At 44.6% G+C, this 144179-nt stretch overlaps 4 protein-coding genes across 6 annotated transcripts in view; 2 read left to right on the top strand and 2 right to left on the bottom strand.

The window, feature by feature from the left end:
- Positions 1–6092: 6092 nt before the first annotated feature.
- Positions 6093–13813, bottom strand: LOC102452923 (TLR adapter interacting with SLC15A4 on the lysosome-like). Its single transcript, XM_075940772.2, has 2 exons — positions 13658–13813; positions 6093–11768 (listed from the first exon to the last, which is right to left on the bottom strand). Exon 2 carries the CDS (start codon positions 11720–11722, stop codon positions 10796–10798), a length of 927 nt encoding a protein of 308 aa, XP_075796887.1. The 5' UTR covers positions 11723–11768; positions 13658–13813; the 3' UTR covers positions 6093–10795.
- An 11045-nt stretch (positions 13814–24858) lies between these two features.
- LOC112546985 (SH3 domain-binding glutamic acid-rich-like protein 3) lies at positions 24859–27719 on the top strand. The gene is made up of 3 exons (XM_075940775.2): positions 24859–25013; positions 25974–26141; positions 27301–27719. Exons 1-3 carry the CDS (start codon positions 24966–24968, stop codon positions 27400–27402), a joined length of 318 nt encoding a protein of 105 aa, XP_075796890.1. The 5' UTR covers positions 24859–24965; the 3' UTR covers positions 27403–27719.
- A 6599-nt stretch (positions 27720–34318) lies between these two features.
- Positions 34319–100965, bottom strand: SH3BGRL (SH3 domain binding glutamate rich protein like). 3 transcript variants are annotated; one of them, XM_075940773.2, is made up of 4 exons: positions 100349–100965; positions 51731–51916; positions 45854–45934; positions 34319–39413 (listed from the first exon to the last, which is right to left on the bottom strand). In XM_075940773.2, exons 1-4 carry the CDS (start codon positions 100481–100483, stop codon positions 39381–39383), a joined length of 435 nt encoding a protein of 144 aa, XP_075796888.2. In that variant the 5' UTR covers positions 100484–100965; the 3' UTR covers positions 34319–39380. The 3 variants fall into 3 exon arrangements, with proteins under 3 accessions (XP_075796888.2, XP_006130515.1, XP_075796889.2); XM_006130453.5 differs by having other exon boundaries at positions 100439–100603; XM_075940774.2 differs by lacking the exon at positions 100349–100965 and adding an exon at positions 58696–58755.
- A 33294-nt stretch (positions 100966–134259) lies between these two features.
- HMGN5 (high mobility group nucleosome binding domain 5) overlaps positions 134260–144179 on the top strand; it is a 17824-nt gene continuing 7904 nt past the window's right edge. Inside the window, exons 1-4 of the mRNA XM_006130454.5 lie at positions 134260–134508; positions 136273–136302; positions 137003–137032; positions 138745–138795. Of these exons, the coding sequence (XP_006130516.1) occupies positions 134494–134508; positions 136273–136302; positions 137003–137032; positions 138745–138795 (126 nt within the window). The 5' untranslated portion in view covers positions 134260–134493. The remainder of the gene's footprint in view (positions 134509–136272; positions 136303–137002; positions 137033–138744; positions 138796–144179) is intronic.

Raw genomic sequence — 144179 nt, 5'->3', positions numbered from 1 at the left:
TCCAGCAAGCCGTGGGTACTCATCCAGGGAATTGTCAAAGCAGATTGTGCTGTGTTCTTTCAAAATATGCTCTCAGAACATAGTGCCCACGCTGTCTAGACACTCAGGCTATGTCTGCACAGCAGCATTATTCCAAAATAACTAACGTTATTCCGAAATAACATAGTATGTGTCTACACTAAAGCTTGTACTTCAAAATAATGGAGAGCTGGAGGACTTCTTACATTTTATGAAAAGTAAGGGAAGTCAAAGGAAGAGTGTTCTTCCTTTGACTTCTTACTGTGTAGACAGTGCCAAAAGCCAAATTAAGCTATTTTAACTTAAGCTACACAATTGACGTAGCTGAAGTTGCATAGCTTAATTTGAGTTTTACCCTGCTGTGTAGATATACCCTCAAATGCCACAGTTGGACACCTGATCACTTTCAAAACCTCACTGCTTATATGCTGGTACCCTCCAAGCACTGCTGTTTTCCTGGTTCCTAAAGTCCTTTCTATGCTAGAAAAGAATAAGCATTAAGTCTGAGAAGATTCCATGTGGAGAGTGGGTGAATATTTGGGTATCTTCATTTTTCTGAATGTATTTCTCTATGCAAGAGACTGGTTAACTTCCCTTTAGGGAAATAAATAAAACAGGACCCAGCAGCAATTCTGTCAAGATCAGATGATTTATTTCAGTTATTGATAAGAGATAGGTGGGATATTTGAAAAAAGCAGCACTGGTACACAAGGAATTATTTATTAGGGAAAGCAGCTCGGTTAATATTTTATAGTTTAATCATGTAGTAGCCCATGTTAGTCTGAATTTGCATAAACAATGAGAAATCCTGTGACACCTCATAGACTATGGGTGTGTCTACACTAGAGTGTTATTTCGAAATAGCTTATTTCAAAATAGTTATTTCGAAATAGCTTATTTTGAAATGACACGTCTACATACAAAATACATTTCGAAATAGCATTTTGCTATTTCGAAATAGCGTGTCCACACTGAGTGGACTGTGAATCGCATTTAAGGCTGACTGGAACCAGCTCCAGCAGGGCACCAGGTCAGGACTTACTGTGTGTGGCTGCTGCCTGAGGCTATCTGAGGTCTGTGCTTAAAGGGTGCTCCCCCTCTCTCCCCGGACAGCCGGTTCTCAGGTTTCCCTGCTTGCTTGTCTACCTCGATGAGAGACAGCAAAGAATTTTGTCTCTGCATGCTCTGGTTGCCCTCACTCGGGACAACACAGCACTCTGCAACATGGAGCCAGAGCTGCCCGTGGGTACTCTGGTGCTTCTCGTGGATGCGTTGCTGCAAGCCTGGCTGCACTTGCTGCAGGCTGCCATCCAGGAGGTCCATCGGGGAGGCTGTCAGTATCCAGGAGGCTCTGCAGGAGAGCTTCCACCCTGAGGAGCACTAAGAGCCTCCTTGGTCTGCCCCACTGGGGGCTTGTGCCTCATTCCTCCCTCACGTCCTTCCACTTACCCCTCCCTAGCCCCCCCTCCTGATGTCAAATAAAATACACATATTTTCAAAAATATAAACTCTGTTTATTTAACAAAAGTGGGGGGGAGGTATGAAACTCTGGAGAGACTGGGGAAAGGAGGCAGGAGAGGGGAAGATAGAGGGTGGGAGGGGAGGGAACCTGGGAGGAGGGAGCTGGAAGGGAGAAGCAAGGGAAAGAAAGGGGAGGGAAAGCTCAGAGTTCAGGGGTGGGGGTCTTGCCGGGCCAACTGTCTCACAGCATGGCGGGAGGTTGAGGAGGGAGAGGCGGGAGGAGGAGAAGGAGAGGGAGGAGGAGCGGAAGCTGGGGAGGCAGCAGGCACTGGAGCAGCACGAGGCAGCATGCTCTGCACCAGGGTCTGCAGATGGGCACAGATGGCATGACCCTGGGCAAGCAGTTCCCACCAGAACTCCTGTTTGTCCTGCACCCACTGCTCCATGGTGCGGTGCAGGGCTCGCAGGGCCCCCAGCTGCTGGTCTCAGAACCCCTGCAGTGTTGTGGTGAACCTGCTGAACGCTCAGGTGCGGGAGGATGTCTTGGACGGGGTGGTGCGCCCTGCACGCGCACCTGGTGTGGCTGTGGAGAAAGAAGAGAAGGGGCCAGTTCTCCCTGGGGACACAGTGGGTGAAGCCCAGCCCCCTTCTGCGAGGTGAGGATGACCATGCCTTGCACAGAGGCCATGGTCGGAGTGTCCAGCTATCCCCGGGAGTGGGAGCTGCCCGGAAACCACACCCATGCCCCAGTGCTGAATATCGTGCAGCCAAGATGGGGGGATATGTCCCCTGCCTCTGTGTATAGGAAGCTTGTGAAGGGAGGGTGTCCTGCTGTGTCCTGCCCTGGGGTCAGGAACATGTCAGGTCTCTTCACACATGCGTGTAGCTATCAGACCATGGCCCCTGTGTGGGCCCAGGGGTGGCACAGCATGTGCTCGCATGTGTACACGTTGCTGTGTGATCCGTGGTAAGCAAGGCCCACACACGTGTTCCCTAGTCTCCCTCCCTACACCCCTCCCCCGGGAAGGGGACAGTGATGGCACTTACATGGTGTGGCCTCCCCAGACGATGCTGGTGACTCCACTGCTGGGAAAGCTTGGGGGTCCGGCCGGTGTGGCACCCTCCGTGGCAGCTTCTCCTCTGCACCCTGGTCAGGGCCCTCCAGTCCCAGATCACTGCCCCCTGGGGTGGCACAGACCATCTCGCCCCCCATGATGCGGTCCAGGGCGTCAAAGTAGGGGCAGGTGTCTGCCCCTGCTGAGGAGCTGCCCTGAGTGGCCCTGGCGTATGCCTTCCACAGCTCCTTGATCTTCATGTGCACCTGTTCTTGTGTGTACATGTGGCCATGGTGCCAGCTATGCATCCGTAGACGGTGGCGTTCCTCCATCTAGTGCGGAGATCATGGACATTGGAGGCCTCTCCACAAACCTCAATGAGGTCCATGATCTCTGCACTAGTCCAGGAGGGCACCTGCCGTCTCCGGCCCCTGGCTGGCTCCTGGGAGCTGAGGGACTGGGTGGGGGACAGCTGGCTGGCACTGGCTGCCCAGATCATTCTCTGGCCACTGGGTGAGGGGCAGCGACTGCTGGCAGGCCTTGCTCTGGCATACAGTGTGGCCAAAGTCTACCCCTCTAAGGTCTCTGGGCCTGGGGGAGAGGAGAAGAGTTTTCCTGGTTTGGCCCAGAGTGGTCACAAGGGGAAACTGGGAAGGGCTGGAGGCCCCCATTTCAGAATAAGTGTCTACACAGCGCTTATTTCGAATTAGCTATTTCGAATTTAGCATTATTCCTTGTAGAATGAGGTTTACCAAATTCAAAATAAGTGCCCCGTTATTTCGATTTTATTTCAAAATAGCAGGTTGCCTGTGTAGACGCTAGGAAAATTAATTCAAAATAAGGGCTGTTATTTCAAATTAACTTTGATGTGTTAAACCCTATCAGATTTATTGGAGCATAAGGTTTAGTGGGCAAAGACCCACTTTGTCAGATGCCGAAGTCTATCAGGTGCCACAGGGCTTCTTGTTGTTTAGCTTAATTATGCAATTTTTACAGATAAGTTTTTCAACATCATATCAAATTTAACAAGATATTTCTTAAAAGAAGATAATGTCATATAATTTAGCAATAAGACCATTATTTAGTTTTGTAACAAGGCAACAAATTGATCACTATGATTAACTAAGGGTGCATCTACAAAGCACCCTAAATTTGAAATAAGATATGCAATTTGTGCTATGCAAATTGCATATCTTATTTTGACTCTATTTCAAAATAGCTTATTTTGAAATCTGGATCATCTAAATGGTGCCAAATTTCAAAATAACGTGCTATTTCGAGCCATTCCTTATCCCTCCTACAACGAGTTTTAAAAAGTAGCCTTTTTTCGAAAAAACCTCACCTGCGTCTAGACTGCAGCCGCGTTCTTTCGAAATTAAATCGAAAGAACGCGGCTTTTCTTTCGATGGCGGTAAACCTCAATTTACGAGGAAGAATGCCTTCTTTCAAAAGTTCCTCTTTCGAAAGAAGACGTTCTTGAATGTAAATAGGGCTTCTTTGAAAGAGAGCATCCAGACTCACTGGATGCTTTCTTTCGAAAAAGCAAGCCGCTTTTTCGAAAGTTCAATGTGCAGTCTAGATGCTCTCTTTCGAAAGAGGCTCTTTCGAAAGTATCTTTCGAAAGAGCCTCTTTCGAAAGAGGCTTGCAGTCTAGACATAGCCCTAGTGTAGACATGGCCCAAGTGAGTAGTTTAAATACATATATTTTCAACTGAATATGAGCATTAGATATCAAATACTTGCATTCAGCTGAATCATCTAGGCTAGTTTTGATGATTTGTAGAGACTCAATGAAATGAAATTTTTATAAATATCCTAGAAGGTACTGGAGGGGGAAGAGAAGTTCTTTAAGTTAAGGGCTGGTGCTAGCATATGAACAAATTGATATAAACTGGGCATCAATAAATGTAGGCTCAAAGTTAGATGAAGGTTTTAACCATTAGGGGAGTGATGTTCTAGAACAGTCTTCTAAGGAGATTAGTGAGGGCAAAAGACCTAACTTGTTTCAAGACTGAGCTTGATAAAATGTATGGAGTGAATAGCATGATGAGTTTCAGAAGGGTGGCCAGGTTAGTCTGTAACTGAAAAAAACTTAAAAAACAATGAATAGTCTTGTAGCACCTTAGGGGAGGGCTGGGGGGCATTGGGTGTGTGACTCGATCTGTGCCAGGTTCAGGGTCTGCTGGCTGGGTGCTGGCAGGCTTGCACCTGGCACGGGCACCGTAGCCAGCCCGTGCCCCTTTAAGGTGTCCGGGGCCGGGAGGGGGGCATAGAGTTTCCCTGGTGTTGGCCAGAGTGGCCACCAGGGAAACCTGGGGAGGGCTAGCCTCCCACTAGTTCGAACTAAAGGGCTACACAGTCCTTAGTTCGAACTAGCTAGTTCGAACTAGGCGTTAGTCCTCGTAAAATGAGGTTTACCTAGTTCGAACTAAGCGCTCCGCTAGTTCGATTCAAATTCGAACTAGCGGAACGCTAGTGTAGCACCTAGGAAAGTTAGTTCGAACTAACGTCCGTTAGTTCGAACTAACTTTGTAGTGTAGACATACCCTTAGAGACTAACAAAAAATGTAAATGGTATCATGAGCTTTCGTGGGCACAACCCGCTTCTTCAGATGATGATGATGATAAGATTGCCTATAATGGCATATGGTCTATCCATGACAATTATCAAATATGTCTGACAGCCAAAGATGGGACAATAAAAAGTCCTAAGATACTACTGGGTTCTTCAGTGCCCTGAGATACCTCTGGCAAGATCCATCAGTCAGACACTTAGGAAAAAAGTGCTCACATACTCATAGTCTAACTTATCACCATATTTGGGGTCAGGAAGGAATTTCCTCATTGGTCAGTCTGGCAGAGACCTTCAGGGGATTTTCATCTCTCTCTATAGCATGGGCCACAGGGTTTGAACTAGGGTAAATGGTGGAGTTTTTGGAACTTGAAGTCTTTAAATCAAGGTTTGATTATTTCAGTAACTCAGCCAAAAGTTTTGGGCTTCCTATAGTTTGCAGATTATTTGAAACCATGTCCTATAAAAGAAATTGTGTATCCTCCTAATTACACCATCTAGAACTGGGCAAATATTAGCTGAACCAAATTTTTTTTTTTAATAAAATTGTTTTGGATTGATTCAAAATGGATTTTTGAACAGGTTTCTCATAAAAAAAAGTTTTATTTTGGAATTTTAGCCCCTTTTAAAAGCATAAGAACATAAGAAAAGCCATATTAGGCCAGACCAAAGGTCCATCTAGCCCAGTATCCTGTATTCTAACAGTGTCCAATGCCAGGTGCACTAGAAGGAATAAATAGAACAGGTGATCTGTCCCCCATCACCCATTCCCAGCTTCTGGCTCACAAACACTAGGGATGCCATTCCTGTCCATCCTGGCTAATAGCTGCTGATGGACCTATCCTCCATGAATTTAGCTAATTCTTTTTTGAATCCTGTTAAAGTCTTGGCCTTCACGCGATTTTAAAAACAAGCTAATTTGAAATGAAAAGTCAAAATGCTTCATCCTAGAAATGGCAAAATGAAATGGCAAACAATCATTTTTCCAGCCAAATTTATTTGCTAATACAGTTTGCAAATACAATCATACAATTATTTGCAAATAATGTTGTGCTCTGATAACTGTACATTTAAGCCAGTTAATACCATCTCTATTACTATCATGCCATGCTATGCCATAAACTAGTTATGAAAAGAGATACTAAAGAAAATATGGCTCTCATTTTTCTCAACCAAAACTTAAATACACTATTTCTGCAAGTTACTTGATTCCTACAGGCCAAGGGACTGACAATCTTAAATTATAGGCCTGAACCCTTAACTAGTGATGGGAATAGTACCAATGACAATTTGCCTGAGTAAGAGTCTCATCTGATATTGTTCTTGAAAACTTACTGAAATTTTTACTTGTGACTTGCAACAAAATCACTTTTTTAAAAAAATAGAGAATGATGCTAGGTAACAAAGACTTTGGTCTTTGTAAAGTACAGGCAGTCCCCGGGTTACATGGATCCGACCATCGGATCCCTACTTACAAACGGGGTGAGGCAACCCCACACTAGCTGCTTCCCCCCAGCAGACCAGGGAGACGCGAAGCTAGCGCCCCCCCCCCCCCCCAGCAGACCAGGGAGACGCGGAGCGGCTTTTCTCAGCAGACACCTCAGCTTGAGAATAAAGGACTGAGGGAAGTGAGGTGTGGGAGAATAAAACTGAGCTCTGGAGAAATGTTTAGCTAGAGTTTCCCCTACAATATGTACCAGTTCCGACTTACATACAAATTCAACTTAAGAACAAACCTACAGTCCCTATCTTGTACGTAACCCGGGGACTGCCTGTACCAATTAAATAGAGAAGATCTTGATTCACAAACACTAAGGATTTGATAGCTCATTACTTAACATCACATGACCCTTTCCATTCCCTTTGAGGGTTGACATAAATTTAGAATTTCTGTGTTACACAGTTTAGCAGATGTTTCAGAAGCAAAATATTCTTTGATTTACATCAGCTACTACACATTAAATCTCACTGAGAAGTACTAATTTATAAAACAGTGTTCGTGCTTGGCATCTGTAACTCTGGATAAAATGTTTCAGAGGGGTAGCCATGTTAGTCTGTAACTTTAAAAATGAGTAGACCTGTGGCATGGGCAAAACCAACTTCTTCAGATGAAATTATCTTGAGTGGAGAAAGAAGGGGAACTTTCAGAATAAGAAGGGAGAGGGAGAAAAATAATTACTTGTTAATTGTAATTCCAGTGCTAATAAGGCTAATTGAGTGAGTTGGAAGTGTCCCATACTTAGCTTTTGATGTCAATAAGGTGTTGAATGTAAGGAAAGCTGGTGTTATAATATGTTAAACAGTTCAAGTCTTTGTTCAGGCCAAAGGAGATGATGTCACATTTGCAAATGGAGGTCAGTTCTCCACTCTCTCTGTGTAATCATGAAATTCCCTTGTAGGAGAATGGCTACTTTCAATTCTATTAATGAGTGCCCAGTGCAGATTAAAATGTTCCCCTACAGGTTGCAAAATGTCAAATGAAATGTAATGTGGATAAGTGTAAAGTAATGCACATTGGGAAAAATAACCCCAACTATACGTATAGTATGATAGGGGCTAATTTGGCAATGACAAATCAGGAAAGAGATCTTGGCGTTGAGGTTAGATCCATAAAAGGCTATTAGCCAGGGGATAGAAATGGTGTCCCAGGCCTCTGTTTGTCAGAGGCTGGAGAAGGATGGCAGGAGACAAATCGCTTGACCATTGTCTTCGGCCCACCCTCTCTGGGGCACCTGGTGCTAACCACTGTCGGCAGACAGGCTACTGGGTTAGATGGACCTTTGATCTGACCCAGTACGGCCGTTCTTATGTTCTTATGTTTCTGTGTGTTACCATTTTGAATATCTGTTTTGTGCAGTAGCTTTTTGTTTAAAAAAAAAAAGTGCCAGTACTCATTGCTTGAGGAAAGTAAATTTGGAAAATGCCTCTCCCACCTTTCTTCCTGTGTCATGCGCATAAGCAAAAAGCACATTTTTCATCTTGTTGATCCTGAAGGAGTCAGTCAGGCTGGGGGCTGTGCAGGGGTAAAGCGGTGGGTGCGAGTGCTCCCAAGGCCAGCAGGGGGCTGTGCTGGGGGAAAGCGGCGCGGTGAGAGTGCTCAGGCCCAGCAGGGGGCTGTACCGAGGGGGGGGGGAAGCGGTGTGGTGCGAGTGCTCCCAAAAAAAGGTGCCAGTGTGCCATACTGGTGCGTACTGTCACAAAAAAGCACTGTTTTTGTGTCCTATCCATTAATCCTTTGTCATAGAGATTGTCCAGTTTGACCACTATACATGGCAGAGGGGCACTGCTAGAACTCGATGGTATATATCACGAGCATGTGCAATTTTATGAGCCTCTGATGTGGTGGCTTATGATTTCTGGATAACAAGATGTAACTATCAGTACAGCATGCCTTCAGAATGTTTACCATTGGCAGGAAGGTTTTAAAAGGGCCACATTCTGCTAGCATTTACACTGGTAAATCCACTGAGTTCATGATTGGAGGCACAGAACTGCAGGTGCCTCAAATCACGTCATTGATTTTGGTGTGTTGAGGCAGTAAGCTTGCCCATGACAGAAAACCTGCATGTTCAATTGAGATATCAAACTTCGGATAATTTATCACATTATAATATCAACATAGTGATAATTTACAACAAAAGACATTTCCTGAGGATAAATTACCAGCCGGGAGGAAATGATGGCTGCAGGCCAGGTGAATGAATTTTCCTAATAAAATCTGCATGTAACTTTTAGGGTAACAAGAACAAAACTTGCAGTATCTTTGCCTTTCAGTAACATTGCAACACACTCTTAACTTCCTGGGGTCATAAGGATGTATTTTGAAGAAAAACACAAAAAGGGGTTCTGTTTTGAAAATGCAAATGGTACACAGAAGTAATCATTTTATATACCCTGGGAATCTGAATGGACTTTGTTGTATAATATACTACCATATTTAACCAGCATTGCTCAGATCCATACCTTAATTCAGGGGTCTTTTTAAATAAAAGGAAAATGTACATGCTTTATTTAAATGATTGTACTTTTAAAAATACAGTGTTATTTTTATGAAGTTAATTTTTATTTTGGATTTCTTAAAAAAAAGCAGTTAAAACTTTCCATTTAATTTTTTTAGTAAATGTTTTAAAAAGGGAATTCCATCAAGCATATTTTTTCTTATCTTTTGCTATGTTTTAACAAAGAAGGACTATAGTCATTTTGGTTTCAAATAACGTTTTTCTAGTTTTCAAAACTTAAGCATCAATTTAGCTGTGCCAAAACAGTGCTTTATTCCAAATGTTTCCATTTTCTCTCTTTTCTGTAAGATTTATTTAGAAGTAATCTGATATCAGGTTCATCCTATTTTTCCAGCTTAACTTGACTCCGACCAGGGGTGAAAGTAATTTAAATTTCTTACATGGCTAGGGCAAGGTGTGAGAGGGATTCAGGGCACGGAATTAGGATATATATGGATGGGAGCAGGAGTCAAGGCAGGAGGTTGAGGGTGTGGGAACTGTAGAAGTCAGGGTTGGGGGGTGAGAAGAAGCTCAGCATAGGGGGTGGGGGGTGGTGCAGAAATTAGGCCAGGGGGCTGGAGTGTGGGGGGCTCAGGGCAGGGAGTTGGTTCTGCGGGGAGGGAAGGGGTCAAAAGCTGCTTGCTCTTCCCTTCCTGTCCCTGTCAGGAAGCAAGAGCAAAGTGCACAGCTCATCTGCCCCCTGCCCTCCCCAGCCAGAATGAAAGGAATGCAGCAAACTGCGCACTTTTCCTTTGCTCTGTGACAGTGATGAAGGTGAACAGCCAGCAACATCCCCGTACGAATCTGACGTCCCCATATGTTCTCCCTAAATTATACCTATGCTGGGCAGCTCAGAGCTGGGGCAGTCCTGGACGGGGGCAGGAGGGCCCCCACCCAGCCCCTTTAACTTTCTCCTTAGTGTGGCAGCTTGTACCGGAGCCCTAAGAGCGAGGTTGGGAGTTTGCACCACCTTCTCCTGCAGCCGACCACCCCAGTCAGCTGGCTCCTTACTGGAGCAGTGCACCCTGGTGCACGCTGGCTTACTTTTACCTCTCATTCAGTCTCCTTCAATATTGGCTGAATTATGTCAATTGTGAGGACTGTACTTGATTTGATTATTCTTTTTTCTGTTTGGTTTTATGAGAAGCAATCCTATTCCAGGCACATCCCATTTTCCTGGCACAACCAACTCCTTATGTTGCAATAACTCTAAATCTGAATGTACACAGGTATGGGTTCAAATTTATGGACTGATACAAAGGCCACTGAAATTAATATGAGTCTAAGCATCAACTTCATTGGGCTCTGGATTAATTTTTTAGGCACAGCCTTACCAACATTAATACATGTGACTTACTTTGGCTACATAATTACTAGTCCTATGGTATAATTATTCACATACTAGATGTTGGCAGGGCTGGGCTCTTAGAAGCTGTGCTTAGGCCCCTTTGAAAATGTGATTCAATATGATTTTGTAAGAAAAAAATCATTTGGATTACATTCAACAACACAAAGTCACATGGTCTTTACCTCAGTTCAGGAACAAGCAAGGAATGGCACCACAACGTGTGGCTTAAATGTCAACATTTATTTTGAAAAGTAAGTAGTGTCTAATTCCGATACATTTCACAAACTAGTCCTGAAAAAGAAGAGATGGAAGCTAAAGATTAGGCTGTAGCTAAACAGTTCAGTTATGATTTAAAATGTGGCCGGAAGCTCCTTCTCTTGTTTAATGAGTTTGAGAACTGTAAATTTGGAGTGCTAAATTCAGAACTGTTTCCACTGGCAGCATTGCGGAAACTAAACAAAGCTAGAGAATGTAAGAGTAATTCTCTAGCTTTAGATGTTTCTATAATCTGTTCTTGGGAGATCTGAAGGCTTATCTGATTTATGTTATTCATGATCAAACTGGATGTCAAGAGGTTTGTTACAGAACCACATCTGGTCAGGTTTTCTTCAAAAAACTGTTTATAGAGCTCTTCCACTTTTGTATCCATGTAGTTGTTCAGCACAGAATTTGAAAGAGGCTGCTTGTGGAGCGTCATACTCCTTTCTCCACCGTCATCACCATTCAAGGACTTTGTAGCTGATTTTTCAAAATGCTCATTTAGAGAGGAATGGCCTAATGGAATATCTCCTGACAGTAAAATAGGGCCCTCAACAAGTTCATCACTTATATGGTCCATAACGCAACCTGAGTCGCTCATATAGTCTCCTACATGATCTCCTCCAATATGTAAGTCAGGATAGTTTTGATAAATACTGTGGCATGACCAGGATCTATACAAATCTGGCTGGTTTTCATAATTTTGTTCTCTTCCTGGTATATGTAAAGCTGTAGATATGGTTCCTTTAACATATACTTCATGTTCTTTTGCAGGTAGCTCTTTAGATTTCCATTGAAGCTGTTTATTATGTTCAGTTTTGCTACCTTTTGCAATGGTCTCATTCTGCTTCTCAGATTTTGAAGCAAAATCTTTAATTGCTGGTGTACCTATAAGGTGATCTTTCCAGGTTTTCCTTTCATCTTTTCTGTTCATGTGACATTTGTGGGGTTTATCTGTGTTCTGTTTTCTTTCTTTGTATATGATTCCAGTTAGGATGCCTTCTGCCAACATGTTGATCAGTGCTAGAGACTCAGTAACACAGAGAGTTCATTAATTCCTGCAATCACAAAGAAGCCATGTAAGGTAATGCAAAGTAAGTGTAAGGGTTGTTTTATCCTTAATTGGATTAAAAAGTTTTTTAAAAAGTATGTTTCATGCAGACTGTAATGTGTGAAAGGTTATTTTAACAAACAGTAATTAAATTGCTTTTTCACCAATTTCACTTTTATAACCAAAATAAAGCCATCATTTCAACAAAAATAAAATTTGATCCTTAATGTTCTGTAGCATCTAAGTCGTGGACTCCTCTTTTGAATTGAGATAATTGTGCTACCTACACATGACTTGTTTTCAGTAAGACTTAATCAATGAAGTCTTTTCATCAGGTGACTCTCAACAGGTATAAAATCAGCATAGTTCTACAGAAAGCAACAGCGCAACACCTGATTTCACCATCTGAAGTTCTGTCTGATTATGTTAATCAATCCTCTACAGACTTTTTTAAAGCAAACTAAGGGATTTCGTGCAAAGTGTTGAACTCTCCTGTGAGATACTGAGTGGTGTCAACTTTTACTGCCTTCACTGTGAGCGGAGGATGGTCATTGCCTCCCAAGAGTGCTCAGCATCTTGCAATACCACATATTACATAACAATGTTGTTATGGGTGTGTCTCTGAACTATTAGCCAAAACGTAAGCAGATACTATAACGAGCTCTTGTATTACTAAGATTCCATAATTTTACTAAATTTACAGCATTCATCCACTAGTACAGTATGAAACATTATCATGAATAATTAAAAAACAACATATCACAAATGAGTTAGTTACTACATTCTGTAATGCCTTCATCTGTAACACCGTAATTGTATTTGCTCTCACAGAGCTCAATCCTGCACTCTTTGGAGTCAATGGCAAAATTTCAGTTTATGGAGCAGGATCAAGCCTTTAGGGCTTGGTCAAGCCTCCCACTGAAATGAAGGAGTCTTTTCATTGACTTCAGTCGGAGGTGGCTCTGAACCACATTGGCTAAGGACCACATTGTAGCTGTTCCTTACGTGGGAGAATAAAGCGGGAGAACACCAAAAGTCTCTTCTTCACTCTAAATACTTTGCAATGTTAGCGCTGCACAGCAGGGGGATTGCTTCTTTTGTGCATCTCTAGAGCACTCAGGATTTGTCTACATCACCTCAGCTCAGAGTTGATAGACTAGGCTAGCAGGGCTCACACCAGCACTTTAAAAATCCATTTAAATCAGAGAGTAGCTGTTTTATATAAAGAGACACTTCTGTAGAGCAGGTGTGATGCCAAAACCAAGCCTTAAAATAAAATCAATTCTGTATTGGAAAAGGTTAAGTACTCCACATATTAATATACACACTCTAATTCAGATGTCATAAGACTGGCACCAGGACTCAAAACCAGCACAATACACTGATCCTACAGACCTTAAAATCATTTAATCATTTACTTTATCTTCAATACCTTTCACACATGCAAAGATACAGCATAAAATTTTTTAAAAAAATTTTAATTTTAAAATTGCCTCCTCCTAAGTGCCACTTTCAAAAGAGGCACAGGCACTTATGAGCCTAAATCTCATTAAAAGTCAATGGAACTCAGGTAACTATATGACTAACTCACTTTTGAAAATGGGAGGTAAGCCCAGATGTGTGAAGATATTTAGGCACCTAACTTCTGTTGAAATCAATTGGAGTTAGGTGCCTAATAATTTTGAGGATCTGGGCCTAAGTTATTTATGAAAATTGTGCCTCTAATGTTTGGTAACTGTTCAAAGTGTTAAATCAAGATGTCAAAAATATGCAAACCTTAGAAAGTATTCTTTAAAAATCAATACATATATTTTAAGTTATTTAAGCAAAATAAGAGTGACTCTAAATTCTGGAACAAAAGATAAGCTGAGACAAACTAAAGAAAACCAGACTTACCCTTTCAGAATCAGTATAAGATGTGGATAGTCATACAGTCTAACATTTCACTACTACAACTGCAGCAAACTTAGGATAAATTCCTTCTCTCTTTATTTACTGTAGACAGTCTGAGCATTTACTGGAGAACAAACAATTTTATTCCTCTTTTTGTACTTTTAAAACAGAAGTACCGTCACCAATGGAAAACCATGTGGTCCGTCAACAAGCAGTGACAGCAAATCCAAAAGAGGATGTAAAAATGGGTATGGCTAGGATGAATTCTGATGTAATGTTTGCAACTACCATGACAGTTATTTAATTTTGCAATAAGTTAACTTAAAATTAACTAAGATTACAAAAGGCTTAGTGTGTCTAATGTATTTCTGTTGGATAACTCTAGCCATGCTCGTAATACATTTCAAAATGCAAGGATGCAATCAAGCATTCTATTGCTCATTTCCATCTACAAATAACTGAATTTAGTTATTAAATTAGATACGTCTCTGATTTTTACAGGCAAATGTTGTCTATATGTGCAAGTTTCTTGATTTGCAGATGTAGGACATGCATAAGTGAGAGGAAGAATATAATGATTGTTTTTTAAAATGTAATGCTCAGAACAAGGTCAGTAGATCACGCTGCTCTGTCCCTCCTTGTAGACAGAGTGCACACAGCCAACCAGCTGCTGGCAATTTGCAGTGTCCTAATGTTATCAACTGTAACTTGGGCACTGACAAACTTGGGCTGGGACATAATCTGGGATTTTCACAATAATCAAACAGCCCATGGTTCTGGCACTATTGCTGATGTTTCTCTGAAGTGGATCTTTCCCTTCTTTCTCATTTTTTGTAACCTTTGGTAGAAGCTTTTTATCACAAGATGTGTCCCTTTAAGAGGAAACAGGACCAGTCCCCTGGAAATAGGTAGCTGCTTCTGAGTGTGGATGATCTCTCCCATTTGAGTAAACCTGGACTAATTCAACTGGGCTATTGTCTCAGCTGAGAAAGGAAAGAGTTCTTCTAAGGACCTAAGGGCTTAAACAGAGTTCATGCTTTTGAAAATCCCACTAAGTACTTATCTAGAGAGCCCTGCACAGATACAAAACGAGTAGTCCTGTAGCACCTGCATCTGCAAAAATGGTATTAGGATATCTGCATTGACAAACACGGATACAGATACCCACAGATATAAAAAGGATATCTGCAAATTTGCATGATTCTAAATCCAAAATTTGTGTCTACAAAAGTAAACCATGGATAACTGCACCCACATCTGCAGATCCACAGATATAAAGCAGATAACTGCAGATTTACAGATTTGCAGGGCTCTGCTTATTTGCATCTTCAGCTGCTTAAATACCTTTGACAATTTTTTCCCAAGTTCTCACAATCTATTCAGAATACAAATTCCTTAGGGAAGAAAGTTTCTTTTTGCTTTGCATTTGCACAAGGCCTAGGAAAATGCTTCATGAATGGGGCTCTAATGTGCTGCCATAATACAACTAACATATTCTAATAGTAAGAATACCAGTTTCTCACATGGTTTCTGAAACTCTTACCCAATGAGAAATGAGTGCCATTGGAGCTATCTGTTTAGTACTTTACTAAAATTGAATGCAAGCAAGTTATCTAAATAAACTTGCTCCCTTCCCATGGTCCTCCAAGTAAATAAAATACAAATATAAAACCAAGGGTTAATATACAATTCTCCATTAGGTTTGATTCAGTAGGAACAGATTGCAATTTGTTGTATGAAACTGAATAGCACTGGCGTGCGTACGGGGTGTGCCGGGTGTGCCGCCCCCCCACCCCGATCTCCCCCGGCCAGCCCCCGACCCCCCCCCCACCAGCTCTGCTTCCCGGCCCCGCCTCTTCCTCCCAGCCAGCCCCGCTCCCCTCCCGGCTGGTCTTTCCTCCTGCCTCATGAAGCGTGTCCGGTATTTTTTTTTAAGACTACCTGGTAACCCTATAGGCTGTGTCTACACTGGCGCGATCTTGTGCCTAAGTGGCTGCTTTTGCACGAAAACTTGCTGCCTGTCTACACTGGCCGTGTGTTCTTGTGCAAGTAAACTGACGTTCTACCGTATAAAATCAGGGCTTCTTGCAGAAGAACTATGATGCTCCCGCTCAGGAATGAGCCCTCTTGCACAACTGTTCTTGCCCAAGAGGCCAGTGTAGACAAGCAACATGAATTTTTTGTGCAAGAAAGCCCTATGGTTAAAATAGCCATCAGCGCTTTCTTGCGCATGAGAGCGTCTACACTGGCATGGATGCTCTTGCGCAAAAGCACATCTCTTGCGCAAAAGCACATGCCAGTATAGACGCTCTCTTCTGGAAGAGTTTTTGCACAAGAACTCTTCCACAAAAGAGTTCTTGCGCAAGAAGCTGCCAGTGTAGACGTAGCCATAATGTCTAAAAAAAGTGGCTTTGCATTTTAATTTAATCGCATGGTATGCTCTTTTAGTTTTAAAGTATGGATTGCTGTATTATGCAATAAGCGCCGAATTGCACATGTAAAAAACAAACTAAGAAGTACAATGTCCCATACCTAAGTTTGTATTTTTTAAGTAAAGGTTAACTGTTAATTTAAAAAAATTAAGTTGAGTTAAGTTTTAGTTTCTTTAGTTTGATGAATAAAAATAATGTCCTTTATGATTGAGTATTCAATAAATATTTGCCTTAAAAAAAAAATTCCCTTGGTGCACACCCAATGAAATGTGCTGCACACGCCTATGCTGAATATCCAAGTGTTAAACTTCAAATTTTCTTGGAAATGAGGTTCCTATTGTGGAAAATAGAGGGTCCTTCCTACAGCATTTCCATTTATAACTGGATTATTGTACAGATGACGCTAGCCCTATCATTTAATGGACTGTGTAGTATGTCGTGTATCTTAAAGTACACAATAAATTCATTTGGCATAACCACGATAGACTCTCCAAAACTAAAATTTAATAAACTCATTGGTGGATCAGCTCCTCACATTTTGTTCCATTTACCTACATTACAATGAGTCTCAGAACCATATGCAAGAATTCCTGTGGGAAGAGGGGTGCATTTTTTGTAAATGTGGACCACAAGGGTGTGAATGCACCCCTCCCCATGGTCCTCCAAGTAAGCAGGAATATCAGCCTCAGCCTTCCCCCAACTGGTCAGAGCATGAGTCCAGCAGAGGGTCCAGCGGCAACCAAAATGATTAGGGGGCTATAGCATATGACTTATGAGGAGAGGCTGAGGGAGTTGGGTCTGTTTAGTCTGCAGAAGTGAAGAGTGAGGGGGGATTTGATAGCAGCCTTCAACTTCCTGAAGGGAGGTTCCAAAGAGGCTGGAGAGAGGCTGTTCTCAGTAGTGACAGATGGCAGAACAAGGAGCAATGGTCTCAAGTTGTGGTGGGAGAGGTCCCGGTTGGATATTAGGAAAAACTATTTCACTAGGAGGGTGGTGAAGCACTAGAATGGGTTACCTAGGGAGGTAGTGGAGTCTCTATCCCTAGAGGTGTTTAAGTCTCATCTTGACAAAGCCCTGGCCCGGTTGATTTAGTTGGGATTGGTCCTCCCTGGAGCAGGGGGCTGGACTTGATGACCTTCTGAGGTCTCTTCCAGCTCTATGGTTCTATGATTCTATGATCCTGCCTTCTTCTCGCCGGCCAGAGCTTGCTTACTTTTAGCAACCATGCGGGGGGCATCTCCACTCCCACATATGGGCCTAGTCTCCAGATATAGAAAAATGAGACAGGAAATTGGGAAATGTCTGTGCTTCACTATCTTAGTTACTTCCCTTTTCTTTAAATTAAAAAGTGCTGTTTTACAAGAGTTCAGTGCTACTTTATTTGCAGACCTAAGATTATAGTGCTAGATTTGTTAAATGAGGAAAGTGCAAAAAAACTAACAAAAGATAATTCTTCCCATGAAATAGTACAGAACAATACATAAAGTGCCATTAGTCCCAAGTCACAGAACAAACAAGAGTTCATGAACTGCAGAAGACTAATGTAGTTTTGGTTTTCAAATCTGTCAGTGACCAGCTGATATGACTGGTAAATCATGTGCATTTCCAAATAGGAAAGCTTTCTTTTTTAAATATAGGTACTTCAAATAAGTACAATGCTTTCAAGTACTAGTTAATAAATACACAGGCATTGAAAGAGTTTTTGGTTGGTTTGCTTAAGTTTCCTTCCCTTTGGCAGAAAATAAGAATTTAATGGTCTTGCAAGTACAGGCAGTCCCCGACTTACACGGATCTGACTTATGTCGGATCCGCAGTTACAAACGGGGCTTTTCTCGCCCCGGAGGATGCGGGCGGCGGGACCGCCCAGACGCGCCGCGGTCCTGCCGCCCGCGTTCTCCGGGGCGAGAAAAGCTGCTCCGCGTCTCCCTGGTCTGCTGGGGTGGCCCCCCGCAGCAGACCAGGGAGACGCAGAGCAAAGCCACGGAGGATGCGGGTGGGACCATGGCGCGTCTCGGCGGTCTGCCGCCCGCGTCTACCTGGTCTGCTGGGGGGGGGGCATAGCTAGTGCACCCCCCCCCCCAGCAGACCAGGCTTTTCTCACCGACGCCTGGGGTAGAGCAGCTGGGGTGCTGCTGGGTTGGTCCAGTAGCGCCAAGGAGCGGCGCTACTGGACCAACATGGCAGCACCCCAGCTGCTCTGCACCAGGCGTCCCCAAGTCAGCCGCTGCTGAAACTTACCAGCGGCTGACTAAAGGAAGCCTGAGGCAGAGTTGCTCTGCTCCAGGCTTCCTGGAATCAGCCGCTGATCAGTTTCAGCAGCGGCTGACTTGGGGACACCTGGGGTAGAGCTGCTGGGGTGCTGCCGGGTTGGTCCCCGCAGCGCTGAGGTGCGGCGCTGTGGTGACCTACCCGGCAGCGCCCCAGCTGCTCTGTCTCAGGCGTCCAGATTCAGCCTCTGTTGAAACTGATCAGCGGCTGATTCCAGGAAGCCCAGGGCAGAGCAACTCTGCCTTGGGCTTCCTGTAGTCAGCCGCTGGTCAGTTTCAGCAGTGGCTGAATCTGGATGCCAGTTCCGACTTACATACAAATTCAACTTAAGAACAAACCTACAGTCCCTATCTTGTACGTAACTCGGGGACTGCCTGTACTAGAAAAAAGTTCCTAACAGTATGCTGATGGAGGTAAAATGTCTAAGTGAAACACACAAATGCTATGTAATACATTGGACATTGTGAAAGCTCTCCTCTTGTGCAAAGTTAGTCTGATTATGTGTTATGCATTACAAATATTCAAATCCAAGTCAATCCAAACTCCAAAAATCGTATCATGTAATAAATACATGACAACTACAACATTTCATAAGTCCCTATCCTGAAAAAGTGTGGGTATGTCTACACTACAGCACTAATTGGAACTAACTTAATTAGAATTAGTTAATTCGAAATAAGCTAATTCGAATTAGTGCATCTAGACCTAAAAACTAATTTGAATTAGCGTTTTGCTAATTCGAAATAGCATGTCCACATTGATTGGACCCTGAACCGAAATTAAGGCTGGCAGGGCATCAGGTTAGGACTTAAGAGTGTGGAGCTGCTGCCTCAGGCTAGCCGAGGGCTGTGCTTAAAAGGACCCAACCCCCACCCCGTACAGACAGTTCTCAGGGTTCCCCGCTTCCTTGTCTAACTCGATGAGGAACAGCAAAGCAGTCCTGTCTTGGAGTGCCCTGAGTGCCCACACTCGGCACATCACAGCACTCGTCCATCAGCCCGGCTGCACTTGCCACAGGCTGCCATCTGGGGGGATCAATTAGGGGACTGTCGGAATCCAGGAGGCCCTAAAGGAGAGCTTCCACCCCGAGGAGCCTGCAGAGGCACCCCAGTCCTCCCAATCAGGGGCTCGTACCCCATTCCTCCCTCTCTTCCTTCCACTTATCCCTCCCTAGCCCCCCTTCCTGATGTAAAAAATAAAGGACACGTGTGTTCAAAAATAAAAAAAACTCTTTATTTAACAAAACTGGGGGGGGGATTAACCTCTGGGGAGACTGGGAAAAGGAGGTGAGAGAGGGGAAAAGAGAGGAGGGAGAGGGGAGGGGAAAACCTGGGAGGATGGAGCTGGAAGGGGGAAGCAAGGGGAAGAAGGAGGAGGGGAAGTATAAAACTATGGTATGCCATATCTTCAGTGCTGTGTACAGATGTGGTCTCCTCACCTCAAAAAAGATATTATGGCCTTGGAAAGGGTTCAGAAAAGGGCAACTAAAATGATTAGGGGTTTGGAACAGGTCCCGTATGAAGAGAGGCTAAAGAGACTGGCACTTTTCAGCTTAGAAAAGAGGAGACTGAGGGGGTATATAAAATCATGAGTGGTGTGAAGAGGGTGAATAAAGAAAAGTTCTTCATTAGTTCCCATAATATAAGGACTAGAGGACACCAAAAGAAATTAATGGGCAGCAGGTTTAAAACTAATACGCAAAAGTTCTTCTTCACACAGCACATAGTCAACCTGTGGAACTCCTTGCCACATGAGGAGGCTAGAACTATAACGGAGTTTAAAGAGAAGTGAGATAAATTCATGGAGGTTGGGTCCATGGAGTGCTATTAGCCAGGGGGTAGGAATGGTGTCCCTGGCCTCTGTTTGTGGAAGGCTGGAGATGGATGGCACGAGACAAATGGCTTGGTCATTGTCTTCGGTCCATCCCCTTTGGGGTATCTGGTGCTGGCTGCTATCAGCAGACAGGCTACTAGGCTAGATGGACATTTGGTCTGACCCAGTAAGGCCATTCTTATGTTCTAAGCTTAGGGTCGGGGGTCTCACTGGACCAACTTGATTTTCATGCAAACCTGGGAAGGGCTAGCCTCCGACTAGTTCAAATTAAGTGGCTACACAGCCCTTAATTCGAACTACTTAATTCGAACTAGGCATTACTCCTCATAGAATGAGGTTTACCTAGTTCGAATTAAGCGCTCCGCTAGTTCGATTTAAATTCGAACTAGCCGTTTGCATGGGTAGCCCCTATTAAAGTTAACTTGAACTAACGACTGTTAGTTCGAATTAACTTTGTAGTGTAGACATACCCAGTTTTAGGAAGAAATGATATTCATAACAGAACAGCTATGGAAAAGAATTCTCAACTCCAACATAAGGAGAATTCTGGCCTCCTTGTATTTGCCCACTATCAGCTACTGCTAGATGTAGGGGGAGAAACAAACGTGATCCACTTTTGACTATGTGAATCTGCATTTGCAGACCCCAAGAATCAGCTATGTTCCTTTGTCAGTGACTTGTCCATTTCCTCTTTCTAAATTCCTTTGAAGAGTTTCACTACCTATGTCATGTGCACTGCTTTCATGAGGATTTGAAGATACTTCTGTATAGCTCCTTCATTGCTTTGCCCCCCAATTAGCAGAAATGAGTACTTCTGCTGTACCATTTATTAGGGATGTTAGATATTATTTCTTTTAGTAATCGTGTAGCTGCAATAAGTTTTAGCAGTTACACGATTACTAAAATGTTCCCCTCCAAGGGTGGGGCTGGGAGTCAGTGCACTCCCGGCTCCATTCCCAGGGAGCCCCCTACCATCCCATGCCGCTGCCTCTGAATCAGAGGCAGCAGCGTAGGGTGGCAGGCGGGGTCAGTCCGCGAGGGGAGCTGGCTTAAAAAGCTGATACAGACAGTGCAGGGCAGGAGTAGCCCCCTGAGCTCTCCATGGACAAAGGCTGTTTCGACATCCTGCAGAGCAATGTATCAGAGGCAACAGGGCAGGGCAGCAGGCAGACTCTCCACATGGACCAGCTCTCACCTGCCACCCCGTGCTGCTGCCTCTGTGTCAGAGGCAACAGTGCAGAGTGGCAAGCGGCTCCCCTGCGTGCTCTTCATTTAAAACGCAGATCAGCGGGTTGGGACTGAGCCAGTTTGCCAGTCCAAGTTTAAACTGAAGATTGGGGTGGTTTGCAGTTAACCAGGACTGTTAACAATAAGCAGAGTTTCACTACCTATGTCATGTGCACTGCTTTCATGAGGATTTGAAGACACTTCTGTATAGCTCCTTCATTGCTTTGCCCCCCAATTAGCAGAAATGAGTACTTCTGCTGTACCATTTATTAGGGATGTTAGAATTGCTTATTGGTTAAATGGTTAGCTGGCTAGCCGCTAACACCCCTACTATTTATTCCCTTATCCACCCTTACTGTATTCTAAGTGAATATAAGAAACACACTTAATAGAGAGCTGAGTGCAACTAACTCCATAAAAATCTAATATTTAAAAGTTATTTTAGATAATTATTTCCGCAACATCATTATGAATGAAATTATCTTTCTAAGCAACTGAGTCAGTGCTAATAACAATTAAACATTTTTCCATTTTCATCAACCTTGACTTGGAAGAATCAACTTTGAGAGCAGATAGTTCAAATTCTATACAACTTACTCCCTGGCTCCTCTACCAAAACTACTAAATTAATGTCAATTGCAGTAATGTTGTTTGTAAATCAGAGCCACGCAATACAGGAATAACACACAGACAACCAGATTAAGGATGTTAAGGAATAGTTGACTAGTTGATTATCTGATAAGCAAATGCTTATTGGATAGTCAAGTCGACTAGTCAATATCTCCCCTCCCCCTTGCTGTCTCTATCAGATAGAAGCAGCAAAGGAGGGGGAATAGGATACTTCAAAGCGGTAGCGCCGCACAGAGTCCGTACTCAGGCTCCATGCGGCGCTGCGACTTTGAAACACCATGGCGGTGTTTCAAAGCCGTGCAGCACAGAGCTGACCCTGGGCTTCATGAGGCGCTGCCCTTTGAAACACAGCAATGGCATTTCAAAGGGACAGCACCGCACAGCTGAGCCCAGGCTCTGTGTGGCGCTGCCCCTTTAAAAAGCCACTCGGCATGGAGCCCAGGGTGGAGCTCCATGTCTCCCGCTGACCCAGGGCTCCAAGAGGATGTTTCTGCTTTGAAATGCACAAGAGCCCCCGCGGGGGACTTTTGGACATTCCAAAGCTGGCACACCATGTGCAGCCCGGAGTCAGCGGGACTCCCCGCTGGCCCCAGGCTGCACGTGGAGTTCTGGGGCTCTTGTACATTTCAAAGGAGGAATGCAGAAGTGCCTATTGACTAGTCGATAGAAATTCCATCGACTACTCGATTAGTAAATTTCTCGATATTTAACATCCTTAAACCAGATTAGGTAAAATAATAATATGGGAGATAATAATAATTACATTGTCTATTAAAGTGTGCCAAGAAGCCAGTAGCACAAAGAGGAGGGAAGAAAGTCTTGAATGTTGCAGCCTCGACAAAGGCCCAATATTTAAACTAAAAAAATGTAGTAAGGGAAACAACAATGGTAGCTGAAAAGGTGAATGCAGATTACAAGTGGAAGTGTAAACAGAGAAAGTCACAAATGAGTTGGGTAGGGTAGTTAAGTGTAGATCTCTGAATTACATGTCTAAATCTTTAAATAAAATGTACAAGATAGAGCTATTTTATAAAGTATGACTACATAACTCACCTAAGAAAAATTCAATACAAAATGAAGCCTTCCTCCTGGTCCCATACCAAGACAATGAGCAGGTAAGCAGGCCTATCTTATGACCTTCCTCTGTTGAGACTCATTCTCCCATATCTCTGACTTCACCCACTATTTATTGTGATCTTCTTCAGTATTATGACTTTTTTTGATTATAAGCTACTTGAAGCAGAGACCTCTCATTATTACTTATTTGTAAAGTGCCATGCACACCAATTGTGCTGCATTAAAAACAAGTTAGAATGAGTAGCAGCTAAGGGTAAGATTTAACCTAGTATTTTCCAAACAAGTCAAAATATATCCCATATTTCAACTCAGACTATATCTTGTATACACATACCAATATGAAATAGAAATTGATTAGCTGATTGATTTTTCAAACTTAACTGGTGTAATTCTGTCTCTTTTAACCCACTTCAGCAACATAGGTTTTTTGCAATACTAACTTCTTTCAGCTCCTCAAATACATCTCAGATCCTTGCAGCAACTGTTATCTCATCTGATACTGTGCCACCCTGGTGCCGCTCTTGCCTGTGACTTCAGTTTCCTTGGCCCATGTGCTGGTTCCTAATTGGAATTTCTTTCCTTCTCAAGCCTCTCCACTATGAAAGGAGGCTACAATAAGGTCAACCACGTAGTGATCTGTCAAGATCGCAGCTCTCTCCACACAAGCCAGCTGAGCTAGTTACATGCAGAACATGAGCTTCTCTTACAGCCTGATGAAGGGCTGTGGTTTGGTGAAACTTCTGCACTCCTGGAGCCAGCATCACTAGCTGGGGCACAACTGCTCCAGGAGTTCCAGTGGAAGCTATTCGCTTTGGCTACCCACAATATGGAGCAGTGTTTTAAAAGAACATCTGAGTCCATTACTTCCACAAGGATAGTAATAATATGAAAACTACAGTGATCACTTTTATAAAATAAACCTATGCAGATGGCCTCCCCTGCTCAGGTCAGCATAAATATAACTATTTGCTCATGGAATATTTAGTTGTGCTACAGTATCATGTCTCCCTTGCACCATCTACTGACTGTACTGCTTCAACTCCTGCAATTGGTCATTAACTTTGGGGCCTACTTGCATTTTTCACAGATAAAATGACATTTCTTTCATGCTGTTACACTTCTTCAAATCCAACGTGTCTCTTCCGCTTGTATTAATCACAGCAAATCCGACAGGCACAGCAAGCACAAGGTAATCTGGGTGTATACAGGAGCAACGGAGCGCTGTGTTTGCGCGGTGTCGGCTCCCGGCTCAGTGGTGCATCACATGGCCCAGGCAGCCGTGTCAGGGCTCCCGTGGGGCTACCCTCGGGAATGTGAGCGCTATGGGGCCGGGTTCTTTCCCGGCCCGGCCCGCGTGGCTGGCTGGGGGCCGGGATAGGGGTCCTACAACGGCAGGGCGGGGAATGGGGGCAGCCCTTGCCCGCCGAGGAGCTCCCAGGGAAGCGAGGCTGGGTCGGCTGGAGCCTCCCTGTAGGGCGCCCCCAAGACACGAGCTTCTGCGTAGTCTCGGTAGGTGCGGGCGGGCGGGCGGTAGCTGCTGCCGCGTTCACCCCAACGAGGCCTGGCAAAGCAGAACCCTCCCCTCCCCTCCCCTCCCCATTCTGACCCGCCGTCTCTCCGTAGCGCGCCCGGCCGCATGAAAATCCGCAGAGGTCGAGGGGGCGGGGCTAACTCTCATTGACAGCCCGGATCGGCCAATCCGAAGCAAGGAACGAGCGAGCCGGTAGCGGTTCGTTACTGTAGCAACCGCATTGAGCGGGCAGGCTGAGCTGTGGGGCTGGGCGCGGCGGCCTGTGAGTGAGGAGGGGCCGGGCGAGCAGGGAGCGGCCTGGCCCCCGCTCACCATGGGCCCCATTAGGGTCTATTACACCAGCGTCAGCGGATCCAGGGAGGTGAGCGGGGCAAGGCCCTTGTAGCGCCGCGGGGCAGCTGGTGCCCCTGCCCCCACCCGCCCCGTGTTCTCCGGCAGCACCCAGGGGCCCGGCGCTGCCGCCACGGGGTGGCCCAATCCCCGCTCCCCACACGCACCCCCGCTCCCTACAACCCCGCACCAGAGGCGCCCCCACAGGGCTGTGCACGCAGTCCCTGCAGACCCCCCCCCAGTGCCCAGGAGCGCACCCCCCACCAGCACTCAGCGACCCAGCAATGCCCCCATGGGGCTGGATCCCCTCCATCAGCATCTCGGGGGCCCAGCGCCCCCCCCCCCATCTTGCCCCCGAGCATCACGTGGGACACCAGCGCCCAGAAGGACTCAAGTTCTACCCACGTGGGGCTACAGCTCCACCAGCAAGAAACGCTCCAGTTCCATAAGTGGGAGGCTGCACCCTCACCCACCAGTAGCAAGAGACCTTCTGCTGTCTACCCACCCTGGAGAGCCCCCCTCCAAACCTCATAGTGTCTGCCAGCATCAGGCATGGCTTTAGCACCTGCAGGGGGCAGCACCACCTTTACCTCCCAACCCCACTTAAACATGTTGAGCAATGAAATAAGTTCCTGCCACCTACTTAGGCTGCATCCCCACCCACCAACTGCAAATAATGTGTCTGTGTGAAGGGGGGGGGGAGAGCAACTCTCAACCTTCTCACAACTATGTAGAGATGGGATCTCAGACCCTCATAAGTTTTTTTAAATGATTCTTGAAACAGATAAATAGTCAATTAAAAATAAAATACTTGTAAACCTCTCTCAGGCTGAGAGCATGCATGCCATGTTCCAGTCTGAACAAAAGGTGAAAAGAGGAAAATCTGAGTGATATAGACTGTGCATGAGCTTTCCTAACTTGTTTGTGATTGGCAATTTAGGTGGAATATTTCAGTGAGAGGGAGTTTAAAAAAATGTGTCTTTTTATCTAGGTGAAGCAGAGACAAGCAGAAGTTACTCGAATTTTAGACATTAACAAAATGAAGTATGAGTTAATAGATGTATCCATCAGTGAACATCTGCTTCATGAAATGAGGGTGAAGGCTGGTAATCCTAATGCAGTACCTCCTCAGATATTCAATGGGGATGACTACTGTGGAGTAAGAAAAAAAATCTAGATTTTGCTTTTAAATAATAAGTATACAGACAATAAGTAATAGCATGTTTGCAGAGAATTCTGGATGCCTTAAATGAATTTTGGATGCTAAGCCCTGTCAGCTATCAGACAAGTAAAATAGCAGGTGTTTTTTTTTAAGACAGACTTTTATGCCAAGGCATTTTAGTGACTGAACACTACAGCCACCAGTCTGCACAGTGAAGGGCAGCACAGATTATTTACTCAGAGCTCCCTGTTCACAATTGAGTTATGCAGAAGCTACTAGCCATGCCATTTTTCAGCAAAGCAAGTTTGTTAAGGCATATTACATCCCTCCAAATGTTAATTGGGCTTCATCCTGGCCAGGTATATCACATAATGAAATTGCTTGTGCTTGCTTTGGATCTGGTTTACAATGGAATTAAGCACCAGTGTTTAAGCTGCCCTCACCCTAACCACTAGTGTAGATGATTTCTGCACATACATCTTAACCTAGTTTCAAACCAGAGTAAATTTTCCCCAATGCAAATCTCACTACACATTTGTACCAGTGAATCTGTATCAGTGACTAAATTCTAGACTAGGCAAGGCCTTAGTAGCTGTCTACATGCTTTTTCCTCTTTGTGAAATCATAGACAAGCGTTAACCATAGAACCTACACAGCTGTAACAGGACAAACATGGCCTGAACTATTTTGTGATACTACTGTATGAAAGATTCTATATACTTTTAACATGGACATGGCAATTCAATTTCTTTCAAGTTATCTTGTAATTTGTTGGGAATATGGAGAGAACTAGAATTTCTTAACCATGAATTTGTCATTTGCAAGTTGTGCATGCAATAAATATGGATTGTTGTTTTTTTGAACTTTTCATATAATCAGTTATGAATTGGAATGTGTTAAAATGTTTGTGCAAGACAAAAAAGTCTTTCCAGAGGGTAGTTGGTGATAGGAATGTTAAATTTCAAGTAATTCACTAATTAAATAGCGATGCAACTTGCACTGACTATTTGATTAGTCAATAGGGTGTCTCCGCCTTCTAAGTGTAGCAACAGCCCTCAGGCATCACTAGTTGGTATTGAGACAACGTACATATAAGGTTTTACAAAAAAGAACTGTACTATAACGCTATTAACACAAGCATTTACATTTCTTTGAGGACTTTAATATGTTATATGAAGCAACTGAAAATGAAGAAGTTTGGAAGTTTCTGAAGATGGCATCAATAGACAAGCCTGCAAGAGAGGAAATTACTGTCTAATGGATGGATTCTGATCTTAAGTTCAAAACTAGTTCAGGAAGCAAATATACTAAATATATTTTCCCTAGTTGTTCTGTTAATTATTTATGTACTTTTGTATTTTAGTATTACAATATAGCAGATGCAGGTCTTCTATAGTAGACTTCCATGTTTCTCCGAGATCTTTTATTAAACAAAGTAATTCATATACATCTTCTTTTGACCTTTGGCATGAGGAGATCTTTTTATAGTTATCGAGAAAGATTATATTGTTATATTCATTGAAAAGATTTATTTTTGTGGGACTTTTAATAAAAGGCAAGTTGTATAGTAATTAATTGTTTTTGGTTTAACTGATTCTTTTCCATGGGTGGTACTACCTTGTATCTTTCTTCCACCAAGGGACAACAGTGCATCCTACTGCTATAACCCATAGAATTACTTTAATTCATAAATATTTTAGAGTGCATCTATATAAAAATCTGAGGATGACACCATGCTGGGAGAGATAGTAAGCATTTAGGACAAGAGAGAGAACTAATTCAAAATATTTAGTAACAATTGATTAAGTAAGCAATTGATACTGCTGAAATGGATCTGGGGGTTACAGGTGGCCCCCGACTTGTGACGCGATTGGTTCCTGGGGAAACGTTGCAAGTCAGGGGCATTGTAACTCGAACCCTCATAGACGCCATGTGCCATTGTAAATGTGGGCTGAGGACTTAAGTTGGGAGTTTTCGGCCCCTTCTGCACTTAAAAATTATTATAAGTGCAGGGGGTCGGAACTCAGGCACCTCCTGTACAGTGAATCACAAATTGAGCCAATGTAATGGGGTTTCAAAAAAGGCTAATAGGAATATTAACAAAAGTGTTGCATGTCACAGAGGACATAATTTTATTGTATAATTAGCATGGGTCAGGCCACAGAAGGGGTACTATGTCCACCTCTGGGCACCATACTTTAGGAAAGATGTGAACAAAGAGCAATTAAAATAATAAAAGGTTTAGAAATCCTGTCCTATAAGGAAAGTTTGAAAACTGGACATGTTAAGTCTTGAGAAAAGAAGAGTGTGTGTGTTGGGGGGAGGAGGGGGGAGGATCTGATGTGTTATAAAGAGGATAGTGATCAGTTCTCCATGTTCCCTTAAGATAAGACAAATACTGGGCTTCATCTGCAGCCAGGAAGACTTAGGTGAGATATTGGGCAAAACATTTTTTTAAATGTAAGAGTAGCTAAAGCTCTGGAATAGCCTCACTGCCATTGAAGTTATTAAAAACAGATTGGAGAAACACCTGTCAGGGATGAGCTAGGCTTACTTGGTCCTCAGAGGCAAGGCCTGGTCTTAACCTCTGAAAGTTCCTTCCAGCCTATTTCTAGGATAATCTTGTTCCCAGGCTGATATTCTGGCGGTTTCATTAATTGACCTGTGACCCTAAATTGAGATAATAAATGAGATAAAATAAGCTCGAATTGATGATCTGCAAGCTTGTGATAAAAAGATAAACTTTGTAAAATGTTACTTTTATTGTCCAGGATATATAATATTGCTCTTTTTCATTTATCAGTTTCCTCACACTGTTCATAGTTCAAGCAACTTTAATGGTTAGACTAGCTACTCTACAGGTCTTGTCTTCACTAAAAAACCTAAGTTACCTTTTGTAACTGATCTTCAAGATGCATTGTTCATGCTCATTCCAACATGGATACACGCATGCCACATGCACTGTCACTGAAAGATTTTCTTTAGAGGTACCTGCAGTGTTGGCTGTGGAGCCTCAATGGTACAGTCTATAATCCCCTACTGACCCAGCTCCTACTCAGTCCCTTCTTGCTGGAACATTCTGACAGGAAAGGAAGGAGGGTTTGGAACGGACACAAGAAACACAGCTTGAAGAACAACAGTTATGCAAGGTGACTGTTTTTTCTTTGAGTGATTGCACATAAGGAACTCATAGAATCAATCAGAACATTAGAACTGGAAGGGATCACGAGAAGTCATTGAGTCCAGTCCCCTACCCTCATGGCAGGACCCAGCATCATCTAAACCATCCCTGATAGATGTCTATCTAATCTGCTCTTAAATATCTCCAGAGATGGAGATTCCACAACCTCCCTAGGCAACTTATTCCAGTGTTTAACCACCCTGACACTTGGGAAGTTTTTCCTAATGTCCAACCTAAACCTACCTTGCTGCAGTTTAAGCGCATTGCTTCTTGTCTTATCCTCAGAGGCTAAGGAGAACAATTTTTCTCCCTCTTCCTTGTGTCATCCTTTTAGATACCTGAAAACTGCTATCACTTCCCCTCTCAGTCTTCTCCTTTCCAAACTAAACAAGCCCAATTCTTTCAGTCCTCCCTCATAGGTCATGTTTTCTAGACCTTTAATCATTTTGGTTGCTCTTCTCTGGACCTTCTCCAATTTTTCCACATCTTCCTTGAAATGTGATGCCCAGAACTGGACACAATACTCCAACTGAGGCCTGCACAGTAGAGCGGAAGAATGACTTCTCGTTTCTTGCTCACAACACACCTGTTAAAGCATCCCAGAATTGTGTTTGCTTTTTTTTTGTTTGTTTGTTTTGCAATAGCATCACACTTGTTGACTTATATTTAGCTTGTGGCCCACTATGACCCTTAGATCCCTTTCTGCAGTACTCCTTCCTAGACAGTTGCTTCCCATTCTGTATGTGTGAGACTGATTATTCCTTCCTAAGTGGAGTAATTTGCATATGTCCTTATTAAACTTCATCCTATTTACCTCAGTCCATTTCTCCAGTTTCTCCAGATCATTTTGAATTATGACCCTATCCTCCAAAGCAGTTGCAACCCCTCCCAGCTTTGTGTCATCTGCAAACTTAATAAGCGTACTCTCTATGCCAACATCTAAATCGTTGATGAAGATATTGAACAGAACAGGTCCCAAAACAGACCCCTGCGGAACCCCACTTATTTTGCCTTTCCAGCAGGATTGTGAACTCTCTGACAACAGTTATCCAGCCAGTTATGCACCCAACTTATAGTATCCCCATCTAAGTTGTACTTGCCTAGTTATTGATAATAATAGCATACAAGACCATATCAAATGCCTTACTAAAGTCTAGATATACCATGTCCACTGCTTCTCCCTTATCCACAAGACTTGTTATCCTATCAAAGAAAGTTTTCAGATAGGTAACAGCCAGCATGGATTTGTAAAGAACAAATGCATGTCAAACCTATCACCTTATTGTCTTCCTGGTGTTTGCAGACGAATCCCTTAATTACTTGCTCCCTTATCTTTCCTGGCACAGAAGTTAAACGGACTGGTCTGTAGTTTCCTGGGTTGTTCTTATTTCCCTTTTTATAGATGGGCACAGTATTTGCCCTTTTCCAGTCTTCTGCAGTCTTTCCCGTTTTCCATGATATTTCAAAGATGATAGCTAAAGGCTCAGATAACTCCTCTATCAGTTCCTTGAGTATTCTAGGATGCATTTCATCAGGACTTGGTGACTTGCAGACATCTAACTTTTATAAGTGATGTTTAACTTGTTCTTTTTTGTTTTATCTGCTAAACCTACTACCTTCCCACTAGTATTCACTGTGTTAGGCATTCCTTCATCAGACTTCTTGGTGAAGACCAAAACAAAGAAGTCATTAAGCATCTCTGCCATTTCCAAGTTTTCTATTACTGTTTCTCCCTCCTCACTGAGCAGTGGGCCTACCCTGTCTTTCGTCTTCCTCTTGCTTCTCATATATTTATAGAATGTCTTCTTGTTTCCCTTTATGTCTGTAGCTAGTTTGAGCTCGTTTTGTGCCTTTGCCTTTCTAATCTTGCCCCTGCATACCTGTATTGTTTGCTTATATTTATCCTTTGTAATTTGTCCTAGTTTCCACTTTTTATGTTTAGATCATGCAAGACTTCCTGGTTAAGCCAAGGAGATCTTTTGCCATACTTTCTATGTTTCCTACGCAGTGGAATAGCTTGCTTTTGGCCCCTTAATAATGTCCCTTTGAAAAATGCCAACTCTCTTCAGTTGTTTTTCCCCTTAGTCTTGCTTTCCATGGAACCTTACCTACCAGCTCTCTGAGCTTACCAAAATCTGCCTTCCTGAAATCCGTTCTCTCGTTCTCCCTTCTACCATTCCTTAGAATCACGAACTCTCAGATAATTTCTGTGATCATGAAATCATAAAGTAAGCTCTTAGTGAAGACAAGGCAATCTGTAATGTTCACCCATTAGCAGGTTGACTTAACACCTACAGGAAAACTACTCTTTAACGTGATCAGTTAACTTGATTGGAAACTACAAACTATTTTCTCTTTACTAAGATTTTACACTGAGTTAGCTAACTAGATTTAGAACTCTCAGAATCATAGGGCTGGAAGAGAACTCAGGAGGTCATCAAGTCCAGTCCCCTGTCCAAAGCAGGACCAACCCTAACTAAATCATTCCAGCCAGGACTTTGTCAAGCCGGGACTTAAAAACCTCTAGGGATGGAGATTCTACCACCTCCCTAGATAACCCATTCCAGAGCTCTGCCACCCTCCTGAGGTATGTCTACACAAAAGCGTTATTTCAGAATAACATCAATTGTTCCAAAATAACTGTAAGCGTCTACACAGCTAGCCCGTTATTTCAAAATAATTTCAAAGTAACAGGCAGCTTATTTTGGCATTTGCACACCTCATTCCACGAGGAAGAATGCCTCTTCCAAAATAGCTATTTCGGAATAGCAGTAGTGTGGAAATTCCAATGCTGCTGTTTTCAAATAGCTTCTCCCACAGGTCATTCAGAGTAATTACTCCCCAGTACTTCCTGGACCTCAAAATCAAGGTATCACATCCACATTAGGGGAGCCTGCCTCAGACTAATTTCCAGGCTTCCCTATAGTGTGGACACACTATTTCAAAATAAGCTATTTCAGAGTATTTTTTCCGAAATAGCTTATTCCAAAATAATTGTACAGTGTAGCCGTAGCCCGAGTGAAATAGTTTTTCCTAATAGCCAAACTACATCTCTGCCACTGCAACTTGAGACTAATGTTCCTTGTTCTGCCTTCTGTCACTACTTAGAACAGCCTCCATCCTCTTTGGAGCCTCCCTTCAGGTAGTTAAAGACTACTATCAAATCCCCCTGCACTCTGTAGACTATATAAGCCCAAATCCCTCAGCCTTTCCTTGTAGAAAATGTGCTTCAACCCCTTAAATTATTTTGGTTGCTCGCCACTGGACTCTTTCCAATGTGTCCACATCCTTTCTGTAGTGGGGGGGGGGGAGAGGGGGCAGTGGATTCAACACTCTAGATGTGGCCTCACCAGTGCCAAATAAAGTGGAATAATCACTTCCCTAAATCTGCTGGCAATGCTCCTCCTAATGCAACCCAATATTCCATTCACCTTCAAGGGCACACTGTTGACTTATATCCAGCTTTTCATCCAATGTAATCCCCAGGTTCTTTTCTGCCCAATGGCTGCTTAGCCCTCCAGTTCCCAGCCTGTAACAGTGGTTGGGATTCTTCCATCCCAAGTGCAGTACTCTGCACTTGTCCTTGTTGAACCTCATCAGATTTATTTTGGCCCAGTTCTCTAATTTGTCTGCCCTCCAATGTATCTACCCCTCGCTTAGTGTCATCTGCAAACTTGCTGATGGTGCAATCCTTCCCATCATCCTGGTCATTAATAAAGATGTTGAACAAAACCGGCCCTAGAACCAATCCTTGGGGCATCCCTCTTGAAACCAACCGCCAACCAGACATCGGGCCATTGATTGTTACCCATTGAGCCGTACAATCTAGCCAGCTTTCTAGCCACATTATAGTGCATTTATCCAAGGCATACTTCCTTAACTTGCTAGCAAAAATTATGTGGGAGACTGTATCAAAAACTTTGCTAAAGTCAAGGTATATCACAACCACTGACTTCCTCATATCCACAGAGCCAGTTACCTCTTCATAGAAGGCAATCAGGTTGGTCAGGCATGACTTGTCCTTGGTGAATCCATGTTGACTGTTCCTGATCAGTTCCCTCTCTTCCAAGTGCTTCAAAATGGATTTCTTGAGGATTGCCTCCATGATTTTTCCAGGGATTGAGGTGAGGCTGACCAGTCTGTAGTTCCCTGGATTGTCCTCCTTCCCTTTTTTAAAGATGGGCACTACATTTGCCTTTTTCCAATCATCCAGGACCTCTAACAATCTCCACAAGTTTTCAAAGTAATGGCCAAAGGCTCTGCAATGACTCATCTCTTTGGGCTCTTCTTCGCTGCAAAGTTAACTAGAGTTGTAACTCCACTTTTGCCCCTAACATGAATCTTGTCCACATACAAAAAACCCTTAAGAACAGTGGTGCTTTGAACTCAGCTGGCTTGGCCTATTAAGAGGATTGTAGTCTAAAGGTTTATTATAGCTTAGCTACTAACAACCACTGTGTGGCATGGATGCAAACTGGCTGTAATTGAGTGCCTCTAGTCCTCCAATAAGTTCTCCCACATTTCACTGGGAATATATTTATAGAGCAGTTCTGTTTATGGCAGGGCAAAGAACCAAGATATTCCCCCAAAAGGCTTAGCACCACATCCAAGAGACTACAGTGCTAGTGTGGACACAGCAGCTGTACTGTTATTTTGCAGAATGACTGTTTTCACTCAATGTAGACTAACTTGTGAAGACATAGCCACAAAGTTTACTAACCTAATAAATTGCTAGCAAGGACTCCTCTACACCCAAATTAAACATGGATTGAATTAGCAAGACATTCCTCAGAGGCATTCCTGTTCACAGTATATTTCCATATAACTTTGAGTAATGAGTACAAGATTCAGAATTGCTTCAGCAACAGGCTGAGATTATAGAAAATATTTTAAAAGGAATGAAAAACTTTGTGTACATAAAAGTTTATTATAGTGTACCCCCCCAGTAACCTGAAATGGCAGGTAAAGTAAACATTAAATGCAGACATAACACTTTTATAGTTTTGTTGGAATTCATTTTTATTGAAGAGCTTTGCATTTTTGAGTAACAATATTCTGTGCATTTAAGACTAACCTTTTAAAACAGTAAACAAAACATGAAATGAATTTGTATTATACAAGTGAATCAATAAGAGAAAAGCAAGTAGGGTTCCTTGTGCCAAGAGACCACATCAAAAGACACTTTTCCTAAATGACATTATGGATCACTTATTAAAACACAAAATAATGGCAAGTGTGCATGGAAGATGCATTTAGGTCTAAACACAATATTCAAAGATATCAGTAACTGTGATAACTGCTCCCAATTCTGCTTTATTTAGTTTAGAAACAAGAAAAGTTCATCCTATAAATAGATATGTAAATATGCCTTTCTTCATTCAAAAACATTCTTTAAAAGCCCAAGCACACACAAATAAGAGTTTAACTGAAAACACACGAATATAGTTTGGAATTCTGGTGACTCCCTGTACAGTACAATTTATGGTTGGGAATTCAGTTTAGTGCTTCTATAGCATCCAGTAAGAAGATAACTAGCTGGTTTAATAACTGAACACATAAAGCACAGACTCTCTGAGGACTATCATTTGGTTACTGAGTCTACCAGCCAGCTCAAACATTACAACTATAGTGAATTAAGGCCCAATCCTGGAAATTCTCACTTCTATAAAGCAGTCTTCTATAAGTCAGAATTACTCACATAGGTAAGGATAGCAAGACCAGACCCTTAATATGTTGTTTCCTGATCTCCTGAAAAAGGATTATTTACCAAGGAACCTCATTATTGTCCTTGATTCAAACTCAAAACTGCCATTGAACAAGGACTTTCACATGCATACGGATAGCAGGATCAGGCCCTAAAGCGAATAATTTTGTAATTATCTCAAAGAGTAGATATAAATACAGAATCTCTAAATAAAGGTTAATATTAGATTTCTGTCCCAGCTACTTAGTATCACTGCAGTAATCCCCACATTACAAAAATGTTGTTTTAGTTCAATGTAATGTTGAACATGTGACTCTCTGTCTCTCCTGCAACCAGTATGAACATATTTGTCCCACCGTTATAGATATATTCAACCTCGATCAATATCCATAGTGGCAAAGCAGGCTAGGCTGTCTTAACAAAATTCACCACAAAAGGTACTGAAGCTCTTTCCATATACTATAAGATCAGTGGGTCTAAACCTTTCCATGCTATTTTATCCCTTTCAGAAGTCTGATTTATCTTGCATACCTCTGAGTTTCACCTCATTTAAAAACTACTTGCTTACAAAATCAGATCTAAAAAATACAAAAATGTCTACTATTGAAAAATGCTTACTTTCTTATTTTTACCATATAATTATAAATCAATTGGAATATAAATATTGTACTTTTCAATGTATAGTATATAGAGCAGTATAAACATGTCATTGAGTGAAATTTTAGTATGCCACTGACTTCACTAGTGCTTTTTATGTAGCCTGATATAAATCTAAGCAAATTTCTAGATGAATTGATGTAACCCCTGCAAAACAGCTGTGTAGTCCCAGGGATATGCCTACACCTGGTTGAGAACCACTGATCTAGATCAACTGGGTTCAATATCAGTTTGGAAGAGTGTCGATGTGGGGTAGGATTTGTATTTGACACCTATTTTCTAACACAGATAATTTGAATGTCTGGATATATCGAAGAGATTAATTATCTTAATTCCAGCAATGAGGCACAAAACTATTAACATAATATAATAACGCGGGGACAGGGAATGTATTAATTTTGGCTATTACAGATACTGAAATTTTAAAGCAGCTTTTTTGGTTGAAAACCCTCAGAGTTGCTTGGCAAGTTAAAAGGAGAGGACCCCTTCCATCACTGAAAATACCAAGCCTCTTGTCCCCCCACAAAAACCTCCCCACCCAATCCTTATATAATGAGAAAACATTGAACAATATTATTGGAATGATACATTAACAGTTGATAAGAATGAAATAATTTGGTGCCTTGTCCCTTTACCTTCTATACAGAAAAAAGACAGGGACAGAAAGAAATGATCAAGTTCTTCTTAAGCTGCAACATCCATAATTGACCTAAAAACATAGTAATGTGAACCACAGAACCAACATGTTTAGAACATCACAAAAGTATTTTCTCTCACTCCAAAAACTGCATACATGAAATCTATATTAGTATTTATGTGAGTTCTACATATAGGCCAAAACAAGAAGAGCCCTCTTAGATATTTTTCAGTTTGTGTTCATACTTTGTCCCCCAGACACCAGAAGAAATAAGCCAGTCCCTGTATTAACACTGCTTTCTGAGGAAAGCAGATGCAGTTGGAGTGTTATCATAAGGCAAAGAGGGGATAGAAGGGGAAACTGACATTGCTTTCTTATAATTTGGCAACTTTCTCAAAGATCAGAAACAGAAATGACCTTGTTTCAAAATGTTTTGTATCACTGAGCTAACAAAATTTGGCAATAATTTTCAAATATAAACTTCTTCAAGTAATGCACGCAATTCATAAAAAGGAATGCTATGTTTACATAGGAGAAACAGTGAATCAACAGGCGTATAGCAATCTGTGTGGCAAATTCCATTTTCTTCACAAAACTCTTTTCAATATTCTTATTCATTTCCTCAAACTTGTCTAGTAGTTCTAGGCATAAAAGAGATACTGCCAAATAATACCAGAGATCTTATATAGAAAGATTCAGTCATGCTGAATCATGAAAAGCAGAAACTTGATTTAAAATAAAAATAAAATCCACAATAATAGTCCCTTTGTCTCCCCCACCAGCAAATAATAGTAAGGCTGCTAGAGAGAAAACAAAATATGCTATAGGTTCATGCTGAAGATTAGGCAACATTTAATTGTCTTACTTTCATTTAGACAGGGACAAGAGTAAGAGATCTGTAAGCAGAAACTACAAAATGTCTATTCGCAGTCTTACAATTAGAGAAACATGGACTAAAAGCTAATGTAATAGCTAGTTTTCCAACACCATTACAGGTTGCATCCTGCTCATGCCGAAATCTACAGAAATTTTGCTGTTGACTTATGTGGGAGCCAGACTGCACTCACAAACAGTACAAGGGAAAACATTTCTCTGCTACTTAAGAAGTGTTGATGAAGACACTTGTAGCTGGGGAAATGTAGAGCCCAAAAGAAATACACTGGCAAGAGGAAAATATTTAAGTACTCTATTTTAGCATATAATTAAATCTTTACTTGTGTTAGGGTGCGTCTACACTGCACCCTTACCTTGAAATAAACTATGCAATTTGCGCTACACAAATTGCATAGGTTATTTTGAGTTATTTTTGAAATAGCTTATTTAGAAATTTGGTGCTTTTCAAAATAAAGCGCTATTCCAAAATGTCCCTTAACCCTCGTAGAACGAGGGTTACAGGGACACCGTAATAGTGTGCTCATTATTTCAAAATCTATTTTGAAATAATGGGTTGATTTAAAGATGCAGAATAGCTATTTAGAGATACTTATGGTATCCCGAAATAGCTACGCAGTGTAGACATAGCCTTATTAATTTTTGGTTCTTAGAATTATAAAAATGTTAGGAAGCATTTTAAAGCACCGCATAACTTCTATTACATCAATATACGTAACTGCGTGGCCATAATATGCTACAGTTTGAAAGTGGCATAAAACCTTTATAAGTCCTTTGCTGAGCTATACCACCAATTTCTATGTCGTTACAAAGCAGAAGAAAATAAAATGAGTGCTGTAGTTTTAGAATGCCTTTTCAACTACCGTAAAAGCTACCTAGGACGTTGATGATTGTTGGAAGTAAGAGTGATTTATAATGTGGAAGATATGTTTAAAAATCATACATGTAAATTTTAAAATTACTCCTTACCACTTCAGGTGCACATATAAATAGGCCTTCATGATTTTCCAATGGATGGCTATAATATGCAGGCTGCGTGAATGCCCCTTTGCCAAATATCTAATCTAAGGCATAGTATGGGTTAATATTGCCCTTGCTGAATTCACCGATGCTGTTTTTTAATAGGATTCATTAATTCCATGGTAATACAATTCTACTTTTAAAATGTGAAAAAATGCCCCCTCCCTTGATTACAATACTTCTTACAATTCAAATGTTTATTTTCCATTCCCCGCATGAAAAACTGCTCTTTGCAATTAATGATGATTAGAACATGCAACCAAATATCTAAAACTATAAACAGTGTCAACCTGTAGGATAAGAATATTATACTAAAAGCTTAAGCTCTTGCACATGTAATGAAATGCCATTTCTGGCCATTTTGGCTTATTTATGACAGTGCCTAGGAATTAGTGCATATTTCACTGAAGCGCACTAAATCTTGCACACAAACCTTTAATTAGGCAGCTATGTGGTGAATGTGCCAATGGAAATGTTATTCACTGTTCAAATTCTTTTTTGTGGAAAGGACCCACATTGGTCACTTAAATGAGAAATATATGGCAACATTTTTTTTTAGAACTGTACAATGTGTCACAATACAATTTCAAATCCTAATTTTACAAAAGAACAAGCATTATAATTTCCACAAGCAATTACCAGGGTCACTACACATCACAACACCTACAATTTCATTTTATATCACAATTTAAAAAGACATTGAGAAATTACTATATTTTTGTATTGTTCAATATCATTTGAGGCAATTCAGGCACTAGTTATCGGATAAGGTTTTATGTTGTTGCTTGTTTTCTCCTATGTTTATATAGCTTTATCTCCAGATGTAAGTTTATCTGCATAATTAGTACTAAAATATGTTTTAAGTTTACAAAAATGGATGCAATTGCCCAGACATAGTTTAAACCACTTTAAATCAATCATTCCAATTCAGTTTCCCATGCTTCCAACTTTGCAAAAGCATCTTCCATGCTACCCTAATGTTTTCATGTTCATTGTGTTCAAATTCATATTCATGTACCATGGATGCTGCAAGCACCAATCAAAATGTTAGGAATTAAATCTATTTTTCCTGAAGCAGAGACAATTTTACAATTTTATAAAAAGCTGTGAACGTTCCCTTTACAGAACATTTAAGGCAGTTGAAATTCATGCTTGCTGTTTTGCCAGTGCTTCAGCTTCCTGAAATAATAAAATAAGGATTAGTAAATACTTTATCAAAGATAGCAATCTGTATGCATTTTTGTTACAAGTGAACATCTGTGTTACATGCGAAAAAAATTCCAGTGAAACATGAGGCCAAAAGCAAGCAGTCCTGATCTTGTAAATCAAATACAAATCTCTCATTTCCTTGCTGGGCAGGGTCCTGCCATACATTGATTAGAGCCCACACTGGAGTGATGAGTATCCTCAATTTACACAGAATTCAAATGGAAACTACAGGTATATCGAAAAATTCACGTTTTCTCCTATTACATTTTCTAGACCATTATTAGGTTTTGTTTGCTACCCAAATAGTGTATTAAAAGTAAAAGATCAGCATTAACATATTTTCTTTTGATGTTCATGATAGGCTGCAAAAAAGATTAAAATATTGTTAAAAGTCTTAACAGACTTTTTGAAGCATGATAGGTACATAAGATGTTGAGAGAGAAATAATTTTGTATAAAAGGCATGAAAGCAATTTCATTATGGAATACAAAACAGGTTCTTGGAGAGATTTAATCTACCATCTAAATGAATACTATGGAGTGAGTAGTGGATAGTTAACTTTGTCATCACAGAAACAATGTAACAGAAGTCAGCTAAGCTCTAGAATTGCTTAGTAATGAGAAGTTTCCAAAGAAATGTTTAAAAATATACCCCACGTCATCTTGTCTTCAGTGTTCAGAAGGAATGGGAATAAAATGACAAAAACAGAGGGAACACAAAAGGAGACTGTTACTTTTCTCAACATCATTTTTGCCATTGTCATTCTTATTTCTTAATAAAAATGAAGATTAAATTAAATTAGATTTTAATGCCAACCAGAACCGCTATAAGTTTCTGAGGTTCAGACTTCCAAGAGCTTAGCACTCAGGACCATACACCATTGCACAATGTGCTAAACTTTTCTGAAAATGTGGACATTTATTTCAGTGCTTAAATGGGAGCAAAGATCTTTTGAAACTTCAGCACTACATCCTGAGCTTGAACAATTATGTCCATTTTACAAATACTGTACACAGTATAAGTAAATCAATACTCAGAAAGAGGAAATCTATGTACAATTTGTACAGTTTTCCTCATGATAAGGCGGGTCTGCCTATGGTGGAAGAGGCAGCAACTGCCTTGAGGCTTGGTGATTCAAAAGGGTGGAGGCTGCAGCTGGAGCCCTGGGCCCTTAAATCACTACCAGGGCATCACGTGGTGCACTCCAAGCAGCAATGAGGGCTGCAGCGCAACACCCCTTCTGTGTCCCTTCTGGGAGTGCAGAGCTAGACAACCTTCCTTACCCAGGAGCCCACAAGTCTGTTGGCCCCCTGTGTGAAGGAGAAGAGAAGAGATACAGTGACTGAGTTCAGCCTAAAGGGAGTATGTGCTCCGCATATCTCCATTATCTTAGAATCAGTAGATCGTTCTGGGTGTTTTGGAAATTTGCCTACATATCAAATCTTATTCCCTTTAAAATCAAAAGCATGGGAACAGTTCCCTCTGATAACTCTGATGGCCACATGTTACAGGCAGGAGGGAGACAGCATCAATCACGTAGTGGTATGGGAGGCATCCACACAAAGTTTATTCAGTGGGGAGGTGGCAGAGAAGGAGGATGAGAAAGGAGCAGAGAGGGAAAAGGGACAAGAGGACAAGGGAGAAAAAAGATGCTCCATGTTTTCCAGAGGGTAGTGGCATCTCACATGGCAGCATGAAACAGATGAAAGGTGTAGTGCTTCTTGTCAGTTTCTAACTGCTCTCTCTGGCCAGATGCAGGCTTCTGAGGAGTGCAATCCAACTCTCCAGGCATCACAGATCAGACTTTCAAGAGCAGGGAACTCAAAACATCCCTCCCATCAAATAATGCCTTTGATAGTAAATACATTGCCCTATTTCTTTCAAAGGTTGTCAACTTCCTGTCCCATCTCAGGCCCAATCCTGCAAGATATTTAGAAGGGACTCAGATCTTCAGAGAAGTGGGGTCCCCTGTTTGCCAGCTCTTCCCTTTCAAATTTTGCGGTAAAGTTAATTTCTCCCATAATTCTGTACATTGAGCACCCTTTCAGTCTGTCTCAAACACTGAGTCATAACTTTAATTTTCCACATCAGGCATGCATGGAAGAGACTGACACCCCTAGACATCTGGGCAATTAATGTACCAAGCTGTGCATATTGAATGTATTATCTGTAGGATCATGTATTTCCCTGAGTGTGCAGAGCACTAAACAAATCATTGACAGTTAATAAATAGCTATTTGTATTTCTAATAATGTTGCTTAGGCTTGGATCCTACTGCTATTCCCTTTACATAACATCCCTGTACTGCTGACAAACAAATTCTCTAAATCTCTTGTGGAACACAGCAGGCATGCTGTCAAAACTCATCTCACTCAGAAGGGTGGTAGGCCGCTGCTCTGCTACCTCTTTTCACTTATTACATAACACTGCACAAAAGAATTATGTAGATAACAATTATATAATTCCCTCCAGCCGTAAAGATGTTTTCGTTTTCTGGAATATGCTGAAATCCAAACATTTTAAGATAAATTTCTCATTTTGGCCAAAAGTCAGGCTGACAGCAAAAGGAAAACAGCAGGTCTATGTGTACTAAGTTACATAGCATAAGGGTTGTCTTCATTTACTAAATGGTCACCTGAAACTTAGGAGGCACTATAGAGATTAAATAAATAACGCAATTGCACCTGTTTCTCTTTTTTAAAATGATCTTTTCTTTCCAATCACCCTTATGACAGTATCAGGCTGACAAATGGCTGTGCCAACCAGGTTACATGTTCTCTTTCACAGCAGTTATTATTGGTGAAAGACTCAAGTGGGTGGGTAGCATCAGATATTACACTTCTACACTTCTATATAACACATCAGAGACAGAGGGATGGATCCTGTAAGGGGCTAAGTGCCCACCAGTCTCACGATTTCATGGGGAAAGGAGCAGGTTTAACACCTTCCAGGTTCAGGCTCAGATTGAGCAATCATCTACTGATTCACATTCAGTTCACTGGCTTCAATGGGGCTGCATGGCTAGAACAGAACAAAATTTGTCCCAGGCTTTTCTGTCAGTCTGACTGACCGCCTTTGGGGGGAACATGAAACGTGAGGCTGTGCACGGACAGAATTCAGAGCCCATGGTGTGTAAGTGAGTGCACAGGAATTCTCTGCTCCACTGCAGACATGACACACAGCAAGTCCTACAGTGGATGGATCTATCCAGTCTGGCTACACAGCAGCAATGCACTGGTTGCACTGCAAGCAGGGACCCCAAACCGTGCAAGACTGAGGGCCAGGATTTGCCATCAGAGGTTTTTTTTGCATAGACAATTGATGCAGATATGAGTGACTGGGGCTAGTTTTTATGTATTTGTCTAATTTGTACAGATTCTGCAGATGCTCCTAAAACCTGACATGGCTGCATTTAAAATATTCCTGAGAAATTTAAATCTCTGCAGAATGGAGCATTTCAAGTAATCTAATTCATAACTCAGGTGTACCCATGTAAACAAAAAGGCTGGTACCGAAAACCTTTGAGAGTGACTCTCAGATCCTAATGCCCTCCAGTAAAATATGTGAAGAATTCATATCCTATTGCATCAACGTTAAGGGAGGAATTCAGTTTGGTGGATCTGTATTACAGCAACCCACATTATAAATGGTAAAGAAAAGATGCAACTACAGGTAATGGAGGGTGTGGAAGAAAAGAATATTCTAACATTGATTTACCTATGGGCAAAACTGTTGAAAAAACAACTGAGCAACATATTCAAGATATGTTCCATTATAAATCTTAGCAGCTTATTTATACAAATTGCTTTTTGGCCATTGTTTCAATTTCTTTTCCCCAGAATTTCTAGTGAAATTTATGGGATGGAAATTCCTCTGAGCAGGGATTGTCTTCCTATGTGTGCATACAGACGACACTGTCCAAAGTCAAGAGGCATCATTATATAGTGACTGATCTAGCTCCTATTTCACTCAACAGGAGCTTTACCAATAACTTACATGGAATCAGGATTGGGACCATCATGAAGTTAACAAAACCAGTGTCAACTACAGATGTTAAAGACTAGTCGACTATCTGATAAGTATTTGCTTATCAGATAGTCTTTTGACTAGTCGATTCCCCCCCTCCCTTGCTGCCTCTATGAGGTAGCATTTCAAAGGGGCAGTGGAACCCAGGCTCAGCTGGGGACTCCCCAGATGATCCCAGGCTCCACACAGAATTTCCCCAGAATCCAGGGCGGGTTCCGGGGAAGTACTGGGCAGAGCCCAGGATCAGCTGGGGAATCATCCGCTGTCCCTGGGCTCTTAGCGGCATGCAGCATAGCACGGAGCCTGGGGTCAACGGGGGACTCTGGGTGACCCGCTGGGGACTCTTGTGCATTTCAAAGTAGGTATCCGCATGCAGCTCAGAGTCAGTGGGACTTCCCACTGGCCCCGGACTGTACACCGAGTTCTGCTTTTCTCCTTTGAAATGTACAAGAGCTCCAGCGGGGACTCTTGTACATTTCAAAGGAGGAATGCAGAAGTGCCCATCGATTAGTCGATGGAAATTCAATAGACTTGTCAATTAACCACACTTTAACATCCTTGGCATCAACTATTACAGTAACAAGTATGTGCACTGAATCATCCTAGGCTTGGGGGGAAGGAGCAAGTCAAGCCTCTTGGTGAATGCCACATCCTCCAAATAAATGGACACATAATACCCATGTATGTGAAGTAATGTCCATGTTCAAAGCAAAAGTCTTTGTAACGTGAATGTAAGATCCACTGGAATACACACACAGAGCAACCACAACACATTAAGAGACAAAACATGGTATTACTTTTTGTGAGTGAACAAAAACAAGAGAGCAATGAATAGGCTTCCTGCTTTCCCAATGGTCTGTCAGTTGCTATACAGGCAGCTTGCCTCAGTCTCCCTTCAGTAATTCACAAAAGGATTCTCTTACCTCTCCTTAGGATCTGGTTTTATAGTCCCAACATTCAAAATGAAATATGCACAAAAAGTCTACCCATAGCTTTAAACTGAATACAGCACCTCTTGGGGAATTTTGAGACAGTACAGGCAGTCCCCAGGTTACGTACAAGATAGGGACTGTAGGTTTGTTCTTAAGTTGAATCTGTATTTAAGTCGGAACTGGCGTCAGCCACTGCTGAAACTGATCAGTTTCAACAGCGGCTGAATCTGGACGCCAGTTCTGACTTACATATGGATTCAACTTAAGAAACCCAGGTGTCCCCAAGTCAGCTGCTGCTGAAACTGATCAGCGGCTGATTCCAGGAAGCCCGGGGCAGAGCAACTCTGCCTCGGGCTTCCTGTAGTCAGCCGCTGGTCAGTTTCAGCAGCAGCTGACTTGGGGACGCCTGGGGCAGAGCAGCTGGGGTGCTGCCGGGTTGGTACAGTAGCGCCAAGGAGCGGCGCTGCGGGACCAACCCAGCAGCGCCCCAGCTGCTCTAACCCAGGCGTAGGCAAGAAAAGCCTGGCCTGCAGGGGAAGGGGGGGGGGGGCACTAGCTGACCAGGGAGACGGGGAGCAAAGCCTTGGAGCACACCCGCAGCGGGACAGCCCAGGCGCGCCCGGGCTGTCCCGCTGCGGGCGTGCTCCAAGGCTTTGCTCCCGGTCTCCCTGCAGACCAGAGAGACGGGGAGCAGCTTTTCTCGCCCCGGAGGACGGGGGCGGCGGGACTGCAGCGCATCTGGGCATCCCGCCACTCCAGTCCTCCGGGGTGAGAAAAGCCCCGTTCGTAACTGCGGATCCGACATAAGTCGGATCCGCGTAACTCGGGGACTGCCTGTATCACCCCGTAGCTGTGTGAGGAACCTCCTTGTTCTCATAAGCCATTCTCAGCCTTTCACTGCTGAGGCAACTCCCCATAAGTTTCTAGAGTCTGTTCTTCCTAGCCCTTTGACATGCAGGCCCAAACCTTTTCTCCACTAGCAAAGGGTCTCTTGAGGTGTTTCCTGTAAACTAAATGTTTGGGAAACAACTCAGGAAAGATTCAAATGTCAACCAGCTGATTAGCAGAGTGCCAGAGTTGGCAGCTTTTGTTTCTAATGGTGGTGCATATCCTCACATGCCTCAGTATGTCTGAACAACAAAATTTATTCCACATATGGATGGAAAAAATGAGAGAGAACATTGGTTGGTCTTCTGCAAGAGCTTCGAGCTCATTGCAATTCCTCTGCCACAACCTGCTTTAATTTTGCCTCCTCGAACACTCCCTACAATTCTGCAACTTCCTGCTGCTCTTTACAGTGAAATCATCTCATGCCTTCTGAAGTATGCCTGCTGAGTAACCAGGGTTGGCTGGTCCTGTGGCCGTTAGTCTGTAAAGAGCTAACCACCCTGTGATAAGAGTGTAAATAAAAGATGTGTGCTTTAGTCTGAAACAATACAGAATAGTACCTACCTTTGAACCAGGAGGAGCAGTCAAGCCTAAAAAAGCATACACTGCATTATTCTCTCTAGCTTCGAAGAAAGCTTCATAATCCTTCATGGAAAAAGAAAGAGAGAGAGAGAAAGCTTATGAGCCATCCAAAATAATAATAGCAGTTTGATACAGCTTACCTAAGCCCACATTGAGCAAACTAAAACTTTTCAGGGTCTAAAGCACAATTCAGAGGGTCAATTCATATTTCTAGCATTAATTCTGGTATCTGACAGTAAATTTAAAATGTAATACTTGAGAAACATGCCAGGATGGCAACAGGTAACTACAGGCAGACATAGTGAAAGCTTCTCCAGATGCCTTGATTCTAACTGGGAAGCACCACATCCATGACAATTCTTCAATCCTGGGTGGGTCAGTTGTTAGTGTGGTAATTGTACCAGATGGAGGCAACAAATGCTATGGTACGGACATCTCTTCACAAAGACAAAGCTGAGCTCCTTCAGGGTGTTTCATCACGGAAGATGTTAAAATTGTGTAACTAATCTGAGACTGATTTCAAACCCATTATCTGAAAACGGAAAGCTACACTGCTTCACATTACTAATCCTCAACCCACAGCCTCGCCATTACATTGGCATTGTTTTTAATTATTTTGTGTATGCGAATACACAAAAACAAGTAGTCTTCCCCACTTGGAAGGGCAAGACATGCGTTTACACATTACACATGTATTGGTTAAGCTTGCTCTGAGGTAAGCTCAATTAATGCACTAGCCCAGTAAACACTAGATGTCTCTGCTGCAATGGTTGGTGCTCAATTAAAGTTACAGCACTGCAAACACTAACACATCACAGCCACGTCTAGGAAGGAAAGGGGAGGTAGAGAATGGGGAGTAAAACACCATGTTCTGCTTTCTGTATACTTTGTGTTTCTGACAGTCTGCCATGAGCACAGAGACTCTATGCAAGAGCTACACAATGAAACTGGTTTTGGCAAGCACAGTTGTTAAACGCTGGCTAATCAATGTTTAGGAGGTTTGCATAAGCTACCTGTCATTTTGATTACCACACACATGCCTAGCTCTGCTTTCCAAAGTCACATTACAGACCTAATGTAGGCTTTTTTCTCCCCTTTCTCTGCCTTTTCACTGAAGCTGTAATACCGGTTTCCTCTGCTTCTGATTCTTTTGATGCAAGAACTCCTGGCAAGCCATCTAGCTGTGGAATGCCAGTAATACAGAGAATGCTGAGTTGTGGGTTGAAGTTAGTGAGGGAGCGGCCATTGAGGGCAGGCTGCTTCACATGTCCCTCCATCTACAGGGAGAAACATGAGCTGAGCTGAATGAGAATGCTGGAGACTGCAGGTGAATGCCGTGGACAGGAACATCATATTCAAGAGGCTCTGTGGCAGTTGGGAAGAGAGGACAGAACAAGGAAATGCGAGTTTAAGTTAACTGGAGATTGGAAACTTTGATGGCTGTAACATTTGAACATTTAACTTTCAGGTTTTAGTTTGTTAAAGAAGCTGTCGAGATTTGTTAAATCTTCCCTCAAGCCCTTAGCCTGACATGCTGGAGTTGTTTGATAACAACAAGTGTTTTGTTTGTCCTGTTTGTGCATTGTCCAGTGATCTGACTTCTAGCACAACTACTAGGAAAGCAATCATTTCAGCTATAGAAGTGGCAAGTTACACAGAGTTTATAATCATACCTTTTCTGCTGTTCATGTTGTACATGTATGCAGAAGAATTTGCATCCCAGATAAAATAAGCAAGTAACAAATACCAATTCATGATTTACAGTGGAACTAACAAACAGAAAGGTAGGGGTGCACGTGTAGCTTAAGTTTCTACAAACTGAATTCCTGTGATTTGGATCAAGCTATCCAAGCTGATGGCATCTTTCCTAATAACTGCCAATAAAATGATCACTCATGAGAACGTTTGCAGCAAAAGAGTGCTGCTCTCTTGGCATTCCTCCTCCAGTTGATGATTCCTTACACATAAAAAGAAACAACATCCATCTTCTTTATCTCCCTTTAACTTCAGTGAAAGTTGGGCATCTCATCACCTGGTAGGATTAGGATCAGAAAGATACTTTAGACCAGTAGATTAGAGTACCAGAAATCTCCAGCATGATGGGTAGGAAAATCTGCCCTATACTAGGGATGTTAATGTGTACTCGTGCACGCAGTTAACTCATAAGCCTGGACTCATCAGTTAACCAGCATGGTTACACACACACACCCCCCACCCACCGACCTGCCGTCTCTGCATCAGAGGCAGTGGGGGGGGAGGAGGAGGGAGCTGTTAGGATAGGGATGTTAGTGAACAGTCAAGTGGAATACTCAACTACTCGCTCTCTTCCCCCGCCCGATGCCTCTAAATGAGAGGCAGCAAAGGGGGGGAGGGGGGACAGAAGCCAGTGCTGTGGGGAGCTGGCTTAAAAACGGGTTCCCCCCAGAACCGTCTCCATGGTACTGCCTGCCCCCTCCGCATGCTGCCTCTATTGGGGTGGGGGGTGTTAGGAGAGGCTGCTATGAAGTAGCCTCTGCCTGCGGTGGGCTGAGGCTCGCCATGGGCAGAGGATGGTCTGGCAGCAGCCCCTGTCTACAGGGGTCTCAACAGGGGGCCCGGCAGCTCTTACTACAATTAAACTGCAAAGCTGCAACATGAGTGGCACCCAGAGCCTGCACAAGCCAAGACTGCTCAGTCTCGGCTCCAGCCGGCCCCGGGAGCTACCCTCCCGCCCCACGCTGTGGCTCTGCAGAGTGGCCCCTTATCGACTAAGAGTGTAGTCAAATTTCAACTACACGATTAACCAGATAATTAAACATCCTTAGTGTGGGGAGCTGGCTTTTAATCCAGCCTGGCATGTGTGCAGGCTCCCATGGAGCTGCCTCCATCTGCCCCACTGGCTCCCAAAGAGGCAGCAGCATGGGGGGGGAGGGCAGACAGGAGCCCATGCTCCAGGGGAATCGGCTCCCTGCAAGTACCAGCTCCCTCCTGTCCCCCTGCATGTAAACATTTCACCACTAAACATTTCAACAGTTGCACATTTACACAAATACATATATTTTAAGATCCCTACCCTATGCCACTTGATGCATTACATCATTTAGATATGAGAAACATAGCAAATCTTCCTTATCTGGATTTCAGTAAAGCATTTAATATGGTATCACATTGGGAATCATTAAACTGGAGAAGCTGTTTAGTACAAGGATTGTAAATGAGTAAGTAATTGGGTAAATAGGAAACAAAAATGGATTGTGTTGAATGGAGAATTACTGGGCTGGAGAAAATACTACTAGAAATACTATTTCTAATAAGCACTGTGTTGGGTGCTCAGTTGGAAATGACAGAGAAGGATAAAGATCCGGGTACGTTAGTTGGCCACAGGATGATGAACAACCAATGTGATGCAGTCCTAAGACGTATCAAACAAGTTATTTTCAGTAATGAATGGGAAGTATTAATTCCATTGCACAGGTGAGCGGTAAGCCCTCATCTAAAAAAAACAATCTACAGTTCTGGTCATCCATGTTCAAGAAAGATGAATTCAAAGTAGAACAAGAGCTAAAAGAATTATAAGGGGAACAGAGAACCTATTTTATGAGAGGAGACCACAAGGAGCTTGGCTTGTTTGACTTAGCAAAATGAAAGCTGAGAGGAAATACAATGGCTCTCTATAATTACGTCAGAGGGGTAAACTCTATGGAAGAAGAGCTTATTTAAGCAAAAGGACAAAACTGGTATGAGTGCAAACGGGGGGGAGGGATAGCTCAGTGGTTTGAGCATTGGCCTGCTAAACCCAAGGTTGTGAGTTCAATCCTTGTGGAGGCCATTTAGGGATTTGGGGCAAAAGTTTGTCAGGGATGGTACTTGGTCCTGGTGGGAAGGCAGGGGACTGGACTAGATGACCTTTCAAGGTCCTTTCCAGTTCTAGGAGATGGGCAATCTCCATTATTTCTTATTTCTGAGTATAAAATGGCCATTAATACATTTACGCTGGAGATTAGAAAAAGATTTCTAACCATCAGAGGGGTGAGGTTCTGGAACAGCCTCCCAAAGGGAATAGCTAAGATAAAGAACCAGCCTAGTTTAAAGAGGATTCATTTATGAAGGTGTTGCCTGCAATAGGAGAGGAACTGGTTGTGATGACCCAAGTAGTCCCTGCCAATTTTAGTCTCTAAATAGAGGATTGATAAGGTCTGAGGAATGTAGCAACGCCTCTCTGGATAACATACCACCTTCTTCTTGATCTGCTACATTCACATACATTGAAAGCGACATCAGCAGGTGTCTCTAAAATCTAACCTAAGGACACTTACACAACTGCTTTGCACTTCTGTGCTACAAAGCTTTAAAAATTTCCTTGTAAGAGGATGACTTTGGGATCTTCAGCTTCCTCCTATACTAAACACTGGGATCCATACTGTAATGTGCAAGTGAACTTATCTCGCTCAGTGGGAGCAGAGGGTGCTCAACAGTTCCAGGAGAGCTCAGCACCTTGCAGGAACAGGCCCATCATTCCAAGACTTCACCACTGCATTATGAAACTTGAGTGCCTGAAGTGTCAGGGGGCCCTTCCACATATCAAACACTGTACAACTTCAGTGCAGCACACAGCCCTGCCAGTCTGGGTGCTCCTAGTGTAGTATTTTCATTGCCTGAACTAGAACATGATGAAAGAGAAAAAGTCATGTTGTGATATCCCTGAGATTTTAGGATCCAAGCACCAGTGATTTGGGAGGAGTCAGCAATTAAAGGTTAAGGAAAAGAGATGGCTAAGGGCTTTAATTTCATTTTAACCTGGAGGGAAATCTCCTATTCTCCTGGAGATGGGGACTGATTTTTACTTAATGTTTTTTTCTAGAGCAATCCATGTAGTTGCCAGTAAGGCCTTCTCTCTTGTTTCAAGCTCGCTCTTGCTCTCTTCTTGATATATACATCACACTTTCCTTCAGGCCTGCTCTCCCCGGCTCTGGCAGCTAAAGACCAAACTGGGCTCACCATAGCCTGTAGTAAATCCAAAGCCTAACTATGGGCAGCTTACCAGAGGAGAGAGAACTGAACACTCAGATTGTCTTTTGTAGAGGACACTGATAGATGTCCTGGAAAAACCTTTGATTAGTACACAACAAATTACAACAAAATACAATAAGCAAATGCCACCAAGCCAGGAAGAAGCAAAGAACGGTCTATTATCAATTACTCTGTAATTCTGTGCAACCCTCATTCTGTACATGGAACTCTGATACTATGCTGGGTGCCCTAGACACACATATGGTAGAGAGGCATCTGCCATCATTACAGCTGGGCACAATGTTCTTCATTTCCTGTGCTAAACCACTGTGTAATATTGCCATGCTTCATTTGACAGCTATAGCTCTTCAATGTAAAGGTGGCTACAGTACATTGGTGAGCTTGCAGGCATACACATGGGCTCTGCAGTGCTGTGGAAAAGGTGCTATTATGTTATATGAGAGCTCTAAAAAAGTATCCATATATATGTGAATAATTAGTTACTACATACATGCATCTCTTCATTATTAGTTCTTTCTTAGCCATCAGTCCCTCATTTATTAATCATTCCACGGGACAGTGCAAAAAGCTTTTCATGTTATATTTAAGGGCCATGGGATACAAAAGTTTAATGTGCAAGCTTAGTTAGTATACTTAAGATTTAGGTTCAAATTTTGACATAGTTACAAGCAAACTCCCTTTCTCTTTGCAGACAAAAGGGCACCTCTTGCCACACACTACACATAATTTATGACTTTTCTGCTGTTTCTGGCACATGCAACAATAAAAGCAGTATCGTGGTTAGCAGTGGGATTAAATCCAGGGAAATCAGAATAAGGAGGCTGAGGAGAAGCTTAAATGGTTTCTTACCCCAAGATATCGGCTATCATTGAAGATTCGAGGGGGCAATGGATTTCCACTGGCTGGTCGGCTCTCTTCAGGGACGTTCTCTCTCATCCATTTCCGGTTCTCTTCATTGGCTGCGATATCTTTTTCTTCAAATTCAATCTTGTTGGCTTCCAAGAAGCCTAGCACATCTTGCTGCTGTTTTTTGATCTACAATAAAAGGTGAGCAAGGGGAGAGAGGGAAATAAAACAGTCAGTGATCAAACAGAAGCTCAAAGGCAGAACCAACTATCTGTGCAACTCCAAGGGTCCGGGTCACTCAGCACTGTTACAAATTCTTTTTCTAGGTATGGTTACTGCCTTTAAAAGAAAAATTCCATTGTACAAGTCTCACTCCCCCTTAACATTTTTCTTAGTATAGATTAGTGCAAAGTGCCACAATGACAACCCAGGAGACAAAATGCCACAATGACAACCCAGATCCTGCACAGAAAAGATAAAATGGGGCAACGGCTACTCAAACATTCCTTTGTGTCCAGCAGAGTGCTGAAAGCCTCATATTAAAGGGACTTCTTCTTGTGGGGGCTGAGCAGTTTAGTCTCCATAGCCACTGAATCCACAATTCCTCCAATGAGGCTGCCTACAAGTGTACCACATGCAATGGTGTTCATACCTGTCCTTTGAAATAGGTTGTGACTTATCTCCACGCAAACCATCTTAGTGCAGCAGCTCACGGAGCAACCTCTGTCTGTGCAGAGCTTGGACCACCCACGGACAGGGGCTGTTGCCACCCTGCGCTGCTGCCTCCCACCACACGGAGCGGGAGGCAGCCAGTCTGCACAAGGAGCTGGATTTTCAGCTGGCTCCCCTGGTGTACTGACGCCAGGCTGCCACCCCACAGTGTTGCCTTTGATACAGAGGCAGCAGTGCAGGATGGCAGGGGGCTCCCCGGGAGCGAGGTCGGGAGTGCGCTGGCTGCTTGTCCCCCCCCACCGGTGACTATTGAATAGTCATGTAACCACTAAGATTTCACAAGGTTACACAACCATTCAATTACCCAATACTTAACTTCCCTAATTGAACCTTCACCTGTAGCCTTATTCCCCATACACACGGACCTTCCGATAAGCTCCCCACACCCAGGCCCACCCCACCAAGCCCCATCTCTCCACACCCAGATCTCCCTGCTGAGTGCACCAATCACCTTCACCTGGATTCCTTGCAAAGTCTTATTGTCCCTTGTGGCCAGAACTACACAATGAGCCCCTGTGCATCCAGATCTCCCATTGAGCCACCCCCATCCAGACTAGGGATGTGACAAGTAGTCGGCTATCCAATAAGCACATACTTATCGGAAGAAAAAGAGGGAGTGCTTCAAAGCAGTAATGCCACGTACAGCCCAAAGCCAGCTGGGGACTCCCGCACTGAACCCAGGCTCCGTATGGCGCTGCTGCTTTGAAATGCCACCTGGAGCCTGACTCAGAGACCCAAGGTGACCTCAGGCTCCATGCAGCGCTGCATTGTGAAACTCCACAGGGAGCACAGGACCAGCGGGGGACGACTTGAGTCCCCCGCTGGTTCCGTGCTCCCTGCAGCACTTTCGCCTTTGAAGTGTAGCAACAGCCCTGGGGCAAAGAAACCCTTATCGACTAATCAACTTTTTGATTAGCTGATTAATGTAAATTTAACATCCATAATCCAGACTTTTCCACAGAAAACCTCTCACCCGGATCCCCCCAACACGAAGCCCATCCACCTTTGGATTCCACTGGGCTGAGCCTGCCCATCTACACCTGGTGCACACGGCATAGCGAAGCAAGGTCCCAGGGTGTTTCATGGGCAGGCCCAGCCCTTGAACTATGTCAGGGTGGGCACAGTCTCATTTCCAAGTCCCATATTGGAGGCATAGGGGCTTCAGGGCAATCTTCCTCAATGCAGCCAGTGGCCTATGCATCCCACTGCCATGCTGGAGCCATATTTATTTAATGATAAATACAATTTGCAAAATTTTAAAATATCATGCGTATAATATTTAATTTTTTGGTGCAGAATATCCTCAAAAGTAAATGGCGCGTGTGTGCAGTTCATTACTTTATCTACAGGCACAGGTATGTCATAACCCAGGGTGAGCAATAATTTTCGCAGGAAGCCCACTTTACGAATTTTGGTACATGGCAGGCTCTGCGGCTCCAGGTAAGGGCAGGGCCACAGAGAGAGAGAGAGAGAGAGAGACGGGCGGATATAGGGCAGGTCAAGCAGGGTGGCCGCCCCGGGCCCCGCGCTTCAAAAAGCCCCGTGCATGCGCCGTGGCAAAGGGGGGCCCTGCGAAATTGTGCTGCCCTGGGCCCCGCAAAATGGTCATCTGCCCCTGGACAGAGAGATTCTACACACCTGAGTGTGTATGGCACAGAGATTGGAGAGTGTTTGTAACAGTGTATGTGTGTAGCACAGGGGCAGTGTGGCAGTGACACAGTGCATGTGCTGGCTGCTGCTGGGTAAGTTTCTGAGAGAAGCCACACATGTCTCTTTAAGACAGGGAAAGCTGTTCTGCTCTGTTGTCTCCCCCCTCCCCTTCTGTGCAGCAATGCTGTATGGGAGAGGGGGAGGGCTGTGTGCGCGCGCGCACACGCGTGAGACAGCACAAGAGCACTAACATCTTAGAAACAGTGCACTGCCTCTTAAGACAGGCACTTCTCTGAGTAAATTACCATCCATGCTTCAGATTGAAGCAGCTCCCCTGCATCTCCCTCTCCCTGACCCAGGGGCAGAGGGACACCCTGACTTCAGCACTCCCCTCCCCTTTCCACACTCCCCAAGTCCTCTCTGCAGAGCTAGCAGGAGAATCCTGGAAGCAGCTGGGCTGCAGGACAGAGCAAGGTGGAGGGCAGGACAGCTGAACATAGGCTGCAGGCTGTAAATATGTACTCTCAGCTAATCAGCAGGGTGGGCCAGAAAGAAATGCTTGGCGGGATGGATTCTGCCTGCGGCCCGGAGTCTGTCCACCCCTATCATAACCCATTCTTCTGAAGTAGGTATAATATCATTTGAATTTACCTCTAATTCCCTTAAAAATAAATGAAGCCCTATAAAATAGAGACAATGGGTTACCAATGGTTGAGGAATTACAGACAGGAATCAAAATAATCCCTCAGGCTATGTCTAGACTGCAAGCCTCTTTCGAAAGAGGCTTTTTCGAAAGCATCTTTCGAAAAAGCCTCTTTCGAAAAAGAGCGTCTAGACTGCAAGCGGAACTTTCGAAAAAGCAAGTCGCTTTTTCGAAAGAAAGCAGCGAGTGAGTCTGGATGCTCTCTTTCTAAAAAAGCCCTGTTGGCATTCAAGAACGCCTTTTTTCGAAAGAGCACTTTCGAAAAAAGGCATTCTTCCTCGTGAAATGAGGTTTACCGCCGTCGAAAGAAAAGCCGCGTTCTTTCGATTTAATTTTGAAAGAAAGCAGCTGTAGTCTAGGCGCAGGTGAAGTTTTTTTGAAAAAAGGCTACTTTTTTTAAAAAAAACCCTGAGTCTGGACACAGCCTCAGAGAAATCAAATATTTTCCAAAGAAGACCTGAATCCATATGTTGGATATTTGGATAGTATTCAACACACAATGTACATTTGAGTCGACATGGTGGATTCCTGGAATGTAAATCAACAAGAGTCTTAAAGGGCCACAAGCTCAGAAAATTCAAAACCCATTTTTCTACGATGCTGCAAAAGTTGGAGACTCAAAGTATAGACTACATCATCACATAATGCAGAGTGATTTAACAATCTTTGTCTGCAGTGAAGAGTTGCTTCCCAGCAAGTCTGACTAAGCCCCTTGCCTGTTACAAGAGTAGAGTCTCTTTTAAAGAAATCACTTGGCCTGACTCCTCATAAGATTTACAAGACCTACTTTGAAGAGCATTGTATACTACATATGGAAGTATTTTAAACCCAGACAACCAAAATATTCCCTCTGGCTCTTGAGGTAGAAGAGAGACTTACAGTAAAAGATGCATTCACCAATATACCCAGGCATATTTTTAAATTAGGAGGTTACACTAGAACAATGGTCTCCAACCTTTTTAACCACAAGATCACTTTTTCAATTTAAGTGCAATGTAAGATCTACCTCAAACCCAAATACTCCTGCCCCACTTCCTTCCTGCCCCATCTTTAAGGCCCCATCCCTTCTTTAAGGCCTCACGCTGCTCACTCCAACCTCCTTCCTCCCTGAACCTCATTCACTTTCATCAGGCTGGAGCAGAGGGTTGGGGAGCAGGCTCTGGTCTTAGGCCAAGGGGTTTGGAGTAAGGGAAGGGCTCCAGGCTTAGCGGGATTGGGGTCCAGGAAGTTTCTGGGGGCAAGCTCTGGGAAGGAGTTTGGATGCAAGGGGTCTCACATCTGGGGCAGGAGGTTGGGTGAAGGAAGGGATTTGGGACTGGGACAGGGGTTCAGGAAGCAGGCTGTGGCTGGGCATCATTTAACTGAGACAGCTTCCGGGTGGTGGAGCAGTGTGGTTAAGGCAGGCTTACTGCCCTGGCCCTGTGCCACTCCTGAAAGCAGCTGGCATGAACAGCAATGGCTCCATGGCACCATGTGCTGCCCCTCATCTACAGGCACTGAGCCCACAGCTTCTACTGGCTGATCAATGGGCCCTGCAGGGGTGGTGTCTGCAAGCAGCGACATGTGGAGACCTTCCTGCTGTGCCTCTCTCAGAGCTGCAGGGACATGTCAAGCACTGCCAGGAGCAGCAATGACCACAGGGATAATTACTCCAGCCATGATAAGTTAGGCATTTTAGAACTCACTACACAAAGAGCTACATTTAAATAGAAGATAGAAATGAAAATTATGAAATACACAGACCAGTCCAAAACCAAAAATAACCCACTTTGCAAGCAGTAAAAACCAATCCCTCCCCCCCCCCCCCCCACACACATGTGCTGGGTCAGGAGATGAGAGTGAAGGACAGTGTGTGTTTGACACACACACACACACACACACACACACACACACACACACACACACACACACACACACACACACACACACACACACACACACACACACACACACACACACACACACACACACACACACACACACACACAGAGATTTGCATTGCCAAGCTCCCTCCATCCCCTTCTTTCTGTGAGGAGTTAGGGTACAGGAGTGGGGGGACACTGACATCAGCGCCATCCATCTCCCTCCCACACTGCACAGCAAGCAAGAGCCTCCGGGGGGGGGGGGGGGGAGGGGGAGGGGCAGTCCAAAGCAGAGGGCAGGAGCAGCATGACAGTGGATGGAGGGCCAAATGAAGTGCCAACGCTTGATAGCTTCCCAGCCAAACCAGTCAGAGTCACCTGTCAGAGGCTCCAAGATCTACTGGATCCCAATCTACTGGTTGGTGATCACTGCACTAGAATGACATTTTGTATTTAATCTTTTAGTAAATTATATCTGTCTAAAGACAAAGGGAAGTCCGTAGTTTTGCAGAAGCTATACCAATACGTCTAACAATTATTCAGATTATTGTCGTTTATTAACATCCAATCTGGTGTATCCTCTATGCTCCTACATGACACCAAGCAGAAACCGGGATCTTTACTGCAAAAGTTTCATGACATTATATGAAGCTGGCTTTGACTCTTGTCATTTATGGAAATATCAATTTCCTGATCGAAAGATTTTTTTTGTTTGTGTTCTGGTTAGCTTCTTTATGACTATACCAGAGTGAAGGTGATTGCTTGCAACAATAGGTATGGTTATAATGAAAAAAAGATTTAACAGTGATTTTACCTTCTTCATATTGCCACCTTCTCAGCGAAACAGCTAAAGTCCTAGCTTTAGCCTAATTAATTCATCCCAACAAAAGCTGCACTTCATGCAGATGTTGAATTACTTCTAATTCAGGTCAGATATCAGACACCCTGAGCTGCCTTTCCATATATGGACAAGTAAAAACACACAAACCCTCAAACAAGAAGACGTGTCATCAGTGGACAGACATATAAGGTCCAAATATGGTAGCTGAGCTCTCCTGCTTGCAATAGGACGGTTAACATGAAAGCAGCCAGCCACAAACCCCAGCTGACTGTAAGATCTCAGATCAGACTATAATGCCTATTAGATCATTTAGTTTAGAGCACAGTTTGTATACTTTATAGTTTGCTTTGGGAAGTAAAAGTTGGACCGCTTAAGCACACGGGCTTGAGTTTGTGGTATTTAAAGATAAAGTAGCTACCACAGACATATACAGAAATCTAGACAACATAAAAGATGCCACTGGACTCAGTTGTGCAAATTCACAGCTACACAATTCTAAAACATCTATTTATTCAGGTTTTAATAGTTCCTTTGCAGCCATTAAAATTCACTGTATGCTAACCCAAAACGGGGTGCAGTTCCATGTTTACCACTTATAAATCCCCACAAGTTATTTATAAAGTCACTTCATCACTTTAAAATAAGAGGGCTTAGTGCTAGGGTTCCCAATGCCATAGTCTTAGCAGGGCTAAAGTCGAAATAAGCTAAGCAACTTGAGCTACGTCAAGTATAGCTAAAGTAAATTTAGTTTAACTTGGCTTTTGGCGCTGTCTACACAGCAGGAAGCCAAAGGAAGAACACTCTTCCTTCGACTTCCCTTGCTCCTTGTAAAATGAGGGTTATAGGAGTCGGAGTAAGAAATCCTCCAGCTCACCATTATTTAAAAAAAATGGCTTGCGGTGTAAACACACTCTTTATTATTTCGGAATAACGTCAGTTATTCTGAAACAGATGCTGTAAAGACAGACCCTTAAAGAATGCAACAATGTTTTACCCTGCTGCATGGAGACTGCAAGATCCAAAGCAATAATTATGGCTCAGAATACTGAGTCAGTGGAGTAGTTCATAGACAAGATTAAAATCCAGAAGCAAATGCTAAATATGAGAGTGTGGCTCTCCTGTGCATTAGCTGAAAAATTACTGCTAAAAATAAAATAAAGTAAAATGGACAAGTTAATACCACTGAGCAGAAGTAATTCACATTATAGGATAAACACAAAAGCATTTTTCAACAGGCTCTCCCATCTGCCTCTAGATTTTTAACCGATCCTAACATCAAGATTTGCAATAGAAGGGGGAAAAGGAGGCCAGAGTGAAGATTCTTCTCAGCCAAATTATAAAAGCATAACAGAATGTTTTGAGTGATGCATTGTCCCGCTCATTGTTCTGGAACCTCTGGCAATTCCAGCCTTGAACAGGAGAGCAGGCTTTATAACTATGTGCGGAGAAAAGTACCGACTGCACCATACTAGCCTGGGTGGATGATCAACGTATTTGCTTATTTTAACATAAACAAACCAACCCCCAAACCTGGATTTGCCACTGACTTAGCCATTAACAGTTTACAAAAACTCATCTAATAATTTTCCAATAGCCTCGGTTCTTTAACAGGCCTGCTGATTGGGGAGCGGAGAAGAAATGGGACAACTGCACCAGGGCTCAGTGATTCAAAGGGGCCCAGGGCTCTGGGCTGCTACTGTAGCATCTGGAGCTCCGAGGTCTTTAAATCACCACTGGAGCCCCGGGCAGCACGCTGCTGATGGCAAGGAGTGGGGAAAGTTTGGGCGATGCTGAGGGCTGGTTGCCCCAGCTCTGCCCCTTCTGAGTGCATGGAGACAGGCTCCCGCACCTTGCCCAGGGCTCAGCAATTTGCCTGTTTCTTAATCTGTTCCTGAACAAGAACAAATATAAACAGACCCTAATTGGAAAGAGAACTTTAAAATCTTTCAGTAAAAAGTCACATAACTATCACCTTACCACAGTGTTTCTCAAAGTGGTCTGCGGATCCACTCTGAGAAAGCTACTAACCGGCTGCTCCGGTTTGTTTACTTACCGGCTCTGCAGCCACGGAGCCTCCTGGCTCCCACTGGCTGCGATTTGCCGTTTGCAGCCAAGGAGAGGTGCAGAAAGCAGTGGCCCTGGTCACCCTGCTTCCCGCAGCTCCCTTTGGCTGCAAACGGCAAACCACAGCCAATGGGAGCCATGAGGCTCCATGGCTGCGGAACCAGTAAGTAAACAAACCAGAGCGGCTGGTTAGCAGCCTCAGAGCTCTTTGAGAAACACTGCCTTACCCTCTTACCAATCTCCTGATATAACCTACCTCTGCTAAAAATGACAACAAATCTCTACCATCTGGAGGCTTTTAGGGTTGTGATAAATTGGTACCACTAATATGTGCAATCATGCCCACCTTTATGGTTACCTCATTACCTCAACCTCCCCCCTGCTTTGCTTGTTCACTCCTCTAGTAGTATCTGTTCACAATCCTAAATTGCAAACTCCCTGGGGCAGGGACTGTCTTTAACTTCTTTGCACAGTGCCTAGTATAATGGGGTCTTGATCCCTGCCTGAGACCACCAAGGTACAACTGCAATATAAATCATAAAGGCTACGTCTACACTGTAGGCTTTTTGTGCAAGAATGGCCGTTCTTGCACAAAAACTTGAGAAGCGTCTACACTGCATGCGTGTTCTTGCACAAGTAAGTTTACAGTAAAGCATCAGAAGAGAGGGCTTCTTGCGCAAGAGTTATTCCTTTCCCCACGAGGAAGAAGCACTCCACTTGATACCAATGCCAACCAGACATTAACTTGGATATCACTATTCATTGAGCCCGACAATCTAGCCAGCTTTCTATCCACCTTACAGTCCATTTATCCAAGCCATACTACTTTAACTTGCTGGCCAGAATACTGTGGGAGACCATATTGTAAGCTTTACTAAAGGCACATCCACTGCCTTCCCTATATCCACAGAGCTAGTAATAGAAGGCAATCAGGTTAGGCAGGCATGACTTGCCCTTGGGGAATCCATGTTGAGTATGCCTGATTTCTTTATTCTGTGTTTGTACAACACCTACCACAAGATTGCTATGGGTGAGGCTCACAAATGTTATTGCAACACAAAACCACCACCAAACTCTGATTTCCTTTGCTGTTATCTATGAAGGTTAAAAATTGCTCTTGTTGGGGGAGGCATGTTCATGAGGCTAGGCCAGGTATCAATGGGTAGCAGGCTATGTCCCTCTTGAGATGAGAAGCAGCTCTATTTCTGGGGCAGCTGACCATAAGAGTTTACAGCAAAAACAAGTGACTGGTGCTGGATTGATAGGGTGGTTTGACAGTAGGGAGTATTACAATGTAATTTAAGCCTTCAGAACCTAGCTCATTTTACTGTCGGATCAGAACAGTCAACACCTTCTTTTCAGTTCTTAAAAGAAGCATTTCAGAGTGACAAGATGCTTGAATTACCGTATGAATGCCAGAATTACTCCTGATCAAGACCTTCTCAGTGGCTGGGTACATTTGTTACACTGCTGCCAACTTTTTCTTGATTTCAGGTGCTCAAATACTACAGAAATGTAAGCACCCAGAAAGACCAATATCTCATTAAGTTTTCACTTATTCTAAAGGGCTATAGTCTTTGAGTTCAGTAGGACAACAGTCAGGCTTCCTTCTAATCTATAAAGATGACATTACTAATGCCCATGTGTGGACCATACAGGAGACAACAGCCAGAGACACTTGGAAAATACACCGTTAGAAAAGTGATTATCAACTATCAGTCGCTTTTGAAATTGTTGGGCTTAGTCTAGTCAATGGCTGTCACATTTTAAATCATTATATAGACATTGTGGTTAAGCACAACCAACTCAAATGATTTTAATCACAACTGTCCTTGTCTGTTACAACTGCTAAGACATTTTTACACTCTCTCAGTCCAGAGGACACCTGGGAATGGGCATGAAAGGGTATAAAGCTACTCAAAATGTGGTCCGTGGGCCACATGCGGCCTGCGGCCCGTTTGTTTGCAGTCCACGGTGCAGTTTGGATTAACGTGGGGCTCAACTCACAGCCTGCAGATGGGAGCCAAAATTAAAAAAATAGTTAATATAATGGTCTTCTGTTGCTATGTATTTTACTAGTTAAATTCCTGGACTGTATTGCTCATTAAAAGTGCTGTCATATGGGTGGAAATTGAGTAACTATTGCATTTTATTAATAGCAGCAGAACTGACTTAAATGGAGCCTGTGTATTGTGTAGTCTTGTCTTAATCTTTGTATTCATGCCCATCAGTGTGAAAGAAGCTATTTGCCTATATTTGCATGTATATACAACCACACTTAAGTTGCAGCCCTTGGCATGTGCTGTATCATTGTGGCACTCAGGGCTTCTAAAGTTGAGTATCCCTGGTATAGAGATTGAAGAGAGATACTAAAGGAATAGGATGGTTGTAGAAACACTAAGGCTAGTCTAGACCACTGTTTCTTAAACTGTGTTCCGCGGCACATCAGTGTGCCATGAGGCAGTCGGATGTGTGCCGCAGAGAACAACAGAATTCAAAATGGCAGCCCTTAAAGGGGCAGGTGATCTTTAAAAAAAAATTTCTCAATAATTTTCCCCCAACCCTTCCCCCCTTCCCCGAGCTTTTATTTTATTTTATTTTTTTGTGCACAACAAAAAAAATCCCTGGTGTTCCTCTTTAAAAAAATTACTGTTTGGTGTTCCTCAGTCTTAAAAAGTTTAAGAAATACTGGTCTAAACTGCCCCCTCTTGTGCAAGAAAACATGCAAATGAGGCAAAGCGGTGAATATCGCCATGCCTCATTTGCATACTTAATGAGCCATGATTTTTGCACAACAGGCTTTTGCGCAAAAAGGAGCCATCTACCATGCTCCTTTTTGTGCAAAACCCCCTCTTGCACAAGAGCCGTTCTGCCGCTTTTTTCAGGAAGAACGGCTCTTGTGCAGAAGCCCCATGCACAAAATAGAGGCTCATTAAGTATGCAAATGAGGTGTGGTGATATTCACCGCTTTGCCTAATTTGCATATTTTCTTGCACAAGAGGGGGAAGTCTAGACAGGGCCTAAGTGGAGGAGGGAGGCTGAGGAGAGATAAATGTGAGATGGAGCACAGAGACTGAGGCATATCCAGGGATGTGAAGAAAGTGAAGGTAAAAGAAATACAAAGCAGGAGGGCACAGTAATGAGGGGAAGAAGAATGTGAAGTTGAAGGGTAGTAAAGAAAAATTGGGGGCTGAGTGAAAAATGACAGTAACTGAAGTTCCCATCTGAAGTAGCCATGAGGAAGGCCTGTATTTATGCATCCTTATTTAAGGACGAATAGTCAAATTTAAAATGATCACATACAAAAATTGGGGTAAAGGTCTTTACAATCAGTCACTAGGCAGAGACCAGAATGAAAAATAATTTATTATGCTTTTTTAATCTCCACTTTTAAGCCATTCACAATTTTTGATTGCTGATAATACTGCTCTCCCAAAAGCCAGGATTTTTTCATAATATTTTCTATCTAGGTGATTTTGCTTTTCTTCCTGATTAAAACATCTGAAAATCTCCACTGCTTCCACTTTTTAGTGTGCCACTCATCCTGCAAATATCTAGAATTACAGAGGATAGAAGAAATCCTACACTTGTTGCTCATGTTCCTAAGACAGTGCTGAAAGGAATAATTTAACAATTTCCCTGTTTGACTGCATCTTTCATTCTTCAGTCTAATGAAGGAAATACATTTTACATTAGGTCTTATTTTAAAATAGTTGAATGTTAAACAAACTACTGTTATTATGAAATTGGAACTTTTCTAAGTCAAAATCTGCCTTAAAAACATTACAAGCTAGAGTCCCTCAATTTTTCCATTATTATTCCATACACTCCATTAAGTCAATGGGAATTTTAGAGCGCAAGGACCCTTTATTACTGTGCCCAGGATGGTGTTTAAATAGTCTGTTCTCTAATTTAGTAAAAAAAGAAAAATTACTATAATCCCATTCCTGTAATGAATACCATACACACTCATGAAATTAAAATTATGTACATATTAAAAACTGATTAAGAAGAGATCTTAAACTCTGAACATAACATATACATGGACAAACATTACATTTTAGAACTATTCATTAAGAAAATAACAGTCCGTCATTTGATTACTAGCAAGATCCTAAATCATGATTCTGAGTTTTACTGTACTCGGCAACAGCTGAACATCTTGCTGAAGCAAGAGGACCTTAGATTTCATCAGGAAAAAGGTCTGACAAGACCAACTAGCAAATGGATTTATTTTACAATTTAAGTCTACACCGGTGGTTCTCTCACAAGCTGCAAAAATGGTTCACGAATAGACAGTGGATATTCAAGAATTCTAGAAGGGTTCTAAGAATCTGGCCTAAAGTGTCTCCATTTTCTTCTACACAATTCATTTGAGGACATCCTACCTGTTATTACTTTTCTGCCAGCATCATGAAACAGAGGATACAGAACTGGATATATTACTCTGAATTCACACAATTCCCCTGACTTCAGGACCACAGGGACTTGAATGAGCTTCTAAAATTGCAGATCTCTGTGCACTCCAAAACTTTAAAAGGCTCATCCATAACTACATACAAGACTCTCTAATGTAATCCATTTGATTTTAATTTCATCATCACTAATAACTTAGAACATGTCACTCAGTGTCATATTTTCAGTGCCATATTTTGAAGGAATAATGTCTCCTGTAGGATTTGAAATTTTAGAACATTCTTCTTGTTAAAGAAGTAATAAACAGTATTAGATCTGATTTATACAGGAAGGCCAAAAAACCTCCCAAATTCTCAAATCAAGTTAACATTTATACAAAGTTCAACAGATCTCTCAACAACTGCTGATCCTTCAAATTTTTTATATATATGAATCCTTTTATTTCAACATATAAGAATGGAAAAGTACAGCAAAAAAAATCTTTAAGTAAATTCTCAGTACTACAGTACTGCCTTTTCAATGACTGCAATTGAGGCTATAAGACTGAAAAATATTTTTCCTTTTCAAGGAACAGGGTGATACAAAAATACTGCACTAGTGCCAAGACAAATTAATCTGCCACATGGAATCCAGCCAGATTGAGGTCTTAACTGTGTTGTTCATTAGACTAACATTCCAAAGAATACTACAAATGTACTTACAGATCCAAGTCAATAATACAAACTGCAAACTCTCCAGCTGAGAACAAGTGTTGTGCTTCAGTCTTACTTCAGTGGTTAAACAAGGGCAAGAAGTTAACCCATACGGCAATAACCCAGCCAAATATTCTTATAAAAAAAGTTCATACTGATTTTCTAGTGGCACTGGTGACAATTTGTTAGATTTGGCTGCCTGTATTGCACAGTGAATGCTCCTCTAGTTAAAATTACTGTTTAAACCTATATTTTTATAGAGGAAAAAAATCTGCTTTTTACACTTTGCATCCTATTTTTGATGCTCACATTATGGTTGTTAAAGCAGAAGCTAATACTTGCAAGTCAGTTGCAGAAAAGGTTGATGGAAGTTATAATTTTGTCTCCAAGCACAGCATAAGTGGGGGAGTTAAGAAGCATGGCAGCAGAGTTAAACAAATTAATGTCATGAATTCCTAGAGGTCCCATCAAGTCTGTCCTCCACCACAACGTAACTCTGGGACTTCCTAATGGAAAGGAATATTTGTAAGCAGAGTCTATTCCTTGCCTGCGTTAGAATTTTCTCCACTTGATTGCTACAATATTAAAGGAAACTGCTTTTATATACACAACATCTATACCTGATACTATGAAATATTTACAAAGTATTTCTGAAAAGTGAGGACCCCAATTTTGCAGATGCTGTTCACCCACAATAACTGAAAACTGTGCAGCAGGCACTCAATGGTCCCCAAGGAGGAGCTCAGAACTTTGCAGCACTAGCCCCTGCAGGTTTCTCTCACTCTATAAATCTTCCTATTTAGTGTCTAATAGAAAACGCAGGCATTGTTAGAACTGGACAATTGTGATTACAGAACTTTAACTACCATACTTCTTTGGGCTGGCTATTTTTACACAAGTATTACTCATACCAATGCCACCCTTATCTCTTCTAATGCTTGGTTTCACTAACACACAGTACAGCATTCTGGGCAACCACAGCCATGAAAGAAAGTATGTGAATTAAAATAAGTGCTGGGAATTTGAAAAGCTCATCTCAACAGAGCTCCTGAAGCTGCATACATATGTTATTTTTGCGAAAGTTAGCGAGTGTTCAGATGGATACCATATGCAACCATTTTCTCCCTCCATGGCTATTCGAGCCTCTAAAGCACATCCATAAGCATCCCACATATCCACTACAATAATTAATTCTTGTTGAAGTTTGTCCCCTGCTAGTAAAGAAGCTGCTTTCAAATGCTATTTTTTTCTGGATCACATATTTTGGGTGTTGATCTTGCCATACTGATCTGGGCAATCGTCGCTTCAATGTTGTATCGCTGCCTCATACTTTACACAAACACATAGATTCACTCAGCAGTGTGGCAGGCAGGTGCACAAAACCCATGCGAGCAAGACGTATGGACATCCAGACCAGCTATAATCAGCATTCTGTAGATTGTGCAAGACAACTCTGGTGCCTTCTCCTCAGTGAAAACAACAAGGGTGCTGGACCAGGCAGGTCCAAACTGTAGTAATATTTATTAAGTGTGCAACATAGACAGGCGAAACCAAACCTGGGACCTCTGGAGTTTAGTGCATGAGCCACTACCACTTGAGCTAAAAGCCAGCTGGCTCTTAGTGAAGGATGTAAAAGTACACTCATCCTTTTTCTCTCTGTTAGGGTACGTCTAGACTACATGCCTCTGGCAACAGAGGCATGTAGATTAGGCTACCAGGAATAGGAAAATGAAGCAGCAATTTAAATAATCGCCGCTTCATTTAAATTTACATGGCTGCCGCGCTGAGCCGATCAGCTGTTTGTTGGCTCAGTGCGGAAGTCTGGACGCGCGGGGGTTGACATCAAAGGCATTTGTCGACCTCCTAGGTATGCCTCATCCCAGGAGGGAGGCATTCCTGGGAGGTCGACAAATGCCTTTAATATCGACCCCCGCGCGTCCAGACTACCGCGATGAGCCAACAAACAGCTGATCGGCTCAGCGCGGCAGCCATGTAAATTTAAATTAAGCGGCGATTATTTAAATCACCGCTTCATTTTCCTTTGCCTGGTAGCCTAATCTATATGCCTCTGTCGCCAGAGGCATGTAGTCTAGACGTACCCTAACTGATCTAAGCATTACTATATGGGACAGTGAACCACACCCAGTAGGTATGTGGGTTACAAGTGCATTTTCTAATTATTAAATGCTCCTCTCCATAGCAGCTCTCAGTGCCATAAAATTACTTAAAAGATCATAAAATATTGATTTTATTTCAGCATTTTATTATCAAAACAGGCAAAGACTCACTATCATTATACACACATTCCTCCAAGAGCCCTGGGTACAAAAAATAATGGCTTCCCTGTGCTAAGACTAGGGGCAGAGAGGTGATATGGTCAGATTACTTTGTAGGAAAGAGCTGAATTCCTAAGCAGCCTGAGGCCCAAGAGATTAATTTGGGTAGTAGTCTGGATAAATTCGCAAGAGGCTCAACTTCCTATTCATTATATTCAAGCTATTCTTGGCTCTGTGCTTTTAAACACTGTGTTCAATATTAAACAACTAACAATAATGAGCCCTTCACAATAAGATTGTTAATTATACAAATTGTTTTGACATTCAAACGTGATTTGTACCTAGAGCCAAGGAGGGCAAAGGGGAAGTAGCCACCCCATTTAGTACATCAACCACAGACCAAAATAGCCCTCCTTTTCTGATGACCAAATGAAAAGTAAAATAAGAGGCAGCTGGCTTTTTTAAGGGAGACAAAGATGTCAGCCACGGCTCCCAGCTGACAGATTTCAAGTTTCATACACATTCAATACACAGAATCAAGCCCCCAAGATTAGCTGGGAGTTAAAACAGTTTTAGAAGCAGAAACAGACGTTGCAGAAAGATTAATATGATAGGTATACGTGGCGTGAACGGGGGAGTCCTGCCTCAAAAAAAGCAAATGAAATAAAACTGAACTGGAGAGGAATGGCATCAGCCATAACTAGGGGGCTTTCTGAGGTGTACTTACAGGACTGTTAACTAAAGGGTCAGTCCTACAAAGGAGATAAGCGGCATTGCAGACGATGGGAACGGAGGATGCTCCACACTTCACAGGACTGCTCAAAATCTTGCAGTCCTGACAGAACTCCTGTATTAGGCCATTGTTAAACTAGTTTTTAAATGGAATTCAATACACAGGCTCTACGTTGGCAAACAACAGTTATTAACCAATAAATTGCAACAACAAATAATCCCAGAACTGTGAGGTATGTTTGAGTAAGAACAAACAGTCCCAGAGGCCTGGTTTAGACAGTGAAAGCACTTACAGTAAATCTAGATTTTTAAACACTGATGTTCCCAGTATATCAATATGCCAGTACACTTTATTATTGTGGTTGATGAACATTGCACCTGGGGCTCATCAGTCACAACTCTAAACATATATTCCTTCCATGTATCAAGAGAAACTTTTCGTTGTACAGGCAGTCCCCGACTTACGTCGGATCCGCACTTACGTCGGATCCGCACTTACGAACGGGGCTTTCTCGCCCCGGAGGTCGAGGTGGCGGATTGCTACCTACGAACTCCGGGGCGAGAAAGCCCCGTTCGTAAGCTGCTCCGGTGCCCCTGGTCTGCTGGAGACAGTCTCCAGCAGACCAGGGGCACCGGGCGGGTTCCCGCGCTTCTGAGGCTTTGCCGGGGCTGAGGCACCGGGACTGAAGCAGCAGCCGCGGAGGGTCCCGCGCCTCTGAGACTTTGCCAGAGCAAAGCCTCAGAGGCGCGGCACCCCGCTGCCGCTGCGGCTCTGCTCCCCATGTCCCTGGTCTGCTGGGGCGCAGCTAGTGTGCCCCCCCCAGCAGACCAGGCTTTTGTTTTGGACCCTGGGGCAGAGCAGCTGGGGCGCTGCCGATTGGTCCTGCAGCGCCGCTCTGGGCACTACTGGACCAACCTGGCAGCACCCCAGCTGCTCTGCCCCAGGTCCTGATTCAGCTGCTGCTGGTCAGTTTCAGCAGCGGCTGAATCAGGACGCCTGGGGCAGAGGAGCGGCGCTACTGGAGCAACCCACCAGCACCCCAGCTGCTCTGCCCCAGGCGTCCCCAAGTCAGCTTCTGCTAAAACTGACCAGCGCTGACTACAGGAAGCCCGAGGCAGAGTTGCTCTGCCCCGGGCTTCCTGGAATCAGCTGCTGATCAGTTTCAGCAGCAGCTGACTTGGGGACGCCTGGGGTTCTTAAGTTGATTCTGTATGTAAGTCAGAACTGGCGGTCAGTTTCAGCAGCCGCTGAATCTGGACGCCAGTTCCAACTTACATACAGATTCAACTTAAGAACAAACCTACAGTCCCTATCTTGTACGTAACCCGGGGACTGCCTGTATAGATAAAGACAACTATTCCTAATAGGACTGTTATAGTTTAGGGTCTAGACTTCAAATACTTATTTTCAGGTATCTAAATGCAGAGCTTTAAATATTATTAAATACAGGCAGTCCTCAACTTTAAGACATTAGATTTAAGATAAATGGTAATAATGACATTTCTGAATTGACATCCTAATTTGACTTATAACATTGGTTTTGACTTTATGAAACTTGGTCCTGTAATGGAGTGGACTGTGGTTCCAAGTTACGAGGGTTTGACTTACAACACAAGCTTCACATACCATTTGTGTCATAAATCCGAAGACTGCCTGTATATATTTTGGGTAGACAATACAAAAATTTGGTCTCAGGATAGTAGCTCATCTAGTTGCGCTAAGTATTTAATTTAGAACATACAATACAACTGATTCTTCAGTGATCTCTCACTCATGCAGTAGTGGGGAAAGTGACTTCCAACTTTCTGATAGGAAAAACCCTACCAAAAGCCATAACAAAGACTTAAATCTACATAAGTAAAGTATGATAACATCAGAGTTACTGCTACACATAATAGTAAATATTACCAGGAGTTCTGTGGCACATTAAAGACTGAGGGTATGTCTACACTACAAAGTTAGTTCGAACTAACAGACGTTAGTTCGAACTAACTTTCATAGGCGCTACACTAGCGCTCCGTTAGTTCGAATTTAATTCGAACTAACGCAGCGCTTAGTTCGAACTAGGTAATCCTCATTCCACGAGGATTAAGCCTAGTTCGAATTTACTAGTTCGAATTGAGGGCTGTGTAGACCCTTAATTCGAACTAGTGGGAGGCTAGCCCTCCCCAGGTTTCCCTGGTGGCCACTCTGGCCAACACCAGGGAAACTCGTCTGCCCCCCTCCCAGCCCCGACCCCTTAAAGGGGCACGGGCAGCACCCAGCCAGCAGACCCTGCACCTGGCACGGATCGAGCCAGCCACCCGATGCCCCCCACCCCTCCCCCTCTTCCCGGGACCAGGCTGGCGGTTCCCGGGAGCTTGCCTGGGACCGCAAGAGGCGGGCACCCGCCTGGGCTAGTGCGGACATCGTGGACCTTGTCCACGATCTCCGCACTAGGCACAGGAAAGTGGCCGGCTTGGGCAGGAGAGCTGCCAGCCTGGCCACCCAGGAGCAGGTGTGCATGAAAATCAAGGGGGGTCCAGTGAGACCCCCGACCCTGAGCCCTGAGCTTACAATGGCCGTCCTGGGTCAGACCAAAGGTCCATCTAGCCCAGTAGCCTGTCTGCCGACAGCGGCCAACCCTAGGAACTCTGGAGGGGATGGACCGAAGACAGTGACCAAGCCATTTGTCTCGTGCCATCCCTCTCCAGCCTTCCACAAACCTTGGGCAGGGACACCACTCCTACCCCCTGGCTAATACCACTCCATGGACCCAACCTCCATGACTTGATCTCACTTCCCTTTAAACTCTGTTCTAGTTGTAGCCTTTACAGCCTCCTGCAGCAAGGAGTTCCACAGGTTGACTCTTTGCTTTGTGAAGAACAACTTTCTCTTACTAGTTTGAAGCCTGCTACCCGTTCCTTTCCTTTGGTGTCCTCTAGTCCTTCTTTATGGGAACTAATGAAGAACTTTTCTTGATGCACCCTCTCCACCCAACTCCTGCTTTTAGAGACCTCTATCCTGTCCCCCCTCCGTCTCCTCTTTTCTAAGCTGAGAAGTCCCAGTCTCTTTAGCCTCTCTTCATATGGGACCTGTTCCCAACCCCTGATCATTTTAGTTGCCCTCCCCTCTCCCAGCCTCTCTCTTCCCCTCTCCCACCTCTTTTTCCCAGTCTTCCCCAGTTTTGTTCAATAAAGACAGATTCCATTTTTGAACACAATTGTCCTTTATTTTGTACATCAAGAAAAGGGGTTAGGGAAGGGTAGGTGGAAGGAGGTGAGGGGGAATGGGGCACAAGCCCCCGATGGGGAGGACTGTGCTGGCTCTGCAGGGTTTTGGGGTGGAAGCTCTCCTGCAGCCCCCCGATTGCCCCCTCTCCCCAGATGGCAGCCTGCGGCAAGTGCAGCCGCTCTGATGTCTGAGTGCTGTGATGTGCCCAGTGTGGGTACTCCGGGCACTCCAAGCCAGGACTGCTTTGCAAGCGGGACACCCCTGAGAACTGTCTGTCCGGGGTGGGGGACGGGACCCTTTAAGCGCAGCCGTCGGCTAGCCTGAGACAGCATCTCCACGCTCTAAGTCCTCCTCTGATGCCCTGCCGGCACTGCTTCCGGCCATCCTTAAGCCTTAATGTGGACGTGCTAGTTCGAATTAGCAAAACGCTAATTCGAACTAGTTTTTTAGTCTAGATCCGTTAGTTCGAATTAGCTTAGTTCGAATTAACTAATTCGAACTAAGTTAGTTCGAATTAACGTTGTAGTGTAGACGTACCGTAACAGATTTATCTGAGTATAAGCTTTCCTGGGCAAAAACCCACTTTGTCAGATACATTTGTTAGTCTTTAACGTACCATAGGATTCCTTGTTGTTTTTGTGGATACAGACTAATATTACACACACGCCTGCATACTCTTTTTATAGAAAATGTAGCCACCTAAATCTGTTTGATGGCAAAAGCAAAAAATGCAACTAAACACTTTAAACCGTATATTCATTGGGCCAACTATCCCGATGACCACTGACATTGCTTGACCACATCTGCTCTGTCTTTCAAATCAGGATCAATGCATGACAGATATTTGATTACACGTTTCACTCTAGCAGCATAATTTAAACACACAGTGAGGTAGGAAGATGAGATACCATATGATCATGGATCTTAATAAGACTGTTATAAATTTTGGTCACTGGTATTCTCCTTATGTTTAATGACATCTTCAGCTCATATCACATTTATTTTGTACAAGGGGAGGCTGAAGAGCAGTCAGAAAGGTGCCAAGGCTATGTAAAGTACTTAACAAAACTTTTATAGACATTACTCCAATTTTTGTTTGTTAAAGTACAAAATTTTTTGTTAAAGTACAACAATTTTTGTTTGTTAAAGTACAAAAAATAGCTTCCAGACTTCCCTTTGGGGTTACATAGCCAATTCTTTCTAAACATTCGACTTCTCCTTTTCCTAGCCAGAGATAACTATTTAAGAACTAATTCTGTGTAGAGAAAACAAACCTGCTGCTTACACTAATTAAGTGGGTAACTTCAACTCAGCATTTTACATTCCAAACAGTGTGCAGCAAAGAGGGACAGCAGCTAACTGCTGTGCAAGTAAATCCATCTAAAAACTCCTTCTTTTACATATAAAAGTACGTATTCTATGCTATATTTGTCATTGTAATGAACCAAGAATTCCAAGTATCATCTTGTGAAATGCGATTGGCAGTATTACCCCTTCCTTCCACACCTCCCATTTTGATTCCTGAAAAGAACCTCACCAGGACCTTTATTTGATTAGCCTGAACTTTTACACTTCAATAAAACCTACTGTCTCTTAGTGCCAATCAAAGATCACTGTTTGAAAAGCCTAATTTTTTCCAAATTGCAAGTACAGGTTACATGGATCCGACTTACATCAGATCCCTACTTACAAACGAGATGAGGCAACCCCGCACTAGTTGCTTCCCCCCAGCAGACCAGGGAGACGCGAAGCTAGCGCCCGCCTCCCCCCCAGCAGACCAGGGAGACGCGGAACTAGCACCCCCCCCCCCAGCAGACCAGGGAGACGCGGAGCGGCTTTTCTCAGCAGACACCTCAGCTTGAGAATAAAGGACTGAGGGAAGTGAGGTGTGGGAGAATAAAACTGAGCTCTGGAGAAATGTTTGGCTAGAGTTTCCCCTACAATATGTACCAGTTCCGACTTACATACAAATTCAACTTAAGAACAAACCTACAGTCCCTATCTTGTACGTAACCCGGGGACTGCCTGTATCTGCCTGAAATAATGAAATCTTAACAGCTCCTGTGGTAAGAGTGCAGGAGTGCTAATCCCAACTTTAGTTTCTTTCCCCTTGCACTAGTGACCAAAAGAAAGATTATAAACTGAATACCTGCCAGACAGAGGGGAAGTTGTCTGCTTCTGGGTTTTTGTACTGCTTGTGTTAAAGGGACAGCGTTCATCTTAAAAAACAGTGCACATTCCATTCTACTATTTACCTTCTGTTACTGCAAGTAACCCCTAAAATTGCTAAAACTGACAAATTAAAGTTACTTTCTCCTTCCATTGTTTATTTTGTGCATGTAACAGTACTTTGTACAGAATCAGTGTCCCTTTTTCCTGGCTACATTAGATAACATCTCACATTTCTGGTTTTTCCTCACACAGCCTGTGAGTTAGCTCTCCAGGGGAGATACTGAAATAGGAACAAAACAGACTTGTGTTGCAACTACTGAAAAAAAGTTATACAGATATACACACATTTTACCAACCAAACATCTGGGCTTAAAACTCTGACAATGTGAGTTAAGACCAGAACCCAAATAAATACTGTCAGATTGCCAAACCATGTGTGGTTCCAGTGTGTGTGTTCCACCTTTTCCCAGAACAGACCACCACCCAAACTTGTCATAGTCATAAACACAAATTACTTCCTTACAGTATGAAAGAGCCTATTCTCTGGCACTTTCATATATCAGATGAGCGACAAGTTGAAAACTGCCTTAGTCTGATTCAAAACTAAGAGAGAGGAAACATCCCCACTGTCAGACAAGACTCTTATCTTAGTTATTCATTAACAGAAACATCCAGTAGAAAAATTTGAACCTAATCACATTCTAATTCTTGTGTCACACATCCACATATCAGTTTCCATTTTGCCTAGGTACATTTTATTTTACATATTATTAACACCTCCTGTCATAACATCTAAATCCTGGATCACATTAAATTAAGAACAAATTATGCCAGCTCCCTGATAGCGATGTAAGCGATTAGTCTAAGCTTATCAAGTCTAGCCAAGTCATTACTCAACTAGTTGCTTCCCCACGCCTTGCTGCCTCTGTATCAGAGACAGCAAGGGGGGCGCAGGAGCCGGTACTGGGGGGAGTTGACTTAAAAGCCAGTTCACCCCAGCACCATCTCCGTGGGGGAAAAGAGGAGGCAAAGGCACAGCAGGGGAAACAGCACAAGTGGAGACTGATTCAGTCCCCACTTGCGCTGAGTCCCGACTGCTGCGCCTCTGCCTTTTAAATATAGTAAGAGCCCCAGAGGGCTCAAGAGGGGAGCAACTGGGCTCTTACTATGTTTAAAAGGAAGAGGCGCATCAGTCGGGACCCAGCATGAGCAGGGACTGCATGAGAACCGCTCACCCCAGGTTCCCCACTGCGCCTTCTGCCTTTTAAATGTAGTAAGTGTTGGGGCGGTTCTTACTACATTTAAAGGGCAGAAGAGCAATAGGGATTAGCCTCCCTCCTTGACTAATTAAGTAGTCAATGGAAATTCCATCGACTACTCAATCAGCTGATTATTTGAAATTTAACATCCTTACTCCCTGCAATAACCAGCACATTACTACTATAGTTGCTATGAGTCACAATATATGAAGTCACCAGAATGCCATTAACCACACATACATTTAACCAAATACGGGTGACTTCCAACTTACGACTCCCCTCCATTTACAACCGCCTTGTTTGGGCCGCCGCCTTCACCCGGCACAGCAACCAGCCAGCTCTGGGAGCAGCTTGTGCCATGGACTACAACTCCCAGAAGGCAAAGCAGGCCATGAACAGAACCCCCATTTTTATCATTGCACGTATGGGGAAAAAAGGGTTCGACTTATGATGGCTCGAATTACAATGGTTCTCCAGGAACCAATTAGGTCGTAAGTGTGGGGGTCTCCTGTAAATACACACCACATTGTGCTTTGAGAACTACCATGCTCCTAAGGCTGCCAGCCTTGGCAGACTGCCAAGGAGAACAAGCTGGCAAGTCAGGGGCTAGGGTGGAAGTAGCTTTGCTACAAGCCATAACAGCTCAATTTTGGGTACTGACTACAAGAACACCTTAGCCCAGTATTTCTCAACCAGTGGTACGAGTATCCTTAGTGGGGGATACATCAACACAACTGAAATTTGGAGACAACTGAATTTTTGTTTTAAAGTTTTACAGGGCTTATTTTTATACTTTTTACACCCCAAAATTTCATTGCCCACCCGGCTACCACTAAGTTTGTTTAAACAAATATGTTGCAATGGTAGTAAAAAACTGTGTGTGTCTGAAAACTATAGGTATTGGGGGTACTTAACTTTTTTTTTTAAGGGGGTACTTTATAAAAAAAGGTTGAGAAACACTCGCCTTGCCTAGCCAGTCTTAACTGCCAGTACAGTATGTAAAGCAAGAAAAAAGCAGTTTTACAGAATTTTCATAGGAGCACTTTAGTCAGATGTAATGGAAACTTGGTGCAACGATCTCCTTTTAATTTTCACTCTTCCATCATTTGGTTCTAAGACTCTGTCATCTGTTGCTCTAGCTTAAAACCTGGATCAGTGAAATGTTCTACACTTCTCTGCTCCACGCCTGTGTTTTGCATTTCAGACTTTATTATGGTCAAATATTTCTGATGATCATTCCGTGGGAGTTGCTATGGCCCAAAAGGATAAATGCTGATGGACAAAAAGTCGTGAGTTCTAAGACTGGCTCTCATCAAGTGACTCCGTATCCAGCATAGGCAAAAGAACCCCTTCATGCTTCAGTTTTCCCTCCTCCCATCTTCTAACATAAGCACAATAGTTAAGTACCTCACAGGGGAGTTGCCAGGCTTAAGCAATGAATGTTTGCTATAGTGGAGGGGCAATGTAGTCTAATGGAGTGAACACAAGCAAGCAGTTCCTGAGCTCCCAACCTACCTTTACCACTCATAAATCTGCTGCACGACTCTGAACAAGTCACAGGACCATATGCGCAGACTCTTAGGTATAGCAATGGCTGAGTATTGCTGTGCCTAGTTTTTAGGCACTCGGCAACATAGTGAATTCACAACCCTGAACTCCCTATACAATGCCTGGGGAGAGTCAGGCATCTAAGAATGGGGTTCACTAATGCCAACACATTGGGCGAGGGGCTGCTTAAGCAAGTCAACAGCAGATGCTGAGCAGATCCTAACACTCTCCCCCTGCCCTCAGGGACTTAAGCATCTAAGTCCAGGTTGGAGGGAGGTGCCTATTTCTTCTGTGGACCCTTAGCTGGCAATTGTCTCCTGGAACCAAGTGCCTAATTTTTTTTCTTGCAAGAATGACCGCAGTCCTTAACTAACTACAATAAAAGCTATGTTCTCTCACCCTGTACCAGCCAGAAAATATAAACTGGCATTCCTGATCTTCACTGAAAATCAGGTTTATAGTCCAGTTGGTGGGAGGCTGGTACGCTCCCTGTCTGGCTCCTCGAAAGCATTTTCATGTCCTTGCTGCTCCTGGAGGACAAATGGCCACAGGGACTCCATGAACTAATTCTGCAGCTCCCATTGGCTGTGGTTACTACAGTGACAATGGCACCGATAGCGTGCCTCTGCCTAGAACAGGGTTTCCCAACCTATGGGTTGTGATCCAAATATGGGTCACCATTACATTTCAAAAGGGTTACCAAGTGTCTCCCCAAGTGGCTCTGCTCCCTCTCCTCCCCCCGTTTTTGAATTGCCTTGGGTCACCAAGTCTTCCTGAATTGTCAAAATGGGTCCCCATCTGGAAAAGGTTGGGAACCGTTGGCCTAGAAACAGCAGGCATGTGTCATTGTTTTCAGAGAGATGCCAGAGGTGAGTACCACCCAGATCTGGCACCCCAAACCCCTTTCTATGCCTCAAACCGTTGCTCTGAGCTCCCTCTGCACCCAGACTTCTTCCCAGGGCCCATGCCCTGCACCTCCTCCTGTGCCCCAAATCCCAGCCAAGTCCTGTCCCCCATCCAAACTCACTCCTTGAGTCCAAACCCCCTCCTGTACTTCAAACTCCTACCCCAGCCCAGATCCCCCTCCTGCACTCTGAACCCCTCATTTCTTGCCCCATCACAGAGCCCATACTCTCCTCCCATATTCTTGCCTCAGTCCAGAGCCCTCTCCCACACTCTGATCCCTTTAGTTAACTGAGATATTTGTCAAACCGGCACCTCCCATTGTCCTAACACGCCCGATAACAATGCTTTCCCTGTAAAAGGGCAAAGGGAAGTAGTCTGTGTAGAATCAGACATGCTCTGAGAAGACTGACTGGACTGTGCTCTGCAGCTGAGACAGGTGGGTCCACACCTACTTTCACCTGGTGTGAGGATCGCTCTGGCAATTATCAGACGTGGGATAGTGCCTAGACCAAGGCAGCAATGCTCATGCGCAGGGGCAGACAGTGAGGAGAAGTAGGATTTTAGGCACCTCCAGGAGCCAAGAAAGACTGTTGAATATTTAAACCTTAATTTTTGTCATTTCCCAAAAGTGCTCCATCTCCAGCAGGTCCCACAGAGAGCAGTGGGAGTGACTTAGGTGTTGTGCACTAATGAAAATCCAACCACTTTATTTACATGCCTAAGTAGGAACTGAGCTTCTAAAAATCTAGATCAGATTGTGGCAGTCAAGCACTTTTCAAAATCATGTTTTCAGTGAGTCTATCTATGAAAGCCAAGATATTCCTTTCTCCTTCTATACATTTACGTTCTGCAAGGGTCACCAAGAAGGATCTTAAACTGAACCTGAGCCTATGAAAAATTAGTAGCAGCTGAAATCTGGGAGAGGATGAATGGCCATAGTGTTGGAGCCACAGTAAAAACATAGGCATAGGTCAACATTCACTCCACTCTGAAATTTCATTTCCCACAGCTCCTCCAGCAATAACTTATCACTTCCTTGAGAAGCAGTTGGAGCAGTCCAATTTAAATCAGGAGTCTCCATAAACAGATGGACAGTAAAAAGCTAAAATTTAGATTTATGTATTGGAAACAGCTGCAAAGGATGTCACATGTCCCAGTGTTTGTGGCTTTGCAGGGGGTGATGATGAGCTTGTATTGGAGAGGGACAGAGCAGAAAGGGCTTGGGGTGGTTTGTTTGGGGACAGGATGAAAGAGAATAGCTTTGCTATGGTTAACAATGGAGTTAAAAAATTAGCCAAGTTTCTTACACAGGTCTTGTGGCTTGTAAGAAAAAGGATATTTAAAGAGCTAGTGAACACACAGAATAAATGTTCCAGTAAGGCTGAAAGAGCTGCAGATTTACAATACCAATTTTTGCTTTAGTGAACATATTTGTATTTAACTCATCTTTAAAATTAAATCTCCTTTCAGAAAAAATGTAATATAACCTATAGGAACCTAATGTAAATCAAACTATTTTTAAGGAAAGTGCAAAATAACCTATAGAAGCCTAATGTAAATCAAACTGTTACTGAGCTGTTATTTTCCATTTTTAATGCATTCATATTTTATAGGACTTAATACAATGTAGTCAGTATTGAAAAGTCACCAATGTGAACCTGAGTTTGGCTATTTATAGAGAAAAATGGCTAAGGAAAGAAGCTTCTTTTTTTTTTAAATGAATGTAAAGACTAGCTCAATGTAAAGAGTAAATGGTTTGAAAAGATAACCATAAATATAATACAAAGAAGTCATTCAGGACAAAATCAGCACGCTTTAAACTTCAAGTCTATTAGAGCAAATTCCAGGTTTTCAAAAATTCTAGATTTTTTTTTTTAAACACATTTTCTTTTATTTATTTTCTGTATGCTGAATCTATAGGATACATTCAGCTCATGTTTCAAGCTTTTCTTTATAACCATGAGGGCTAGAAAACAAAGATGTTTATGAAATAGCCTGACTTCAGGAGCTAGGGTTTTAAAGAAAACATCAAGTAACATTAAAACTTGTGAGAGCTGCAGTACTGAACATTTCATAGTAACTATTTTCTATAACCCCAGTTAGGGTTGCCAACTTTCTACTGATACAAAACCTAATATGCTAGCCTGGGGTGGGCAATAATTTTTGCAGGGAGGCTACTTCACAAATTTTGGCATATGGTCACAAGCCAGCTCCAGGCACCCCTGCATGGGGTGGGGCCTCAGGCAGAAGCAGTGGGGCTGAGGCTACAGAGAGAAAGAGTGCGTGAGAGACAGACTGTGTGACAGATGAAGTGCATAGGGCACAGAGACAGGAGTGTGTGTGTAGCTATGTGTGTGAGACAATGCCTCTATGTGGGGTAGTGTGTATGTGAACAGACTGGGTGTGTGTGCTGGGTAACTTGCTGAGAGAAGCCCCACACTGTCTTTTTAAGGGAAATCCGTCCTGCTCTGTTGTCACACCTCCCTTTCCCCCCCGCCCTACACACCCGTTCTGCACTCCTATGGGTCACAGGTTTCAGATTGTGTCTCTCTGGTCATACAAGGGCAGGGGAACATCCTAACTTCAATACTCCCTTCTTCCCCTCCATCCCACACAGCTAGCTGAGATTCCTGGAAGCAGCTCCGCAGCAGGGTGGGATGGAGCAAGGTGGGAGAACGGACAGCAGAACACACACTGCCAGCTGTTGTCAGTATGCACCTCTGCTAATTAGTTGGGGAGGCTGGAGAGGAATGCTTGTTGGGCCAGATCCAGTCCCTGGGCCTGAATCTGCCCAACCCTGCCCTAACCTCATCCTGGCCGCGAGGCCCCATCCCCGCTGCATTCCCCCTCCCTCATTTTCACTGGGCTAGGGCAAGGGGTTGGAGTGAGAGCTCTAAATGGGGTTGTGCATGGGAGGGGGCTCTGGGCTGAGGCAGTTAGTTGGGTAGAAGAGGGGTTGAGGGCTCTGGAATAGGGCAGGAATGAGGGAGTTTGATAAGCAGGAGAGGGCTCCAGGCTGGGACCATCATGTCCCAAAATGACACAAACCACAAACACTACTGAGCAACTGGAGGATCTCTTCTGAAGCTCTCCTCCCATTCCTCTTGTATTTTTAGACCATGCTCTTCACTATTTGAATACCTGATTTGATTTTATTACTCCCACGCTTCCACAGTTTAAAGATTACTGTATTATGTACTCCATGTGCATAAGCTAAGCCACATAAACGAGTTCTCCCTTTTGCTCTCAAAGAATTGCAGCCGACAGCCTCTCTTCCTTGTAGAAGTGAGTTCAGTAGTCATGAGCCAGCAGGCAACAAAGCCCAGCTCCCCACGCTCTCAAGTGCCATCTCACCCTGCTGTTTGACTCCACTGGTAGTGCAGAGTGCGGGCTGTCCTAGAAGTTTCCTGGCTGCTAATTATGGCCCCGGAACATCATTTGCTTTGACACAGGATGCCCAAATATGTGTTCAGTACAATCCCGTCTCCATTTACATAGGTGTTGCTTATTAGAAGAAACTTAAATGGCTTTATGCAGTTTGTTTGATCTTCACACATCATGTACACACACAAACCTCAGTCCTCTGCGTGGAATTCCTCTGCCTGCCAACCCCTGAGCAAGCTACCAAGATGAAAGAAAACAGATACAAGAAAAAACAAATCAAGTACAAGAGGTTGTATATGAACTTATGCCCCCAGATGACTTGCATATCTGCCATATTCAGCAGAAAGGTGATTCCAGAATATAAACAGGACTTTTAATACACACTAACAAGAAGCGATTCACACTCAGAGTAGCTTGTTCACCATAGTTATTTCTAGTTACTTACGTTGCCTCTATTTCCTGTCTGGAAAAATCTGCGTTCATTCTTTCTGAAGGAACAAGTTAACATGAGCTTTGCTGCCATCCAAACCATCTGAGAAAGTTTGGATTTTCCCTTTATATTTACTCAGTTCCTCTAAATATGTTTGTAGCTGTGGCCACATTGTCTGATGACCTGGCCTACAATATGTATGTCGCAATTATAAAGTATAGATTGCATAACAGAGTCCTGCACACCACAAGTGAAATTTCAGACCCACTGAGGCTCTGGCAAAATTTCTATTGACTTCAGTGTAGCTGGGAGCTCATCCCAGAGACTTAATGCAGACTGGAAACCCTCAAGCACACAAAAATGTTGTAGTAGGTGAAAACTATTGACATTTTATCCTTTGAGGCTACCTTGTTTTGTGTTTCCATGAAGCTTTTGCCAATTTACTTTGACCTACGTTTAAGGCAATGGAGGTTTTCAATAAACCTACTGTAGTCTGATGTCTGAATGAGATATATACCACAACCTCTGTTAATAATGTAAGTGAAGTGAATGACTGATCTCAATCAGGGTGGATTGATTTAAGTCAAGGCAATTTAAATCACCAAAAAAAATCATTGATTTAAATCAAGTTGCCAAAAAACCTAAGACTGACTGTGCTTAGAACGCGTTTAATTTTGGAATAAGCCCCATTTAACTCTCTGGCTTTTCTGTTCTTTGAGCAAAAAAGTATAGAATGTGATTCCCTTGGAAAAGCTGAGTTATGTGGAGGTAAAACATCATCACTGTGGTCTGTAGCTATGATGTTCCAAAATAAGGGGTATGTATTATGAAATAAGAAAATGACAGTGGCAACTGGCAATTCTATATTTTTTTACTGCAGCTTTCCGTATTGTACATTTCAGCAATAGATTCTGAAACTAGTTATCCAATTAAACAAGCCATAAGGATTAGCTAAGCCTAATCCTTTTTCTAGCAACATCCAACACAGCAAACAGCTCGGGAATTTACATGTCAAATCACACTCATTCTAAAAAGCATAGAGAAAGCCTTTAAGAATGATGCACTGCAAAGTGAATTATTTAAGGTACTAACCAGTTGATCCACTCAGCCATATCCACATCATTTTCTCTCAACAGCAGTTTCCCTTATGATTTTTTATTCTTGCAGTGAGGCCCTGCATTATCTTCTTGTACTACTTGCACTTGACACATTTTCCTTTTTTACCCAGGAAACTAATTTCTTTAAAATATTCCCAAAGAAGGTCTCTCTTACGCCCAGAAGCCATGGCAGTTTTTCTGTGGCAAAAGTGTGGGGGAATACAGAAAGCTGTGTGTGCTGACTGATATCTTCCTTCTTTCTTCCCAGTCCACTCTGTTCCTTTGTATGCTGCCTCTGTCCTTTCCTATATATTGTCCCTCTGTCTTTAAGAGGTCTTAACTAACTCCTCTGCCATGCCTGACCAACATCAATCACCACATAAGCACAGAGCAAAAAAAAAAAAAACCACAAAACCACCAATCTTATCCAGCCTGTCCCCCTTTGCGCATGTGGCGTTAGTCTTCTGAGAAACAGAAATTGAAAGCCCAGAACTTTCAAGAAGCAAGAGCTGGTAGTCAGGATGGACAGACTCACCATTAATTCATTTTTATAAGACCGTAAGTGTAACATGTTTGTGATGAGATGTAATTGTAACTTACTTATAAGAAATTTAGTGTTTTGATTTCAAAAAATTTAAAAATCCTATTTTCAATTTAAAAAACCTATTTTTATCCACCCTGATCTCAAACTTTATGTATGACACAGTCTGGGTCATCAGCTGTGCCTATCTGAAGCCTTTCGTACTTGGTTACAGTGAACATAATTAAAAACGTATAAAATGGTGTCCATTTAGATCAGGGTGGGGAACCTCAGGCCCGGTAGTCGGATGCAGCCCCGGGATCCAGCTCCCGAGGCTCAGGGTTCGGGAGCCCGCGCCTCCTGAGGGACTGGAGCACACAATCTACTAGCCTGGGCCCCACTACACTCCGGTGTGCAAGGGGAATGTGGGGAGTGTCGTTCTCCTTCTCAGGCAGGGCCACGTCAGTGAGCGTATGGGTGGTTTTTTTGTTTTGTTTTTTTTGGCTTCTCACTGTATGCAGCCTCCCACTGACATTTCTGTGGGTCAGCGACCCCCAACTCAAAATGGCTCCCCGCCCCTGATTTAGAAGGTTTTGCTACTGGTCAGCTCTTCTTTACAGGACAACTTTTTCTTCCTAATTTTAGCCATGTTTTTCTAGTTTCTTTAGACACTTCATTGTCATCCCATATCAAAGCAGACAAGTTCAAAATGTCAGTTTTTTAGATAGTGCTGCTAGATGCCTGGAGCTGACTATCACTAATGTTGGATTGTGGAGGATGCAATACTTGTATCTCAATCAGCTGTACTCCGTGCAAGACCCAAGGGCTGTGTCTACGTTGGTGCGATCTTGCGCAAAAGTGCCCGCTTTTGCGTAAAAACTTGCTGCCTGTCTACACTGGCCGAGAGTTCTTGCGCAAGTACACCGACATTCTAATGTATGAAATCAGTGCTTCTTGTGCAAGAACTCTGATGCCCTCGCTCAGGAATAAGCATTCTTGTGCAAGAGGCCAGTGTAGATAGGCAACATGAATTTCTTGCGCAAGAAAGCCCTATGGTTAAAATGGCCATCAGAGCTTTCTTGCACAAGAGAGCATCAACACTAGCATGGATGTTCTTGTGCAAAAGCACATCTCTTACACAAATGCACAAGCCAGTGTAGACGCTCTCTTCTGGAAGAGTTTTTGCACAAGAACTCTTCCACAAAATCATGCCAGCGTAGACGTAGCCAAGTGTTAAAGCAAAGAAAAAATTATACCTCCTATGCACCATCCTGATCTTGGAATCAGTCAAACTACTTTGTAACTTGGTTCAATGTGGAGACACCTGAGGTTTCCACAAGTCTTACCAGCTGGTAACCTCCAAGAGGCATCTGGGAATGGCAAGATTGCAGTAGTGCCCCAGTATTTTCCCTTTCCCCACAGCAAAAATGCCTATCATAGATGTTGTGAGAAAATACCAGAGGATCCCTATGGCACTTAGGGATCCTACTATATTGTACGAACTTTCAGCTGGACAACTAGACCTGCTGTCTTACCCTATGGGGTCCTAAGATTCTGGCCCCTAAGGGTTAATACTACACCATAACTGTTAATAAAAGCTCTAAGGATAAATACGCTTTTTGGATTAGGTAGATCAGATCAATTTCTTCAGAGATTTTAGATCTTATCTGCCACCAAACTTCTGAGGGCTTACTTGGGGATCCATCAGATCCTACTGCATAAGTAACTTGCATGTATTAGTGGAAAAAATGGAACCATCAGCCCTTAATCTTGCTCTCAGGTCTAGAACCGAGCTGCAGTTGTTGGGATGGAAACCAGGAGGAAAGATTATTATTAACTTTGATATTTTCTAATGTTGGTTTCTTAGATACAGTGAATAAGCACAGTCAATGGCACCTCCCACTTCCCACCTCATTTTCCTCCTCAGCTGCCTCAAAGCAACGGGTGAGGTTTGCAAAGGAAAATAAGTAAGATCTGCAACCTTATAGTGACATCAGTGAATCCGGGGGGACAAAGAGCCAAGAGACTGACTCATTACAGGAAAATTTAGTTATCTACTGAAAATGGGATAAAAAGCAAAACAGCATTTTTGCCTCCACAAAATCTAACGTACAGCTAGAATTCTCTCAGAAAAGTCAGCTCCACACAGCGGATTAGAATTTCAGGCAAATTTAACAGGTGTCAAAACAATGTTTAATTTGTTACGCACATTGTAAATATCCTGTGGAACTAGTATCTTTCCTGCTTCTTTTCAGGCCAAGATGTTACTTATGAACTTTAACTTGGCTCTCATCAAAATTTTTACTGTGACTAGCTACTTCACTTTAAATAACAGAACTCCATTAAAACTAAATACTTCTGATGGTCTTTTAAAAACACCATCACATCCATAGTAAAGTGTTTCTTGCAAGACTTCTAGAGCAGGGGTCTCCAAACTTTTCAGCCCGAGGGCCGCATTAACTATCAAACAGCAGTTCGGGGGCCGACTACACACTTGAGGTCCAAATAAAAAACAATCAAAACATGGATGTTGTTTTTAATTATTTATTTAATATTATTTTATTCAGTTATTATTTAATAACACATTGATACACTACACATGAACACCTGTATTAGTGTGAATGGTGAAATTGTTTCCTGGATGCCAAAATAGCAGACATTTCTGGCTTTAGATTTGTTGTCCCTAACATCAACAGTGACCTGAGATTATCATCGGACAAGTTTGTTCTCAAATTGTTCTTCACGTATTTCATTCTTGAAAATGTTTGTTCACACAGGTATGTTGTTCCAAAGGTTGAAAGGTACCTTGATGCAAAAGTTTTGACATTAGGAAAGTCTTCCTTGGGCAAAAACTGGTAAAAACCCACCAGTCCTATTTTAATTCGGTAAAAACATAACGTCCATGTAAGCGGCGGCTGATCTTGGCAGGATACACGTAAATTTCCGTAATTTTTTTTCCATAGACAAAAAGGTCTCCACGGGCCGGATGAGAGGGCCTCGCGGGCCGCATCCGGCCCGCGGGCCGTAGTTTGGAGACCCCTGTTCTAGAGTAATCAGTTGCAGTTGTATTTTCTGCAATTCTACCTTCTCTCAGCATGGGAGAGCATCCTCAAAAATCTTTCCAGAAAATTAAGCTGCTGTGAACATTTCTACGGTGGTTCTCAGCCCAGCAGTGACCCACATTCAGAGTATCCCTGTTAGAAAGCTGTTGTGTTTAAGTTTAAAGTGTGAGTATTGCCTAAAAACACTCTTCCTGTAAGTGTGGGAGTAGGACATGAATTTTCCTCTACAGGCAGTCCCCGAGTTACGGGGATCTGACTTATGTCGGATCCGCAGTTACGAACGGGGCCCTTCCTCTCCCTGGTCTCCAGCAGACCAGGGAGAGGAAGCAAAGCAGTGGAACACGCGGGCAGCGGACAGGGCTGTCCACTGCCCACGTGCTCCGCGGCTTGGCTCTGCTTTGCCCCCCCCGTCCCCCTGGTCTGCAGACCGGGGGGAGGGGCAAAGCAGAGCCAAGCCGCAGAGCGCGCGGTCAGCTGACAGCCCAGATGCGTCTGGGCTGTCAGCTGACCACGCACTCCGCGGCTTGGCTCTGCTTTGCTCTGCCTTGCCCACCCCCCGTCCCCCTGGTCTGTAGACCAGGGGGACGGGGGGGGGGGGGGGGGCAAAGCAGAGCCAAGCCACTTTCCGCCGCTTTGCTCCCCGTCCCCCTGGTCTGCAGACCAGGGGGACGGGGAGCAAAGCAGAGCAAAGCCACGGAGCCAGAGGGCAGCAGGACAGCCACGGCGCGTCTAGGCTGTCCCGCTGCCCCCGTGCTCCGCAGCTTTGCTCCAGACACCTGTGGTACAGCAGCTGGGGCGCTGCGAGTTGGTCCCGTAGCGCCGTTCTGGGCGCTACTGGACCAACCGGGCAGGACCCCAGCTGCTCTGCCCCAGGCGTCCTGATTCAGCCACTGCTGGTCAGTTTCAGCAGCGGCTGAATCAGGACGCCTGGGGCAGAGCAGCTTGGGTGCTGCTGGGTTGGTCCAGTAGCGCCGAGGAGCGGCGGCGCTACTGGACCAACCCAGCAGCACCCCAGCTGCTCTGCCCCAGGCGTCCCCAAGTCAGCCGCTGCTGAAACTGACCAGTGGCTGACTACAGGAAGCACCTGCCCTGGGCTTCCTGGAATCAGCCGCTGATCAGTTTCAGCAGCAGCTGACTTGGGGATGCCTGGGGTTCTTAAGTTGAATCTGTATGCAAGTCAGAACTGTCGTCCAGATTCAGCCACTGTTGAAACTGATCAGTTTCAGCAGCGTCTGATTCTGGACGCCAGTTCCGACTTACATACAGATTCAACTTAAGAAGAAACCTACAGTCCCTACCTTGTACGTAACCCGGGGACTGCCTGTATTATGTTTTCTGCCGATTTAAACCATGATTACCTTCCTCCTGCAATGTATCTTTTGCATATGAAAATAGCTCTTTAAGATCACGATGTTGTCTAGTGAATGGTACAAATTTAGCTGCCAACCAATTAAAAAAATTCTAAACCAAAAAATATCTGCCAAGTTTCAGCCTTAGTGATTTTTTCACAATCACATACTGTCAGGGGCATGTGTGAGGGGAGAATGAGGAGCATGTGACCCCCAAGACACCATAGGTGGGAGGAGGGACTAGAGCCCTTGGGTGGCCCGGGGACATAGCAGAGGAGGGGACCTGGTGCCTGCAGCAGGGGAAACAGAATGATGCAGCTCCACTTGCCAACTCCCAGCCTCGTCACTTGAGGGAACAGCAGGACCATCCGCAACACTCACCTGCATCCAGAGGAGCAATGTAGCCGGGAGCACAGAACAAGCTACAGCTGTATTGCTCTTGCTCTCCCCTGGTGCCAAACACCCCCCTCCTCCCACATTCCAGGCTGCATCATTCAGGGGAGGAGTCTTAGGGAAACAGGTGGGGGCAGAGGCAGAGCAGTGACAGGAAGAGACAGGCCCTGGGATGAAGGGGTAGTTGTCCCAGCCCTCCTTCATGCTAGGAGTAGCAGGGGGAGGAGTTATATGGCCATGCCCCACCATGTCCTGCCTTACCATTCGCCCCACCATGTTGAAAAATTGTGCTTCTATAGGGATGTGATAGTTTAAACACTTACATGGTTAACTGATGAGCCTAAACTCATTAGTCAACCTTCACAGTTACACGCAAACCCCTCCTCACCCCCGCGCAGCTACCTCTGTATCAGAGGCAGCAGCATGGGGCGGGGGGGAAGGAGAGGAGCAGTTGTGCAAGAAGCTTGGGGGGAGCCAGCTTAAAGCCAATTCCCACCTCTTCTCCTCCCTCCCCCCGGCACTGCTGCTTCTGATATAGAGGCAGCAGTGGGGGAACGGGCAGGTAGCTCTGTGGGAGACGGTGCTCACAGGAAGCCAGCTCAAAAGCCAGCTCCCTATGCTCGAGCACTCACAGAGCCGCCTCTCTCTGTGTGTAAACATGTAACTGGAGAAAATTTCAGCAGTTACATGATTACCAAACCCTTCTGCTTTTTAACATCCCTAGTTTCTAATGGTAATGCTATCAGATCTTTAACTGTTCCAGTACTACAGACCCGATTCAAAAAAGCATCCCTAGTCAGGGCAGCACTTTATGATATAAATAATGTTTTATGCAAGATGGATCATGTGATATTCTGATGTACTATGATTATCCTATTTGTATGCAGATATTTTTGTATCTGGAGTTGGGAGTATTGTGTATGTCTCTGTTACAACTGTATTTATACCTGGGGAACACCTTCCAAACAGAATGCAATCAGCCTTGATGGGCTAATAGGGGAACAACAGGACTTTGAAATTAGTAATCTCCCATCTTCCTGGGATGCTGCAAACAACCTTGAGTTCTGGCTGCTTTGATACAGGTCACCTGGTACTGGACTCCATCTTGGACTAACAGTCTTTTCCATTAATAGGTGGGTACCAAACTGGGAAACAAAGGATTCCCCCCATATGCAAATCCTGTTTAAGGGAGGGAAATGAGTTAATCTTGGTTCTTTTCTTCACTGAATCCCCACCCATGAATACTGTTATGAACACCTAAAACTGGTCTGGGGAAGAAAGAATTGACCCCAGGCTGGGAAAGGGGTCTGTCCTGTGAAAGAAATGCCTAAAAATATCAGTGAGGGTGAGAAATTACTCATAACCAGTTTCTTTATGTAAAGCACAGTTTACATGTTTATTTGCTCTGTGATCTGCTTTGATCAGTTTGCTATCCCTTGTAATCATTTAAAATCTATATTTTGTGTTAATAAACTTGTTTTTTCTAAACCAGTTTTTGGAATTAATAAAAATTGGGGGGCAAAAAGCTGTGCATATCTTCCTCCACAATGAGGGAGGCAAATTTCAGTTAACATAAACGGTACAGTTTTCTGTGCAATGCAAGACAATACAACTTTGGATTTATACTCCAAAAAGGGTGTGCACTTGAGGGTCACACAATTCCCGAGTCTTCCCATTTACTGCTAATCTCAGTGTCTGTGTCCTTTCCTGACAGCCTCGCTCAGCAGGGCTGTGTAAGGGAACCGCTCAACAGGAGGAACTGGTGGACTCTGTGGTACCCCAATATATAAGGTAAAACCACTAAGTGAGGGGTAACCCAACACAGGTATATCCAAGACTTCTGGATATGACCACAACTCCTTTTTGTTTTAGTCTTCATTATTGATATTTGTGATACATGCAGCTGAATCCTAGAGCCTTTTTAGCACTTTCTATTTAGATGTTCCAGTCTTTGCCCAAAATATTGGTGCACAGCCTCTCCAAGGCTGCAAGCAACACTCTTGAGACATCTTCATACTTAAAGATTAACATTTTAAAACAACAACAGTTCTGTAGGTTCCACTGATAATTTATCTTTCCAGTTCACTGACTTGCACAGTCATCTAGGAAAACAACACTGGCTGTGAGTTGAAGATAGACAAATTCAGACTGGAAATAAGGCATACATTTTAACAGTGAGAGCAATTACCATTGGAACAGTTTACCAAAGGTTCTGGTGGATTCTCCATCACTTAATTTTTAAATCAAGTTTGGATTTTTAAAATCTGCTTTAGTAATTTGGTGGAAATTCTCTGGCCTATGTTACTACAGGAGGTCAGACTAAAGGATCAGAATAGTCCTTTCTAGCCTCAGAATCGATGGAAAACCAATCAGTAATTCTAGACAATACCCCTGGAAAAACAGCTGTAACTTCAGAATGCTACAGTAAAAAGTAATAAATATCCTTGCTATAAAAAAAACAAAGTCTTGCAGCACTTTAGTGACTAACAACAAATGTAAATGATATGAGCCATCTGCATTTTTTTTGTTAGTCTTTAAGGTGTTGCAAGACTATTTGTTGCTTTTTACGTTTTATTCAGTTACAGACTAGCACAGCTACCCCTCTAAATCCTTGCTAAAATTAGTCAAAACCTTGAATCTCTCACTTAAAATACAGTGAGACGTTTCTGCCAGATCTGTTTTCCTTACAGTGCCAATCTCAATCAAGACTCCCTCCCACCCCTAAAAAAAACAACAACAATTGGGATACGCAACACAAATTGCTACAGTGAGTCCATTCCTCTCCTTGCAGAGCTGGGCCCTACTTCATCAAAGGACAATGAAAACATTAAACAATCCTAATACACCCCATAAAACAGGTATTTCCCATAGTAATACATTCAGCATATAGATAACGTTAATAGAAAATCCTTTTCAATCCTCATTCGGGAGCATAATTCCCCATATCTGTGTATATAATACTCGTTTATTTAGTAAAGCCTTTCTATTTAAGAACAGTAGAATGCCTGTGTAACACTATACCAATATTATGGAAATTGGTTTTTGAATATGAATGCTTTATGCAAAACAGCAAGCAACCTTTCATTCAACAGCCTATGGACACCCCCATGCCACCCCAAATGTGTAGTCTATTTGTGTGTATGTATCATTCTTGAATGTTAAGTTAGAAATACTTAGTGCAAAACAGTTATATTAATCTAGGTCTTCTAGTGAAAGCTGTGAGTGGTACAGGTGGGACCAGAACCCTTGAGACAGGACTAGTCCCAAATGAGGGAATTCCCCAGACCATGGGAGGTCAAATCCAGTCCATATTTGGATGGGCTTCCAGGCTCTCCCGGGGTCCAAATGGTTTTGTTTTTCCTTTATGTTCAAACTGTGATTGGTCCTACAAAGATACATGATCATGCCACCTGGTGCTGGAATTCATCTTGAATTGGTATTTTTCCAGGTGATAGGAAAAGGATGTAGAAACAAAAGTTTCCTCGAGAGAAATTCTGTTAAAGGGAAGGTAAGCAATCAGTGATAATCTTCAGGTGGCTTTTGGAACTGCATCTCCACCCTAAGAGGGTGCACAAGAATACCTGGAAAAAAGAACTGTAACAAGAAGGGTACAGGAGCATTTCTGGGCCCAGATCAGAGAAAAAGATACGCTCTGGCTGTGCAGAACTGCACATGAAATAAGAAAAAGGGTGAGAAATATGATTTGTAACAATTTTTCAGCGCATGAGGCTTAGCTGGTGTTTTGTTTTATTTTGGCTTAGTAACTTATTTTGATTTGTCTGGTTTTACTTGCAATCACTTAAATTCTACTTCTTTATACTTAATAAAAACGCTGGCTTATTATCAAACCCACTGTAAATACAGTAAAACTCCGATGGTCCGGCATCTGATGGTCCAGTACTCCTGATGATCTGGCACCATCAGGAACCCGGAAGTGCTCCGGGCAGCCGGACCATTGGAGCTTCTCTGCCCCCAGGTTCCCCGATTCAGCCGCTGCTAAAACTGACCAGCGGCTGAATCGGGGACACGTAGGGCAGAGCAGCTGGGGCACTGCCAGGTTGGTCCCATAGAGCTGCCCCTCGGGGCTGCGGGACCCAACCCGGCAGCGCCCCAGCTGTCTCCGATTCAGCCGCTGCTGAAACTGACCAGCGGCTGACTCCAGGAAGCCCGAGGCAGAGCTTGGGAACGCCTGGGGCAGAGCAACTGGGGTGCTGCCGGGTTGGTCCAGTAGCGCTGCTCCTCGGTGCTGTGGGACCAACCCGGCAGCACCCCAGCTGCTCTGCCCCAGGTGTCCTGATTCAGCCACTGCTGAAACTGACCAGCGGCTGACTCCAGGAAGCCAGGGGCAAAGCAGCTCTGCCTCGGGCTTCCTGGAATCAGCCGCTGATCAGTATCAGTAGCGGCTGACTTGGGGACACCTGGGGCAGAGCAGCTGGGATGCTGCCAGGCTGGTCCAGTAGCTCCGAGGAGCGGCGCTGCGGGACCAACCCAGCAGCACCCCAGCTGCTCTGCCCCAGGCGTCCCCAAGAGCCCCAGGTGCCCCAGTTTCAGCAGCGGTTGAATCGGACCAGCAGCAGCTGAATCAGTGACGCCTGGGGCAGAGCCGGACTATCAGAAGGGGGGGCTATGAGGGGTCTGGGGTGGCATCCCCCCCAACCCACCCCGGACCCCTCATAGCCCCCCCTTCTGATTATCAGATTTGCCGGACTATCCGGCACTGGGTCCTAAAGGTGCCGGATTATCAGAAGTTTACTGTAATTGTTACCTGGGAGGAGGCGACGGGATCAGGCAACAGCTATATATAACTCTTTCATAGATAAGAGAGCAAACTTACCAACTTTCTCTGTGTAAAACTTTTATACAAAATAAGACTGATTTATTTGGGGCTATTCTCCTTGGTGCTGTCAAGTCCCAGTAGCTAAGTCTTCCCACAGCTGAGCTGTCATCAGTGCCTGTGTTACTCTGCTGGGAGGCAGTTATCCCAACTCAGTGCATTTGCTGGGGAGACCAGAGCTTCTGACCCAGCATAACAAGGTGGTGAGGGGCCCCAGAGGGTAGTTAGGCAGGTTCAGGGGTATGATGAGCGTACTGGGTCAGTCTCAAGGACCTCTGTGATCCAACCCATCATAGCCTGCCACCTAGGTTCCACCAAGGTGCACAGCTTCCCATTAAGCTGCATGCAGGGGCTTAGCCCCAACCCTCTGAGCACCCTCCTGCACCCCAAAGCCCTCATCCCTGGCCCCACCCCAGATCCTGCACCCCAGCCAGAGCCCTTAAACCCCAACCCAGAGTCCCTCAACCCCAGTACCACCCTAGACCCTGCATCTCCAATCAGAGCCCTTACACTTTTGAACCCTAACCACCTGCTTGAGAACCTCCCACAGAACTCCGTGGCCCCACTCCAGCCACATGAATTTTGTTATGTGCGCCAATATAAAGGTGATGTGTCGAACATCACCTCCATGTTGGTGCACATAAGAAAATGTATTCTGCTCAGGGGCGAGAAAAATAGGAACATTGCCTGGTACCATAGCTGTTATTTGAATTTGTGGTAGTTTGCAGATGTTGAAAAAGCTATCAGTTTAATCTTTGGAATTCCATAGAATAAATTAAAACATTACTTTCTAATGTGCAATCTTCTCTTCCAGCGTTAAAAATAGTGTATGTTGAGGGTAGAGGTTGTTTTTAAAGAAATCAGAAGAACTATTTTTTTAAAAAAGGAGACTGCATCCCAGATTAACCATTCAGACAAGTTCATGTAACATTTCATTTTCCACCATCCTGAAAGCCCTTATTTAGAATAATTAATATTATTCCATCAAGAGAGACATGCAGTGTGGAAGCTACTAAATGTAAAAGAGTATTTATGCAGATATTGTTTATGGAAGATGTGAAACTAAACTCAGTAATGTGGCCATTAAAGAGTCACTGTTCAATCATATTACATTTTGTATATGTCAAAAACAGAAATATATTTTCAAAAATGAATGGTTGTGCTTTAACTGTATATCCATCTGACTGCCCCCAAATTATGAGGTTCAAAGTGAGTCTGCACCAGATTAGTCACAGTAGTACTAAGAATAAAATGATAGGTCTACAAGTACAGTATTCAGATAAGGATGCTTCATCTATTTAAGGCTTTTGGAATTACAAGACTCAATGAATGCTATTCAGCCTTGTCCACACCATTGCATTCTGGCTTTGCATCCGCCACTCCATCTCAAAGGATGCTGGTAAAACACTACATAGTATTTCCATCGACAAAAATGCTTCTTCTTGAACAAAAGTCTTCATCCCATTGTAACTGCATTTCCTCAGTAAAGCTAAGCACCATGTTGTATCACTCTGCATTGCCTGTGCATACAGCAACGCAAGCCTCCACCAAAGCCTCGAAGGAACACACCAGGACACACAAATACAATTTAAAAAGCCCACTTTATTAATTTTTTTTCCTCTTTTAAGCTAACACTTTCTAATTTTGGAGGATGAAGAGGGAGTGGAAGAATATCGTAGAATAATTCACTTGCAAAAATACCACACACAAGAATCATGGTTACTTGACAGATTCACAAACTCCACCAATCTACTTATTTTACTGGAATTTCTAGAGTCTGGAAATGCCTCTTCAGTCTCTCCCACAAGCCTAAGATACGGAAAAGAGAATACAGAAAAGGACCATGAGTTACAAGGCACAACTGTCAACCCCTCTGCCTCTCATGCCCCTTTACATAAAGTAAATCCACTAACCACCCCATGTTGCTACAGCATTCATTTGCTGCTGTCCCCTTCCTTTAGGGATCACATTCCCCCATGAACCCCACTACATTATGTGGGGGAAGAGAAATGGGGTTACTCACTGGAGACATCCTCTCTCCAGACTGGGACTAATCCAATGTTTAAAGGCAAAGGAAGAAAGAGTCAGTAGTGCTCCAAACCAAAGAGAACAGCAAAATTAAAATACTAGTGTTTTTAAATAAAATACTATGTGAAAATAATGAAATCTAGGTCCTCACTTTCTTGATATCTGCCCCCAGAAGCAGGGCTCTTCCTAATAGCCAGATATGCCAGCACGGAATCTATCACATCATCACTGGTAGCATGAGGGCATAACAAGTAGAGGTGGAAAGTAAGTAAGTAGAAGTACTTGAGTAGTGTAACAAAGTATATATTTTCTATATTTGTACTTTACTCAAGTAATTTATTTTTGTGATACTAAAAAAACTACTTGAGTAGAAGTGAAAGTAAACATTGTACTTTTTACTCCACTAAAAAGTCTGGAAGCACTTAGTTACTCACTACTTTCAGCATGGCAAGCCAGCATTCTGATTTGCTAAAACACAGCCACATGTGCATGGATGCCATTTAGAGTGGATAAGTATCAAGTCTGAATCCCTGGATTTCATATGTGAGATCTGCTTAAAGCTGCATGCGCTGGCTCCAAAGACAGCTCTTAACTGCAATGGTGTTTGAGCTGTTGTCATCTTTGCCTTTGGGACAGGGAGCTGGTTATAAAAAAAGGGAGGCAGGTGATTAAGAATAATAAAAGACTGGTCATTCAAGTAATTATGGGATCCTTAGAACATCCTGAAAACATTGCCAGGTACTTAAAAGCTGGGGGGGAGGGGAGGGGAGGGGAAAGAGGAGGAGAAGCAATGAGTGTTGTGCTGTTGGGATTTGCATTTGGACCTGTACTGTTAAACTTTTAAATGCTTCAGGGGTAGCTGAGTTAGTCTGTACAGGATAAACATAACAAATGGTCTGGAAGCACTTATAGAGTAACAAAACATGTATATGGTATCATGAGCTTTCGTGGGCACAGCCCACTTCTTCAGTGGGTTGTGCCCATGAAAACTCATGATACCATCTACATGTTTTGTTAGTCTATAAGTGCTTCCAGACCATTTGTTGTTTAAATTTAAACTTTTAAATGTTCTTACTAAGGGGGTAAATGGAGAGATGGCAAAATTTGCAGATACTACAAAATTACTCAAAATAGTTAAGTCCAAAGCTGACTGCAAAGAGTTAAAGGGATCTCACAACACTAGGTAATTGGACAACACAATAGCAGATAGAATTCAGTGTTGATAAGTGCAAAGTATTGCACATGGAAAAATATAATCCCAATTATGCACACAAAAATGATGGGATCTAAAATAGCTGTTACCATTCAAGAAAGAGACCTTGGAATCACTACGGATAGTTCCCTGAAAACATCTGCTCAATGTGCAGTGAGGTCTAAAAACTAAAAAGCTAACAGAGTATTAGGAATCATTAGGAAAGGAATAGATAAGACAGAAAATATCATATTGCTTCTATATAAAGTTATAGTATGCCCACATTTTGAATACTGTATGCAGATCTGGTCACCCCATCTAAAAAAAAAAAAAGATGCATTGGATTTGGAAAAGGTACAGAACGGGCAACAGAAACAATTAGGCGTAATGAACAGCTTCCATGAGGAGAGATTAACAAGACTGGGACTTTTCAGCTTGGAAAAGAAATGACTAAAGGATGGGGGGATATGTTAGTGGTCTAGATTAGAAAATCACAAATGATGTGGAAAAATAAAATAAAGAAATGTTATTTACTCCATCACTAACATAACACAAGACTTAATTTAAATTTATAGACAGCAAATTTACACCAAATTATTGCTTCACAGTCAACCTGTGGAACTCTTTGCCAGGTTATGGTGGAAAGGCCCAAACTGTAACAGGGGTCCAATAAGAAAAAAGTACGTTCAAGGAGAGTAGGTCCATCAATGGTTACTCGCCAGAATGGGTAGGAATATTGTCTCTGTATGCCAGAAGCTGTGAATGAGTGAAAGAGGATGGATCATTTAATGATTTCCTCTTCTGATGATGCTTCTGAAGCACCAGGCATTGGCCACTGTTGGAAGACAGGATAGTGGGCTAGATGGACCATTGGTCTGACCCAGTAAGACTAGTCTAACGTTCTTATACAGCACCCAAATGTATCTGCACTCTGAAGTAACCCACTAGACCCCACTCCCCTTCCAGAGCTGAGATAGTAAGAAAGTGTCGGGACTCTTGGTCTCTAACTGCAGAGAGAGAGATTAAGACTATATTTTAACATTTTAAGGCTAACCAGTGTCCTTAAGTGACTTGCCACAAGATGTCAGAACATGTTAATATTAGAGCAGAGTGGATCTAATATTTATTTAAATTTTCTGTCTTTTATATAGGAATTTTATACAGGGTTCCTGTCAGCTAATTGCTAAGCAATCTGCCCCAAAAAACCTAGAATTTTCTAGTGCATTCGTAGCCCTAGAAAGAGGTGATATATATGTGTGGGGAGGGCAAATGGAATCAGTTCTCCCCCACCCCATTTGCTGCTTGGCTTGTACTAAGCAAGCTCAGTAAAACGGCTGAAGCTGCTGTCCCGCCCCCATCAGGATATGCACAGGTCACCCACCCCCACCAAAATCTGAAATGGTGCCACTGCACATGCGCAAAGCATCCAATCTTTGTGAAATGACGAGAATGTAGTGCTGGAAACTGCTCATAGGAGGGTTTCTCTGAGCCAGATTTCTGCCAATGGGAGCAGTGGGGAGCGCGGAGCTAGGTAAGCGCCCCCCCCCCATGGCATCATAGCCAACCAGTCTTGGCACCTGCATCCTTTTCCCATTCCCCTCTCCTGCCCAGCTCTTCCAGTTCCCGTTAACTCCTGCACCCTTGCTGACACCCCACTCTCAGCCTTCTCTTGCACCTCCCTCCTAGCTCTCTCGCTCCAGCACCGTACCTCCCTCCCAGACCCCCAACCTTACCCCATCCCACTCCTTGGTAGCCCCCTCCCACACACTGAATCCCTCATTTTGGTTTCACCCCAGAGGCTGGGGAGCTCACAAAATCTACTAACCCTGGGCCCCAAAAGGAGTTAATCCAGCCTGTGGGAAGCCCTGAAGCTTGGTACTCCCTGCCTCCTCTCCCCTCCCTAGGGCTGGAGCATAAGGGAAGTAAGGTATCTCAGTTGGGGGCCACATCAGTGAGGGTTGGGGGTTTTTTTTGGGGGGGGGGTGCCTCTCACTTGTTGGCTTCTGACCAATTTTTCTGTAGATCTGTTGAATTGCACAAAATTGCAGATATCCTGGACACAGATAACGGCCTTGAGTACCACATACCAAAATACCACTGTTGTGCCTCCTGCTTGTTGAATCTGGTTTCATCTGTAGATGTCATACAGGCTGAATCAAATTACACGTACAAAAAGCTAGCCAGGTCCAATTCTGCCAAATGCCAAGCACTATGGAATAAAACTGAATACAACTACTGGAGTAGAAATGGTGGAAACAGAATGCAAGCTACAGTTCCATTTGGCCAAACTAAGGATGTTAAAATGAGGTTAATGGACTAGTCCATTGGCACTTGTACATTTCAAAGGAGGAATGCGGAACTCTGAACAGCTTGGGACCAGCAGGAAGTCCTGCTGATTCCGGCTGCACGCAGGTGCCTGCTTTGAAATGCACAAGAACCCCCAGTGGGGACCACATAGTATCACATAGCTCTTCCTAAACAAGAACATGTATTCTTAAGGTGAAAGCTTTAGAGAGAAAATATGTTACAAACAACAAAATCTACATGCACTAAATATAGTTTACCAGAGAACAAAAATCTGGCCAGAGGCAGTCCTTCAAACTCCACAGAGAGGTTTTTCTGTGGTTACAAGTTCCTAGCAGCCTCAGCTTAGAACAAGCAAACCCTTATACAGATCTGCCTTGGACTTTTGATCTTCAGACTCCAGGAACAGGTAACCAGAGGACAATGGCATGCTCCTTAAAACTGCTTGAAAAGGCTAGATTTTTGCATAACCAAGGGGAGAGGGGAAATTTACATTCACCTCCCTATCAGAGGCCCCATGCAAATCATTTGATGCTGTTTGTTCCCAAAGTCCATTCTTGCATGGCACGTTATTTAGTACAGTTTACAACACTCCCATAGTGAAGTCCACTATGCTCTGGACTGAGGGGAACCAACTTTAATAGAGATCAAAACAGTCAGGCATCCATATCTTTTGGTCACCATCAGGAAGATCTGAACCACCCACCCCCAAGTAAACATCACTGTTTGTGTTTATTTATTTTTAAACTTTGTGATTGATCAATGCATAAAACAAATTTCATATGTAAGGCATGAAATTCAGCATTTCATAATAATATCGTAATAAACTCTAACAACTAAATTAGCAGCCAGACATTTCCAGCAATCACTTGGAACAACAGAAATAATGTAACTGAAACAGAACGCTGACCCGATCAACTGTCTCTGGCATTAGCAATTAACATTGTGGTTTGCCTGAACATTCCAGAAGCAGGAGGCTGCCTGTGAAAATGTGCAATTCCACTGAAATTCTTTAAGAACAGTAGTTGGGAGTAAGTGGGGGAAGGTCAGATTAAAAGCCATGTAGCAACTCCAAAATGGCAAAGGCAATAATGCTTTCTTTTCAGTGACCAGCAACAGTAAACAGGACATCTTCAAGCACAAGCTTCTCCTCCCATGTAGAAAAAAAGACCTGGGATGGAGGTGAACTGCAAGTTTTTCTTCAATTATTAATCAAGCATTCCATACTCTAAGGTAGTGAGTGAAGTGACTCTTGCTTAGAAGGGGACCTGCCTGCAGGCACAGTTTACCAATTTGCAAACAAACTGGCCCTGTCTACGGGATAAGCTTTGAAAGTGGCAGAAAATGGGAAAGGAACATTCTATTTTATGGCAAGAATCCAATCCAACAATCCAAATGTCTGAGCCTCCTCTCTCCCCTCAAGTTTTATAGAGTTTATTATAATGTTTAAAACGGGGGTGGAAAACCTTTTTTGGGTTGGGGGCCACTGACCCATAGAAAAGTCAGTCGGGGGTGCACACTAATAAGAAGCCAAGTGAGAAGCAGCTGACTGAAAAGGGAAAAGACACTCCTCACATACCCCTGGCACACCAGAGCCTAGGGGGGCCCAGGCTAGTAGATTTTGTATGCTCCAGCCCTGTAGGTGGGTGGCAGGGGAGCTGGAGCATCAACAAGGGCTCTTCAATGTGAGGAGGATCCTGGAGCCTCAGGGGCTGATTCCAGCCCCCAGGCCTGAGGTTCTCCACCGCTGGTTTAAAAAGAAATAGAAGTGCCACTATGATTACATTACAAGAATTTCAACAATGAAAAACTGCTGCTGGGCTAAGCAGCAGATACTTGGATTTTCTAGAGAGACTGAGACACGAAAAAGGGGAATATTGCTAAAAGCGTATAAAATTGTCTCTCTTTAAGGGACAACCATTATCCTTTAAAGTCTCTCTCCATAAATGAGAAAAAATACATCTCTTCAATTAAAAGGATTTACATTTAGGAAGTCACCAAATTTTCAGAAAACAAAGATATCAACCCTGATCCTAACCTTTTTTCAGGTATAAAACATAAGCTGTGCTGTCACTGGCCTGGGGTTCCGGAGGAAATGTCCAGTGAGATGGGTGAAGAAGCAAACATGGGTGGATGGCTGGGAGGGTGCAGAGAAACTGGGAAGAAGGCATTTACTCGTATCACATCTCAGCTTTTCCAACTCTGCCTGAGGTCTCTCAGAGAATGTAACACAGGTTTATCATAGCCACCTTTCAGGTTTCACCCACTTTATCGTACTTCCAAATGAGCAGCTTGAAGTAGCTGTTAGTAGCTATTAAAATCGCTAGAGCACTTTGAGCAACAGCTCCATCTCTCTCTCTCTCTCTCACATAAGCCACTGATGCAATTCTGTTTCCTCTTTCACTGACGCATTTAAACTGCAAGTCTTAGGATCTCAGAAAAGGGGAGGGAAAACAAACACACAAACAGCAAGCAACAGGAGAGAAAACAACTCAGGTATCACACAGTCACAGGACCACCTCTGACAGCAGAGTTTGTGCATCTCCCCTTCACCCATAAGCCAAACCCTAGCCCCACTGGAGCCAACCGGAGTTTTGCTACGGGTTTCTCATGATTTGCCCCCCAATCTCAAAACAGATGTGTAACTCTCCCCCCCGCCCCCAGCTTACAGACAGTCGTGTAACCTTCTCCTCTCTCCGCCCCGCCCCAGCCTGCAAACACACGTGTAACCCGCTCTTACAACCAGCCTGCATATAGATGCAGAAGTGCTGGAACGAGGGGTGCTGCGGAGTACTTGTGCACCCCGAGGCTTGAGGCTGGTTCCATGATCTGGTTTAGAGTTTGGTTCAATTGCTCTGGGAACCCCTGTACCAAATTGCTCCTGCGCGCTGTACTGATGTGTAACCTTCCCCTCGCCTGCGGGCAGCTGTTCAGTGCGGGCTCACCCCGGGTCGCGCGTACCCCGCCAGCGGACAACGCCCCCGAGCATCCCGCAGCCCTGCACGGGGCGCGAGGGGGTCTGCTGGACGCACGTTGCCGGCCCGCGCTTACCGCCGTAGAGCCGGAGGAGGAGGCGATGTACACGCGGATCACCATCCTGAGCGGAGCGGAGCTGGCGCCTCGTGCTGGGTGTGCACTGGCGGAGCAGCCGGAGCTGGGGCAGCGCGGGGGGCGGGGCCCCTCAGCTCCGCCCGCCGCTGTGAGGTTCGCCACTGAGCGCTGCTTGCGGTGCACTGGGCATGCGCGGTAACATCTGTTGAAGCCGCTGCCCTCACTCCGCCTTTCATTGGCACGCGGCGCAGAGCGGGGGCACTGGGCCCCTGAAGGCAGGGGCCGCTGGCCGGCGGGGGAGGAGCTGAGGCGGAGGCGCGGCCCCGGCCAGGGAGGGGGCCCCTGCTGAGTTGGCAAAATTGGGGGGAGGGGCTGTTGATTCCCCGTTGTAGAGCGTCTGCGCCCCGCTTGCCAGGGCCGGGCTCTTAAAGGCCCAGGCGCCGCTCGCTCTGCCCCGCCGGGCTGCAGCCACCCGCCCTCTTCGGGGGTTGCCCGTCCCCCCGGAGCCGTGCAGCCGCCGCTCTGCTCCTTTTACCGTGTGGCTCTCATGACTCCTGGAGATGCGCCTTGGGGGCCTGCGTGCAGCGTGCTGTTTGATGGTCAATGTTTGAAAATACAAATCGGGGAGGGGCAGTCATTTTGCAGGGGAGGCCACTTCACACATTTTGGTACGTGAGGGTGGGCGGGCTCTGCCCCTGGAAAGGGAGGGGGCTCGGGCAGAAGGAGTGGGGTTGGGGCTACAGGGAGACTGAGAGAGACATACTTTGTGACAGTGGGACTAGTGATAGAGATGCAGCCGTGTTAGTCAGGTCCAGCTGAAACAAAAGACAGGGCTATGCAGCACTGTAAAGGCCAACAAGATGGTTTATTAGGTGATGAGCTTTCCTGGGTCTGCCCCACGAAAGCTCATCACCTAATAAACCATCTTGTTAGTCTTTAACATGCTGCATAGTCCTGTCTTTTGTTTGTGACATTGAGTTTGCATGGCAGTGACAGTGATTGTGTGTGACACAGAGACAGTGTGGTAGGGACTGTGTGTGTTTCTAAGGGTATGTCTAGACTACATGCTTCTTTCGAAAGAGATCATCTAGACAGCCACAACTTTTTTCAAAAAAGTGATGTGCTTTTTTTTGAAAGAGAGCACATAGGCAATCTGGTTGCTCTCTTTCAAAAAAGCCCTGTCTGCATTCAAGAACGCCTTTTTTTTCAAAAGAGCTGTTTTGAAAAAAGGCATTCTTCCTCGTAAAATAAGGTTTACCACTCTCAGAAAAACCGGTGCATTCTTTTGATTTAATTTTGAAAGAAAGCAGCAGCAGCAGTCTAGATACAGGTGAAGTTTTTTCAAAAAAAAACCTGTAGTCTAGATCCTGACTCTTTAAGGGAAATCTGTCCTTCTCTATTGCCTCTCTCACCCCCTCCCTTCTGCACTTCTCTGAGTCACAAGCTTCATATTAGCTCTGCTGTGTCTCTGTTTATGACCCCTGCCCTGTAAAACTAGGGGTACAGAACACCCTGCATATCCCTCTCCCCTTCACCACCCCCTTGCACAGCTCCAGGAGAATCCTGGGATCAACTCTGCTGCAGGACAGAGCAAGGTGGGGGGAGCCGAAGGGAAAAAGGCAGCTGTATGCACTTCTGCTTATTAGCTGGGAGGACTGGAGAGAAATGCTAGACAGGGGACTGGAAGGAGTACTGGTGCTGACTGGACTGGCTAAATTGAACAACAGAAAATTAATCTATGATATGACAAATGAAGATGTGGCCTTAAAAATGAATCCTCTTGGAGTACAGTTTTCATTTGTGTTACCCACACATGCATCACAGTGCATCCAAAGCTAGAAATTGTAATGGTTAGAATTCAAGTTTAATGCCATTTTTTAAATAAGGACGTGGTCTCAATTTAGAAAACGTTTATGGATTTTGTTCTTTTTGTAATTTTTTTTACAAGTAGGGCTTGAGAATTGTTAATCAGGAATGTCAGAGGTAATTTGTATCTGCAGCCAAGGGTTTAGATTTCTTTTTAAAGATGGTTTCTGCATGAAAAATATGTCTGGTTATTATTGCAGAACTAGATTGTAGGGTTGACTGTCTGGATTGGCTGCTGTTGCCTGTGCCATGTTCACTTTTAGTGCATGTGAATTCCATCCCACAGTTTCTGGAGCATGCTCTCAGGTCTCAGCATTCAGGGGATACTAGCAAACCCTGGACTGTTTTTTACACCAGTTTCTGTTTACAGAATGGAGAGAGCTGCAGGTATATCTTCCAGGTATAAGTATAATTGATCCTACGAGCAGCTAGACATCACCCTTCTATGAGACAAACTGTAGGAAAACTTTCCATCATGGCTTATCTTTTTCTTATTTGCCACTTAGCTGTGGCATTTTAATGGTAACCCTTGATGGACCTGAGATGAAAATTTCCTGCATGATTCTGTGCTGAAAGTGCATCTTGATATCTTCCTCACTCTTGTCTGCTTGGCAGAGGACAGAGAAAAAGCATGCCTCAATCACCCATTCTGCAGTGGTAATTGAGAATTCCCTGCACCTTTTCACTATTTACACACTATGGAAATCTCCATGCCTTTTCCAGGCTCTGGAGTGCTGAGTGCCACAGGAGTGCTGGGAGCCAGCGAGCTGACAGGAGTAGTGTTAAAAGCCTACTACTGACACATTTTCCTAAAAAACCTGCATTACAATGCAACCCTATTAGTTAGAGTTTTGCCATCATACACTCTTTGTGGCGCTGTCACACACACACAGTCGGTATCACACACATGCACACATAATCAGTCCCATACACACTGCCACACACACTCTCCAAGTCGCTGTGCCACACGCACTCAATCTGTCTCAAAGTCCGTCTCTCTCTCACACGCTCCTTCTTGTAGCCCCAATCCCACCTCTTCTGCCTGAGGCCCTGCCCTGTCTGCTCACAACCACAAACCAAAATTTGTGAAGTGCCCCCCCCCCTGCAAAAATTATTGCCCATCCCTGCCTCACCCTAACCTTTCAGGTCTAGTGTAGACTTGGCCTAAGTAAAGAAGCTTGTTTAAGTATATCTTTCTCCTTTACAGCCACTCCAACTTCATCATCCTTAAGTAAAGTCAGGACTTGTTACATTGTAATCATTCCACAATGCAGTAAAGGCAACATCAATTTAGAAATTACAGTGTTCAGCTGAAAGAGGAGCTATGAGAAGAAAAATCCTAGGTCCCAATTCTGCAAGATACTAGTTCCTTTGGGGAAGGGCTGAGTCCTCTCAGGATCCACATTGAAGCCCATAAAAAAAAGCTTAGCTCCACACATTTGGTGATCTGGACCATGCAGGAATGGGCTTATACAGATGGTAATACAGTATTTTCAAAAAAGGGGACAGTGAATATTGCTTTTGTTATGATCATTGCATTATGCTGATTTGCATAGTTGTTGCATTACATTAGAATGATTTTGCATACAGTCATTAATTTTCTGTCTCCCTTTTGCAGTTTTCAACTATATTTGTTAGCATAATGCTATTCAAATGTGGCTCCCTGCTCCCAACAACTTATAATAAAGCACAGGTGTAAAGAGAGGAAAATAAAATACAGAACAAATACACTGCATGAGTTATCTCTGTATCAAGAATGTTTCATGAACAGATGGGTCTCCATAACTTTTGAAAGACTGGGAAAGGTGAATGTGATGATTTTTTCAACCACAAGACATGGCAAAAAAGAAGGTACAAATTCAGGAATTGGTAACGGAGATAAAGGGCCTTCTACTCCTATTTCCATTTCAATTAATGGCAAAACTCCCATTGATTTCTATGGAGTGGGATCAGACCCCCAAAAGATTTTAAAAGATCATAAGTAGGAAGCTGTCCAGTAGCATGCAGGAACAGATCTACAAGCTTAGTACGAAAAGAACAAAGTCTTAATCTGATGCTGATTGAGAGTATCCCAGAGCAGAGATTTGAGGAATGGCAATGGGAAATGAGAAACAAGGAAGGTGGATAAGCAGAAAGACTGAAAGCTGCTCTTGGCAATAGTATTGAGATTAGAATGGAGTGGAAAGAACTAGAGAGACCAAACAGGGAGAGGTTATAGGAGCTGAGCTGAGTGATAACCAAAGAATGGATGAGGTTTTCAGCAGGAGGGATGGAAAAGCAAGTGGGGGATTTTGTAACATGTATGCCAATGAGAGATTTTTTTTTTAAATTAACAGATTTTGCTCCTAGTAAAAAATGTAGAGCATCTTGAATATTTAATAAAGAGTTAAAAAGCTCCCATCCTTAGGCTATTCTCAGTTATATGAATGCAATTTATACACAATTAAATACCAGTACAAGACACATCAGTGCCACTAAAACAATAACCCTCTGGAAAAATACATTCGGCAAATTAAATAAGTTCTGTATGAAGAGTTTTAAAACAATAGAATGTCAATCTAAACAATTGTACTGCAAAGGAATTAATTCTCTTTCTTCATAGCTGTCCCTAGGGCATCTCAGCAAACAGCTGCTGTGTATAGATTTAATGGCAATCACTTAATCCCAGAGTTCAAGGAAACTAATATCACAAGTTCTCCACCTGTTCTTCTACATTCTTTCTAAGGGTATGTCTATACGGCAACATTATTTCAAAATAACTTAGTCCGCGTCTACACATCCAGCAATTATTTCAATGCGTCCACATCCTTTGGAGAGGGTCCAGCGGAGGGCAACCAAAATGATTAGGGGGCTGGAGCATATGACTTATGAGGAGAGGCTGAGGGACTTGGGTCTGTTTAGTCTTCAGAAGCGAAGAGTGAGGGGGGATTTGATAGCAGCCTTCAACTTCCTGAAGGGAGGTTCCAAAGAGGATGGAGAGAGGCTGTTCTCAGTAGTGACAGATGGCAGAACAAGGAGCAATGGTCTCAAGTTGTGGTGGGAGAGGTCCAGGTTGGATATTAGGAAAAACTATTTCACTAGGAGGGTGGTGAAGCACTAGGGTTACCTAGGGAAGTAGTGGAGTCTTCATCCCTAGAGGTGTTTAAGTCTCGGCTTGACAAAGCCCTGGCCGGGTTGATTTAGTTGGAATTGGTCCTGCCTAGAGCAGGGGGCTGGACTTGATGACCTTCTGAGGTCTCTTCCAGTTCTATGATTCTATTTCGAAATAATGTCAAAATGCTGTCAACCTGGGGGACTTCTTAGTCTGACTCCTGTAACCCTCACTGTACTAGGAGTAAGGGAAGTTGGAGGAAGAGTGCTGTATTTGAAGTAAGTACAGTGTAGAAGTTTAGAAATAATCTATTTTGAAATAAGCTACGCAATTGACGTAGTTTCCTCTTAGGGTATGTCTGCACTGCAACACTATTTCTAAATAACTAGCGCTATTCCAAAATAACTTAGTCCGTGTCTACACAGCAGGCAGTTATTTCAAAATAATGTCAAAATACTGTCAAGCTAGAGAACTTCTTACTCCAGCTTCTGTAACCCTCATTGTACAAGGAATAAGTGAAGTTGGAGGAAGTGTGCTCTATTTCGAAATAAGTGCTGTGCAGATGCTCCCTATTTTGAAATAAGCGCAATTTGTGTAGCTTATTTCAAGTTAAGCCCTGCAATATAGACACCCCCTTAGATGTTAAATTAGGCACCAATCATGTAAGGAGCTCCAGCCACATGGCCAGAACACTGTAGCCACGTAGACTATTCTTGTAGACAGGGGCCATACATTGTAAGCTCTTTGGGAACAGGAACTGTCGGTGATTACATATTCATCTAGCATGAGAAGGGACCTTAGAGTACTACTGCTATGGAAATAATCAAAGTAGTATGGTAAGTACTAAGTACTATACAGTTAAATTGTGACACATTAAAGCCTGTAGTTTTCATTTGGACCTTTTGCTCCAATTTTAACAACTAGCACTTGCAGTCAGAGCAAAACACTGAAATAAAGAATACCAAAGAGTGGCAGAAGAAAGTAAAGCAGAGTGAAGACAACATGAAATCGGGCAGTTCTAATGGACTATAAGAAGGGAGTTAGTTAAATATTTACTCATCAGCTCTTCTCTCCCTCAAAAAAATAATTTTCAAGGTTGACATGCTAGTGACTTGAACTGTACCCTTTTTCCTTGCCAACTAAAAAACCTATTCTAATAATCAGTCTCCAAAGGCACTTTAACAGACAATTTAGCTTCATGAAGGAAAATGTATTAAGTTAAAAGCAATAAATACACTGGGTATTATTATAATAACTAAGTTATCCTGACTCATAATAATAAATTTTCTGTACTGTTGGCAGAATATTGCATATTATCTATTCCCATGTCACTCATCTAAAATCCATGCTATTTTTGTTTTCACTGTTAGAGAGTTGTTGAAGTGCTTAATTATCCTTCTCACAGTAGACCAAAACTGCAGCCGAAACAAGGGAATCCGTATTTTTATTCTAGGGCAAAGGTACACGATTTGCACTGCCACCAAAGTAACTCCTATTTCATATGTATAATGTGTTCAGAGCTAAGAGTTAACTCTGATTCCTCTGTGCAGCTAATGTAGTGTGTCTATATATATGAGGTCTTCAAGTTAGTTTATTTCCCTTCTTTCAATCAGTTACTGTCTATGGGCACATCTAGACTGACTGCAGCTTTTGAAAGAAGATATGCAAATTTGGCGGAAATTTGCATATCTTCTTCAGATCCTGTTTTGGGAAGAGTGTTTTTGAAAAAAAGCAGTCTAGACGCGTTTTTTTCGGAAAAAAGACCCTTTTTCGAAAGACCCCTGTACACCTCATTTTTTTAGGAAGAAGGGGTCTTTCGAAAAAGGAGGTTTTTCTGAAAGAACCATGTCTAGACTGCTTTTTTTTTCGAAAAAACTCCAGAAAACGGGATCGGAAGAAGATATGCAAATTCACGCTGAATTTGCATATCTTATTTCAAAAGCCATGGGCAGTCTAGATGTGCCCTATTTGATAAACTGCAGACACAGAATAAAGGAAAATTAACTAATTGCTTTCAGTTTTAGTTTGTTTTATATATGTATAATCATAAACCAAGGACTTGATCTTACTCCCATTATGGTCAATGGCAACACTCCCAGGGTATGTCTACACTACCCTCCTAGTTCGAACTAGGAGGGTAATGTAGGCATACCGCACTTGCAAATGAAGCCCGGGATTTGAATTTCCCGGGCTTCATTTGCATAAACTGGGCGCCGCCATTTTTAAATCCCTGCTCGTTCGAACCCCATGCCGCGCAGCTACATGCGGCACGAACTAGGTAGTTCGGACTAGGCTTCCTAGGAGTAACGGTAGTTCGGACTAGGAAGCCTAGTCCGAACTACCTAGTTCGTGCCGCGTGTAGCTGCGCGGCACGGGGTTCGAACGAGCAGGGATTTAAAAATGGCGGCGCCCAGTTTATGCAAATGAAGCCCGGGAAATTCAAATCCCGGGCTTCATTTGCAAGTGCGGTATGCCTACATTACCCCGCTAGTTCGAACTAGCGGGGTAGTGTAGACATACCCCCATTGCCTTCTGTGGGAGCAGGCATGGTATAAGTATGCCCTGGATCTTAACATAAATATTTTGTTCTTCCTACATGGTGTAGTGGTTGTCTGTGAATCTAAATGCCAGTTTCGCACAGCAACTTAGGTGATTAGCTCTCATTGCTTTCAAAGGAAGTTAGGTGCTCAGGTAAGTTTGTGAATATAGTTAGGTCTCAGAGAAAAATGTTGCATCCAGTGAGAGACAAAACATTTTTTGCCCCTTTTCTGAAGGCAGAGTGATGATGGTCTCTGAACACAGACCAGATAAACTACTTCTCTATATAAAAATAGATGTGTTACAATCTGGGGACTAAATAGTAATAGAAATGTAGCCGTGTTAGTCTGGTGTAACTGAAGCAAAATGCAGGACTATGTAGCACTTTAAAGACTAACAAGATGGTTTATTAGATGATGAGCTTTCGTGGCCCAGACTGGCCCACGAAAGCTCATCATCTAATAAACCATCTTGTTAGTCTTTAAGTGCTACATAGTCCTGCATTTTGCTGGGGACTAAATATTTGATTGAACACTACTGGACTTCATCTTGTACAAAAGGTTAGGCTGCGCACTGCTGTCTGCATTTCCTGTAGCTGGAGCAAAGAAATAAGGAAGTGCTTTTTGTCCCCATATTTCCTTGTGTGGCTGTGTAAGACAGCTCTGGGCCTATTCCTATATGAGGATGGGAACTATACAAAACAGAGGGCTAGCTTTCAGTTTGTTTCCTTGCCTCTAATCATTTGTTTTACAACCATAAGTCAAAAGGAGTTAGTCCTGTTTACAGTGGATCTGAATTTGAGTCTTCAGAATATAAAGCTGCATTTAGATATGACATTAAAACAACAAAAGTACCATAGATAATATCCACTTATGTGTTACAACCTGAGCTACTGTAAATTTATATTGCAAATGGATTGTACCAAATTCATCTCTAATGACGCTGCACTGAAGGCAGTGATACTTGCCCTAAGAGTTTTAAGGGGAGAGACCTTTGTAAAGCTCAGTCACACTTCTAAACAGAAGGAGGTTTGAAAATGAAGCAGACAATAAAGGGAAAAAATGGAGAACTAGCTTTTTTGGCTTTTGTGACAATTCTATTTTCCTCCCAAAATGAGTTAATTTCAAACACTTCATGAAAGCTGCTGTGACCCATTATGAATACATTAGATGATTAAGTATTTATTGAATAAAAATATAAGTTCAAATAAATTTTCAAATCAGTTTTGAGACAACTCCTGCTACCAATTCAGACCTCCACAAACATGCAAGATCTCTCAGCAGTAGCTGTCCCTTCTATGCCTTCTGAACAAAAATGCTCCATCTGATGATCTGGAGCAAAACTCAGGGAATGCGGAACATGGTGGCATGACAGAGACTTTTAAAGCTGTTGTAAAATATGTTCAAATGTTAAACTTAAAGAGTGGTTTAACCGGAGCCATTGGTGCAAGCAGCTAATATAGGAAGCTGACCAGGTACACTACTGTAGTTCCTCTGAGGCTGATGACCTCATAGTAATTTACATTTCTCTTCCCTTACTATAATATGGGTATGTCTACACTGCACAACTTTGTCAAAAAAATGGCCGTTTTTATGAAAAAACCTGAGTTACATCCACACTGCAATTGTGTTCTTCTGAAAGTAAATCAAAAGGCTAGAGGGATTTTTCTGGCATTGGTCATCCTCTTTCTACAAGGAAGAAGCCTTTTTCCAAAGGAGCTCTTTCGGAAAAAGGCGTGTGTGGACAAAGAAGAGGGAGTTTTCAAAAGAAGAGGAAAGAGGAAAAAACACAGGTGCCCTGGTGGCCACTCTGTCCATAGTAATCACAGCCTAAATGCGAGATAGCGTCCATTCAGTGTGGACGCTATCTTTTGAAAAAGCAGATGGCTTTTTCGATGCGCTCTTTCGGAAGAAGATTTTTCGGAAGATCTCTTCTGAAAAAGATTCTTCCGAAAGAAGCCTGCAGTCTAGACATAGCCCTAAAAGCAGAAAGGGTCACTGAACTATCATTCTAAGTAGGCAGATTGATAGATGAGAAAAGCAGAATGAAGTTCTGCCTTTATTCTAAATCCTTTAATGGGACTAAAGGGAAAGGCTAGCGACCTATCACAGCACAAAGTGAAAATCAGGCCACAGTATCTAGTTTGGAGTGAAATAAAATTCTGAATAATTGAAATCAGAAATTCGTGGATCATTATAGTGGAGAAATAATATTACAACTAAATAGAGACACCTACTGGCACAGTTAGATACTTTCAAGAACTTCTAAGCAAGGAAAACTGTTTAATTGCACTTTAATTCAAAATACAAAATCTAGGTAAGAGCTGATGAGTCTTCATTGCAACAAATATCAAGCCTTCATTGTGCTAGCCAGGATCTGCTTCAGCTCATCCTGAACTCCTGAAAATTGTTATTGGAGTTTCCGGTTAGTTCAACAGTCTGCTGTCACTGAAAGTGAACTGCAAAGACTTTACAAAAGAAAAAAAAGAAGGTTGTTCTATGATTCGATGATTCTATGACAGAACAACTTGTCCTGTTGTCCAGAAAAGACAGTGGGACTTAAGTTGGCTACATCTACACTGCAGTCTTCTCCCAGCAGAGAGTATGCTAATGAAACACTCATTAGCATTTGTTGCTGTCATTTCCATGTTCTCTGCTGATGCTTTTTGTACAAGAGGTTTTTGTGCAAAAACAAGCAGTGCAGACAGGTCCATTTTGCGCAAAAATAACCCCCTTTTGAGCATGATTCTTATACCTCCTTTTTTGAGGCATAAGGGTTTTTTTTAGCAAAATGGACCCATCTACACTACTTGTTTTTGTGCAAAAAGCATCGGCAGAGAATATGCAAATTACAGCACGACAAATGTTAATGAGCGTTTCATTAGCATACTCTCTGCCGGCAAAAGGTTGCAGTGTAGACATAGCCAAGGTGAACACAAGGTAGATTAACAAGTTTCTCATTGAGTGGGACCTTCTGGTTATCAAGAGCTTCCTTGTACTCGTGCAACATAGCTCTCTCTCACAGGGTGGCTGGAGAAAGGATGCTTGCAAGGACTGGCAGCCAAGACAGCAGTCATCCGGGTGCCAAATTACAAGACTCAAAGCTGCAATTAATTGGATATTGCTGGACAGTGTATAAGCTTCTTTTCCAAACAGGAGTAGTACTCAGCCATGGAATAAACTAAGGCAAGCATTGCCATTCATAGCATTTGAGCGTCATAACCTCAGCTGGAGTCTGATAGCTTCTGCATGATATTGATGCAACTCTTAATTTTATGACTCACCTGTTTCACATATTGTTGATGCAACTGAGGGTGACTTCTAGAGAGCAGAGGTTAGGAATGTGGGTGATTGTCTTGCCACAGAAGTTTACGTTCTGCATCCTCTTAGCTTCAGAACTGCTCAGATGGAAAGCTGACAAAACTGTTTTTGATGGATTGGGTTTGAGTCATGGGTACAGAAAATTGCTTTCCATCCTCTTCAGACCAGCACCAGGGGCATCTTCTACCTCTCTGTGTCATTGGTCCAGATCATCAACAAATAAACATGTGGCACATCATTTCAGGTGTATCACTTACGTATAGTTAAAAAGGGATGTTACCAATATTGATCCCTGGAGGAAGCCACTGTGTACACTGTTTTTGCTAATCTGATTTCCTTGATGGACACAGAACATTCTGTTCCTAATAAGAAAAAATGGCTGGTCACATGGAACTAGACTGGGTAGCTTCAGCAGTAGTCCCTTCTGCCTGATGGTGTCATAGACCAAGTACAAGTTGATAAAGGCTGCTGCTATTTTAAGTCCCTCCCCATCGCCCCCCCATCTTGGAACATCCTACAATCCCTCTGGAACAGATGAGATTCAGTGAATGGTGAAGCTGCTATGACCAAGTGCTTGCACTGATACAGTGTTGGAATTTGTGCTCATCTGAGGAAGCAGGTTTTGCCCAGGAAAGCTCATGATATATGTATTGTGACAGGATCAGATCAGAAGATTACAAAAAAGTCCTATTGCAGTCTGGGAAGTGGGTGGGCTTATGCCCATCCACATCTAAAAGTAACTCTCCCCAGCCTACAGGGAGGATCCACAGAACCCAAACTACCAAATGATTACGGGGGACAAATTAAGAAAAAACAGGGACAGGTGTGGAGGTCAAAGGGTTAAAACGAGGGAATCAGATGGGGACACTGAGCAGAGAACCCTGGACAATACCCACTGCCCCTCAAATACTTTGAGAACGCCAGTGGACGCTACCCAGTGGAACTCTGCCCGGATGTGCTCTGAACGGGCACAGGAACAGAAAGAGGCACCACAGTCACATGTTCCTCCCTCAGATTGCCATCTTAGCCATAGCCAAGAGGAGGCTGATGAGGAGGTCCCATGACTTTGTGGGGCCACAGATGGGATGTGCATAAATTAATAGGTGAGGGGAGAAGTGCAGCCAAAACCAAAACAAGAGGTTCTGGGGAGCCGAAAGAGGGGCTGTTTATCTCAAGTGTGCCTGGCTAAGTGTGCCAGGGTCTCCCTCACGCCACAAAAGGGGCAAGTGTCAGGAACAGGAGTGAATCACGCCAAGTACATGCTTGTGCTCACAGCATGGAGGATTGTCCAGCTGATGTCCCCGGCGGGCTGCAGAACCAACATGGAGTAAAGCCTGGCCCACTGGGGCTCTCCACCCTCTACTGCTGGGGAGAGGTCCTGCCACTTGGTATCTGGGTGGGACACGAGAGTGGGGAAGTGAAGAGTGTGAAACACGAGTGTGTACAGATGACTATGGCGCGGTTTGAAAGGCGAATGGCTGCAATGCATGCAGTCAACTGAAGTGATGAGGGGACAGTGATTGGGACTGCACATGGGGCTAAGGGCTGATGGAGAGACCAGGAGGGCCGGGGTAATGGGCAGGCGGGGTGTATCCTCTCACAGGACTCTAAGAGATAAACCCGAGCAGCAGGCAGCAAAGCGTCCCTCACCTCCTAAAGTAAATGCTGGGGATTACGTAGGGTGGAGAGCCTTGTGCTAGGCAAGTGCCAGAGAAGTCTCCCTTGTCATAGTCCAGGAGGTCTCTGATCCTGGTGACTTCTGATGCACCGAGATGGACTCTGCTGCCTGCACATGGAGATGGGGAATGTGTATCAGGGGCTCCACAAGGAGGTCTGCCGTCATGGTGGCTCCCACGGACCTGGTTGCTGAAAGCAGCTTCCGGGTCTGGAGGAGGTCCTGGTAGAAGACTGGCAGCTCGGAGAGGTCTTGCAAAAGACCTCTCAAGTAAAAGGAGCTGCTGGTCATATTGGAACCCTCTAAAGCAGCGAAGGAAATAGTGTGCCAGTGTGCTCTATGCCGGACTACTTGCATCATATAGGAGCCTCTGCAGGGCCTGGAGGCAGAGGACATGGACCTGCGTGCACAATCACGTCAGGCCCTGCCTTTCCTCCTCCAGTGAAAGACGGAGAACCCCTGCAGAGACAGAATGTAGTCCTGGCCAGAAGAACTGCAGAATCAGCTGCTGGATCTGAACCAAGAAACCTGAGGTTGGGACGAGGGTGTTGAGACGGTACCAGAGCATGGACAGGACCAGTTAGTTAAGTACCAGCACCCTCCCTTGCAGGGAGAGGCACTGGAGCAGTCCTGTTCATCTCCACAACTGCTCAGCCACTCTGGACTCTAAACCTTGCCAGTTCTCTGGTGGGGAGAGATGTGTGGCAGAAAGAAAAACACCAAGATAGAGCAGAGGACCCATGCTCCACCTGATAGCCTAAAGTGAGGGTGGGAGGAGCTCGCCTGCCACCCAGCCCCAACCATTAGATCAGAGCTCTTGACCCAGTTGACCCAGGCAAAGGAGGCCACCAAGTAAATGGCTTGGAAGGTCTCTACCCACACCAGGTTTCCTGGGTCGTGGACCATGAGGCATATGTAATTGGCAGACGCCGACAGGACTAGCCGCAACTCTGGCTCACAGAGCTCCAACCCCATCAACCTCTTGTCAAGGAGACGGAGGAAGGGCTCGATGGCCAGAGTGTACAGCTGACCAGAAAGTGGACAGCCTTGATGCACTCCACGCCCGAAGCTGAATGGTGTCATCAGGGTCCAGTTGAACTTGACCAAGCACTCCGCAGAAGCATACAGCACCTGGAGAAACCCCACAAAGTGAAACCCAAAGCCAAAGCCTGCAGAGTGCCCAGGGAGATACCTGGGGTCCATCCAGTGGAAGGCCTTCTCCTGATCCAAGGACAGGAGGATAAATGACAGGCCATCCCTACACCCGAATTCTATGAGATCCCAGACTAGATAAAGGTTATTGAAGATTGTGCAGCCTGGGATGGTTTAGGTCTGGTCTGGATGGACCATGTCCACCAGCACAGACTGCAGTCTCAGGCTATGTCTACAATGCAGAGTTTTTGCGCAAAACCAACTGTTTTTGCGCAAAAACTCTTGGAGCATCCACACAAGTGCATTTTTGCGCAAGAAAATTTACAGTGAATCAACAGAACAGAGGGGTTTTTTGCAGTATAGGTATTCCTTTTTTTACGAGGAATAACCCCTTTTTGTGAAAGAGTTCTTGTGCAAGAAAGGTTTGTGGGGACAGGAAACAGGGTTTTTTTGTGCAGGTGCCCTGGTGGCCATTCTGTTAATGGAAATCAGAGCTTTCCTGCAAGAGAGAGTCCATGCAGTCTGGACACTCTCTTGCACAAAAGTGCATCGCTTTTCCAATATGCTTTTGCAGTGTGGACATGCTCTTGCACAAGAAGCCTGCAGTGTAGACGTAGCTTCGGTGAGATGGACTTGGTGATGATTTTATAGCTCATGCGGAGGAGCAAGACGGGACGCCAATTCCTCAGATCATGGAAGTCCCCCTTCTTAGGCAGCAAGGTGAGCACAGCTTACCTGCACAATAAAGGGAGGATCTCTGCTCTCCAAGGACTCAGGCCAGATGCTGGCAAGGTCTGGGCTAAGGATATCCCAGGACACACGGAGAACTCCACAGTCAGCCCATCCATGCCCGGGGATTTATTTCTGGGCATGAGATGGAGGGCTTCTGAGAACTCGGTTAGAGTGAAAGGCAGCTCCATCCAGCCTCAGTCACCTGCATTGACCATCAGGAGTTCGTTCCAGAGAACTCTGTGGGCATCGGCATCATCAGCTCAAGGGAGAAAAAGGAGGTGCAGAAAGACGATGTCTTCTCACGCATCTCCACTGGATCAATGAGGTGGGCGCTGTCCTCCTCCAGAAGGCAGATGATATGGTTTTTAGCCCCCCTCTTTTTCTCCAGGGTGCAGAAAAAGTAGGAGATATGATCCATCTCTCAGGGGAGATAGATGCAAGAATGAACAAAGGCACCCCGGGCCTGAAGGTTGTTGAGGGCCTGGAGTTCCTCCCGCTTCTCCTGGTATGTTCCGCAGAGTGATGGATCTCCAGGGCAGGTGGCCAGATGCCTCTCCAAGTGGTGGTCTGAGAATGGGGCTGGCTGAACGCTGGAGGAATGGGCATTTGTCTTTCCTCTACCCTGTCCTTTTGGTGCCTTCCCCTTTCTTCCCCCTCTCCTCTCCTCCTCTGTACACGCCCCTTCCTCTCCCAGCCCTTCTCCTAGTATTCTCCCTTCCCCTCCCCCTCACCTACCTTCTGCCTTCCACTTCGCGGGGCCGGAGTCTGCGCTTCACCCCAGAAGTCCCCAAACTTTGAACCTGCAATTCAGCTGCATGGCGCAACGCGCCGCCGAGCAGTTTTAAAGTCGTGGGCCGTCACGTCACGTCCGGCATCTCCCCACCCACCTGTTTGAGCACACTGCGCATGGCGGTAGCAGCTGGCAAGGGGGAGCTGAGTGAAAGTTGCGCACGGCAGGGACGGTCCGGGGTCCGGGCCGGGGGAGAGATGCTCTAGGGCCGGGGTGGGAGGACGCGTAGTGGGGCCGGGGCCTGCTCCAAGCAGGGCTGGAGAGACCCAGCTCCAAATATTGCTGGAGCAGGGCCCCCGGCTCTGGATATTGCTGGAGCATGGGCACCATAAGCCCATATAACTCGCCGCCCATGGGCACACCCAGCTGCGGTGTTTAACACAGTCCCTGGGTTTCTCTGCTCTGCTGGGAGGGGGAAGCTTCATGCAATCTGGCCAGGAAACAATTAGGTAAACTCCTCCCAGCCAGTGCCTGCCTCTGGCACCCCAACCCCCTCTCCCAGATCACCATCCAAACCCTCTGCACCCCCTGCCCCAAGTGACAACTCTCTCCCAGACCCTGTACCTCTTTCTATACCCCTCCCCAGGCCAGAATCCTCTCTTGCACCCACACTCCCTTCCTGACCCTACACCCCAATCCCTTGATCCAGATCACAGCCCCCTCCTCCACCCAAACATCCTCTGAGACCTCACACCATCTCTTGCACCCCAGTCCCTTACCCTGTGTGCCCTTCTGCACACAACCTCCACCCTAGACCTTGTACACCTCTCCACAGAAAAGTGTGGCCCTTGAGCACTTACCAAAATCTTAGAATGGCCCCCCACCAAAAATTATTGCCCATCCCTGGAATAGAAGGTGGCCCTGGGTTCCCCCAACACCGACTTCCCCATTTCCACTGGGGGAAAAGGCTGTGTAGTTTAGCCTCCCCTTATATCATATACTTGCCAATGATGACGAGTTCTCATCCAACAGCAAACTACCACCCTAGCTAGGCTACATCTACACTGCAGGCTTCTTGTTCAAGAACAGCTGTTCTTGCGCAAAAACTTGTGGAGTGTCTTCACTGCACGCACGTTCTTGCGCAAGTACATTTACAGTAAGGTGTCAGAACAGAGGGCTTCTTGCTCAAGAGTTATTCCTCTCCCCATGAGGAATAAGCCTTCTTGCGCAAGAGCTCTTGTGCAAGAAGGCAGTGTGGACGGGCAACAGGGGTTTCTTGCGCAAGAAATCCCTCTGGCTAAAATGGCCATCAGAGATTTCTTGCACAAGAGAGTGTCCACACTGCCATGGATGCTCTTGCACAAAAGCCTGCAGTGTAGATGTAGGTGTTGTGCCTAAAATTGAGGGCTTCTGTGAGCCTCTGAGGCAAGCAAATCTACCTGAAAGTGCAGGATGCACCGAGTTTAAGTAGGGGCTTTGTCACATAATATATATATATATATATATATATATATATATATATATATATATATATATATGTTAGTCTCTAAGATGCCATGGGATTACTTGTTAATTATCATTCAGTATGAGCAACTGCCTTCAGGGAAATATTTCCTATGTGAACTTTGATATTTGGTCTTTCCATCAGAGGTCATGAAAAGGTCACCGGTTTCTCTTGCTGATTTCAACATTTGCTACATCTCGGACAGGGATGGCTTAACCAGCAGGACAGCAGAAAACAATATGGCTTCTATTAAAGGGGAGGGAAGCTGGGTTCAGAAAGTTGTATCATAGACAATGATAGGGAGTTGAGTGTAGGACACCTGAGAGAACTCTGTGTACAAAAATCCAGAAAGTCACTAAGGGTACGTCTACACTACAGCGCTAATTCGAACTAACTTAGTTCGAATTAGTTTATTCGAACTAAGCTAATTCGAACTAACGCGTCTAGAACTAAAAACTAGTTCGAATTAGCGTTTTGCTAATTCGAACTAGCATGTCCACATTAAGTGGACCCTGAACCAGGCTTAAGGATGGCCGGAAGCAGTGCCGGCAGGGCATCAGAGGAGGACTTAGAGCGTGGAGATGCTGTCTCAAGCTAGCCGAGGGCTGCGTTTAAAGGGTCCCGACCCCCACCCCGGACAGACAGTTCTCAGGGGTGCCCTGCTTGCAAAGCAGTCCTGGCTTGGAGTGCCCGGAGTACCCACACTGGGAACATCACACCACTCGGCCATCAGCCCGGCTGCACTTGCTGCAGGCTGCCATCTGGAGAAATGGGGGCAATTAGGGGGCTGCAGGAGAGCTTCCACCCCCAGAAGCCCGCAGAGCCAGCCCAGTCCTCCCCATCGGGGGCTCGTGCCCCATTCCTCCCTCACCTCCTTCCACTTACCCTTCCCTAACCCCTTTTCTTGATGTACAAAATAAAGGACAATTGTGTTCAGAAATGGAATCTGTCTTTATTGAACAAAACTGGGGGAGACTGGGAAAAGGAGGTGGGAGAGGGGAAGAGAGAGGCTGGGAGAGGGGAGGGCAACTAAAATGATCAGGGGTTGGGAACAGGTCCCATATGAAGAGAGGCTAAAGAAACTGGGACTGTTCAGCTTAGAAAAGAGGAGACGGAGGGGGGACAGGATAGAGGTCTCTAAAAGCAGGAGTTGGGTGGAGAGGGTGCATACAGAAAAGTTCTTCATTAGTTCCCATAAAGAAGGACTAGAGGACACCAAAGGAAAGGAATGGGTAGCAGGCTTCAAACTAGTAAGAGAAAGTTGTTCTTCACAAAGCAAAGAGTCAACCTGTGGAACTCCTTGCTGCAGGAGGCTGTGAAGGCTAGAACTAGAACAGAGTTTAAAGGGAAGTGAGATCAAGTCATGGCGGCTGGGTCCATGGAGTGGTATTAGCCAGGGGGTAGGAGTGGTGTCCCTGCCCAAGGTTTGTGGAAGGCTGGAGAGGGATGGCACGAGACAAATGGCTTGGTCACTATCTTCGGTCCATCCCCTCCAGGGTCCCTAGTGTTGGCCGCTGTCGGCAGACAGGCTACTGGGCTAGATGGACCTTTGGTCTGACCCAGGACGGCCATTGTAAGCTCAGGGCTCAGGGTCGGGGGTCTCAGTGGACCCCCTTGATTTTCATGCACACGTGCTCCTGGGTGGCCAGGCTGGCAGCTCTCCTGCCCTAGCTGGCCACTTTCCTGTGCCTAGTGCAGAGATCATGGACAAGGTCCACGATGTCTGCACTAGCCCAGGCAGGTGCCTGCCTCTTGCGGTCCCGGGCAAGCTCCCGGGAGCCGCCAGCCTGGTCCCGGGAAGAGGGGGAGGGCTGGGTGGCATCGGGTGAGTGGCTCAATCCGTGCCAGGTGCAGGGTCTGCTGGCTGGGTGCTGGCAGGCTTGCACCTGGCACGGGCACTGTAGCCAGTCCGTGCCCCTTTAAGGGCTCCAGGGCTGGGAGGGGGGCATATGAGTTTCCCTGGTGTTGGCCAGAGTGGCCACCAGGGAAACCTGGGGAGGGCTAGCCTCCCAGTAGTTCGAATTAAGGGTCTACACAGCCCTTAATTCAAACTAGTAAGTTCGAACAAGGCTTAATCCTCGTGGAATGAGGATTACCTAGTTCGAACTAAGCGCTCCGTTAGTTCGAATTAAATTCGAACTAACGGAGTGCTAGTGTAGCGCCTATGAAAGTTAGTTCAAACTAAGGATGTTAGTTCTAACTAACTTTGTAGTGTAGACATACCCTAACTCTGTTTCATAGATTTTAGTTGAGAAAATGGTCAAAGGCTAGTGAGTATCATCTGTGCCTGCACTGAAACCACCCGAAAGCTAGACCACTATCAAATAGTAGATATACAGGGTCGGATTTTCCAATGATCTCATTGACGTAAAAGACAGTTTTACCATTGATTTCAATGGTGGTAGAATTAGGCCAACTCTCAGCACTTTTGAAAATTCCACTAGAAACTATGTAACTTCACTAGGTATACATGTTATTTTTGTTACATATCAATAAAATTTGAAATGAATCTTGTCTAAAAAATTTAGAAGAAGTTGCTTTGGAAGTTTCAATATTTTAATGGTCTTGCTCTAACACCATGGAAGCTGCCATTTCCCTGTTTAAAAGGTAAGAAGTGACATCAGCTCAGAAAGGGAGAAGAAATTGTTACTCACCTTGTGCAGTAACATCTGTTCTGTGAGATGTGTGTCCGCGTGGGTGCTCCACTACAGGCGTCGGGCTTGTCCCGGCGCCGAAATCCGGAAAGATTTCGCCAGCAGTAGCCCCCTCCGGAGGACCGCACATGCGCAGTGTGTCCCGCGGCGTTCGCGCCTTTTCTGCGCCGCGTGGTCCGACGCGCCAGTTCCTCCTAGCCGGAACATCTGAAAAAGAGAAAGGATAGAGTTCCGAAGCAGGGAGGAGGGCGGGTCGTGGAGCACTCACGGGGACACACATCTCGAAGAACAGATGTTACTGCACAAGGTGAGTAACAATTTCTTCTTCTTCGAGTGATGTCCCCGTGGGTGCTCCACTACAGATGAGTATGAAGCAGTCACCCTGACAGTTGATTGTGCTTCGGAATTATTTGTGCACAGATGAAAGAACTGCCTGAGCGACCGCTACGTCTGCAGCTCTGAGACGGTCAAGGGCATAGTGTTGAGCGAACGTGGACAATGACGACCAGGTCGTTGCACGGCATATGTCACGTAAGGGGACGTTTTTCAGGAATGCTGTGGAGGCAGCCATGCTCCTGGTTGAGTGTGCTGTTGGTAGACAGGGTAAAGACCTGCCCCTAAGGGTGTAGCAGCGAGAGATACAGTTAACGATATGGGACAATATGCGTTGTGATGATAGCTGATGATCTTTAGAATAGGTCGCCACTGATAATAGTAATCGTGGGGACTTCCTGAAGGGACGTGTTCTGTCCAAGTAGAATGCCAGCGCCCTTCTGACGTCTACTGTATGCAGGCGCGCTTCTTCAGGTGTAGCATGTGGCTTGGGGTAAAAGGTAGGAAAAACCATAGGCTCATTGATGTGGAATGACGAATTGACTTTTGGCACGAAGGCTGGGTGACATCTCAGGGAGACGCCGTGTTGAGTGAATTCTGTGTAGAGAGGATTGGCGGAGAGTGCCGCAAGTTCCGAAACTCGACGGGCCGAAGTGATCACAAGGAGAAAGGCAACTTTGATAGTGAGATTTTGCAAATCACAAGTTGCGAGGGGTTCAAATGGTGGGCGGGTAAGAGTGTCCAGTATGAAGGTAAGGTCCCATGGTTCTGAGATAGGCCTGTGTGGTGGGTAGAGATTAGAAATACCGTCAAAGAATCTCTTCATGAGTGAATGTGAGAAGACAGAAAAACCTTCTATCGGAGTGTGAAAGGCCGAAATCGCTGCCAGATGTACTCTGAGGGTACATCTAGACTACATGCCACCTGGGATGAGGCATACCTGGGTGGTCGACAAATGCCTTTGATGTCGACACCTGTGCGTCCAGACTACTGCGCTGAGCCGACAAACAGCTGATCGGCTCAGCGCGGCAGCCATGTAAATTTAAATGAAGCGGCGATTATTTAAATCGCCGCTTCATTTTCCTATGCCGGGTAGCCTAATCTACATGCCTCTGGTAACAGAGGCATGTAGTCTAGACGTACCCTTAGGGAAGAAACCGCCAAGCCTTGCGAATGTAAGTGAAGCATATAGCTAGGATGCACTGGATATATGCCTTGAGAGGATCAATGGTCTGCGATTTTCACCAAGCAAAGAAGCGACGCCACTTGTAGAGGTAAGATCTCTGAGTGCTCTCACGTCTGCTTTGTACCAGTACGTCTCTGATTGCTTGGGAGCAGGTTAACTCTAGGCCTTGGAGTCAGTTAGGAGCCAAGCTGTCAGATGCAAATGGTCGATGTTTGGATGGAGAAGATTGCCGCGTTGCTGCGAGAGCAAGTTGCTCAGCTGTGGAAGTCGTTGAGGTTGGGATATTGACATCTGCATGAGCTGCGTCAGCCAGGTCTGGCGAGGCCAGAAGGGAGCCACCAGGATTACTGTCGCTGCGTCGGATAGTATTTTCCCTATCACCCGGGGTATCAGGGGAATCGGGGGAAAGGTATATAGGAGATTATATGTCCCTCAATTGAGCAGGAAGGCATCTCCCTTCGATTGGGTGCCTATGCCCGCTCTTGAGCAGTAACAGCGACACTTCTTGTTGTCGTGAGTGGCAAAGAGGTCGATTTCTGGGTAGCCCCACCGTTGAAAAAGATCTCAGGCTACGTAGTTGAGGAGTTCCCATTCGTGTTGGGATTGGAAGGATCTGCTGAGTGCATCTGCAATGGTATTGATCTTGCCGGGGAGGTAGGAGGCTGTGAGCATGACGTTGTGGTGAATCGCCCAATTCCAGAGGAGTACTGATTCTGCACACAAGGTTCTGGCTCTGGCTCTGCACTGTCGATTGATATAATATACGGTGCATATGTTGTCCGTGAGGACCTGTAGTGTGGTTCCCTGGATCTGGTGGACAAAGTGGCGGCAAGCGTTGAAAACTGCTCTGAGCTCCAGGAAGTATATATGGAGTAGGGATTCTTGATGGGACCACAAGCCTTGAACCTGATACTGTAGTATATGTGCTCCCCAGCCTACAAGGGACGCGTCTGTGGTAAGCTGGATTGATGGGGGTTGAGCACGAAAGGGGACACCGGCAAGAGTATTGGCAGGATGGAGCCACCACACAAGCGAGTCCTTGACATGGGTCGGAACATGCGTGACTGTGTGGACATTGGTAATACCGGGTTTGTATGTTGCGAGAAGCCAATGTTGCAGGCACCACATATGAAGGCGAGCGTGCGCTATGACGTACGTGGTAGAAGCCATGTGGCCTAACAGCTTCAGGCAGGTAAGGCACGATACTGCCGGAGCAGTAAGTAAGACATTCGCTAGATTTCGGATGACGTCGGCTCTGTCCATGGGTAGGTACGCCATAGCGGTTATAGAGTTCAGTCTGGCTCCGATGAATTCGATGGACTGGGTGGGGACCAGAGAAGATTTTGGGAGACTGATAAGTCCAAGAGTCTCAAAAATACCTCTTGTAACGGTAACTGCGGTCTCGGTCTCTTGAATGGATGGGGCCGTGAGGAGGCAGTCGTCGAGATAGGGAAAGATGGTAATGCCGGCCCGACGAAGGTACGCAGCTACGACTGCCAGGGTCTTTGAGAACGCTCTTGGGGCTGCGGAGAGGCCAAAGGGGAGCACCGCATATTGGTAATGATCGTTGCATATGGTAAAGCGTAGAAATCTCCTGTGAGCTGGATGGACGGCAATATGGAAATATGCGTCCTGGAGATCGAGGGACGCGAACCAATTCCCTTTGTGTAGTGCTGGGATGAATGAGCCCAAAGTAACCATTCTGAATTTCTGTTTTCTCAGGTGGCGGTTGAGGCCGCGAAGATCCAGGATCGGTCTCCATCCGCCGGACTTCTTCTCGGTGAGGAAGTACCGGGAATAGAAACCTCTGCCTTGGAACTCGGAAGGAACTTCTTCTACCGCACCAATGGTAAGCAGGTGCATGACCTCCTGACGCAACAGAAGATCGTGAGAGGGATCCCTGAAAAGGGACGGGGATGGGGGGTTGGAGGGAGGTAGAGTGGAGAAGGGAATGGTGAGTACAGAGGTTACGATCTCCCTGACCCAACGGTCCGTGGTGATGGCGAACCAGCGGTGGCAATAACGGTTCAGGTGGTGGTGGAAAAGCTTGGTTACTCGTAACGGAGGCTTCAATAGGGAGATGGTGCGCAGACCCTCGACAAGGGCGTCAAACTTGCTGCCGAGGCTGTTGGTGATTCTGCTGCTTATTAGGTTGCTGGCGGCGACGTTGGGGACGCTGCCTTTGTTTATGTTGGTCGTAGGGTCTGAAGCATTGGGTGGAATAAGAGGAAGAAGGCCTTTGTTTGCTATACGGCCATGCCCTCCTGCGCCTGAAAGGCTGAGTGTACATCCCGTGGGTTCTTAGAGTAGTTCGGGAGTCTTTTCCAGAATGGAACATTTGGTCCGTGTTCTGGGCAAACAAGGAGGCTCGATCAAATGGAAGGTCTTCCACCTTGGGCTGTAGATCTTTTGGCACCGAAGCAAGCTGGAGCCAAGAGGAACGTCACATGACAACTGATGTCGCCGTAGTGCGGGAAGCCGAGTCGGCAATATCCAGCGATATCTGGAGTGCATTACAGGCTGCTGTATAACCCTCCTGCACAATAGATTTCAGTATGTCCCGTTTGGAGTCTGGTAGGTGTTGTATTAAAGGCACCAACTTCGAGTAATTATCGAAGTCGTGGTTGGCGAGTTGGGCGGAGTAGTTGGCCATCCTCAATGTGGCTGTGGCCGAGGAATATACCTTCCTCCCGAACAAATCAAGACGCTTGGCTTCCTTGTCCGCGGCAGAGTTTGTCGATTGTGCGGACTTCGCCCTTTTCTGAGCTGCGTCGACGACGATGGAATTTGGAGTGGGGTGCGTAAAAAGAAATTCCACGTCTTTGGAGTCAATAAAGTACTTCCTGTCTGTGTATTTGTTGGTAGGAGGCACAATGCTGGGGTCTGCCAGATGTCGTTAGCTATCTCAAGGATTGCGGTATCGAAGGGAAGAACGAGTTTCGCCTTGTTGGATTGTTGTAGGTTTCTGAGAAGGGCATGTTGCTTCCGAGGTGCCTCAGAGTTACGTAGATTTTGAGAATATGCTACCCGTTTAAAAATTTCGTGGAATTGTTTGTAATCATCCACGAGCGAGAGTTCATCATTAAAAACCGCGTCATCTGGGGAAGAGGAAGAAACATCAGTTGGAGAAGCTGTGGGTTGTTGCTCTGCGACAGGTGACTGAGTGACATCGCCGTGCGGGATCGAATCTGGTAACTCATCCTCAGTAGGCGTTGGAGGACGTTGAGTTGGTGGGATAGAGTCCTGGGTCGTTGGTTGTGGCGAGTACAATTGATGTCGCTCTGGAGATAAGGTTAGAGAGTGCCTTGTGAAAGAACGTGAACGATCACGATGGGGCGAGATGTACCTACGATAATGAGAGTCGTGGTGCGAATATTGCGGTGAGTAAGAAGCAGCGCTCCTCTGATGATAGTAACGGGAGCGAGGAGATCCTGGGGATCGTGAGCGATGCGAATGTTGACATGGGGATCTCGAGTAGTATGCGTGGTGGTAACGTGGCGGTGTAATAGAGCACCTTGGGGATCTGTAGTAACGGAGTGATAGAAATGTAGCCGTGTTAGTCTGGTGTAGCGGAAACAAAACACAGGACTATGTAGCACTTTAAAGACTAACAAGATGGTTTATGAGATGATGAGCTTTCGTGGGTCTGGCCCACGAAAGCTCATCATCTCATAAACCATCTTGTTAGTCTTTAAAGTGCTACATAGTCCTGTATTTTGTTTTAGTAACGGAGTGTGGAAGAATAGCCGTAATGGTGGTCTCGTCGTCTTTGGCAGGGTGAGAGCGATGGCTCAGGGGAAAACGCCACCCTGTCGGGACTGGGGGAAGGCGTACGGGGATGGTGAGTCTTCCTTTGTGCCTTAGTCGGTGCTCCCGTGGATGTGGGGAGCCATGGGGATTGGACTACCAGGAATCGAGACGACCAAGGCAGATTCAGAAACCTCCTCCAGGCGGTGTGGTGTCCGAAGTGGAGAAGATGGAGATGGTGGTGCCGTTTCATCTCCTGAACTGTGTCGTGGGGCCACAAGGGCTGGCTCCGAAACAATTGACGGTGCCGAACGGGTAGCACACAGTGTGTGCTCAGTGCGGGCCGTTGCAGACGTGCCCTGTATGTGGGCAAAGCTGCGTCCCCAGGTCTGGAACGGGGGTGGGTTGCTGTGGGTGCCGAGTGCTTTTTCGGTGCCGGCTGCTTAGACTTCGGTGCCGGCTCTTTAGACTTCAGTGCCGGATCGGCTCTCGGTGCCGGCTCTGGCCTGGAAGTCTGCTGAGGTGCCGCATGGGGCAACGGTGCTGGGTGTCTCGGGTGCCAAAGACCGCGCCGTATCTGGTTGCAGTGCCGCGCAGAGGCTCGGTGCCGCAGATGATGGTGCCGATTCCGGACGGCCTGGCGGGACTGGGCGCTGAGGTACTACGGGCTTTGGCTGACTTGTCCGCTCCCCTTTTTGGAGGGAAGCCCGATGAGTCCTGTGCCTCTCCTTCAGCCCGTTCTTCTATTGACTGTGGCTGAAGCGCCTTATTGAAGAGTAGCATCTTCAGGCACATTTCTCTGTCCCGTCTCACCCGGGCAGTCAATTTCGAACAGTGACCGCATTTCTGGGGGATGTGCCCCTCTCCCAGGCAGTGAATACAGCGGGAGTGGCCATCTGAGGCCGGCATAGCGTTGGCGCACAAAGCGCATTTCTTAAAGCCGGGGGAGCAGGGCATGTTTAGTGCGGCGGTCCCCAAGGGAAGAAGGAACTTGAGGGGCTGGTCGGAGCGGCCCTCAGGGGTTATAACGGCAATTTTTTTTTTTTTAAACTATGAACTAGCAACTAACTAACTAAGATAACAACTGACTAACTATAAAGGAAGGGGCTAACTGGGAAGGAACAACAAATTAACAATACGATTTCTCCTCAGAGGGGAGCGTGTTCCAAGTCCGTCTGCGACCGTGGACGGTTAGGAGGAACTGGCACGTCGGACCGCGCGACGCAGAAAAGGCGTGAACGCCGCGGTACACACTGCACATGCGCGGTCCTCCGGAGGGGGCTACTGCTGGCGAAAACTTTCCAGATTGCGGCGCCGGGACGAGCCCGACACCTGTAGTGGAGCACCCATGGGGACATCACTCGAAGAAGAAACTAATTTTGCATTGACATCAAAGAGAAAGTATGGAAAGTTTCAATACTTTTTTTAGGTAAATCTCAATATGTTCTGAATAGGTAAAGACTTGTTTGTTTAGAACTGACTGCTGTTTGCTTTACAGAAAATAGGTAATCTGTACTTTCTTTGCCTTGCATTCTGTGAACTCTTTGTTCCTTTCCTGTCTACCTCAGTCCTAGGCTGTCCCTTTTATGGATAATTTTCTTGCATATGTTTCAATGAAATATGTAAAACTTGAACTACTTTTTAAAAAAATCCCCATCCTTCAAATTGCCTTTTTTTTTTTTTTTTTTTTTTTTTTGTCCATCTTAGTTTTACTTCATGTTTAGTTACAATACTATGGTACAGATTGAACCTCTGTGGTCTGGGACTCTCTGGTCTGTCCAGCAATGTCCGTGGTCCAGACTATAGATGTTGTGGGACTAGAGAGCCCCAGCAGTAGTGGTTGTCAGTGGCTTGGAGAAGAGATAGCTAGCAGGGCCAGCGGGGCAGTGGAGCCCATGAGGCACCATAGACTGCAACCGGCAGGGCAGGAAAGCGGAAGGAGAGGAGCAAGCTTGCAGGGCAGCAGAGCCTGCAACTGGAGAGGCTGCCAGGAGGTTGACTGGGCTACTGGGAATTACAGTGGGACTGCTGCAGCTCTCAGGGTCGGGAGCTCCAACAAGGCTGTCACAGCTTGTGGAACCAGGAGGCTGGGGAGAGAAGCCATGGTAACTGGGGAGAAAAGCCCAACAGAGAGGCTGGCATCCCTTGTCCCTGACATCCCCTGGTCCAGAAAACTTCCTTGTCCAGGAATGGTCAGGTCCCCAGGGTGCTGGACCAGGAAAATCCAACCTGTAGTTGCATTTAAAAATATGTAGCTATCCAAATGTAGGAATGTATGTTTCTCTAACCCTTTGCAATTCACCTTTCAATGTCCTTTTTCATTGAGCAAAGCTGATATATATAATTTGTTTTAATTTTATCAATGAAAATGATACAATTCTAAAAATTATATTTGACAAGTTCCTAACTCAAAGTCCTGGAACCAATACATGGATATTCTGTGGCTTATCTAGATAGATAATAAGGAACAGAGCACAGGACTAAAATCTAGTAATAGGCAGAGCTTGACTAAATGAAGATTTTAAAACAGATCAAATCAAATTAATCCAGTTTGAAAACACTTGTGTACATATGATGCATTGCATCCCAACACTGCACAGTAACTAGGGTTATGATTTACTCTCAGGTAATTTTAGTAAAAGCCATGGACAGATCATGGGCAATAAGCAAAAAATTCATGGGCCATGATCTGTCCGTGATGTATACTGTCAATAACTCTGATTAAGTCCTGGGTGGGAGATGCTACAGGGGAATGGGAGGACTGGGGCCAATGGATTCAGTTGCTGGGGAATTCCAGGCAGCAGCTGTCCCAGTTCCATGGCCATGGGCCACCCATAGTGGCTGCTCCACCCACCCTAGGACTGCTGCTCTGATGGTCTCTGGAGTCAGCTGCCTGGGACTGCCCAAGCAACAGCTGGTGCAGCTGGCTGCAGCGTCATCCCAGTAGTTGGTTGCAGAGCTGCTCCAGTAGCTGCCATTGTGGCTATTGCTGGGGCTACATGAGCAGCTGGCCCTGCGGTCAGCCACACTAGCCACTGCAGAAGATTCAAAGGTCATGGGAAATCATGGAATCCGTGACTTTCACAACCTCTATGACAGACACTGAGTCCTAGTGTGACGGGGCAGTGCCTGCACCCCACACAAACCCGGCGCCATCCCCGGCATGCTGGGGAGAAGCGGCGGCCCCGCGCTGGTTCCTGCCCTGCGCTGCTTGCTCCGCCGCAGGCAGGGCCGATCACGGGAGCGGGCTAGCCACGCCCGGCCGTGCAGCCCTGGCCTCCGCCGGGCAGGAAGGACGGGGAGCTGGCAAACCCCCACGGCGCCAGATGGCGCAGGCGCCCCGGCGGGGTGGCACCATCAGGCGGTGGCGGTGGTGCCCAGCCACAGGAGACGTAATCATAGCGGGAACCTTAAAAGGGGCGCCGCCGCCAGCCAGAGGGGGAGGAGAGCAGCAGGATACCGGGCGGCCAGACAGAGTCACCTCAGGCCACTCCTGCAGAGACCTTCGGAACATGCCATCACGGCGAGGGATGTAGGAAGTGACCCAGGGCAGGGTGCTGGAACCCGGGGGTTGGTGTGTTTAGGGGATTCCCTCCCCCACTAACCGGGACTGGGGACAGGATACCCCAGACCGTAGGGCCCTGGGTCAGGGCTCGGAGTGAGGGTGGGCCCGAGCACCCCTACCTCCCCCCGCCGACGCGGACGCTACTAAGACCCTACTAGCGTGACGGACCAACCCTGCCGGACCTGGGGCAGGGCATTGGGATGATGGGGAGCACGAGGGGAAGAGACCTCGGATGAGGGAAGACGGAGGAGGGTGGCAGATGCCCGGCGTGGCCCCGGGGTGGGGTTGCACTAACGCTGCTCCCCTCCACACCTAGCAATAACTCTGCATTTATTGGAAACTCTGGAATCATAGAATCATAGAACCACAGAGCTGGAAGAGACCTCAGAAGGTCATCAAGTCCAGCCCCCTGCTCTAGGCAGGACCAATCCCAACTAAATCAACCCGGCCAGGGCTTTGTCAAGATGAGACTTAAACACCTCTAGGGATGGAGACTCCACTACTTCCCTAGGTAACCCATTCCAGTGCTTCACTACCCTCCTAGGGTGTGTCTAGACTACATGCCTCCTTCGACGGAGGCATGTAGATTAGCCAGATCGGAAGAGGGAAATGAAGCCGCGATTAAAATAATCGCGGCTTCATTTAAATTTAAATAGCTGCCCCGATCTGCCGATCAGCTGTTTGTCGGCAGATCGGGGGAGTCTGGACGCGATGCCCCGACAAAGAAGCCTTTCTTCATCGACACAGGTAAGCCTCGTGAAACCAGGCTTACCTGTGTCGATGAAGAAAGGCTTCTTTGTCGGGGCATCGCGTCCAGACTCCCCCGATCTGCCGACAAACAGCTGATCGGCAGATCGGGGCAGCCATTTAAATTTAAATGAAGCCGCGATTATTTTAATCGCGGCTTCATTTCCCTCTTCCGATCTGGCTAATCTACATGCCTCCGTCGAAGGAGGCATGTAGTCTAGACACACCCCTAGTGAAATAGTTTTTCCTAATATCCAACCTGGACCTTTCCCACCACAACTTGAGACCATTGCTCCTTGTTCTGCCATCTGTCACTACTGAGAACAGCCTTTCTCCAGCCTCTTTGGAACCTCTCTTCAGGAAGTTGAAGGCTGCTATCAAATCCCCCTTCACTCTTTGCTTCTGCAGACTAAACAGACCCAACTCCCTCAGCCTCGCCTCATAGGTCTGGAGTGATTCTGCAAAGTGGATTAGGTTCACTAGAAATGGAATTAGTTTGGTTTATTGTTCATGGGGACACAAATGCTGCGTACCACCATGCTTTGCAATTTGACTATTACTGACTTGTTTACCTGTGTATCCTCCCATGGTTTCGGATAAAGTGCCCCCATCCCTTTGCTTCTGGATCCCAGTGCATTGTTTTTGCAATACAACCACAAATGCACCCCAGAAGCCTCATAACACACTTCCCACAATTGCCTGGAGCAGAGATGAATCCCTAGCTCTCATCACCATCTGAGGAGAAGCATCAGTTCATGGATCTCTTGTGGCCAGCCACCAGAATCAAGGTCTTTCTGTGGACATTGTAAAGTAGATGTCCATGAGGGGCCAGTTTAGGCAATATTACAATTACAATCACTGGCCGCTTTGAATTTGTGCAAGAACACTGAAGATCTAATGTAAAATTGTCAGTGTTCTTCCGCAAATACGACTCTCCCGTTCGGGAAAAAGCCCTCTTGCGCAAATGCTTTTGCGCAAGAGGGCCAATGTAGACAGTTGAGAACTGTTTTGTGCAAAAAAGCCCCAATGGCGAAAATGGTGATCGGGGCTTTCTTGTGCAAAACTGTGTCTAGATCGGCATCGACGCTTTTCTGCAAAAAGTGCTTTTGTGCAAAAGCGTCCATGCCAATCTAGATGCTCTTTTCCACAAATGCTTTTAACGGAAAAACTTTTCCGTTAAAAGCATTTGCGGAAATCATGCCAGTCTAGAGGTAGGCTTTGTGTTTAATGTTTAGTCCTAGGAGAATTCTGCAATTGTTGTATTTGAAACCATAGTAAAATTGCAGTATTCCCCCAAGACTGACTATAATTAGTGTTTAATGCATATTTATATATCATATGTAGATAATATATATTATTAATATATTATGTTAGCTAGTATTAGTCAATATAAAATTTGATTAATGTTCCTAGTTGTGTGTGTGCATCACAGCTGCCAGCTCTCACTCTGCAGGGGCATCTCTTACACACACACACACCTTTAAAAGAGCCAGTTTCTCAAATGTGAAAAGAAATGAGCCAATTGGACTGAATGAAAGAATTTAAAGAGAAAAATGTGAATGATAATTGGAACTGTTCATGAACACTTTAGTAGATATGCCCAAAGCCAAAATCTCACAATCTAGAAAGAAAACTATACTAATTAAAAAGCAACCTTAGATGGGCAGTGAAAACAGATATAAATATATAAAACAAATGGAAGGAAGGGAAAGATAATAGTAATAAATATAAAATGAGAAGATATGGATTGTAGACAATTGATAAGGGAAGTATAAAGGATACAAAGACAGTAGTCACCAGAGTTAAAGATAATAAGGAGTTTAAATATATTAGGAATTCTAACAATGGTGTTGGCCCATTAATGGTTGGAAATGGTAGAATTCTCTGCACAAAAAAGAAGTGTGCAAAAATATTTGTTCTGTTCAGGATTATCTTAGCAACTGTGGACTATGCCACTTGATTCCTGAAGTTGTGCCCTTACCCTTGATAAAAGCGTATGCTACTTTTGCGCAAAATCTTGCCAGTCTAGACGCACCCAATGTTTTTATATCAAAAGCCCTTTCTTTGTCTATTGGTTACCTCTCTGGAGGTGCTACAATCAATTTAGGATTGAATAAAGATCTTAACTGATTAACGCACTACAAGGCAATTTCCCTATTAACATCTCCGCATCAAATGATGTGAATAAGCTACTTTCATCCTGACTTGATTAGCCTCATTAACACAAGTAACTTCTTTCTTTTGTTTTAACAATAAAACCTGTATTATCTGGAACACTTGGGGATTAGGGCATTCTGGTTATCTAAAAATTCCGGTTATCTGAGGGTCCCATCAACCTAAGAAAAAACAATGGACAATAATAGTAAAATACAAGTTTTTAATATTGGTGGTTTTGTAGTGTGAGGCAGTGGGTCTCACATTTCTATTTTGAGTTAAAGATGAATTAGTACTTCTTAAATAAAAAATTAAGCCAATCATGGTAAACCAAGCCAGGCCTGTGCGTCAGAAGCTGTGACAGTATTGTGGGGCAATGCTGGTTAACAAAGTTTTCTGGTTAACAGAGTGCTGGATAACAAAGGTTTTACAGTATATATACTCCTGCCTTTGCAACTTCCATTCCAATTCATCTGATGAAGTGGTTTTATCCACAAACAGCTTATGCCCTAATAAATCTGTTAAGTCTGTAAGGTACCACAGGACCCCTCGTTGTCTTTGCAGATACAGACTAACTTGACTACCCCTCCGAGACTTATAATGAAAGTGAAACACTTTCATTGCCACCCATTTTTCATGTCTCTTAGCAGAGTTGTGGCAATTCCTAACACCCCTCCCCTCACTGCTATATACAATCCCTGGCTCAGAGTGATACATAAATAACTCTTTATGTAAAGATACTGCATGTGGTTGTAATGTCTGTCTCTCCGGTCACAATTGCTTCTCTCATACTCAAAGATGCAGATAGCTACTACCAAGCAATGTTCTCACCCCTGCACTTGCAACTAGGCTCAAGGAAACCTCTGAGTACATACTGTTTGATTACTTTGCTATGCTGACTAAGCCTTTGGAGGTGACTTCTGATTGTTTGCCTGCAGTTATCACTATAATCAAGGAATATATAATTGTTCTTGTTTACTTTGAAAGAAGAATGCTTAGCATACATACCCATCAGCATTAATTTGGTCTGTGATTATCTATAGATCAAAGACCTATTTGATGACAGCCATTAACACAGCCCAGCAATGACACTATACTGCAGAAGTATCAGATAAAAGTAATTTCCTAGTGATTATTAAAATCAATTTGTTCCATGAACATTTTCAGAAGGATTTTTTTTGTAAAACAACAAGGTGAAAAGCATAGTAAACAATGTATATACTAGTTGTGGATCTAACCAAATGTTTTATACTTTCCAAAGCACTTATCCACACAAAGATGTTCATAGGAAGTCTTGAGTCCCAGTTTAAAGTTATTAGGATGTTCACAAGCTGCCCCAGTGTATCTTGGACTGTTTTCAATAGAAGTTAGGAACTCAAATGCCTTTGAGAATCTGGGCCTGCTTGCTTTTATTACTGAAGGATGGAGTGGAGGAGCAGAAATCCTTAAGTGAATGGTGTCAATTAGCTATTGTGGAATCATCAGTGGAACTTGCTTAACCATAGCAGCAACTTAGACTTCACTGCACGACCCATCTTAAATACCCATGCCTCCCACTCCAGAGATGCACTTGGAACAAACAGGAAAAAATTCAATAGCCTAGATTTTAGGAGTCATCAATTCTGGTTGGACAAATTCTAGTCCTTTTCATACATGACAATCTTTAATTTCAGATTAATCTTTAATTCCTGGAGACTTTAGGCCAATTTTGGAGGGTTGGCAACCCTAAGTGTGTAGTTCGTGGATTGCTTTTGAATCTTTTATGACAGCTGCTATCCATTAGAGAAAGATAGGGAAAAATTTTGCATTTCTTAACGAAAGAAACTGCTTTTGCAGCAGTCACAGGGGATGCCAAGAGCTTGCTACTCCCCCAATATGGACACTTATTGACTTAATCTGCAGTTTCTTGTGATCTACAAAGCATATTTTAAAATATAATTGACCCCCCAAAACAACTCCCCCTCCCACACCTTACTAATGTAATTAATGCAACTCCTGGACTTGAAAAGGATTCAGCATCGCTGCAGGAGGGCATGGTAGGCACTACATACATATTCACACAGCAATGAACACTTTTCAACAGGTAGGCTTATTAGGCTGGCAGGGCAGGCACTAGGGATTGTACCCACATACAGCACCGTGTGTAAAGGCGCAAGCTGCCTCCATCCCACTAACACAGAATCGTTGTAGCCCGGCTGCGTTGTGCATTGCACACTGGCCAGGGAGCCCGGCCAAGGCGTGCCAGGAGGGTGGAGGCAGAAGCCCGCTGGGAGCTGGCAAGGAGGGAGCCTTGCCTCAAAGCCGATGGCATGAGACGGCCCCTTATTGCTCCTGGCCTCACCACCCCACAGGCCGGGCGAGGGGCCCGCTGCGCGCCAGGCCCTGCTGCGGGAGGAAGGTGCAGCAGGCTAGGCAGCCATGTTGTCGGGCTCAGGGACGAGCAGGCACGGTCCTGCTCCCGGGGTAACTTTCAGGGAAGTTTCTGTCACAGCCTCTGGGGGGACCTGGGCGGGGGGAGGAGGGAACGGACCCTCCAGCGGCTGCCCAGCCCGGGCACGCGGCCTGGAGACCCCCTCCCGCTGTCCGGGGAGCCCCGTCAGCGCAGCACAGGCGGGCAGGCCACCACTGCGCTACCTCCCCCACCGGGCTGGGGACGGACGGGCGCCTTATTCAGCGAGCGCTTTAGGCCGGCTCCCTGCGCAGACAGCGTAAAGCCAGCCGCTTCCCCTTGCGTGCGCTGCGAGTCTCTCTCAGGCTAAGGCTCCGGCCCCGCCTCCCTTGCCCTTGCCCGAGGCTCCCATTGGCCAGCTGGTGCGTCACTCTCCGGCTGGACCCATCTCGCGCTCCCCATTCATGCAGTTTGGTTGCGTGTTGGTGTATTTTACTGTTTGCAATAAAGAGGGGGGGATTTTTTTTTGTTCAGTTTCTGCTGCAATTAACTCTTGGTCCCTTATATATTTTTGGCATTTTTTGCAGGACGGTTGAAACAGTTTTTTTTGTTTTGTGATTGCATTTATTTTTAATATATCTCTATTTTGCTACCAACTATTAAGGTGCAACTATGCCCAAAAGAAAGGTAAGTACAAAAATAAGGGGTGGAGGGAGAAATGGGGAATTAACGGGAGAGATTAGAGCATTTGCAAAAATATCTATAATTTATGCGTGTGTATGTAGAGTTTCTGCATATTATTTTTTGTGCATGTCCTAAAGTGAAGCTGGAACTGAAGGGCGATGCTTAGAATGTGCGGTCGGGCTCATCTGTGGGAGCAGGGAAGCCTCTGAGTTCACTTTGGGCTGTTTTGTTTGCAAGGAGAAGGCTAAGCAGTGTCTCCATGCTGGATTACAAACAGCCATAGTGCTGCTGCTGCCCCTATGGAGACTACAGGCAGCAGAGCTAGCCACGGAAGGCTGTGCTTCTTCAAGCGCCCCGAAAAGCGCACGGCTGAACAGCCAAAACCTTCGCATTAATCGCTGGGGGCATTTTAGTGTTGATTGGGTCATTGCCTGGGAGGATTTGAGTCTAAACGGTGCCTCTTTCTCCTGCGTTTGCCTTTGTTCTCCTTTTTTTTCCTCTCCCACTTCTTGTCATACCAGATGGTTGTGCAATGGTAATTTGGAGCCATTAGGCGGCGCAGAGTTTGAAACTGTCCTTGAAGGGAAGAGGGGCTGGGATTCACAACCAGAATTAGTAACTTTGGCTCTGCTCCGCAGCTGGTGTCTTTCCTAGCTCGCTCTTCAGCAAGCTCAGCGCTGTTTGTAAAGGGGCAGCCGGCCCCCTCAAATTCCAAAAGCTAAAATGCTGCTGCTTAGCAGTGCCTCGTGCAGCTTTGCCCGGGTGCGCATTTTAAGGGCCAAACACTTGGTTATCTCAGCAGCTCCCCTTCATTTATCGGCGTTGCGTGCTTGCATTTTGACGGCATTCTGCTATTAAGGCAATGACGACATGGGCATTTCCTATGCTCTGAGAAATACAATTGCAACTCGCTGGGGGCTCTGGTTTCCCTGGTGTGTTGCAATGGGGTGTAGTCTGTGCAATGTCTGAAACGCCTTTCTTCCTCCCACTAATGCTGAGGGCTCTAAAGCAGGCTCCCATCCGTCTAACTGCTGCCGTCTCTTCCCCCTAGTGTAAGTGAGATGCCGCTGGGCGTTGATAGTAGAGCCTTGTCCTTGCCTAAAGCTGACAACGACCTTGTTGTGGCAGATTAATTTGGCGGGAACTTTTTAAATGTGGAGACGCTTTGACGTAATGACGTTTAATAAAAGTGGGGGTCCGAGGCATTGTGGGAGTTGCGGTTTTTTTTTGTCTAGGAACGTTAAAGTGAGCTTAGGTTCTTGCACTTGGCTCCCTTATGAGCACAATGCACACTTATAGCTCGGGGAGGGTACAAGAAGTTAAACAATTTTATTTTGCTTGCACTTTGCAAATCCTATTTACTGCCAACGATGGCATGATTAAAAAGTGCACAAGGCAGAAGGGCCAAGAGAAGAGCAGGTAATAAGAGAACTACTGCAAGGATATTGAACTAAGGAGAGGTGTGTTAACTGATTAATTAAGATATGAAGATAAATGGGACTATGATATATTTGAAGTTCGTGAGTTTACTTTTTAGTAGGTCTCCCCATGCTGCATTTTAGACTTTTAGAAAATAATGACGTTAGTATTTTCCAACCTCACATTGAATATTAATCCAGCATTAATTCCATTTTTAAAGGTTTTCTTATTCTGGTGACTGCTCTGATTATTCTCAAATTCCTGTTTGCTAGCATGTGGCACATTTTCTTCTTTATGACTGTAAAGAATGCAGACCTTTTATATTTTGCTCTTTATATTTTTTTGTAGGCTGCAGCTGAAGGCGAGGTGAAGGAGGAGGTAGGTTTGTTTATAAAATATTAATAAAGTGAACTTCCCTCAGAACTTGTGTGTTGGTAATCATTTCAATGAAGTTACTGAGTTTCCCCACTCCTATAGAGGTACTTGCTTGCACAGACTCTAGTCTATGAGCACAGTCACATGGGTATGTGCTAGCAGATTGCAAAAAACGTTCCAATATATGATGGAATATGAGTGGATTTGGAATTATGGGTCCAGTCCATCAGTGTATAACACAAAAAACATTATGGAGAATTCACTGCTTATCTCAGCTGTTAAGCTGTCTGAAACAGGAAGGTTTAATGATCATGCAGAGATTTAGAGAAGGCTGTTCCTGGTGTAGGAGAATTTGCAATTCCACAGGCAAAGATCATCAGTTTCAGGCTAAATGTGTTCCTTAAAGCCACAGTCTCAGTTTCTCTTAGCATAGAGAGGTAACTGTGTACAGCAGCTTACAGTATTGGTCCTTACTCTTTACCTGGGTTTGGTGAAAAGGGGAGAAATGGAGAAAGAAATAGCAGTTCTGTATTGTTTATTTAAAAAAGGCAAACCCATTACATCCATAGTTCTACACATTATTTTGGTACTTGATTTCAATGTTTCATTAAATAATGCTTGAATCAAATAATATTATATTATAATTCTGAAAAGGTAAGGCTCTTTCTTTAAATTTTAGTGACATCTTTTTTGTTTTATACAGCCAAAGAGAAGGTCAGCTAGATTATCAGCTGTGAGTATCATTTTTTTTTTAAAGTTGAATTTGTAGTTGAATTTGTAATGTATGTGATAATGACAATTCAGAAAGATTGGGATAGGAAGAATCTCATGGTGATGAGTAGAGTATAGCTTCATAGATATGTGCTCACACTCATTTATAAATAAAGCTTGTACTCCATGCTTCCCTGGCTTGTGTACCAATATATTACAGAATTTACTTGCAGATTTTACATGTGAGATAAAGCCACTGTGTTAGTTCTACACAAACCATCACAGGCACGAATGGATGGATCCTGCATGCCTTACTCACATGTAATAGTTCCATTGATTTCAGCATTCTGCTTGGGAATAAGAATTGCAGATTTGGGGCCCAAGACCTGCAAATTCCAAAGATGGCGTACAGTTTGAAGACAGGAGAGTTCAGGCCATAGTACTATATAAGCCCTGTCCTGTAGTGCTGTGTGCCTGGGAGTTTTCTTCCATACGCAGAACACTCAAAGGATTGGGATCAATATGTTACTAAAAAAATTAATGCAGAAAACAAAGTAAATGGTGCTGCCATATTTGTGAAAAGCTGAATCTCATTTTGGTGAAACAGAAGATACTCAGGCATGCTGGGAACCTTCTACAAAAGAGAGGGGTAATCACCATCTCAGACAGTAAGAGTATGTCTAGACTATCGGTACATACCTCTGCCGACCGAGGCATGTCAATTAGACATACCGACATAGTCAGTGAAGCAGGGATTTAAATATCCCCCGTTTCATTAGAATAAAAATGGCTGCCATGTTGTGCCGGCTCAGCTGTTTGTTGGCACGAAGTGGCAATCAAGATGGGGATCGGTCAGCAAAGGCTTTCCTTGCCGACTGATCCCTGTCTTGACTGCCGCTTCATGCCGACAAACAGCTGAGCCGGCACAACGTGGCGGCCATTTTATTCTAATGAAACGGGGGATATTTAAATCCCCGCTTCACTCACTATGTTGGTATGTCTAATTTACATGCCTTGGTCGGCAGAGGCATGTAGTCTAGACATACCCTAAGAGACTTGAGAAAAGTGTAGTGTGTATTTCCACATTCTGTAGATCTTTACTTAAGATGATGCCACATGTACAGTAGTGCAGGACTCTCATCTCTCCCTACATAGTACATGTACTTATTAAATAGCCACTGCTACATACTTAATTTTTTTCTCATGTATCTGGATGATATAATGCATATTAATTTATATATCTCAGTCTTGTAGTAAATGATTATGGTGCATATTCTCTGGTCCTTTATACAGGTTGGACCTCCCTGGTCCAGCACCCTTGGGACCTGAGTGGTCTCGGATGAAAGATTTTGCTGGATCAGGAGAAATAATTTCTGACTCTACTGCTGCTTGTCCCACTCTCTGCCCTGCTGTCCCCCACAGCCCAGCTGTGCTGCAGGGCCAGACTTCCTATCCCTCACCCTCCCTGCATCTACAGCCTAGCTGGGCAGCATGCTGGACTTTCCCCTTTCCCCCAGCTTCCCAGCACACCAGGACTCTCATTACAGATGTTGTCCAGAGAGTCCTGGTTTATAGAGGTGCAGCCTCTACACAGGGGAGCAAATGGCCCAGTATTTCTGTTTTAATATGTTTTAAATCTGGCATACAGATTAAATATATTGAGGTTGTTAATAAGACTGCTGTAATACTCTTCAAATTCTATATTTCTTATTTTACTATATGCTTTTTATACAGAAACCTGCTCCACCTAAACCGGAGCCAAAGCCCAAAAAGGCAGCACCTAAGGTAAATATTTAAGACATTTTTAATACAGCAGTTTTCTTATTCAGAATGTATTTATACAAATGAAACACATAGTCAAATAGTTTTTAATGAGATTATGTATTTTGTCCAGTTAACCTCTGTCACTATTTTAGAAATTACATATGGCAAAGAGCTATGAGTATTCTTTCTCACCCTACTGCCAGTGCAGGAACATTCCTTGTGGTAAATTCTTGAGTGATTTGTCTGATGAAATTTTAATCAAATTGTGATGAGTCTTTCAATGCTTGCCATGGGAGACTATTCAAAGCATTATTCTCCTAACATGTGTGGAATAGAGACCACAGAGCCGTAATTGTAGGCAGCACTTGTAACCATGCCTATAAATAAGCATACTTTACATTATAAGGCCCGGCTTTCGGTTACTTATTAATTTGCCAGACTTTATAACAATTGGTATTACAATTTTCCATGCTTTATTTCCTCAGGCTAGATATTTTTTTGAAATGTTCAGCAAAAATACCTTTTCTGAAAATGAAGTTAGCGAAGCTACTTATTATTTCCCTGACTTTTTTTTTTTTTTTTGTAAATTAAATTTTCAATCATTTATTTAAAGCTCCTTGATGCTTTAGATAAGGAATTTGAAATTTGGCAGGGAACAGTTGTGGATCAAAGAAGTGTATTTTGTTGACCTGTTGAAAATTCATCCAGATTTGGCCAAATTATAAGGCTTCTGAGCACTGCCATTTGCACTTGCTTAGCACATCAAGTTAGAGGCTTGCTGCTAAAATATCTGAAAAACCCAACTGTCTGTGTAAACCTTGTGACTACTCAAGTAAAGCAGCAACTGGAAAACATCCTTTACCCTCTGGGAAGGACTGCTAGGGTGAGAGCCAGAAGAGCATGAATTTTTCTTCCACTTTCTGACATTTATAATGTACCCTTCACCCTTTAACAGATGGACAACTATTACTGTATTCTCCCTCCCCATTTTATATTTGATGTAACTGAAAGGTTGCACAAAGTCACTCTAGGAACAGCTGGAAACAGAACATAGGTCTTTAATACAGCAGACCCAAGTCTCATCTACTTAGGCTCTGTGCCTTTCAGAACAAAGGTCATAAATCTACATACTTAGGTCTACAGAGGAATCAGTAACAAACCTAGAAACCCAGAGCTAGTAACCGAATTTATGAAGCTTGAGACTGGGCATTCTTTGCCTTGAAAATCTACACATTCAAGTCACTAGCAAAGTGTGTGTGGCTGTCTACAGAGGCTAATCTACATAGAAAATGAGAGCCTACTGCCATTGCAGGTTACCCTGTTAATTGTTTTGTAGGTCTCAAGGTCCTCGGTTCAGACTCTGCTGCTGGCTTCTGCAGAAATCCGTGTGGTGCCTCATGCTGCACTTATTTTTTTCAGAAACCCAAGAAACTACATACAAAAAACTGTTGTTAGAATGCTATTTGCAAAAAATAATCCTCCAGCAGTTAGGAAATACTGCAATTAAAGTTGACTGTCTACAGGTAGTGTGACCACAGCACATAGCATCATGATGCAGTCTGTAATTAAATGATCAGATACTATTTGTTCTCAGGGGCGGCCCGTGAGCCTAGGCGAGCTAGACAGCTGCCTAGCTCGCTGCTGGCCCGGGCGCCTGATGATGACATCACGGGGCGCCCCGTAATGACGTCATAGCCATTGACGGCCATTCAGGCAGGGCGCCAGCTGCTTTAGCCGGCCTCAGGCCGCTCCTGTTTGTTCTACCAGAACAAATTCATTGCATAGTGAACGAAGTAGTAGGTTGCAAGGGAAAAAAACTGTTCTCTAGTGTGTAGGGTACTAGACTTGTCTCTAGTGTGTCGGGTACTAGACTTGAACTCAAAGGAGCTGGGTTCTATTCATGGCTCTCTGAGACTCCAAGGAGATCCATGGCTAGGCTATCCGTGTTTACAGGGGATGGACTGTAGATTGCACAGGCTATTGTAATTCTGGCATTGTTTAATTTTAAGTGCTTAACTGCATCCTTAACATTCTTTCAGCAGCTTTTTGTTTATAATTATAATAGCTCTCATCATCTTAAATCTATCCATGTTAAACAAAGTAGGGCTGAAAAAAATCACATGGTGTATTAATCAGCCAATGTTGTCATCTGTGTACTTCCCGTCCATTCAGGAAAAATTAGTAAAATGACATTGGCTCTTCTCCCAAGGAAAGAACTGCAGGAGAGGATCTGGAAATGGAACTCCATCAGGATTCCCTTGTGCAGCTTTCCCCAGGATCATTCTGTTCTGGGAAGAGAGAGATCTTACACCAGTGTTGCAAAATGGCCACTAATTTGGTTCCTAGAAGCCAGGGATTGACACTGATATCCTGGGACCCATAGCCCAGCCGTGGCCAACCCAAGGCTCTTTTTCCCTCCCCACCCTCCACTCCTGGGTGTGGCTCGCATAGCCCTCTCCTCCCAGCTCCCTATGCTTCCCTAGGCAGGAGAGCCATCCGGCGCAGCCATGAAAGATGTAGAATTAAAGATGGTGTCGGCCGGCGGGAGCCTGATGTGACCAAAAAGCCTCAAAACACGTTTAAATTTGTTTTCTTAAAGGGGCAGAGTGTTGTGGTTTGTTTGTTTTGTTTTGTTTTTTTGCTACAGCAAACACGACCAGGAGCTCCTTTTAAAGGGGCAATCCTTTTTTTTTTTTTTTTTTTTCTTGACAACTTTGCCCCGGCTTTTTGCACTGGATCCTCTGCTATCTTGGCTCTTTGCCCAGAATGGGTTGACCACCCCACTATAGCCTTTTGTGTAGAGATCCTGTAACTCCAGTCAGATTTCCCGACTGCATGGCTCCATAAGAAAGAGTTGTGCTACCAAGGAAATCCCCAGCCATTGGCTGCTCCTGGAACCTCTTTTAAGATAATGCTTTCCTAGTAAAAAGCGGGCTGTGGAAAAGTTAATAGTACTCCATTAGTTTCCTATGGTGAGAGACAGGAATTGATTCTCTTCAGCCATCAATCCCCAATCCTATGGAAGGGACTCCCCAAAGAAAGTGCTATGAACATACATCACCAGTACCATTCCTTTGTTTGGGAAGTGCTGGGAGGGAAAGATACCATGAAGGGGACCCTCCAAAGCCTTAGTTTTGGGCAAATGTTCTGGCTCATTAACTATGATGATGGACTTTTGAAGTTCTATACAAGTGGTCACATTTTAGTGAGTTTTGTCATGTTAGTATAAAGTACTTGCCATACACTATTAGGCTAATGGTGCTGAGAAAAAATAGATACATCTGTAGCCATGTCAGTCTCAGGATATTAGGGAGACAAGGTAGATGAAGTACTTGGGCCAATAAAAGATGTTATGTCACTCAGTTTGTCTCTTGAAGAAATAGGTACATCTTTAAAGGATTTCTTATGAGGAGTAATTTCCCAAGTATTCATAGTTCCTCTGTCTTTTAGGGTACATCTATACTGCATGCTTATTTCAAAATAAGCTATTCTGGAATAGTTCTTCTTCGAGTGGTTGCTCATGTCCATTCGAAGTAGGTGTGCGCGCCGCGTGCACCACGTCTTCCGGAGCGTTTTCCCTAGCGGTACCCGTAGTGCCGGCGGGGTGCCCCTTGGAGTGGCGCTGTCATGGTGAGGCATAAGTACCCCTGCCGGCGCTGCCCCACCTCAGTTCCTTCTTACCGCCATGTCGGTCGTTGGAGCGTCTCTCTCTCTCTATCTGTTAGGCTTAGATAGTTAATGGTTCCCGTTTCTCACATTGTTAATAGTTTGTGTAGTTAGATAGGTTTTTTGTTTTTGCTCCTTCCCCCCCCCCTTGGGGGTAAGGAATGCCAGGGCCACAAGGCTTCAAGGCGTGCGCTGACTGCGGGAAGTTTATGCCCAGGCGCGACCCACACGACAGCTGCCTTAAGTGTCTGGGTGAGGCTCATCTGGCAACTGCCTGCAAAATCTGCAAGTCTTTCAAGCCCCGTACGAGGAAAGAAAGAGTTTCCCGCTTGAAGCTTCTCCTGATGGAGACGGCGCTTCAACCGGCACCGCTGGACCAGCCTGCGGTGCACAGCGCACCGGCCTTGGGCATCGACGTCGAGATCCCGGCACCGGTTTCACTCTCCGCCATCTAAGAGGGTGACGAAGTCCCGGGGCAGGTCTCCGTCTAAAAAGCCAACATCGGCTGGACACCGCAGCGGCAGTTCACCGGTGCGTGTTTCCCCCTCGGTGCACCGTCGGCACCGACGGGGCCTGGTGCGCCCTGGTCGCCTGCCCTCTCATCGTCCGTCTACGCTGGACACCTTTGAAGCGGCACAGGACCTAATCAGTCTTACGACCTCCCCGCCATCGTCGGTCGACTCGGACGGGTTGAGGTCGCCCCCGTTGGAGGCTCGGAGGGCACCGTCGTCGCCCATGCATGGCCCGGGTCGGCATGCTATGGTGGCTTATGCGTCGGGACTACCCCCGGTGGGGTCGGCTCCCGCTGCTACTACGGTACCCTTTACAGCGCCGAGCTATCAGTCTCAGGGAGCTTCCAGCCATGGCAGATCGCTGCTCTCCACTTTGCCAGGGCCCCGCTTGGCCGTACCGGTGCCGTACCCCCATGGCCATGTGGCCTCACAGGAGTCGGCGTCCGTCTCCGTGCTGTCATCGGCACCGGCATAGTCCCAGTGGTCTACCCTGGCACCGGGCCTGGGCACCCTGGTACCGTTTCAGTTGGGCACGACTCAGTCGGCATCGAGCCTGAGCACCCCGGTGCCGCAGCTCTAGTTGACGCAATCGGCACCGGGCATGGGCACCCTGGTACTGCAGCTTCACACGTCGCACTCAGCACCGGGCCTAGGCACCCCGGTGCCGTAACTCCAGGCATCACAACCGACACCGAGCCTGAGCACCTCGGTGCCGCAGCTACTGGCGACACAGCCGGCACCGGGCCTAGGCACCCCGGTGCCGCAACTTCACGCGACACAGTCGGCACTGGGCCTAGGTACCCCGGTGCTGCAAACATTGCAGCCGGCACCGAGCCTGAGCACCTCGGTGCTGCAGATGGTGGCGTCACAAACGGCACCGGGCTTGGGTACCCCGGCGCCACAGCTACTGATGACGCCTGGGCACCCCAGTGCCACAGTTGACTGCTTTGCACTCGGCAGAGTTCGCCGCACCGGGTCTGGGTCCCCCGGTGCCGCAGTTACCTTACGACGCCGGGCATGAGTCCCCCGGTGCCGCAGACGGCACGTCCTCGCCGCGCCCATGCGGGCAAACCTGAGTCGATGGCCAAGTTTGCACCACACTCCTCGTCGGCTCCGCCTTGGCCGGAGTCCGATTACTCTTCGGACTCGGATGTGGTGTCAGTTCGGTCAGGGTCTTCGGGAGCATCCTCGACCCACAGGTCCAGATCCAGACACCGGAGGGACCAC

Source organism: Pelodiscus sinensis, chromosome 13, assembly GCF_052426305.1.
Source record: "Pelodiscus sinensis isolate ZL-2025 chromosome 13, ASM5242630v1, whole genome shotgun sequence".
NCBI classification, from domain to species: Eukaryota; Metazoa; Chordata; order Testudines; family Trionychidae; genus Pelodiscus; species Pelodiscus sinensis.
This window is presented reverse-complemented; position numbering and strand designations above follow the sequence as displayed.

What these genes read in the sequence shown, in the direction of transcription:
- LOC112546985 (XM_075940775.2), top strand. Translation starts at nt 24,966, where the DNA reads ATGGGCCCCATTAGGGTCTATTACACCAGCGTCAGCGGATCCAGGGAG. An exon ending in GCGTCAGCGGATCCAGGGAG is followed by an intron (nt 25,014 to 25,973) that starts GTGAGCGGGGCA and finishes CTTTTTATCTAG; the next exon opens with GTGAAGCAGAGACAAGCAGA. An exon ending in ATGGGGATGACTACTGTGGA is followed by an intron (nt 26,142 to 27,300) that starts GTAAGAAAAAAA and finishes CATTTCTTTGAG; the next exon opens with GACTTTAATATGTTATATGA.
- SH3BGRL (XM_075940773.2), bottom strand. Translation starts at nt 100,483, where the DNA reads ATGGTGATCCGCGTGTACATCGCCTCCTCCTCCGGCTCTACGGCGGTA. An exon ending in GGGCGTTGTCCGCTGGCGGG is followed by an intron (nt 51,917 to 100,348) that starts GTACGCGCGACC and finishes CTTTTATTGTAG; the next exon opens with ATCAAAAAACAGCAGCAAGA. An exon ending in CTGCTCCTCCTGGTTCAAAG is followed by an intron (nt 39,414 to 45,853) that starts GTAGGTACTATT and finishes TTATTATTTCAG; the next exon opens with GAAGCTGAAGCACTGGCAAA.
- LOC102452923 (XM_075940772.2), bottom strand. Translation starts at nt 11,722, where the DNA reads ATGTTGGCAGAAGGCATCCTAACTGGAATCATATACAAAGAAAGAAAA.